Genomic DNA, 144,179 nt, shown 5'->3' with positions numbered 1-144,179 from the left:
ATTCAACCAGGCATTCAGCGTCGAAGCAGTCGTAAGGTGGCATGTAACCGCATTATCTAAATAGTCCATTGTTGTTGGTTATTAACTCTTGTTATTAGAGTTTGGCGGCTCCCTCCTTGTATTCAAGGGAAAATAAAATTGAATTTAATTTAATTGAAATTCTCTTGCTCTCTCTTTCCGAGGATAATCAGCACTATTGGCACACAACAGAGTGCTTTTTTATCTAAAATGTGGCGATCTGTTGAAAATTGATTTCGTTTACATACAGCATTGCAACCACAGCATTGGTCCTGAGTCAAATATAGCCTTCGCCCACTGCGTGGGGCGAACAAGATAATCAGAAGGAACTCCATTGTGCCTGCAAGCGTAGAAGTGATGAGAAATAAATTTAAATCGCAAGAAAAGACGTCAACATGAACAATCTAAATGCATCTTTTCAGCCGTCGAGAGGCCTGAAGAGGTTACCCGACACTTCCTCACTGGCTATGGCACATGCTAAGGGCGTCGGTTCGATCTTTGGCTGCGGTGAATGCCGAACCAGGACAGTGTGCAGAAACACTGGTGTGTTTGTATTTAGGTGCATCTACGGTTGTTGGCCGTTTCCTACGGGAAGACGAAGCGGGAAAGGTGGTGGAGGGTTCTAAAAGAGGAAATGTACTCGTAATATATGCAGTTTTTATATCTTATTTTAGAGGTTTCTTTTGTTTAAGCAAACACGTCTTTTACTTATCGTCTTTATATGCTACGACACACGGTTGTACATTAGAGTTGTGCAGATGTTCGCCTTTGCTTTAGCCACTGCCATGGGGTCTTCCACATAAGTTTCTATTGTCTATACTGACACGCATTTTAACTTTTTCATTATAGAGAATAGGCCCCGAGCTCAACGATACCACAATCGGGGACAAACTGTTGTCCGGACAGGATTACGCCGTCGCTCGACACTTACAAATATCATCCGGCGCTGTCCCGCAATACAATCAACGACTGGATACCATCCATGCACATTAAAAAAAACTGTCTCCGTCAAAATTAATTAAAAGCCCTCGCGACGGCGACTTTCATAGCCTAGATGCTACATTGCGACGTTAAACATCGTGAACCGAAGTTCCCAAGACATCGTGTCCCAAGAGCTTCCCGCATGTGACGGTTCTATACATGGCGTCGTTGTAAGATCCATGATGTTTGACAGCGCGAACATAGACAAAGGACGGCGAAAGATGTGACAAACGGAGATAAGCGCTGTTTAGTAGAGAGAGAGAGAGAGAGAGAGAAAGGCAAAGGAAAGACAGGGAGGTTAATCAGAGATTATCTCCGGTTGGCTACTCTATACCGCGGGAGGGGTAAACGGATGCGTAAGGTATGCGACCGGGCTAGATGGCGTTGATCCATGATGTGTGACATCGCGAACGTAGACAAAGGACGGCGAAAGAGGCGACAAACGGAGACAAGCGTTGTCGTCTCTTTTGCCGTCCTTTGTCTAAGTTCGCGCTGTCACACATCATGGATCAACACCATCTAGCCCGGTCGCGTACTTTACTGCAGTCGTTGTAAGGCCATAGATTCAGTCGGATCAACCTGACAGTCTTTGTGCGTGTGCCGAACAGTAAGGGTCGTGACACAGTAGAGACCTTCTTGTCTTGTTTTGTTCCGCGTTCTCGCAGTCGACGAAGCAGCACAGACCTCGGCTCACGCGGACCCCAGCGGAAGACGACGAGTCGCGCGAAGCCACCACCAGCCCGGCGTCCTCTTCGACAACGACGTCGGCGGCCACGAAGGAGAGGGTGACCAGTCGGACTTCGGACGTGTGACGGACGGAGGCAGCAGCTGGCCGCGCTCGGGTGCGCCTGGCGGCTGCTCGCGTGCTGCCGCCGTCGTGTTCAGCGGCGGCGGCGTTCGGTGATTGGTGCTGTTCGTTTTTAACCCCGCCAGCTGGTTCCCCTTCAGGCTGCCTTCGCTTCTTCGTTCAGTGCCTCTCCGGTGATTGATGTGCGACCAACTGTCGGCGGATCATCCCGGACGACCGAGAGCCTCGGCTGGCGACGCCCCAGCCATCGGAAACGACGCCATTGTGGGTGATCGTGTTGGGAATTGTTCACTGCCACAGCACCTGCAGGTTCACTCCGTAAAACTCGGTAAATTGTTGTGTAACTTAGAGAGATAGTCAGCCGTTCGACGGAATGAACGCACAACAATGCTGAAGTTCCTGTACGATGCGAGGTTCCACCCATTCATGTAGCGTTTCTTAGGGCAGCCTTAGGCAGTCTTAGGGCAGCCCTTCTCAAGCTACAGAAAGAAGGCCGTGTGCGCTGTGTTACTTCACTCACATAACGTTCGCTCTGTAGATCAACAAGTAGGCGATGCAGAAAAGCGCCAGATGTGATACTGAAGTGCCATGAAAAGTGTGATCTTTTAATTGTGAAAAACAAAAATACAGTACGGCCTAAGTTCTGTTGAGCACTGCACAATTCACTCTTGTGCAGTTCATGACAGCTTCAAACTCTCTTGCTGTTTTCAAAATGTCACAGTTTTTCTGAGAATGGCTGCAGAGGAAAAATGATGTCTCGATCTAGCCTCAAGACAAATCATGTTTTGATTGCTCACTCTAGCTCGGTTACTTTCAACGCTTTTCACGGACCAAATCAGAAGAACGTCAACATTTGGCCAATGCCGGTCCTTTGCATTGCTAAGATCTTGGTGCTGCAGCATTAATGATCTCCTTCCTTGCTGGTACCTCGTTTAGTGCGAGTGTTTGCTTAAGGAAGACAAGAATTAGAACAATAGCTGACCCACGGGGCAATAAATCAATATAAATCATGTCAAATTTTCATGTCAGCTCATTCTAACAGTTAGTGTTTTTTCTTCTAGGCGCATTTTTCTAGTAATCACACTCAGGTATTTTTAATGTTGCGCTAAATTTTCCCGCCCTGCCATAACACCGCACATCCCGACCTTTACTAACACCTCTAAATCTTGAGAGTTCAAAGTATCCCATTGAAGCAGTCAATAGCTTGATTTGCTGTAACACCAACCGATGAGGTAGATAAGCGACGTCGTGAAATGATAGCAAACTAGAGCCGTAATCTAAACCTTGACTTCATGTTCGCCTTGTCGCGAAGCTCATTCTGTGCTAGTGAAAGCTGCATGGCCATTGTTCGCATGGCTGGTTTTTCGTGCGGCGAAATTTATCTTCACATTTTCGATAGGTGGCGTCGAAAACTGCAATCCAAGAACAGCCATAATGTATTTCGAAGACGCACTGTTTTTCAAGAAATTAAACAAGTAGCCCAAAAATTGAATGCAATGCAATTCCAAATTCAATCCAAAATTATTCCAATATGTGAGGTACGCGAACGTTTCTATTTTGCAGAGCATTTGACGATTTTCACAGGATCCCATAGTCAAACCTTCACGAGCACTTGGACACAAAAACACGCCCACAGAAATAGCCCTGCTAGATTCGTAATGTGTGCCTACGTGCATAATATCTATTTCCTACTGATCACTTTGATTGCGTGCTGAGTAATTAGACATGGGAAAATGACGGCGTTTACGCGCCAGCTTCTAGCTCGCGACTGCTCATGTCGAGGATTTACCCTCCTTGCAGGTTTTAAAGTTACGCTGTGAGCTTTGAACGTAAGTTGTTTATTTTACATTGAGAGAAGAGGAAACATTCGTGCTACTCCGATCTCTCTTCCTGCGCACGCTGTTGCCGTGAGCAATCCCCAACACGAAGTCACGCCTCGGAGGCTGTTTGGCGGTCGCCTTTCGTCGCTCCTTCCTGCTTGGCCTTCAGTTCATCGAAACGAGAGTGATAGAGACAGACAGAGACTGCCGCCTCTTCCAAGACTACTCGAGAGGACAACAGCGCCCACGCTCGTCACCTGACATTCCTGGAAACCGACGGCACAGCAGCCGCTGTTGCTGTACTGCGCCTTGTTGTTTGCGCTTCTGTGATTCCTTCGTGTACAGAAAGTAAGAGACGGTGAGACAGTTGTGTGCATTACGAAGAGCTGCCGGAGCAGAGTGGACACGCCTGCTTCGGTGAATCCGCGCCCCCACACGCACCTTTGAAACTGATCTCCTGGATTTAATAAGACGTTCTTATATTTTGAATTCGGCGCGTCCGTGCTCCCATCGAACTGAACCCAAAGAGGAGCGCTCGAGTGTGTGAGTTCCGTGGGTGGAGAAAGGCCACCCGCCGCCGGCCGCCACCAAGAAGTTGTGTACGCGCACTCGAAGGACCCATGACGGCTACTCTCCCGCCCCGTGCGGTTTGTTGTTGTTTTCATTTTATTTTTATTTTCTGTTTTAGCGTTTTCATCTCTTCGGCGGCATGATGTTCTAACACTCGGCATATCGTTTTGCCACTTCTCTAGGATCATCACAATTCAATTTCAAGGTTCGTGCTTTTTCTGATTCCCCCCGCCCACCCACTCCCGTTAGTTCGTAATTGTCGCGCGGATCATTCCCTACACCGTCGGCGAACTGTGGTTACACAGTCTGCGCAACCACGGAGGACGAAGTGCTCGCCCAAACGCGAGAAAGTAGTTTATCAGATTTCGGCTTTATCGACGTAGCTGCGGCCCTGTCCCTGCGCAGCGAGAGCAAGCGAGCGGTTTATTCTTTGATTGAAAGTTTGCAGTCTTTGTCAACAGTGCACACGTCGCAGGGTGGGCGGCTAAAAGGAGTCGCTACAGTGTGTTGCGGAGCCCCTGCGTCACGTCTGCTGCTCCGGGGCGGCAGATAGTGAGCGAGGCTACTGCGTGTTGATCGAGACAATATCGAACGACAGGATGTGCGAGGGTTCCGCATTATACGTTTCGGCGACTCTTCGATGTCACTCACGGGGCTTATACGGAGCTGAAACTAACGTTTCAACAAAGTAACTTGCATTCGTCAATGCACCGAACCGAGGTACAACCTTTGGTCGCCCGTAACCGTGACAGGACACGTTATGCCACTGTCATTTGTAGGCATCCACGTTGCCCGTGTACTTTTGACCTTTGCTGCATTCTGTCGAGCCAAGAAACGTAGGGAGGGCATACCATACACAGAAGTGCGCGACGTCGTTTGGAGTTAAAGCACTGACGTAACAAGGCTGCGCGTCAACTCCGCGTCACGTTAAATTACGGGCGAACCGTGACGCCTCTCCCGTAGTGAGAACAGTGGGTGGTGAAGTACAACGTACCGACCTCCATCCCTCCGGGGCTGGATAGGACAAGCACGAGTTCAGGTACTCGAAGTGCGAGCTTGCGTGTTATATAGCGAGTGCCCCGCTCCAGTTATACACAGACGTCAGGTTCTGCACCATTCCAATCGCGTCTTTAGCAACTTCTGGCACATTCACAGCGATCCTATACGGAGCACATGTACTCGCGCGCACACGCGGGCGTTATTCGTAGGCTTTCAAGAAAAAAAAAACAAGAGCGAGCTACTCGTCCTCGCTCGTGATAGTTGAAGTTGCTCCTTATACGAGCCGTACTTATTTATTCCTGCCAATTAACAAGAGCTCGGGAGTTGTGCAATCTCGCCGAAGATCTACGTTTCCCGGAGGACTAGCAGTTTATTGTTTACGAATCGGGACGTGTAGCTCGCATATACGCGCGTAACGTTCAAAGCATCCTATTCGCACTCGACAGCTATGTCGGTTTCAGAGGTTTCTCAAGTATTTCAGCACTCAGGTCGGTTCGTTAACGATGCTTCGGAAGATCGGATCGTTACAAGATGTAGCCTTAGCGCAGAGCGAACGCAAGCGCACAATAATTCGGATGACCGAATTACTTCCCAGAGAATTAGACACTCTTTCGGCTTTTTGACGCATGCGTGGTCGGTCAGGTGTTGCAAGTTATGCAACTGTTTGGAGGCGGTGTGGCGAAACGTGGTCGGTCGTAATGCTACCAGTGCCGGCAAGACAAAAGCAAAGCGAAAAAAGCAATACCACGATCACGTTGGCGTATACGCAAATAGCAGGGAAGGAAGCTTGCCCGTAGTATTGTAGAACGGAAGACAGAACAAAAAAAAATAATAATCGTCGCTCGTGTCTAAGCTCACTTACTTAAGGAAGCATCGGTAGAGCTTTCGTGACTTCAACCATTACCATTTGTGCACATCCTGCTTAAGCGTAGGTTGTAGGAGTAGTGAGTGAGAAACTTCTATCATTAAAAGCAAAGCGTCTGGACCACATCTCTTTGCTTCGGCACGAATTTGCGAGATTGCAGTGGGCACGATCAGCACATGTACACAGGAATCTCAGGAACACAACACTCAGCGACTCGTTTCAAGGCTGCCTGTAATGCTCGTACACGAATTCGCTCACACTTCGGCAAATTCAAACTTCCCATGACAGCTATTTCCCCGATTTTAACCTACCACGCCGACGTTGGGTCAGCTTGCGTGAAGACTCTGTCAGCATAAAGTATGTGCTTTGAAATACTCGAAACATTTCGGGGCGAAGCTGCGTCTATAGTGGCACTCGGCATCATCAAAGAAAGACAATTACGCTGCGCTCGGCGTCTTGCCATTTTTTCGTTTTCCTTCGGTTGCATCGCAGCCGTTGATTCCTGCGCGTCAGATTGAGGCGCCGGTGACATTTCGCGCCGACGTATATTACACGCTTCGGAGTGCCTTGCCGCAGGCTAAAAGCTGTCGCGCCGCCCTCCCCCCCCCCATCACTTTCACACGTAAGCACTTGAAACTTGTCATCTGTTAAACACTTGCTGTTTAAGAACTTGTTCAACAAATCTTTTTGTATTGTCCCATTACGTTCCGCCCTTCGCATTCGCCGCAGTGAATTCTGCTCATCGAGTAAAACCATTTCACAGAGCGGGTGTGTTTCACTTTTTGACACAAAGAATTTTTTTAAGTTGTGAGCTTAGCGCGCTTTTCAGCCACGCCTACGTGTTCGCCAATGGTGCATGACGTTTCCCATGTCGGCAGATAATCCACGCTGACTAGTTTGCCCATAGCAGTCTGAACCGAATGACCAAGGCAACGTCACCTACTCACCCGTCTTCATTTAAAGCCACCAAACCCGTAATTCCCGCCCAGCCATTCGTCCAAACAGCAAATACCGATCGCTGTTCCATTTAGCCGCATCAACTGAGGCAGGTCGACGTGATATGCACAGATCACTGACTATCGCGTCAGCAGGGCCAATGCTACGTTAAAGTTACGACGTTGCGAGTTGGTTATCTCAGCACTTCCTGGTCTTCTAGGAGTTGTATTAGGTGTCCTGGCAGAGAAAGCCTTCGTAGAGCCAAGTTATTTTATAACCAGGTTAGTACTTACAACGTTGTCAGATTTTTTTGCTGTAGCGGACTCCTGGTACAATCGGGAGTTAAGGTTTGTGTAAGTGTAAACGTATCCTGACATTCATTTGTTGCTTATGCGTGGCATGTGTGGAATAGGAAAGATAGCGCCATATCACGTCAGGGTGGAGAAGAACGCGGAAAAGCTTTCTTAGAGAATGTACGCATCTGTCACATTCGTGGACGAATACAAACGTTCTTGGTATGAGCTTTGCGTTACCATAGCTTCCCCGTAGTGTGTTGCCTGAAGCCATTTGCCGAAGAGCGGGTCCTATCTGAATCTCTTCTTACTGTGAACCAGTTCATGGTGCTAAAGAATTCGCAATTTAGTCATGGCGTGTTCACGCGCGAATGTAACACAAATGGCATAATGCTCATACCACAGAGTGTGTGTTTCCCGAGCAGTGGGAACACTTGTCGAAGAAATGGTAACAAAATCAAGCAAGTTCGCATAATTCTTTTCTAATGATGTTAGTGGCCCTTAAGCAAGTTGGCGTTAACGAATTTAGAAGGAATGGCCCTGCTACAGCAACGCTGAATTTGATCATGCGGAGAGATTATTGTGCGAAACTTTTTGGGCTGTCTTGCGGTCATGCCCACTCACTTGGCGTATGCTGACGGCTCGAAAATTTGACCCACTGGTCTCATGAGCTTTTGTAGGCCCTTGTTCATTAATTAGGAATGCGATCGATTTCGTTTAGAGTAGGCGCGAAGTCACTGGTCAGGCTTTTCTTCAAGTGCCTAATTTGCGACTTAAGGAGAGCAGAATAACGTAGTTCGCCTGAATTTCGCTCGCACAATCGCAAGCCTCGCAACGGTCTAGTCAATCCCCACAGCGCATATTCGACGTTTTGATGACAAAGGTTTCGGTATAATGAAGGAATTTTAACGTAATTCTAAGAAAACAATCAAACGAAGCATCGATCGTGTTGTGACGCCTTGAGTTTGAATCTCAGTGGCGCCAGCTTCCGTTGTGTGCCAGAATTTCACCAAACGGCAGCAGATTAGAGGATGTGATAAGGTATCGGAGTGATCGACCATGAAGATTCAAGAAAGGTTGTGGTTCGTCTCATCTCAGAATGGGAAGAATGTTTTCTCTTTTTATGAGAGGTTGTGTGTGTCGAGCGGGAAATTTATTGTACGTTAGTGACGAGTAGGTAATTTATTTCCGAACGTAATTGCGAGCTTGTACCCGGTGCCGGCCTATGGTCTGACATTTTTGCGTGTTTCTCGTGTGTAACCAATGAGTGAGACTTGATTTGTAGGAACATCTGTTGTGTTCATATTCATGTGACCCAAGTCAATTTATACATACAATAGACGCAACAAAAAAATTTAGACATGTGTTAGGAACTGCGCTCTGTTTAACGTCTTGACACCCAGAATGGACAACGTGAATAACGTGACTCTTTAATACCTATTTTTCAAGTTCATTATATAAGCCGGATATCTTGATCACGTATGGCGTATGCAACAGGCATTGCCCAAAGGCGAACGGCTGTAACGTGACGAAGTATTGATGATCGAATGAAAGAAGAGAAAAAGCATATCGTGTCACTTCAGCAGGGTCTCAAAGCGCACGTTAGAGTAGGGCATGACAGGAAGAGAAGTTTGCGCTGTGTGCTCGTAAAAGAAAAAAAAAATCTTGCTGCAAGAACCAGCGTGACCGTCGTACGCTAACATAAAAAAAGATATGGTATGTGGGTCATCCCTTGAAATCAATTTTATCAAGAAAGACCATACCGAAATGTAATTCAAATACACCAAAGAATGGAAAAATGGCTACGTGACTCGATCTTTCCTGCGTGAGCCAGCGAATGTTTAGGCGTTAGTGGTAATTACCTCGAGCATTTTGCGAGGAATACCGCGTTCTTCCGTTTTCTTTTTTTTTTATCGCGTCACCACATCTCTAGAAATCAACCGGTTTGATTCGAAAGGCAGTGCGGTTTTTTGCACTGGCGGACATATCAGCTGAACACAGCGAAAGCATTATAGGAGAGTAAGCCAGTGCGTCTCACGTATATATTGCATAGCACGATGGTCTGGCATCTGCAATCTTGCATTCGTACTGACTCAGGTGTTTTTGAAGCAGAAACGTTGATGATGACATGGCTGAAAATTGAGCAGTGTTACGGACCAAAGCACTAGGCATTACTTTCAATTTAAATTTTGAAGAGGTGTCACAAGAAGTCATAAGTTACTCTGAGCCCCGCTGTTTTAATGCAAGACCAACCACCGTAATTTCTGCGTATAGTACGCACCACGGTTGTCTAGTTGGCACTTTTAAGCGAGATGCGTACTTCGTGAGATTACTAATCAGTAGCCAATCTCACTTGTCTCTTGTCTCGTGATGCCAGGGGACGGTGACTGTCAGAAAAGTTTCGAGCAGAAGATAGTTATCGCTTACTTAAAGGTAAAGACGGGTGTGTCGTTACCCCGAGACGAGTTAGTTGGCTCACCGGTTCAGACTTTAGAAAGTCGTGCTGTAAATTATGACGTTGGTGAGCGTTCAAAACCCTTGGTTTGAGTTCTACAGCTCCGATTAGCCGCTGGTTGCAGATAGCAAAGCAACTAGGCGATGGCACGAAAATTGGCTTCCGATTATTCGTTATTTAACATTTTGAGATCGCTGTAAACTTCTGCGTAGCTTCAGGTAATGCACTATGGGCGTGATTATGACCCTGGAAGCAGAGATACTGCAGTCACGCTAACCATCCTTGCAACTTTCACTTCCACTGTGTACACCCAAAGTGTGCGCAATACAATGGCAATAATCAAAGAAAATCTCGTAGCGGTACGTTCTGCCTAAAGCACATGATGGCCCACCTTCAGCTGTAAAACAAAAGAATCGTCTTTGACCAGTCTTATTCGTGCAACATTGCTTTCAATTGCCTCTGCTTTCACCATAATTTTTTTTTTTCGGGTGCCATTTGTCTGGCATTTCAAGCAATCCCCGGTTCTGTTTCAGCGCGAATTGTTTGTGAACTTACTGCAGAGACGTATCACCAGGAACACGCATTATCGGTTGTTGTTGAAAAGGTGTAATGCACATGGCAGGGATCACCTTTTCGGCGAGGGTAAACGTCGGCTCTTGCCGAGGAAAGAGGAAAACACACGTCGTAATGAATAAAAGGGGGGCAGGCTTTAGCGAGTTGGATCGAAAAGCGGGGAGTTGGGCCACCTGCTATAAATGTGCGCAAGATCGCCCCCGTATAGTGATAGCCACATGCGACTCCCACCGACATGATGTCGACGACCTGTGGTGAGCTCTAGTCTTAAACCTTGCGTCCTTATAGCACTCCTCTTCATCCAATGTTATTAGCTCTCACGGGTGCTCGCAATACCTTTTATGTGATATCTCCGTCGCCGGTCGCATTCGTTGCGACTCGAGTTTATCCGCCTTCGCATGTGGCGTGCATTCTTGACCGGCGTGATGTCGACGGTTTGCTTCCCCTGCATGCCCTATAATAGCGAGTCGGCGGCATCACTGACGTGATGTAGAGTGAGCAGTCCCGGGTTTTTTTTTTTTTTTTTTCGGCTAACGGCTTCGCGCACTCTGTTTTTTTCGCCACGAGGTGGTGCGACACGCAGGCTATTCGCGCTTCGGCGCACAAAACCCCCCAGTCGCGCACACACATTACACACGCAGACTGTGACACACACACACAGAAACACGCAGCATTCATGACCCTGTGAACAAAGCTCATCGCGTTAGTGTTTCTCTTTTGGTGCCGACTACAGGATTGCACACTGGCCTCCGAATCTTCGTTATAGTGACGACGCACTGTGCTAGACGACACGTTTGGCTTTTTCGACTTGTACATAAAAGATGAAAAAAAAAGTTACTTGGCTTCTTTCGACGGCAAAGCTGCTTATGTTGATGCTCACTTCTTTGTACATATTATACATATTATAAATATGTATTACAGACATTATTTCTACTTCGCAGTAAATTTACTCATCACCAATCGTGTGTTTCTTGTTTCTGTCCTGCGTGTGACACGTTCCCTCGGTGGTTGTTGTTTTCTTTTATTTAGTTTTTTTTTTTTGTGAGGCTCTTTGGAGGTAGGAGTGTGTGTTCGCGTTTTGTGTGAACCTGTGCCGCTTTCAATCAAGACGTATACCAGAGGTTTTCACTCTTATTTCTTGTGCAGCAGACGAGTGCGGTGCACCTAACCATACAGAACACCTCAGGATTTTGTTTATACCGCTTGATTTGTAGGATAAAAAAAAAGACATGCGGCGTATCAAGGCAATTGCCACGTGTTATTGCACTATCCACTCCAGAAGTTTTCCCGTTGTTCAAAAAAAAAAAGAATCTTTCAATGACAGCCTCCTTGTGATTCGCACGATTTTCATAACGCAACGCAAATGTCGTCAAAGATGCTCCGGAGAGCAGTGACCAGTCAACATTCCTCCAACAAACGGTGGGGTCTCTTCGATTTGGTCCGCTGCAAATGCTGTAGCGTCAAGAGATAGGCCTATACAAAAGTTTGATGAAGCGATGTCTGACATGGCCGTATAAGTAATGGTAGATTTTTAAGCGTCTTTGGTATTCAGGTAAAATCGCGTGCACAGGCTGGATTCGTCGTAAAGACAGTCACAAGTGTAATGATATACTGTAGTGAACGGAAGGAAGCGGATCCAAGCGCAAGAGACCCAAAACAATCTGCGAGAATCGCCATCGTATCTTAGTGCTGTTTGTTTGTTTCATACTTGCACAACGAGCGCGCTGGGGGAACTGCCAGCGCCCACACAGTACCGCAGCTGAGTTATCGGGAATCTGAACTAAAGTATCAGGCACAATTTTCAGAATTACATTGCCGTTGTTTGAAATTAACACTGACGTCGAGAGAACGCAGTTAGGCCGAAGAAAAAAAAAACCGGATGTATAGCAGCGAAAAGCGTGAGGATAGGATGGAAATGTAGACTGCTGTTTCGGAACTTCTGCTGCGACCGCATTGGGTTTTCCAAGCGGTACTGATCCGAACCTGTACCAGTAATGCGAACGTCGTCACGGATTGCGTTTCTCTTACGTGTCGCTTATCCCGCCACAAAATGCAAACATATAGTTCGCACTTCATTGAGAAAAGCCCATAACGGCTGCATCTTCTGGCGTCTAGAATGCGGCGATGCCCGACGCTGCACTAATTAACCTTAAAATGAAACTGGAGGCTGCGATAACTTCCTTTAGAGATTTCACTATAGCCGTCCAGACGTATGCAGCCATATAGACCTTTCAGGGATAACTACAAGAATTTTGTGGCGCTCGTTCTTCAGCGCACTCCCTTATGTTGCCGTGAGGGAGTCACTGTTTTTTCGTCTGTTCAGGTCATAGACTTACATGTTTTTTAGCGTGTTGTGAATTTGAAAGGTTTGTCCTACATAGCTACAAGAAAACGTGCCGCTCGTTTCCCATTTGTTTTTACTAGTCAATATCACTATTACGTTGATTGCGCTCGACAACGGGGTATAGCTCCTCACCAGAAAGAAGCGTGCAGGAAGCAGACTGTGCGTTCTATTGAATTGAAATGAATGCTTTATTTTCAGGTTACGCAACGTTGTCGTATGGCACCGTTATTTCTATTCGCTTTCCTCCTTTCTGGTGGCACGTTTGCACATCATTGCGCGACTTGAAGCAGATAGCCGATTTATCTGCTGTTTCACACAGAGATTGTACTGAGAGGCCGTTGCGGCTACGTTCGATGTTATTTATCTCTAAAAAGTGCTATGAAGAAAAAAAAAAGCATGAACGAGAAGAAGGGTGGTTCTCACCCGCTTTGTTGCCTTCCGCCGATAGCGTTCAATAAATGAACTATGCAAGGCGCTTTCTGGCATCGAGCAGTTCTTTCATTCGTCATATGTTGCCTTTTGTCGCTCAAAATGATTGACATCAAAAACGCCCGCTGGTCTCTAGATGCTATATTATAGTGAGGAATAAAAGCTGGATAAGCCACGGTAAGGCACTTCAGGCAGGCTGCTCAATGTTTACTATAGGTGGACCTAAGGTAGACTCGTCATCCTTGGCGTGTTAAGTTTTAGGTGGTTAGAGGACCGGCTGTCGCGTGGTGTTGCTGCAGGCGGCGGCTATCTGCAAAAGAAGTAACTGGAAAGAAAACGAGGGTGGCTCGCCACTACTATGCCTAGAAGCGTGAAATGCCAACACTTGTTTTCTTTTCAGTTTCTTCATTTTGAAGATAGCCACCGACACAAGCGTCACCACGTGACGTCACTCCGCTAACCACCTGAACCTAACATGCCAAGAATGACGAGGCCGCCTTTGACAAAGATAGGTCCGCTTATCGAAACGTTGACCAACCTGTTTGAGGCAATTTAACATGGTTCATCAAATTTCTATCCCACAGTGTGGTTCCTTCTGTAGGACCACATCTCGACCCTGCTATAGTACAGTATAATTTTGTTACGTCTGTGCCGACACCCTCAGTGTCGTAAAAGGATGGATGTAAATTTTATAAGTTTTCGATTATGACTTTCTTGTGTAGACAAAAATCTTAGCGCACAACTATCAGACCATTCCAGTTCAACGAATGCAAACGGTGTACTAGCTGTTGAGCAAGATCGGGCTGGCAGTTCCGGCCCCGACCGCGGTATTGCAATGGGGGCGTAATGAAAGCGATACACGGAAAGAAACGCTTATGTACCCAGCATCTGGTGGCCATAAAAGAGCCCCAGATAGTTAATATTATCCCAGAGCCCTGCGCTACGGCATTCATCATAGTCTTGTGTTGCTTTGGCAAGTTAATCACTATATATTAATCGGTTTAACCAATAAGTCACTCACTCAAACAATTCTATCAAAGCCTGTTCGCACTGTGAAACTCGTCTGTTGTGTGAAAGCTATGGCCACCGAGTGCTGAAATTATTGTTTGCAGTGGGATGGAAGGCTTTGAGTGAAATGTTTGGCTACTGCAGCTTCATCACCGTACCCTGTCGCCTGAAGATCTGGATGCCACTCTTTTTTGCAGAATGCGTAAAGCACCGATAATCAAGACAGTTTTGTGCAATTCGAGTGCTTTATTTGCACATTTTCTTCCCATTTCAGAGTCGTTATAAATTCTAAAGTGCTTTCCCACTTTCCTTACATAAGTCATTACTGATTTCGACGTGCTCGCACTGCTCAAATACAGCAACGCGACCTGTTTTACAGCACACGTGCATATATTACCGAGGAAACTTTGGTACTCCTGACCGCATTACATAGTCACTGGTATAAGCTCGTAAACACGAACTTACCGGTACTCAACTGATTCAGGAGAAAATCTGATACGATGTTCGCTGCCCCACTCCAATACGTAACATTACCCAATAACTTACACAAAGCCGTCTACGGAAAACGAGCAAACAGTTGTCTCAATAGGGGAGGTATATATCGAAGGCCATTTAATATATACGGTTGCGATCAGTGTTCACCCGTACAAGAAATAATTTGCCTGTGCTGTCATTGAAATATTTAGAATTCCGTTCGAGACAAAAACGTGGTTGCGGAGAAACAATGTTGCCTTATATAGATCACAAAAAGACTGCTCGTATATGACTTTCTTTTCTTGAAAGCGACTCTTCCTCGTCATCTCCTCATGGCCGCACAGCCAAACACATCGCAGATAGATACAAATATGAAGAAAAATGTGCTATGAAAGAAAAGAAAAAAGAAGCACGTGATCACGAACTTGTGCCTCCGTCCTGGCTGCCAAGCGATCACTCTAGCAAAGGTCGCTCGGACACCGTGTCTCACGGTGTCCTTAGCGACGATGAACGCGTACATCTGTCAGGACGAAGCCCGTGGACGACCCGATGCTACGTGTCTTCCTTCTTGGTAACCGCGGTCTCATGGTCAAAAGGCCACAGCATTGTAGCCTCTTCGCACGTAGACAAGTCCAGACAGAGCTTTACCTCCCCTTTATCGGTAAGAACGGCGTGGTCGTGCTTAAACTCCACCGGGCGCAATGGTGAATGCGCACCGGGACTCGCCGTGAAGTCAACCTGCTGACATCGCAAGACTTCGATCCGCTTGTTCATTTCGTTCACAGAATTGACGCGAGAAGCCGACGCCGATTGATCTTCGGAGGACTTCGGTGCAGGTTTATCTGGATCTGGCCCATTCGTCGACGGTGAAGTCACGGCACTCATTACTTCTTTCTTCTTGGCTTTCTTTAACCTTTTTTTCTTTCCTTTTCCTGCAGCCTTCTCTCTCTTCCCCGACTCGGCTACGGCGGTCGGTGAAATGGCCGCCTCTTGAGAAAGGTCTGGGCGTTCAAGCTTCGGCATAGACGGCACGACTTTGGGAGGAGGAGGTGAAGTTGGTGTAACTACAGGCTGCGATTGCAAAAGCGGCGCCTCTTCGAGTAGCACTAGAGACATTGACCTTATCCTGCGTGGTCCTCTCACATCCGTTTCAGGTTTTGCGTGTGGGGAGTGCGCCAACGATCCTCGAGACGACTTGTACTCGGAGCTCTCGAAAGAGGACGTCGAGGTTGGCGACGCCTTTTTGTGCTGCACGCATGCGTCTTCCTCACTCCCCACGGAGTTCACAGTGAAAGCCGTTTCCTCCAGCACATGTCGCACTACTTTCTTCGTCACGCTCGTTGGTGACAAAGTTGCTTGACCAGGAAGCGGTGTCCCTTCTTCTTTCGTAACGGCGGCTGATAAGGAAGGTGCCATATAGAGCGGCGACTCTTGCGGTGATTCGTGCTTCGCATCGGCTGTCTGCGCCGTCAACTTGTCGGGCAAGCTTTCGCTAGAGCGGTCTGCGGACGAAGATAACAGGCCGAAGGGACCTCCCCAGTTGGGAAGCGCAATTGAAACGCGACGTCCTGTGCCGACCTCTGCGATCGCCGGAAATGGTCCTGTGTGATCCAGCACGTTGACATTTCCTTCGGACTCCTGTGCAGTCGGTGAGAACGCAGCTAGCTGGTCAGGCAACTCCGCGTGTGCTTCGCCCCCCTTTGCGATCGTCGAAAAGGAAGTCTGTTTTGGCGACAAGCTTGGCGGCTTTTGCTTGACATCGATCACGCTGGCTTCTGCACTTCGGTGTAAGTGGCCGCTAGGCTGCTCCGGAGATGAAGATCTCGTCGACCATAATCCACCGAAAGGGCCTCCCGTAGTTGGAAGCGGTCTCTTGAGCTTGCTTACCACTACCGCGGCCTCCTTGAAATCCTTGTACTGCTGCTGTAGATCGTCTGACGCGTCCGCTTTGTCAGCCTGTGGCACAACTGGCTCAACTGATGTAGCCTCCGCGGACACGGCTTGATGAGCTTTGTCGGCTTGCAAGACAGCGTCAGGTTGCGTCTTTTTGATTGCAGCAGAGTCACTGGATTTCATCTGGGTGGCAGGACTCGTTGACGAAGAACCACCTGGCATGAGCTTATCGACCACATAGCGCCCGTTCTTCGAATCATCGCGATTCGCAGTTTCGGACAGGTGCTCCCATCTTGCAGTTTTATGATGCTTCTTCCTCTTCTTTTTCTTGGACCTTTTCTGAGTAGTGCCGGACGTGGTCACTGCTTCCATCGCGATGTGGTCTAAAGGAGCCTCCATACTGCCTTGCCTATTCATTGAGGCATCGGTCGCATTCGCGGCGTCTTCAGGATGCCCCATACCTTCTCTGCTGCCTGGGCTGCGGTGACTGAGCTTCCGAATATCATCACGACTTTTGGTTGTAGACAGGCCATCTTGCGATCTGTGATGTCCAGCTCTAGTCTTGCTGTGCCGTTTGAGCCGCGATGAGTTGACCGGGTCATCGTACTGTTGGGTTTTGTTCTTGCGGCGGCGGCGTCTGTGAGATCTCTTTCCCCGTGCATTGTGACGAGCCGGTTTTGAAGTAGACTCGGTTTTGTCTTCCGCCTGCCGGTGCGCACTGTCTCGGACCACAGGGCTGAAAGGAGACGACTCGGAATCTGATGTCACACCGGATGGGGATCCTGCTTTCGGGAGCTCAGCTTGACCGGCTCGACCGTACTGGGCGACGTCTATGGCGGCTTCAGCTCCCACGCGAGTTGCGCTTTGCGCGCTGGGACGTTTTTGCAGCGACGCGCCTTTCGCTGATTCCATGCTGCTATTACTGCGTCAGTAGCGGTAGCACCACCTACCGTATAGTTGGAGGACAGTGAGAAGGATTTACGGCGTGATCACAAGTGCCCAGTGGCCGTTGTTGCTGTGCATGGCTCGTATTCTTGTTCGTCGTCTTCTTCGTCGAGAATGCGCACGTCTCACAGCTGGTACAAACGGGCGTACATTTATCTTTTTCATCTACAGCAGCGAAATTAAAAAAAAAGAATTCGGATTTATTCTCGCATAATTAGTCGCGATGAACGATTGCTGATGAACATTCAGCAACACAGGATTGGCGAATGCTACGCGTATGTTTTCACGGCTGATGTGCCTCGCTTTAAGAGGGATACGATGTTCTGCGATCGAGAAGAAGAGGAAGAAGTGCACGGATGAACTCGACTTTCCATTGCCGCCCGATTCTTGGCCTATCCCCCTTAGTGGGTGCGAGCCATGACAGATGTTCATCATCATCATCATCATCATCTTGGCCAATCCCCCACAGTAGGTATGCCTCTCCCCCCCCCCCCCCCTCTCCTTCTGTAAAGGAAAATCAAATCAAATAAAACCCAGGGCAAGAAGCTGGTGAAAATGAGTCGGTTTGTGACCTAAAGGTAAAATCTGGTCAATACTTGTTTTAGGTAAGTGCAATGTGCGTCTAGCAACAGAAACAGCAAGCGTGCAAGCACTATGGCAGGCGGCATTCTATACGTTTTGTAAACACAGGCTGGTAAACACAGCGCACTCTCTTCAAGCAATATCTTATTTGTAAAATGAGCCTGAGCTAGAGTTTGAGTAAAACGAAAGCGAAATAGGCTTATAAGCACCGATGACATGGCAAAGTTGCTGTGATGAGGATGATGGTTTTTCGGTTTATATTTGGGTTTTCTATATATTTGGCAGGCATACTTTTTTGTGTGTGTGTGTGCGACGGCTTTTTTTTTTTTTTTTTAGTCCTGGGTTCTCCGTGTCAAAACCACAATCTTATTATTAGGCACGCCGTAGTGGGGGACTCCGGATTAATTTTGACCACCTGGGCTTCATTAACGTGCACCAAATGCACGGTACACGGGCGTTCTTGCATTTCGCCCATATCGAAATGCCACCGCCGCGGCCGGGGTTTGATCCCGAGACCTTGTGCTTATCAGCGCAACCGCCAAAACCACTAAGCAACCACGGAGGATCAACGGCTCTTGTCCACGCTTACTTGTGGATGCGACAGCGCATTGAAGACGGGCTGCCTGTGCTGAAGGAAAAATAGGATGTAATGCTCATTTGTTATGTCCAAGACCCATAAAAGCACAGCTAAAAAAAAACAAAAAATAAGCGTAACCGATTCCTCAATTCATGCCATGAGATTCGTGTTCTAGCATCCGCAAGGAGGAAATTATTTTTTATTCATAAACTTGGAAGTCAACTTGAATTGCTTGTCTAATTTGCTGTATCCGCTTGATTCTTGATCAATCCCTCATATCGGATATCAGCCATGGAACGAGAAGAAACAAACAAAACAAAAATAAGCAAACGAACCCGCGCAGATCATGCGAAGCGGAACGTGACTGGCGCGTACCGTGAAAAATAAGGCCAAAATAAAAGACAATATGCACGAATTATGGAGCCATCATCCACCAGAAACATGAAAATCGGGAAAATGAGCACAGGATCAACGCATTTGCTGTCATCTGAGTTAAACCATTCTTTCCTGCATCGTTTCAGACAGATGTTATGAAAACAGACAAGTGATGCCTGCAAGGCCGCGATATTGTAGCGATGCTTTTTCGGTGCTAATGCCTTTTCGCGCTTATCGCGCTTTGTCAGAGCGACGGTCCGCTGGCGTTATCAACGGGATCAGCCGTCCGTGAGCGGTGGATGATAAGACTAGTATAGAATAAGTCATAAGGCATCGCTGCAAAATACCGGCCCAATTGTATTTTGTTTGCAACCTACGAAATTGTTCACATGCACATTCTGCTTAAATTCAAACACAAGTTAACATAGCCTCATGTTATGCGATGAGGATGCAACGATGACTTGCAGGCTAATGCGACATTTTCCGAGTAATGAAGGAAGCATTTGAGAAGAGGTGTACACGAATAGAAGTATGAAACATGCATAGCGATGCACGTTTAACGCCTCAACCCCTTTCACCACCATCACGCGACCCACACGACCGCGGAGCCCTTTCGCCGAGTCTATTCGGCGAGATGTCCTTATTCCGGTCAAATTCTTTGTGATTTTTCATCCCCACACCGCAGTTGTACGATAGACAACCCTCTACATCTGATAAGATATAAGAAGGAGCACTGACTCCAAATACAGAAGAATGGGCTAGGAAGCTTGAGCAATATATTGCAACTTGAAGTCGACTGAGATTGCAACGCGATAGCTTTATCACGATGATCAGCATCGCGTTGCCTGCATACTCGTCTCGCGTTACAAACCAAATTAAAGCCCTTACCAGTACACATATTTTGCACTGAGCCGAGGATCGGCCAACCTTGTAACCGCCTTTGCTTGCACAGTCTGCTGGATACATCCGGGATTGGCCCACTAGCTTCGCTTGGCAAGAAGCCGACAGGCAGACAGAAAACCCAGTGGGGGGTGGGGGGGGGGGGGGGGGGGAGGAGATAGGGCAAGAAAGCTTCGCTTTAAATGACACTATACGTTACAGATGACACGTAACCGAGAACTGCGAGATGCCATCACATGTTATTTTGAAGATAAGCATGATTCCTCGACCATGGCTAGGTGAATGAAATGTTGGAGATGGAGAGCTTGCGAAAGTATTGGTAGCCTAATTAATTATTACTCATGAACGTGTCTCACACCTGTTTCAGCCATGACTACTTGCGCAAGGGACGCGTTGGCCTCACGTAGAGAACGGACTGTGGACCCGCAGGACGCGACCGCCTTACAAGATACAACGACCTTGTGAAGTCATTTTACCTCGCAAGAAGAATCTTTCCCACCCCGCACGGCAAGTTAAAAAGAGCACAGACAACCACCCTTCGCCTGTTACAGACCAATACGTACCCCTCCCTCACATGATATCACATCATATAACCGACATCTACACAAGCCACACGTGCAAGATCTGTAAAACTCAACCAGCAGCACTCCCCCACATCCTATGGGAGTGCAAACATCAATACCCAGACCTTAATCCCGTGACCCTCTCGTCGAGATGGCACGCCGCCATGCGCAGCTCCCATCACGACGACCAACTCTGGGCTACCCAGCAGGCCTACGAAGCGGCGAAGAGGCAAGACCTCGACGTCCCATCGTGGGAGGCCTAGGCCCAGCCGACTAAACTGCTGGTTCACAATAAAGTTCACTCTCTCTCAGTAAAACTGCAGAGTGGTTGATATGTAATCAACACGTTTTCGTTATATAAATCCTGTGTGATGTCGTGTGCGACCTGACCAGCGCGCCTGGCAAGACATGTCGTAACTCTAAAACTTAAATTAAACTGAGTAATTTATTTAGAACTAAGCCTAGAAATGTCTCGAAGGTGCACAATAAGGTTCGACGAACGCTGTAGAGGGGAACCACCGGATTAATGTTTTCCACAAGGTGACCTTTCACGTGCACCCACAACAAGGTGCATGAGCGTTCTTGCGTGCCGCCCCCATTGGAAGACGGCAGCCCCGGCCGGAAATCTTTGAAAGTGGGGCACAGCCCCCCTTTTTCTAATGTGCCGCCATACGGTAAACAGGGTTAATGATATATTTGAGCTCTGTTCTTCCCTGAGTATGACATTCCCAAGCGTTCCTGTATGTGTGCTATCCTTCCGTATCTATTTGTCTGGTATTGCCCACATGGTCATGTGTTCGATAGACGGCCCCGACAGCTCCATCCGACGCCTGAATTGAAAAAAAAAAAGTTTTGGCTACACAATCGCAAAACCCCAGGTGGTCGAAATTAAACCAGAGCCCTCCACGATGACGTCTCTCATGGCCCCAGTGTTCACTTGGGATGTTAAAAATATTACAGCGAAGCTGTTATAGGCTAGGTTCCAGGAGATCGGGTCCGGCAACGGCAGTAGATAGATATACCGGAAGTAGATCAATAATTTCGGCTCCATGTGCGTGGTGGTTTGGCTACATGTGCGCGGCGGTTACCTGCCAGTTGTGCCTTAGCACAGATGTCAAAACGGATGATGGATGGCCCATAGAGTTTCACACTATAAAAGCTAGAGGAAAATGTGGCGCTGCTGCGCTTTTCTTCGCTTGATGCTGCATTGTAGGTGAGCAAACTTTATTGAGAGATGTAATTTGGGTGAACGAAAGCCTTTTATGTAGATTTTATTTTAAGAACGCGTTATTTGTGTAGCCATATCCACGTTTTAGACGAAGCCTCGTACAAAACCAGCCAACACAAGCCTCGCAGACACATATCCCGTCAATCCCATGAGGGCATGGCAGCCCTTTAAGAAACTCGCATAGACGGTGGCGCCAGTTTACCCTCTAGGTGTTGTAGTGAAAAACTCTATGGGATGGCCCATTGTTATACCCCTCGCCCCCGCCGACGCCCCTTTCACAAGTGTCGCGGAAGCGGCGGCGGCACGTCCCACCAATCATTGCGTCCCTTTGTCTCGTGACGTAGAGATCGCACTAGCGCTGCTTTCAGCAGTTGCCCTTTGGACTCGCTATGGGACGGACGCTCGTTTAACCACATCTTCCAAGATCCTGACGTCAAGTTCCTGATGATGCCGTGCAGTGTGCCGCAGCTATGAACACTGTGGCTCATACGCTAGTCTATGACGATGGGGCGGACTTGGCGCTGCAAATGCACTACGTGGCCATATCGCTCCGGGCGAAAACAAGACGCCGGTGTCCTTGGTCTTTGACGAACATGCCGACGATTCTCAATATAGTCAATAACAATAATATATAAATTCACTATAGCAATATTTACTATAGCAGACCCACCATAGCCACAGCTTCACTGGCTTCCATCTTCATGCACAGTAGTGGAGGGGCTCATATTAGTCTCTCTATGGTTTTGGTTTTATGGCTGTAGTGTGAATAACCCTATATCCAACATATATATTTGCTAGAAGCTTACATAAGTTTTATGAACGATCTCTAATTGGCGCGATGTCTCAAAGTGGCATCGAGGTAATCGTTTGTACCTCCAGTTTTGTTTGCCTGCTAGTACCGATCAGCACGCTGCTCTGACGCTCATCGTATGCTCGCCGCAATTTCAAAAATGTAAAAAAATCTGAATACGAGCAAGTTGATTAAGCGTCATATTAATTGAGAACATGATTAAAATTCGGGATGGGCGACGTAAGAGCTCGCACTTCCAAATACCTCCTCGGCGCGTTTCACTGTTACTTTAAGTTCTAACCATTAAACGATGTTTATGCATTCACATTTCTTTTTTAACAGCGGAGCTGTTTAAAGGGATACGGAAAAAAAGTTGGCGGGTGGTTTTTTGGGTCGGAACAAAAGTGGAACTGTTGAAAATGCCGAATACAACGAGCTGCTTCAAAAAAAAAAAAAAAAAACGAGAAACATCTTTTTTTTTGCGATTTTCTGTTGCACCTTGCCTCCAAGCGGCCGCCAGCAGAAGCTGAAATTTGACGTCATAACACCCACCCGCGCGCGCGCGCGTGGCCAAGGTCGGCCACAACCGTCGCAGTGCTTCCGGGGGTGTTGGTCCCTTGCAGCGTTTGTTTAACCCCTTTCGGCGGTCTTCGCACGTGGTCCGTCTGAAACATTATCACCGTCGGCGCTCCACGCAGGTGCACGGTGCCTCTTACATGCGCCTTCCCGCGGCCGTCGCTCGGTATTGACGCGTTCGTCGCGGCTGAAGGAAATGTCCAGACATTGCTGTTATAACAGCATCGTCGGTCGTGACACGCTGTCGCACTTGTTTCCCAGAGACGAGAAGGTGCGTAAACTTTGGCTACCTGCCTGTCAGCCATCACGCCCAGCCTGGAGACCTCTAAAAAATCACTTCATTTGCGCGGACCACTTCGTCGACGATGATTACGTGACCAGCCCGGCTGTGCTGAAAAGCCTCGGCATGCCACTCAAAAGGCAACGCCTAAAGCCTGACACTGTGCCATCGGTCTTCTCACGAAAACACAAGGCAGAAATGATCAGCGGCGCGTTTGAAAAGAGGGGGCGAAAAGATGTCGGTACTGTTTTCGTTCACTTGCAGCCTTCTTGTGCAGTGTGAGGGCGAGGCTGAGCCGAGATGCCCGAGGCTGGGCAAGAAGACAGTAATGTATTTCAAAATGTTGGCAAAGCATAGTAAAACAATACAAGGCTAGCGAGCGCGAGCGCGACTCACGAGATCACACACACAGCTATGCTTCTCCACAGGCTAAAACCAGGAAAAACTGGGGAGAACGCCAGACAGGTGCTGCCATCTGTTAGGTGGCTGGCGAAGTGGACGTGAGAGTCTCGGAGATACTGATACCTCACAGCAGTTGCTCAAGCCGACGGCATAAACTACTACTCAGTCTATCACGCAGTGCTGAAGTACCCAGTAGCTGCCTCGCCTGCGTGCGCTCTTGAAAAAGCAAGTTTACAGAGGAAATGACAAATAATTCTTGCACAAGTGTCTGGTGCAGAGCGAAATCTTCACGCTACGGTTCGCGAAAACCTGCCCGGCACTTCCACGGCCACCTGCTCTTCTCCGTCGCTTGACGCGGAAGGCTCTTAACCGTAAGCGGTAATATTTCTTGCCAAGTTGGGATGGTCCGCGTCTTCAGGCGTGTACTCATCGCTGGTAGAGGCACCTGAACTCGAATCCGTGCTCGCGATGGCGGCGTCGGCGCGCTTCGAATGACCGCGGCCGGCCGGTTGGCTATCCGACGAGGGTGTCGTGACCTCATGCCTTCCAACTCCCGCGGGTCGGGCGGTGAGGCATGCCATAGCCTCCTATATTTTTGAAAAAATATAGGAGGCTATGGGCACGCGCTCACAAAAACGCCAAAAATAAAGCTAAATAAACTCCCGATACAGCTTTCTGTTGCTCAATACGTGCTACATAAATGTGTTTTTCCGAGCATCAAAGAATCCCGCGATTACACGAAAAGTGCCTCGAGCGGCCAGTCGTATACGGCAATTCTGCTAGTATTAGCGGGCTTCTTTCACACTCGGAAAAACTCTTTTATGTAGCACGTATTGAGCAACAGAAAGTTGTATCGGGAGTTTTTCATATTGCTCTACAACTTTCTCATTGACACTTTGATAAGTAGGACAGTACTTGTCGAGTTAGATAATTAATTACAATTAATTAATTAAATCTCAGTAACGAAAAAAAATACTGGCGGCTACTCCACTGTACTGGAAACAATACGCACTAGGTTGGCTTCACGTAACGTCGTTCCTCTTTTTTTAAATCGTGCTGCGTGATAGCTGGGACACCCTGTATATATATATATATACTCCCAGCGTTAGTTTTAGTAGACAGGCATAATTAACCCTGAAAGTGAACGGCGCCGAGGTAGCTCAATTGGTAAAGCACCACATGCGTAATAGAAGGACGTGGGTTCATTTCCCACTTTCGTTTTCATTTATTATCATTTCTTTAATTTCATTAGGAACTGCAAATAATTTCCCCTATGCAGTCCTTGGTGTGAATGTTTGTTGTCATCTTACGATTGCACTAACAATAACCGGGCCCTTCGGATTACTTTATTCTCGTTCCTATATATATATATATATATATATATATATATATATATATATATATATATATATGTGTGTGTGTGTGTGTGTGTGTGTGTGTGTGTGTGTGTGTGTGTGTGTGTGTGTGTGTGTGTGTGTGTGTGTGTGTGTGTGTGTGTGTGTGTGTGTGTGTGTGTGTGTGTGTGTGTGTGTGTGTGTGTGTGTGTGTGTGTGTGTGTGCGTGTGTGAGTGCGTGTCCCTGGCACCTGCCAAACGCACTCAGTTCCCTCATAAAGCCCTCAAGCCCACCGCGCCGTTGATAAGGGGTCAACATCGATGTAATAGGTTCTCTTAATTTCTGGATTCGATATATAAATATCTGGATATTACCGCCCAAGCGGTTTGTGGCTACGGCTTTCACAAACTTCTAATGTCACTTCGAAATCGACAGATTGTCATGACCTGACAAGGCGGCACCCAGACACTCAGCGCCCAGGTATGGTATAGCTTTCTCGACTACCAGTAGCAGTGCCAGACAAACTGGCAAGGCATCGCCCGGAGTAAACGCTGCGTCGACTGCAAGGAGGGATGAAAACTCGTGTATTTTCTTTTTCGCACTCTCCTCTGGAATCTTTTAATCCCATTCCCCATCCCTATACAGAGTAGCATGCCAGCGGTTGTACACGCGCCGGCAAAAATCTGTTTTTCTAATAAAGAGCCTCTCTCCATCTCTCTCTCTCTCTCTCTCTCTCTCTCTCTTTCTCGTGAGAGTTTCCTAGCTGAGCTTCAACGGAGGAGGAGGGAAGGACGAATTTTAAGAAAATTCGGCGCGCATCCAGCGTGATAAAACGCTGCATCAAAGTGCTCAACGGACCGAGTTGGGGTTGCACCGCCAGAGTGCGTGTCAGGAGAACAGTCTCTTAGTGCTTACGAAACGTTCAAATTTGAGCATTGCCCCGATCACATGTTGCTTACACATCTCACTGTGACTACTTTCACTATACCTAGGTAGCTTTCCTGTGTGCGCGCAACCAATGCTCTCTCTGTCTTCCTTCGTTCCTAACAACCTTTCCCGCAGTGCAGGATTCAACCGGACGTGCGTTTGGTTAACCTCCGTGCCCTTTCCCTGCCCTTTTCTTGCTTATTTCTTTCTCTCCTTCTCTGACATGCAACACACCTTCTTCATTGATCTCAGAGAGTGAATGAGGAAAAGATAGCATGCTTTTCAGTTCCGGTGTCCTCGGCACAACTTCTAGTTTTGTGTGCTTAATTCTTTTTTGTGTAATAGACATACTCGATGGTTACTATGATTAAACTCTTAAAAATGTCGAGTGGTCCTCGGCGGTTTAAAGTTTTGAGAATCACTTACGTGTAGCTATCTGTTTGTTGCTAAGAAAGTCGCAAATTCGTAGCGAAAAAAAAATATCGAATCTAACTTCGCTCTATGCCATCTTCTCTCTGTTCAAGATACGTGTACGTGATAGACAGCGACTCCACGGTGATCCGACGGTCGTCTGCCAAGGTTTCGAAGATAAGCAGACGGAAGGGAGCACGAGGCAAAGCAATTATGTGCGAATGGGGAAAGCTTGTCACCTGGTTCATCAACGAGTTCTCCAACGAGACGACCCATTGTTACACCTGAGTACGAGAGAAGAATGCATATTTACGCAATAAACGATTGGATAAGCCTCCGAATTTTTTGCATGCTTCACTCCACACGTATTTACCAAGTCTTTAAGACTAGCCTTGGAGATAAACAAGTATGTTTGGAGCGTGAGATGATCGGCAGCCTGGCTTTCTTACTTTCTATTGGTCAGCCTCACCAGCGGAACCATCCAAGTTTCAAGATTATTCATCAAAGATGTGAGTTTTACATAAATGTGCATACAATATTGTAAATACACAGGGAGCCCCAAAGAACCATCAGGGGGACTTCCATACATGAATAAAATGAAAAAAGGAGAAATATATCTAGCACTGGTCAGGGTAACCTAACTAACAGTTTGAAAAAGCAAAGAACAGTGCAAAAAACAAGTAAATATAAAGCTGCCTTGTAAAAAAAATTACAAAGAAACCTATTTGTGTAATAAACAACAATACAAGTTAACAATACCATAAAAATTGCAGCAATATAACAACTAGAATTATTACAATCAATTGTTGCATAAAATAATTCTTAACATGGTTTTTGAAGACATGCTCTGTGGGGTATGACTTTAATGGAATGTGGAATAGAATTTCGCAGTTTGATTCCCGCATATCGGGTAGTGAACATTCCACAGCTTGTGGGTCCTTTAGGAAAAAAAAACAGTTAAGTTCAGAGAACCTTTAATGTTAGTATTTAATGGCAAATCCATCTATATGTACAATGTTACGAAATAATTTATATACCACCATTGATAACTTAAACTGAAAGAGCTGATGAAGAGGATGAATGTTTAAGCTACAGTAAAGCCGCGTTGCATTGGATAAGAAACGACTGAAAGTCATGGGACGAAGTGCCTGATTTTGTAGGCTTTGAAGTTGGCTGAGATCGGTTAAGTGTATGTTCCCACCCCCTCCCCCGAAGCTGATACGCAATAATATAAATGGCTGTGAATGTCTGTGTGATAAACTGAACGACTGATGTGCGGCTGAACGTATGAGTTTTGATGATGGTGCGTATTCCAAAAGAAACCTTTCGGACAAGCGATTGCGAATGAAGATTTAATTTCCGGCGTCTGTCTAAAACCCCGTCAAGAAACTTTGTGTTATCAGAAATTGGTATTAATTTCTTGTCAAGACACGCAGATACAGACTTCGAAATTAGTGGCAGGGGGAAATTGAAAACTAGAAAAACTGTTTTTAGTGGATTGATGCTCAACATGTTCTTCCGAGACCAAGAAGTTACGTTATGTAGATCAGCGTTAACTTTCACTGTAGCTTGTCGACATTATTAGAGCAAGTAAGAATATTTGTGCCATCGGTATATAGCATACAGTCGGCAATTGTCAGAACACCCGCTAGGTCGTTAATAAGTAGTATAAACAACAGTGGGCCAAGGATCGAGCCCTGAAGAAAAAACCTTGATTTATGTTCTTAGCAGATGACAGTTTGGCGTCAATCTGAACTTGAGCACGATTCGATAGATAGCTGGAGATAAATTGAAGTGGCGGGTCAGTTATGCAGTAAAATTCAACTTTGTGTATAAGAATTTGGTGATTAATGGTGTCAAAAGCTTTTGTTAAATCTATAATTACACATCTAACCAGCAAGCATTTGTCAATTGCTTTCTTGATTTTATCGGTTAAGGTTAAAGCGCAAGTACGGTGGCGTAACCTGACCAAAAGCCACATTGTTTAGATGATAACAGGTTAAATTTTGCTAGGTAGGATGCTAAACGTATATGAAAAAAAACTCAATTATTATGCTGAAGAATGAAATAAAGATAGGCCTGCAGTTGCTGAGAAGTTCATGATCGCCTGTTTCGTAAACAGATGTTATTTTACCAACTTTCAGAGAGTTGGGAAATATGAGCGTCTTAATCATTTTGTCAGCAATGTCTGTTATAATAGGAGATAGTTTACTCGAAACTAACCTGATACGAGTTGGGTAAACAGAGTCTAGGCCAGGTACAGTAGACCTAAGTGAAAATATAACATGAAAAACATTCTCTTCACTCTAGGTCGCAAGTAGAAAGAATGAAGAGGGTGAGGCAACGTCGGTAAACGGGAATATGCTTGAGAAGCACAAGTACTACTAAAATACTCACCGAAGGCATTCGAGATAGCAGTTCGATGGTTATGTGTCAGTTATCATGTTTGTAAATACGCATGACAGTTATTATTTAAAATTTCATTGACAATCTCCCAGTTGCGCCTCGTATATTTCCATTATTCGAAATCTTTCTCTGAAAGTAATCGCGTTTGGAACACTAAAGTGTGGCTGTAAGTGTCATCGAATATTTCTTTAAACGAACTTTAATCTCACAGTTAAATATAGCTCCCAATTAAATGGCTCACACTTTACTCTTTTGTGGAGCCGATTTTTCTTCGAGATATGTCGAAGGTAGCGCCCTCGTAACCCAAGGTTTTCAGGCGAACTAAAAACGCGAGTTATAATAAATGTAGGCCATGTATTCGTGAATGCAGCAGTGTAACTTAAGCCAAAAAACAACTCATAAGCCTTTTTAGTGAAGGATTCACGTAGTACGGTGGCCCACTGAGTTGATTGTCATAGAAATAAATGTTTAAGAGTAGAAAAATGCTTTGTATATTGTTTCAGCAGATTTAGACCTTTCTGTACATAAAGTTAGGAATATAAGGTTGTTGTCTGTTATGATATGCTCAGTGAGTCCTGATGCATATTTGTAGTAAAGTTAGCCAATATATGATCAATTAACCTATTATATCATGCCGCATCACATCTAGTTGGAATGGTGATTAAATAAGCAAGGCCGTAGCTAAAAAAAGCACCCGAGATAATAAGAACAGGACTGATGAACATAATTATTAGGGTCGATAATGTTCAAGTTGACGTCTCTGCACATAATGACATTTTCATTTTCGTTCGAAGGGTGTGCAACAACTTTTCAAACTGTAGACAAAAACGGTGGTGCACGCCTCGGCAACGCTAGCGCCAACTTCCCCGGTGCGACGGGAAGGTTTCAACGCGAGTTTCTCAACCGGAACTTCGGAGCCAGCTGCAGTGTGTGTGACCGGTTGTGGTTCGAGCGCAACGTGGTACTTGTCAGTGCAATTCGTTCGGTGGAACACCGAAGAAACACGCGACAAGCTTCGCTTACCCCCATCTCCTCGACAGGAGAGGGGCTACTGATATTTTATATATTCATACTCACTTATAAGAGGTGCTTCATAGGTTTTCTAGCTGTATTCACTGAACTAAACGCGGCATCTCTCTTATATTCCACAAATTAAAAGGCTGGTTCTAAGTAATGTGGCGACAATTAAAATTCGAACTGCGTGGTTTAACTACGGCCTTTGCAGTAAATTGCGTCTGAACCTGCTTTGAAGCGTTATACAGGTAAATGTGGTTTACGAATGGCGCAGAATTTAGCCCGCTGTCTTATAAGAACTATAATTGTAAATGTTGGCTCACAGATATATCTAAAGCACACCGATATGTTAATGAAATGGTTAATTATATTTCACGAATATTTTATTTATTTTCCATTCTTTGATTTAGCATTCGGTATGTGCCTCTAGGGCTGCGCCCGTTCTTGGCCAATCCTCCATACTGGACATGTCTCACTGGGGCACAAGATGTACAGAATCCCTAAATGTTGCCTGATACGTGTCGTACCTTTTCGTGCATACACCTGTCATCACCAAATTGTACGCGTCGCCGTTAGCTATAAAATATTAATTTACCCCTTTACTTAGGCTTCGCTTCGCAATATTTTCCAACCATATGAGTTGGATCTGCATATTTGTTTGTTTGTTTTTTTTCTCAGCGTCCTTGCGTCGGTTGATACGGCGCAATATTTCGAATGGCTTTACGTGCAAACTAGCGCGACTAACAAAACTAGCATGTTCAGTGGCTCGTGCGCGAGGACAACTACGCAAGTGGCCATTTCCTCAGCCAGCGCTTCAAATCAGTGTAACCTAAACTCAGCGCGTCGACTTCTATCTCGTGGCGATACCGCAGCCAAAGAGTGTGCATCCCTCTTGCGCCTTCGTGAGGCAAGCACGCTCGGCGGTGACAAGAAGACGCAGCCAAGTTCCTTGTCTGCGAAGTTCTCCTCGCTGGGTCCGCAGGACCCCTGCAAGACAGTGTCGATCTGGTCGTCACGATGAACGTGGCCCGAATACTGTGGCTCCTCACCGCAGTCGTCGCATCGCTACAATGGGCACACGCTAATGAGTGAGTGACACCTTCGCATGCTGTAAGACGGATCTATTGTAGTAGGCTTTACCGTGTTACAAAAAATTTACTAAACCAAAATAGCACATGTCTCCCGACTATTTTTTTTTTTTCAGAAAACTGCCGTAAGTCGTAGCAGGGCAATTATAGAGATCATTTCATGTGCGAGGCTCCGCCGAAGGCCCTAAAAGAGAGGTCATTTCTTCTTATCAACAGAACTAATTCAACACCACTTCCATGCCGCTGCAAGCGAATGTTAAAGAAAAGAAAAATTACCATGTCCAGTCTCACGTTCTCTATTGCAGTCTACATTCAGTCGCAACTAGCAAATATATTGCAGTCGTCTGAAATTGAAGATGTTATGTAGGAAAGATGCTGTACGCTGATGAAGGAAACGAAACTATAGCATATAAAGCTGCCACGCTGCAGAAAACGTACGTAGGGGTGGTTTTGGTGGTAACGACGCTCTTGATGTAAACCCTGTATATATTTGTTGTTCCGATGTAAAATGTCCCGAGAACACTGTTTAGAGAAGGTTTTCAGACGCGTGTACTTACGATTTAACTGGCGTAGGTGCCACCAAGCACAGTTGTCGCCGCAATTTTTCTGGGTGAGAGCTACTGGCTGAACAGTCAAGTACAAGACAAGCATACACTATTACCAATATATCATTTCATTGCTACTGCTGCAAAAGACTTTCTTTTTCTATTTTTCGAACATTTGTACCCACGAAAGCTGTTCTTCTGGGCACCTCAATACAATGCGTATTGCATGAGCATCAGCTGACCTCAATTTGTCATTTATGAAAGATGCCCCTAAGTTAAAACTGAGAATATTAACTTTAGTATTTCTTTCATTTTAGCAGCTTAGTAGAGAATGTGACAGAGCACGCATTCTCATCTGCAACGAATGTCGTGTTGTTACAGAGAACGCGTCTATCTTTACTGCATTGCCTTCATGCATTACTCATCCGCCTTCACTGTAAACGCGTGGCACGTCAGAATAAATTCGCTTTTGTTGGAGTAAACGTCAGAAAAGGCGAGCTTATAACTATGCGATAGAAATTCCAAACGCACCTTCATGCTCTCTTGATATGTTTAATAAAGAACCTGAGGGCAGCCCCGTATCCTTCTTAAATAAAGATGTTCGCAGAACTGTTTTGCAAACCAAATAATGACTGTTCATTAGGAAAACAAACATCTGGCTGAGCTGATCAGTTGACGTTGGTTCGCCTTGTGATTCGCAGCGAGTGTGTCGTCGTGACGCCAAATGTGCTGCGACTCGGAGCCAGAGAAACCGTGGTGGCCATCGTGAGCGGCCGACCGCAGAGGGTGAGCGTGTCGCTTCAGAGCCACCCGGTGGGACGCGGCGCTTTCTTCGAGACGACGTTCGACGCGGCTCCAGGTTCGTGGATTAATCTAAGCTCGTTGCGGTAGACACGTGGTCAACGGCAACCTCTTTTGAGGCTGCTAAAGCTGAAGGCTTGATTCTGAGTCTACAAGCTGCTTTTCTGTGGACAATCCAGAATAAGAAACATTGGCTGCAATAGATTCCACTGTTCTGATCCTCTAACTGTATTCCAGCTAATTATTCTTTTCACTAATTGCTCAACGGCAAATATTGCAGTTTACGAATTGTAGCTGGTGAGCCTTACCAGACGCATTCACCGGCACCGAATTCTGAGGTTGTCATCGGTTTTGAGATATACGCCCCGAAACTTGTGGTAAAAATGCGAACTTGTTCCACTTGTTTACCAAAACACCGTTTTATGCATTGAAGCACGAAAGTTAACTGAAACACCAATGTATTTCATCGCACACTTTCGGAAAGAATATCTAGAAACTGGTGTCATCCCCATAATTCGTTCTAAGCGTGAACTCACCAGCTACAATTCGTAAAGTGCAATATGCACCGTAAGACATAAATCAAACACATAATTAGTGCAACGATGCTAATCAGTCGATTATTCACTTTTTTCTCGTACCAATAATGTTTGCCTCTTCGAGTAATCCAGTTCAAGGACTAGAATTGTGTTATCTGCCACAGGCGACTTTAAATGCGAAGCATTAATTTTCGTTGCTGAGTCGGAGCCAAGGTCAAACGCGCGACCGGCTGCTCGAGGCACTTTGAGTGTATTCGCAGGCTTCTTTCACGCTCGGAAAAAACACTTTTATGTATTACGTATTGAGCAACAAGCTGTATCGGGAGTTCTTCGTGTTGTTATACAGTTTTCTCATTGAGACTTCGATTATTAGGACTGTACTTCTCGAGTTAGACAATTAACTACAATTACCTAATTAAACCTCAGTTACGAGAAATTACTGGCGGCTACTCCACTGCGCTGGAAACAATATGCACTAGGTTTTCTTCGAGTAACGCAATTGCTCTTTCTTTAAATTTTGGTGCACGATAGTTAGGACATCCTGTATATCTACATGGGAATTTACAGTTTTGCTATTGCAAATAGGTTGGTTTTAGTGTAATAGCAGACTTGTTGTGTCAGAATGGGAACGCGAAAACTAAGAGAACAGTTGTGACGCCACGTCAGTATTTTTGAACTAGCCTCATGGATTTTGACAATGTCTTCTCGGGATTCGTAATACGTTTATCGACAAACGTGGATGTTTATTAGTTGATTAGGGTTTCACCCCCTAGAACACGACAGTAGCTTTCATAAACGCCGTAGCGAAGTTCTCCGGATTAATCTTGACCACCTGGTATTTTAGGGTGCGCCCTTAGCTGTACACAAGCGTTCTTGCGTTTCGCCCAATCAGTACGCGCGGCTTCTGTGCCTGCGATTAAGACCCGCCAACTACTACTGTGTGCCAAAACGTCATCGCCACTTAGCCAACGCGGCGGGTCCCTCGAGCTACAACACTCGAACTTGATTGTTTGCTTGTAGCAGAATCCATTCGCAAAATGTATTCGAATAAGCGTTTCTTCCCCTCATAAAGTGTTCCGCATTCGTATTGCAACACGACTTACGCCATTTCAGTAATAATGTAAGTCTCCTAATGCAGGCAGCCCCTATTGAAAAAACTTCCAGACTGCATACCTGCACAATTTCTTAAAACCTACTCGACCATACTTGATCTGCTGACTCAACCGTGCACTCAAGGCACATTGTTAGCGAAATGGCATACAAGTCTGAACAAAAGCCCAGGTAACCACCCAGATCTATTATACATAGGACAACTCACGCGTATCCCTGAAAGAAAGAATTCGCGAACTCCTCTGGGAGTTGTCTAAGTGTGCGTGAGCATTGGGCCACTTGCTCACCTCCACGCCCGGTGTCATTATCAATGTTATGAAACTTGATTCGGCCAGTATAAACTACAGCGCTGCGGCGACGTGAACTGCTGCGGATGGCGGCTCAAGGTGAATTTATGAGGCAAGCAGGGTACTGCAGGTGGCTGCGCCAGGTGCGCTGATGACGTTCCGATCATGATAAGCCGTTATCGCTCTTTATCCATCCGCGTCGAACCATTATCCACCGTGACCAACCGTACCCCCGCGGCGGCTGCGTATGACGTGGCCGTACGGGCCCCTATCTTGAAGGCGATATGCGATGGGAACACAGTTCGGCGGGTGCTGATAGCTTCGCGTGCGCTGTGTTCTCGCCTCTTCGCGCTGAAGCGAGAGGCAGCACGAATGTCAATTCGCTTGCTGCTGCGGGCCCTATCTTGAAAGCGGTCGTCTTACGTGACGGACGGACGGACGGAGGTTTTCCCGCGTTGGGTAGGCATAGAAATGCTTACGCATTTAAAAGAACACGCATATGTGCGCATGTGCTAGAGATTGGACGAACTTCAAGAGACCTGGGCCGGGATAACGTAAAACTACTCGAATCAGTTTGTTATTCCAAATCTGCCATTAGCCCTCTGTGATAGGTCGGAATGGCTCGGGCTCCACCCAAACGGGCGCGGCTCGAGCCACTTTGACCTATCACGGAGGGCTAATGGTAGATTTGGGATAAAAACAGGTTAGAATTATTCTACGTTATCCCGGCCTCGTATAAGCCTGCTCAACGGAGCGCGTATCACTGCAGCCGCTGATGACAGCGCATGAGCTGGGGTAGCACTCATGACGGTGGTATTAACAACAGTGCTCATGGTACGTACTTATCTTATAACGATAATGCCACTCATGACGTTACGAAAAAGTTATCAGTAGTGGTAGATAATAGTCTTTCGGCTACCGGGTACCCTTAAGAACACTAGCGGTGTTGCTCGCAGGCTCCCCGGTGACGGCGGAGGTGGCCGTAAAGCCCGACGATCTGTCCGAGTTGCAGCTGTCTAAGGAAGAGGTGCAGGTGACTCTGACGGTGCAGTGCGGGACACTCTGGAAACGTCAAGTGCGACTCCCCGTGAGTGGAGCTTCGGCTGATCTACTTTTCCTGCAGACGGACAAGCCTATCTACCATCCAGGCTCCGACGGTGAGTGTCTTGGAGTCGTTAGAATTGTATTCTGGAGGAATCAGTGTTTCCAGAACGTCAGCGTTAGGTTACCCACAAACCGAAGCTGCTATCACAAAGGGCACTCGATGCGAGAGGGTCGCCCGCACTGCTGGATTTGAAGTTGTGCAAGGTACTAGTCAAGATACTCTCTGTAGGACCCATCCTTGGTATATGGCACGTTTACCTTTAAGTTGACTGGTTAAAAACGCAAACATGTCTTCTGCGTGCCACCTGTAGGCATAGAAATGAAGTGCCAAATACTCAGTTTGAGAACGCACGCGCTGCCCAGTGCAACAACTGATTGGAAACTAATAAAATGAACTTGATAACAACAAGGGTAAATAAGAATTCAAAGTGATCCCCTAAAAAGGGATGGCTGGGTAGGAGGGGCGTTAGCAGTACACACTTCGTCCACAGACGTGTTTCTCTTCGTCGCCTTCGACTAGTGTCACGGGTGCTTGATGACCAGTGCGAAATAGGGTTCTGAGGCGTATTTGGGATCTGCAAATTTTACGACGTCAACCGTACTCTAATGCGAACACAGGACAAGAGAGCAGCGGGCAGCGTTCGCAGCGTGTCTCAACCAGAGCAGCTCAGGCAATCTCTAGCTCGCGCTTCCCGGATGACTGGCGATGTGGCTGCAGCGCCGGGCATTCGTCTTCACTACAGTACCAAGGAAGATTTCTCGGGTGAATAGATCTGGCAGTCTACCGGACTCCACGTGAGCATCTGAGCCCATACGCCATGCAAAATAGAAATGTTACAAGGTTTCTGCCGCAGTTAGATTCGAGCAGCTCTGCGATCGACAGTTTACAGCAGATAACGTACTTATGTCACACTAACCTTTAAGCATGTCCAACATTTTCTTTCTAGTTATGTACGTGGGGAAATATCTCACCATAAATGCATGGTTGTACAGCTTTACAATAAGGACATTAACATACACAGTGATTTCATCTGTATTTCGTGCACTACCTGTAAAATATGCGCGAATTTGGCTAAGAGTCACTGTAAACACTTTTTGCGCAAGCACTTAATGCGTGTGAGTGGGCAATAGACGTAGGAGGCAGTTACCCGTCGTAAACTGAAATTTCCTCATGAGAGAGAGAAATACAGAATATACTTTAATTTCAGAGCAAGACGCTTCAGGACATATGTGCTGTTCCTCCATGAGCGTCGTCATCTGCGACCCAGTTTATGTAGAGCCACATTCAGATGACGTTGTACCTGAAGAACGTATTGAAGAGGCGTTCTGAATGAAAAAGGCCTCGCATTGCTTGTCCGGCTGTCGACCAGCCACCCATACTAAGAGGGGAGCGTGAGTAGTCTGAGGGAGGGGAGCTTCTCAAGGACTGTGAAGGTGGAGCAGGTCCACGATATATGTGGAGATCAGGCAAATTGTATACTGAGGTGGTAAGCGTATTTGTATGGGCTTGACGTGTAACAGTGCCTTGTCAACAGGATAGTTAAAGACCAGGAGCGTCTATCTTGCCACGTCTTTCTTGCCAGTGGTGCATAGTACGTAGAAGCAAACACTGCTGTGAACCTCGCCTTGTATGCAGACTTAGGTCACGTAAAGTCTTCTACTTGGACCGCTGCATACCTTGCGCAGAAACACAATTTTTACATAACGAATAATTGTTCCGTTTTGTTTGACTGGTCTAGTTCACATCAGGTTCATCGCTCTAAATGGATCACTGCTGCCAGCGTCAACGCCGTTCAAGCTTGAAGTCAGGGTGCGTATTGCTCAGCCATTTATGTTACTTTTCTGCACACGTTTAAAAGTAGAGAAATAAAGCAATTATATTCTAAGCAGGCATTGTCTGACCCACGTTAGATAGTGACGAAGCATTGTGGTGGTGAAGAGAAGACCAGGAAATATTTTTGATGTGAAAGCGGTGTTTGTCACCCGTCTACTAAGAAATCGCTGTTCGCCTGTTCGTTTCCAGTGCTTGTGATCTCTTCTAAGTTTATTTGAACGAGCACGCGCTCAAATGAATCCAGCGAATGAAAGCCACTGTTGGGCACAACATAAAAACCATTATAGGGTTTACTGCAGCGAAACAACAAGTCACGCTCACAGTCTTATAAGCAAGAAACGAGGCTTGAGTGTGCTCGACATGATGGTTTATCGGTGATGCCACTGTCTTTTACCGTTAATTTCCTTGTTGTCCAATCGCACGGTTTAAATCACCGATTGCGCTATGGTAAGTATAAGCACGCGTTCTAGATTACCAACAAAAATGTCCGAACACTACAAATCTTTACTAAGTATGCAGATTCCTCTACAACGCACCAGAAGAGAGGGAAAAGAAATAAATAAAAGTTCCCTAACCTTCTTTCTTGGCCCTAGGTGTGCGCGCATGTTTTTCAGTGGTCAGCCAATCGCTTACTTCGCATGGAGGAATCTTTCCAACGCGTGTGGTTTCTTCTCCTTCTTTCCGCTGCGATTTTATTTCTTCAGAATCCACAAAACGTGGTATTGGAGGAGAAGGACTTCGTTCCGGACCGAGAACTTATGCTCAGCCACCAGTTCACGGTGCCAAAACACACTGTCCTCGGAGAATGGAAGCTGGTTATGCGTTACGGACACAAGGTAGGTTTGTTGTCAACCTGGCTGGTTTTCTACTCGGTCGCTTGGCTTGTGTCATCTTGTAGTAGTGGCATAATGCATCTTTTGTTTCATCTCTTCTTTTGCGAACAGTTTCAGCAAAACACGACCGCTACGTTTGCCGTGGAAAAATATGGTGAGTTAAGTCACATAAAGCATTCAAATCTTAGCAACTCCTTAACGGCACAAAATTTTTAAAAAGTCAGACAATTAGTCTTTCCACTTGCTGCCTTCACCGGGTCCGAATAAAGTCTCAACACATTGTTTCGGTTTATAATTGCGGGAAGGTGACAACCATGATTCCGTACCTACGAAGCGCTTCACTACCCCCTTTATTCGACGTAATTGAGCACCCGAATTCGAATAGGGTTTTCGTTCTTAAGTACTACTTGCCATTCCCCGGCTGCCTTCGCTAATACTGCGTCCAAGCATCTACTCGTGCGAACAGTTCTAGCGCAGGGAACCTTTTGCGACAACGGACACTGGTTCACCTGGTACTATGTGCCATCTTTGTTGGCAAAGTATACCATTTGTTGAGCTATCCAAACTTACGCTATGGCATGGAATGGTGAACAAGCTTTTGCTCGAGGCGCACTTAATGTCTCGGTGCCTCCAGTGCAGGAACTCCGCGAACGTTTCAGCGACTCACCGCGTAGGGCAAATCGCTAATGATGGTTGACATTAGCTTGTTGTTTGCTGTAGTCGAGCTGAATGCGTATTCGTCAAGATGCACATACGCACTATCATCGGAGCACGTGTGGCCTGGTAAAATTAATATATTTTCGTCACATTAAATGGAGAAGGCTTTGCCTTAGCGGCGCACCAGCCACGAATGCGCTTCAAAGTCCGAAACTGCAGAATTGCTCGCGCTGACTTACTTGAGACCTCTGCTCCTGACTTCAGCAGCCTAACTTCAAAAGAGCGTTTTGTCTACTGAGGGTGCTCATATGCAGAATGACACATGACTAATTGCGAGCAAGACCGTTCTTCAGGCATTGAATTAAATGTATACATTTTGATTCGGGCTTATAGATTACATATATCCATATTGAAGCAATGCTATAAATAATTTTCTTGGTAGTAATTAGCATTAACTATGCCAGAAGAAGAAACTTTTCAAGATCTATCTTCAGAAAAACTAAAATGTGCCACTATTCTTCTATTCTCTTCCCTTAATCACTAACCATAACCTTCTTTTCCTCCGTTTCACCTTATCCTGGTCCATAATAGCAGGCTAGAGTAGTCAACCCTAGGCCAAGCTCTCTGCCATTTATTAAATAAACTTTTGTTTGTTTATCCTCTTTAGGAACAGAGTAGCTTATATACGGTGTCCCTCTGTTCTCGCTTTGTTGCAGTGCTCCCGCGGTTTTCAGTGCAGTTGAGAACAGTTGACTACATTCTGCCAGACTTCAACAACATCACTGTTAATGTTCGAGCAAAGTAAGTTGGCACATTTCTCCTCCAGTAGAAAGAGAACATACGCAACTCGACTGCCGCAGAAACTCCTTCTGTATAACTATACAAAACTTTCCATGTAGCTCATTGTAACTTAGGCCTCTTCTTGCTTAGAATCGTTTTCGGATTTCAGGTGGCGTGGCCACGGAAAGGTGCGATTCAGAAGAGAGCGATCAACGTACAACTTTCTCCGCAGGTTCGTGAACAAAGAATCCGTCCGGGGCCGTCGTTTCCTTCCGGTTTTCTGTCAAGAACGAGCTGGGCGTCGTGGAGGAGATCGGCACCAGCGGCATGCCTAAGATGGTACACACCTCAGTTGGCACGGGACAGTGCCGTAGACGATGCATGCCGTAGACGATGGTGCTAAAACGATGGTGACGACGGGACAGTGCCACAGACGATGCCGTAGATGATGGTGGTAAAAAAAGAACATCTGGACAAAGTAGGAAATTCGCAGACGTAGGATGAAATCAGCTGCCACAGAACAGGTGTAATTGAATACCGCTGGGAGGGCTGGGAGCGGCCTTCGTCCTGCATTAGGCATGGAATAGGATGACGAAGATTATTATCTACAGAAATCCTGAAATCAAAAGGAGATCTGTGGAGTTTCATGGCGCTAGGTTTGGTTACAAATCGAGAACTCTCCTTTTCTTAGCTCCGGTCTTGCAGCGACACCCCCATGTCTGAACAACACTGGCCTTGTTTAGATGTAGTAATACAGTGACTGCTCTGGTAAATGTAGCAGCGCTGTGTTCTAAATTAATCCGGAGTCCCCCACTACGGCGTGCCTCATAATCAGATGGTGGTTTTGGCACGTAAAATTTCCATTATAAAAAAAATGTAGTAGCGCCCCCGCCGTCGTGGCGTAGCGGCTACGGTGTTGCCCTGCTAGGCTCGTAGGTCGCGGCATCAAATCCCGGCCGCGGCGGCCGCATTTCGATGGGGGTACAAGGCAAGAACGCATGTGTCCCGTGTATTGGGGGCATGTTAAAGATACCCAGGTCGTCAACATTAATCCGGAGTCCCCCTCTACAGCGTGCCTCATAATCAGATCGTGGTTTTGGCACGCAAAACCCCAGAATTTAATTTTTAATTTAAATGTAGTAGCTACGTGTTTGTTTCCGAAAAAGAATATTTGTTACCACCTACGAAATTCGTCTTCGCTTCGTTTTGTAGCACTGAGCTGTAATTAGGTGGAAAGCAAGTCATGTTTTTCTTTCAGTACGTGAGACATTAGCTACAAACTTGCCACCGTTCTGAGCTCATCTGCGGTGAGAGAGAAAGAGAGCTGTATTATATTTAAACCAAACAAGTTTTCCACGCTACTGGAGATGCAAGGTGATATATGAAACAGTTTAGGAACTATGACAGTGCAAATATTAGTTTACTTTAGGCCGAATTGAATACGAATCGTATACTGGCGGAAGCGAATCGAATTCAGTGCTTTTCGAATGATTTTTTAATGAAATAACGAACATAAGTTTTGCACCACTGATATAAAACAATATTACATCCTAGTCTTCAAACGTTGGCAAGTTTATTTATTAGCTAAATAATTCTGAAGCATGGTTTCTTAGAAGCACATAAGTGCAACGTTGGGAGCAAATACGCAACTTCTTCGCATACTGAGGGCTCTCCGAAGCATAGCCAGTCGCGTACTTTCATATGAAGTTTAGAAACTATGCCGTGTGGACCAGTTAGCACCTCTTTATACCATCAAGACTAAATCTAAAATTGCCGTCGTCTTTTACGACCGGCCGAGCGGAAAAAGAACTTTTTCTACTTGAAGTGGTCGCGGCATACGGAGCCACCATATTAATAATTAATACTGCAACAAATACTGCAACACGTTGCTCCGGCATCCGTAAGCTTTACAAATTAAGCAATACAATCTGCCGAGTGTCTTGTCTGACCAAATTTGAAAGGCGAATGATCACGGTTTAACCGGAAAGTCAGGCTTCGTGAGCTACTCAGCGTGCTCTATCGCGTAACTTCTATTGCGTATCTATATGCAATATGCCCACTATAGCAGCGACGAAACGCATCGTATCTTTGCTACAGTTTTACTGTTTATCATACACAGTTCACGGTGCGAAGTGCTCGAAAACTATTTCAGAATATTCGTATTTGCGAAGAACGACAAACGACCGGACGTAATCAAATAGTACAACATTCGATACGTTATTCGAAAGTTCTGAAAACTCATACATCCTCCCCCCCCCCCCCTTCCCCTATATTTGCCGCACAAAACCGGTACCAGCAAGTCCACCCCCAAAACTTCGTAAAAAACTGCTGGCTCTCCCGTAATCGAGAGTAGATGTAAGCATGAAATGGCTACTGGCAAAGCAGATTGGTTGGAGGTGATACTACCCACAATCTTAAAATGGGTATAGTGCATGTTCGCAACGGCACACACCACCACGTCACACCGCAACACAGCGCACCACACCGCACCACGCCATACTGTGCACTGGTCCATATGGACGCAATAGTTTCCTGTCACAGACAGAACCTCATTGCAAGTCTCCGTCTCGGCCAAACAGCCACTCACGGACCGCTGGCGTTGAAAAAAGCACAGGCAACCCTGTCTCAGTGCCAAAAGATAAGTGTATGGTGTCCTGTATCTGCCTTTTGAACGCCGCTATTGGAAATTACAAATATAACTTCAGCGTACTAGAAGTTATATCTTGAGTGATATTGTGAACAAACATTAGGAGGAACTCGGAAGCGATATTTTTTGTAACTTGTTTGGGCAGTAACAACCGTATGCAATGCGGTCCGGTACAAAGGGTTGGGGGCCTGAGACCGCGTTTACTTAACTTTTGACTGGTTGCCCGGATAATCTCGTTTTGTTCTCACGACGATGACCGGATGTTCTGGTTTGAGGGCCCGGATGGCGGCTCTGGCTTTTGGCTCAAGGTCACTTGTCGGCGACTTTCAAGTGACCATCACTGCAGACGCTGATAAATGTCGACAAGTACATCGCTTGTAGGAATGACGCATTGAGAAGCAGCTATAATCACTTGTGACTACGTCGTGTTACAACGTCGGTGCACCTTGCAGCTGGAATACGGCGACGCCGTGTATAGGCTGGCACGGGACGAAGTGGTCGCCAAGCTTGGCCAGCAGAAGCTGCGCGCTGTCTTCGAGGCGCGCGCCCGTCTCGTGGTAGAGGCGACGGTCATCGAGGAGGCGACGGGAATACGGGAGACTTCGCGCAGTGAGCAGGCCGTCTTCTCCACATCGCCGTTCCTGGTGTCTACGGCACGCAGCGAGAAGAGCTTCAAGCCGGGAGCGAAGTTCTACGTAACGGTGAGAGCAGGCCGCCATCGCTGGCTCAACTATTAATTGAACCAAATCTAAGAGCAAACATTCTTAGCTTGTGATGTATAGATAACGTGTAATCAAATTAGCGAATTCGCCGGCATATTATTGATTGAGCTGGCGCAAGACAGGGGTAATTGGAGAACGCTGGAAGAGGCATTCGTCCTGCAGTGGACTTAAACATGATGAGGGTAATGATTAAACATGCTTACATTATGCAATAGCTGACATTAGGAGCAAGAAGTAGACTTTTGCAGGTCGTGTGAAGCGTAGAACAGATGAGTTGTTTATCAGCACAATGTAACTGGTACCAAGCAAATGAAAACGAAGTCTAGGGTGGCCTATGATTAGACAGTACTGATACCAGGAAATCTGCATGGCATATGATAACATCGGCTATTACTTGCAGGTAACTAGTATGCATTAGTATTGAACAACAGTGACCGATTAAGATAATATGAACCCTGAGCCTTTAGCCTGAAGCCACCGCTAGGACCAGGGAACCAGTCTTCGTCATGAATTTATGAAGACGTGTCCTCTTGTCGAAGCGTTCGCTCGGGGCTAAGGCTTCCCTTTTTCGCTAATTGTTACTCCCTAAACTGTTACGCTTATTTACTGCTGTGACCCCCTCGTCTGAACTGCATGTATTATGATCTCTGGCAACGAGAATTAGGTTGTCAAACATCGCTTGGCGTGTCCATATCGGCCCATGCCTTACCTTCGGACCATCTTTTCGCGTTCGGTTATTTCTTTTTTGTCAAACTGTTCATCCCCTTTTCATGTTCACCTATTTCGCTCCTCGACCACTTCAATGCTCGCAGGCGGATGTGACGTACGCCAACGGTGAGCCCGCCGCGAATATTCCGACTAGGCTGACGTGCGCAAAGTGTCACGTGTCGCCTACGACCTACAATACCGATAAAAACGGTGTTGTGACTTTCTTCGTCGCCTCAAGGACTAACGACGCGAGATTCGAATTCAAGGTAGGAACCTGCAGATTATGCGGCTACATATATATTTTTTCTTTTTCTGTTTCCATACCAATTTCTAATACTCATTGCTCATCACGTCGGACGTTTTCAGAAATAAATTACGAGAGACAGCCTCAAAAAAAAAAAAAAAAAAGCTCTCGCGGCATCCTTGTTCCCGCCAACTTTGGAGAAAAATACACTGTATCGTCGCCGACAGCGAAAACGGTCAACTAAGTGCATTGCACATCCCGCGAGACGACGTAGCACTCTAAGACGCAGCATCAGCACAAATTGCCGCCGAGCAGTGTGACACCCTCAATGTGTTCAAGTAAATGAGCAGTTCTCATCATAACACAAAAAAAGGAGTGGTCATCTTGTCCAAGTCCATGAAGATGCTGCTTTGCCCATCTAACCATGGTTATTTCCGAAAACAATGTTGTTGCTGTTGTTGTCTAAGACATACAGTGGTTAATAAGAACTGTCTGGAAAATACGCTTTGTCACGGCACCTTTATATGGCCTGAGAAGTCACAAGTTGAGTGTAAAAGCCGTAGAATTCGATGAGCGTGTGCCCCTTATTTACTGGGCGTCGTGCCGTTGGGTTAGCACATTTGTGCGTCCGTGGTATCTGTAGCACGTTTGTTTTCCAATATATCTTTTTTTTTTCCTTAAGGCGGTGTTAGATCATGGTTTCTTAACATTTTTTATGGCATAACTGACTTTATGGTACTGTATATTTTCACATGCTTGTAGTTAATAAACAACACCAACAACAACATGCGTGTATCTGTTGACTGAGGAAGTACGGGGAGCAAAGGAAGAGAGTTAAGAAGCAAGGGCCTGGTATCAAAATACGCCCACGCTGTTCCACCGTCAAGAAAAGAGGAAATAAGAGACCCGCTGCACAAGCTTCTGATCTTCTTTCCTCTCTCATGAGCGCACTTCCCTCGTAAGCTATGATCCGCAGTGGTCCAACAAGGCATGCATCACGCTGGAACCAACGTTTTGACACCGACAATTTCTCTCGTAAGAGCGTTGGCTCCAGCCGTGGAAACCCTCATTCGACTACTTTCCGACCACTATATATCACGTCTAACCTTCATCTTCGCGTGTGAACCTGTCTTGTTTCCACCTGGTGCGCCGTGTGACATGCCGTCATGCGCAGGTGGAAACCGCTGATCCAAAGTATGGACAGGAGCAGCAAGCCCGAACCGAATTCTCAATGAACCCGTACAGGGACAACTCTGGAAAATATATGGTCATCGAGAGGAAGGACCCCAAGACGTTGATCAAGGTGAGACCCCGTGCGATTGCCACCGCTAAACTCGGTACACCCCAGACTTTAATTAATCACGCTGGCATATGAATTTACACTTTGGCATTTTGATGATTTGATGAGTATTTTCTATCGCCGGTATGTACGGGGGAGCCCGTGGCCAATAGCTCGAATTTTGCTGGCTTCAGAAGCAACCTACGCGTATTAACGATGTTGGTTGTAATGTCATGTGGCCTTTTCTCTCTATCTCTCTCTGTCACTCTCTTCAGTCACTTTTGAACGTTCAGCCACTTTCTGTCTTTTTTTTTTTTGCCACTAAAAGAATTTTCAGAAATTGCGAGTGCAAACCTTGTAATTTCGCATGTGTGTTTGAGTAAATTATTTTTTTTTTCTCAGTTTTTCTACTTCTTGCGGTGGCAGTTCTATGTGAGGAATCGTTACTTATTTTTCTTTACAGGCTGAATCAACATTCGACGCCGTACTGTTCACATCTGACAAAGTCAAAGTGACGTCAGCCTACTACGTGGTAAGCATTTTAATTATGTTAAAAACGAACAATATAGAAATTATATTTGTATTTTAAATGTTTTTGGAAGACAATACCACGTACGACTTGAGCCCATGAGACAAAAAAAAACTATAAATGCGCAAACGTACTCTTTAAAAGCTATCACTGGCCCTAGAAAAAAAAAGTGAATGCGTTATTGCGTACGTATACGCATATTGAGGTCATACTATTCGAGAACAAATGTCGCGAACAGCGCTTGTGTCGTCTCTTCTCGTCCGCGTGCCTTCGTTGCACTGTGACACATTGAACGTATCACAACTTGCCCAGTTCACTATTCTTGAACAAATATTTCAGAGCGCAATATCCCACGAGATGTGCCTTAAAATCAATTAAGTTACAGGCGTTAATACGTAGTGCAAAACACCGGTCATGTCTTGAGCAATCCGAGTGCTAACGCGGGTCTAGTTTCCTGAACCTCAACTGAGCTCGTTTACAATTCGCTGCGCGGACAGTGGAGAATAATATAAATTCCGGGATGAAACCTCAGAGCCATCAGCAGTGTTCTGAGGCGGCGCTTAGAGCTAGTTCATCTGAAACGCGCAAAAATGATCAAAGCAAGTGGCAAAAAGGCAGAATCTCCTAAACGCCGCGCGAGCGCTGTAGCTATGGCGGCATTATCAGCCTATATTTATGTGCATTGCAGGACGAAGGCCTCTCCCTGCGATCTCCAATTACCCCTGTCTTGCGCTGGCTGATTCCAACATGCGCCTGCGAATTTCCTAACATCATCACTCCACCTAGTTTTCTGCCGTCCACGACTGCGCTTACCTTCTCTTGGTATACATTCTGTAACTCTAATCCTACGCATTACATGGCCTGCCCAGCTCCACTTTTCCCTCTTAATGTCAACTAGAATATCGGCTATCCCCGTTTGTTCTCTGATCCACACCGCTCTCTTCCTGTCTCTTAACGTTAGGCCTAACATTTGTCGTTCCATCGCTCTTTGTGCGGTCCTTAACTTGTTCTCGAGCTTCTTTGTTAACCTCCAAGTTCCTGCCCCATATTTTAGCACCGGTATAATGCAATGATTGTACACTTTTCTTTTCAACGACAGTGGTAATCTCCCAGTCAGGATTTGGTAATGCCTGCCGTATGCACTCCAACCCAATTTTAATCTTCTGTAAATTTCCTTCTCATGATCAGGGTCCCCTGTGAGTAATTGACCTAGATTAACGCACTCCTTTGCAGACTCTATAGAGGCTGACTGGCGATCCTGAATTCTTGTTCCGTTGCCAGGCTATTGAACATTATCTTTGTCTTCTGCACATTAATCTTCAACCCCCCTCTTAGACTTTCGTAGTTAAGGTCCTCAATCATTTGCTGTAATTCGTCCCCATGGTTGCTGAATAGGGCAATGTCATCTGCAAACCGAAGGTTGCTGATGACATTGCACTGCTAAACCCGAGGCACTGCTCTGCTAAACACGCACTGTTAAACACGAGGTTGCGGGTTCGATTCGCGCCTGCGGAGGCGGGAATCGTCCCCATCATTTTCATAGGGGACGGAATGCAAAAAAAATTTGGAGGGCGCTTAAGCTTCGCCTTTAAATGTGGAACGCGATAGCATTCACTCACGCTTCCCGGCAACTGCAGCTTATGTAACCGTAACGTTTACTTGGGAAACGCTGGCGGCGAACGCTATGCACGAAGGCGAGGTTTCTGACAGAAACGCGGCCTCTTGCGTAGGCCGATCCCGGAGGCAGTGCACAGCAGCACCAAAAAAAAAAAATATTTCAGTCTGAGAAGATTTAACATAAAAAGGCATGCGCTGTCGGTGTTTTGTTTCATGCCATTTGTTTGTGGGCTGTCATTCTCGAGATTCCGAGGAATAACTTTGTCAAGAGTGTAAGACAAGGTATGAGCAACTGTAGGGATAGAATGGTGTGGCAATATAACCCGCATATACCGTTTGTCATATAGCAAGACATGGCATATACCAAAATAGAGACGGGAATTTTCGCTCACAGGACGCCGGCGCCGGACGCCGACACCGGATTCTCTGCGACAAGGAGCCCTTAACGCTGTCGCGTTAAAACGTTCGTGTACTTGTACTTAGGAGCACCTTGAGGAACCCCGGGTGGACAGAATTAAAACGGCACCCTCCTCTATGCCGTCTACCATATCCCCAACGTTGCTTCGGGACGTTGAACCCAGTGAATGAATCAAATCAGCCATAATTTCTTTCTGTTGACAGGTTTTGTCCCGAGGGCGTGTGCTGAAGGCAGGCAAGGTCGCCACGGACCCCAACTTGCTCGACCGCAGAGTGACGTTCACCGTGACGCCGGAAATGACACCCAGCTTCCGGGTCTTGGTGGTCGGTTTCCTGGACGGACAGCTCGCCACGGACGCCGTTTACGTCAACGCCGAACCAACGTGCACCAAAGGCTCGGATGTGAGTGAGAGCAAGCTGGCGAACAATATCGTGCGCAAAAGCAGATAAAAAGCCGTAGGTATCATTCAAAGAGGGATAATCGAAGGTTGCGTACAGGCAGTCCAACAGCACGACTTCTCGCAATGCTTCAACGTTTCTCTGCGGTGATTCCTTCCAACGGCGTGCGAAGAACTGGGAACTATCAGAGATAGCATTATCACAGTTGTTGCGATGAACCTTTCCTCCCACTGCGTCATCTGCGTTAGACGTACACCCCCAAAGAATTCCAATTACAGAGGTGCTGTATTTCTCTTCATTTATTGTTTAGGTTCATTCTTTTCCTGTTTGTGCGTGTGACTGCGTTAGAGGTTCGTAGGTTCGAGCAGCAAATGTCATTAAATCCGTACCCCCTTGCGAGACATCCGGTAAATAATTTTTGCGTATACTACTATCCTGCTGCCCGTCCCTAATATTACCAGTCGTAACATACCTGAGCAGGGAGAATACTCTGCAGATTAGCAGGGCTGGAATACAACGCTGCAGATGTATCCGCTTGTCAGGTTTCCCGCTTGTACTTTAAAGTTTTGATGATGATGTGAGGGCTTACTGTTCGAAAAGCTTCGTCGACGACTTGCATTTCAAGTGGCAGCGTGCGACTGAAGACGGAGCGTAATCTACCAGTTCAATGACACGTTGAAGGATGTCAAATGCGAGGCCGTTTGTTATCCATATCCAAAAATGCAACTCTTTCGTTATATTGTTTTGCTTCATGATACGGCCATCGGTATTTCAAGGAAATACACTTTTCACTTACCGCAGGCACCTCGCATATGTCACCTTGTGGCTGTGCATATGCAACATTTGAATAAGTTCACCTGCTCGGCGGATTCCTGTATAAAATGGTCCCAGTGGGTCTCCGTGCTACCCCAAATGCACTTAAAAATAAAACACCTCCTGTTCACGTCAGGGCTTTGTATATCTGGGGCAATAGCTTGGTTAACTAATAAGTTAATTAGTTCATTAATTAGGTTAACTATACTCATCAAGCAAAAAGAAGGCCTTTTTCTTGCATTAAACGATGCAGCGGTGCGTGCACAGTGTCTCTGTAGCTGAATGTATAGCAACAAACGTTGCTACTGGCACCTGCAACGCACTAGTTCTACCCTGAGAGACGTCTAGCGGTAACTCTAAAGATTACTCTGTGAGGCCGGTGAGCACCTGGTAAGCTCTACCATATCCGAGCAGCCAAAAGCAATATTCTTTCCAGGGACTCTTGCTTGTTCTTGTGTAATGCGACTTTCTCCGCTGCTTGCTCACCGTTCACGGCATTCGGACCACCGGTGCAGTTTACGTTGTCGAGGGTGAACCCTCACGAAATCATGGAGCCTCACGCCTCTGAGACGTTGGTACTGAAGGGCACGGCCGGGACGCGAGTCGGCCTGCTGGGCGTGGACCAGGCAGTGTACCTGCTGAGACGAAAAGACCTACTCACGCGAAAAAAGGTGAGAATACAGCCTATTCTATATGCACGTGCACATTACCACGAAACGGCATGTTGATGTCACGATATGGAAGTCGCCAATGTCTTCAGCACAAATTACAAATAAAGAATCGCTGACATCCAGGTTTCTTGATGTCCTCATCGAAGCAGCCACAGCAGTGCATCACGAAAATATTTCTGGCGCTTTTCTTTTGCTTGTTGATCTAAATGTAATCAAAGTGCAGCGTTTGCGGCACCCGCTATATTTTCCCCCTAGCGAAAATCGTGCATGGCCCGCAATTCAATATCAATAGAAAGGCAAGGTAAATTCAACAGAAATTTTATGCCAATTTTTGTCTAGGCTCTTAACCTTCTCGGAGCGGAGCGTTTACAGCAAGAAGAAATCGACCGCCTAGTTCGTTCAGGGAAGCGAAATTATGTTTGAAATGCCTCCTTACACATTAGCGACGTACGTATCCGCCTAGTATGTGCTCAATAACCCTAATAGACGCCTTCTTCTAACGCCTAACGTTTTCAGACTATAATCATTGCCTCATCACAGTTCGTAGACGGCACTTTCATATACCGCCCTGCGCTGAGCTCTTTCCAAGCACTAGTAGCTCTTCCGATCATATTGCATTGGTAGTCACTTGGTGACTCAGGTAGCTAGCACATCGTGAACCAAAATTACGAGCTTAATTTTCTTCGATAGTGAGGAATATTCAACTCGTAGCCAGTTATTAGGCGTTTGTATTCTGCTCGAACAGATTGGGGAAACCTTCGGGCAGTTTATGAACTGGTTCCTCATAAATTATTTACATGAAGAATGTTCATCTTATTGTACGTAATATGTGGGCGCCCTGCAAACAATAGTTGATTATGTGGGCAAAGACCTCAGCTTTAAAGAAACTTGTGTAAAGTTTATAGGCAGCCTGTAGGAATAGCATATGATCCATCTAGACTTTATCACGCTTCTATTATATTTCGTACATTCTACGCAGTGGCTAACTAAATCACTGCATGGGTCATAATCTGGGTCAATCGCACAGTGTATTATTTTCTTATATTATTTTAATATTATATGCGTGATATCGCGGTCAGTTTTATGGGCCGATTCCCGACTCGGCCAGCAAGGGCAGATTTCTGTGAGTGTTATCATTTGAAAACCCGCAACGGACGATCCTCGGCAATATTAGCGAGACCGTGATCAGCAAAATAGGTAAATTTCGGCGGCAAAATGCAAGGCTATGAAACACCGTGGCTGATGCCTTTTTACTGCTTGCAACCAAGAATCTACGCCTCAGCAAAAGCAGAACACGATAGCTCGCTGGTTGAAAATCGTCCTCCAGCATAATTTAAGCTTGGTTTAGCACGTGTACCTTCATTATTATCGGAAGCCAACGCGATAAATACGTAAACAACCGGAAGAAACGAACGAGTGCTCAATTGAAAGTTAATAAGAACCAGCGCACGCTATATTAGGCACGTACAGCTGTCGTTAGTCATATACCCTGCGTCTGCCACTTTCAAATAGAAAAAAAGCTTCCGACCTGTAAGAGCGCCTGCCGACTGATCGTGTTGGCGTAACACAGGTGTTCGAGTCCATGGAAGCGAAGGACCTCGGCCGCGGACTGGATGCTGGCACCGTGGCGCTGCAGGCGCTGGCCAACTCGGGTGTCGCAGTGCTTGCTGCCCCGGGAGCATACGGCGGAGCAGGCAAGCCACATGACTTGGCACCGTTTCGTTTCTGTACCAAAGTTCACGCAAACACTGCGGCTGACAATCATGGGGCAAACTGAAAACTCTCAGACTGTTCACCCTTTTTTCTCCCGCGCCACAAGCTTTCCACATAAAACGCCGCCTGCATTAAACGTAACTTGCGCCAAGAAATATATTCAAATATTTTCTCCTGTGTTGATGACTTCTTTTAAAATGTTCTAAGCGCTGAGCTTTATACGTTAACAAAATGTGGTGAGAATTGCTGAGAACGAGTGTGTTTTTTTTTTTCGTTTTTTTTTTTCAGGGGATGATCGACGACGTGCAAAGCGTGACGTTACCTCGAACATTTGTGAGTAATTGTTGTTGTTGTTGTTGTTGTTGTTGTTGTTGTTGTTGTTGTTGTTGTTGTTGTTGTTGTTGTTGTTGTTGTTGTTGTTGTTGTTGTTGTTGTTGTTGTTGTTGTTGTTGTTGTTGTTGTTGTTGTTCATTACTGTCCAGAACGATTGCACCCCATATAAAGCTATATTGCTCCATGCACGGTTCTACGCGTGCTTCTATTCTCGTCTCGTGTTGTTCCAGTGGAAGGATTCCAGGACGAGACACTCCGCAACTGCTGCTCGAGCGGCCTCCTCAAGGACCCCTTCCTGCGCCCCTGTGAGCAGCGCGAGGAAGCCCTGCGCAGCTACTTGATTGCCGGCAGCGCCCTCTACTCGGAAAAATGCGTCGAAGCATTCTTCACGTGCTGCATCCACGTCCAAGGTACGCAGTGTGTTTGTCAACCGCGAAGCACGCATGAAGTGGTGCGTCTCGCGGTAACTCCCTTTTCACTTTGTAGCGTCGTAGCACTCCAGTTGATTTAACGGTAGAGTTTGCTCCGCCAGACTCTAGTCGAATCACGTGCTAAATGGAGCGTTGCAGAAATGCCCCCTAGTATTGCGTCACTTCCGTGGAGCCCTCTTGAGTGAAGATAGCATTTGCGCCGTTCACTGTCTTGTGCACTGTTCGCATTCTCCTTTTGTAGACGTTAGTACGGCTAATTAAGAATTGACCACCGTGAATGAATTTCAACTAGTGACGCCAGCCTATAGCGATCGCTGATGATATTGAAACGTGACCTTTGTCTACTTTTCTTTCTTATGATGTTTGTTTCGTCCGTGCAGGTAACTTTGTGTGCTTTATACGTGCAATTATGGAAAAGAAAACTGCCAGGTGCGTTGGTAACAACACCTGGCTCGCTGTGGAATAATCATTACTTCGAACCCCGCCCGGGGAGAAATACTCTTCCTTACGCTCAACTGCATTTTCTGATGACAGATAAGTCAACCAACTGAAGATGAAATTATGCAATGCCTTTTAAAACAAGTGTGAGTGTTTTAATGTTGAAGTGCTCAAAACAATTAGAGTAGTGGATGCGTTGTAACACTTGCTATAATGAAGACAGAAATGCATAGCTCAACACAAAAACCAATAAAACGGTGGAATGTAAACAAAAAGGGTTATAAGCAAAGCTGGCGTCAGTAATATTGCTCTCAACGAGTTTGAAAGGCTCGATTAGCTTCGGTTCACCTAATTTCTTTGTCCTACTTAGCCTATGCAGCACTTGACCAGCTCAGCTGACTGCTTCTTCCGCTTTCCCCACTTTCTGTCAGACAATCAAGCCGTCGGAAGATCGAACGACGAGGTCGCCGACGTGCTAGGCGACAGCGGTTTCGACTTCGGTGGCGAAGCACGGCGGAACTTTAGGGAGACGTGGCTGTTCCACGAATTGACAATTGGGTGCGTCACGCCTTCGAGACCTGCACAGACTCTATTGCTAAGCACACTTATTTTTGGCGCCAAGCTTACGTAGAGTCACATAACGAGTCTGGTATTTGGATACATAAAATGTTTTGGCTATACTGTGAACGCGGCATTGGTGCAAGGCAGCCTATAGCGCGGCTGAACTCAGCGTGTGGCTACACATTTCTTCAGTGCCTCTGATTGCCAATGCGCGTGGCGTTCGATAAATTTCAGCGAGGGCCCGCAGACAACCTACGAGGTGTCGCTGCCCGATACCATCACAACCTGGGAGCTGAGTGCCGTGAGTGTAGCGCCATCTGGCGGCATCTGCGTCCACGACCCGCTGGAGATTCCAGTCTTCAAGAAGCTGTTCGTCGAAGTGAACCTGCCGTTCTCCGTCATTCAGAACGAGCAGGTCGAAATTCCGGTGACGGTGTACAACTACGACAAGAGCGAACGGACGGTACGTATCTCTTGTGTGCTCTTCAATTTGCGGAATGGTGTGCTATGACTCTCATTAGGCGATACATTTTCTGATTATGCCTTGGGTTCACATGGGGGATGAACAGGCGCAAGCAGACAAGGACGAAGTATAGATGCTTGGTGTGGGTGCATTCTGCTTTGTCCTTGTATGGTATGTGTACTATTCGTGCACGTGAACGTCATCCAGCCAACACAAGTTTACCTGCTACCGTCTAGACGCTTGTGCTAAAAACATTATTTGCCAGCTCGACGTCAGCCTTGGAGCCTCTAGTGCAACTAGACGTCAGAGTGGTGCGCCATATGCGTAATAAAAGTGATCATAGCGTCGTATTCCCTTATTTCTGTTCGTCTTTCCTTAACGAAGTCGTCGGCCTACCCTTCTCTTGAAAAACTAAAAACAATAATAACAGCTACAAAAACATGGATGTGCAAACATTCCAACGTGGCTTTTTTATTAAGGAAAGGTGATGTCTTGCAGACGTCCACAAAAAGTTTAGTACACAATGAAACCACGGAATAGATTGATCAGCATTCTTGCAGCTAGAACATAACGGGCACGAATAAGGATAAAAGCCTCTGTGTCAGCCACTTCGTCGTCCGCGTACAACAAATTCTCGTCGCGAGAAATAAAAAAGAAAAAAAAGCTATACGACAATTAGCAACGGGGTACAAATACGGCGAAGGCTGCTTGCTATTACAAGAATGTATTATGAATGAAAGGCAAACAGCAGTCGGTGTCTTGCAATACGTCAGCTAATGCTCGCCTCGGAAATGAATGCGTACGTAAAGCGCGGAGATCGACCGGCGTCCCAGGTTCGGGTGGCGATGCTTGGGACGAGAGACGTGTGCTCGGGCGCCAAGGAAGGCCAGCCCTCCGCGGTACGCAAGCTCACTGTGCCCAAGGGACAGGGCCGCACGGTGGTGTTCCCCGTGGTGCCTCTGGCTGCCGGTGAAAAAGAGATCCACGTGGCAGCCGTCAGCGACTCGCACGCCAGGGACTCTGCTAAAGTGACGCTCAGGGTAGAGGTAAGCCACGCGTATACCTTAATACATTCTGCTCTTCGTTAATTCGACATCGGTTAATTTGACATTCCGCTTAATTCGAACCCACTAGAAAGTACTGGCGAGAAATCATGCATTGGCTATGAAAGGAAAAGTTGTTTTGTTCGGACACGAAATCATGCAACATCGGTTAATTCGACCTCCACCGGCGAGGTGGCCGGTGGAGGTCGAATATGTTTACAACGATCGTTATACGACATGATCCCGCAGCGTGCAATTTAGCGAATCCGCGCACGAGACAAGACAGTGGCTCATTTGGCGTTTTGGTCACTAAGCTCAACGTCTCTGTCGGTATTGTTGAACTTCCACTCCGGTGACAATAACTTCGCATATTTAATTTTCTTTTCTTAATTCAACGTTCTCTTCGTCACTTGTGATGATTGCAACGCCGCATTCTTCCTCCCTCAGCTGAAAATCGCTTTGGCGCAAAAATGAGACGGAAGCGGATCACTATTGTCAGTAGTGTTCACCACGCGCCCCAAGTGCTCGGGTCCTCTGGCAATATTAGATGCTTGACCACTGCTTTTTGCCAGTGTCCTGGAACGAAGTCCGGACTGAAATCAAGAGAGAAATTTATTTACAGAAAGGCAGAGAGGTCGGCCTGAGCTGTAACTTGCTCTGGCCTGCTACTCTACACTGGGGAGAAGGGACGGGGAGGAAAAGGGCTGATGGATGATAATGATAAGAGGAGGAGGTGTGTATGTACAATTTTACAACGTTGTGGCATCTCTAAAGCCGTGCGTCTAGCCCAATGGCTTGTAGAAAGACTAAAGCGGCACTGGTTATCAGGGCTGCGCTGTTTGCATTGGGCCAAGGACCTAAAAGAAACTCGTCTGATAGGGGCCTCTTATGGACTTCTGCAATTGAAGAGACCAGTTTCTGCCGTTCTTGCGCGTACAAACGCAAAATATATGGTCAAGTGTTTCTGGTACCTGGCAGTATTCACAATTGGGGCTAATGCCACTGCAACCAATCATATGTCTGTAACGATTCGTGAATGCGACACCAAGGCGTATCCGGTGCACGATGCTTGATTGGCTTCTTTTGAGCTCGTGAGGAATGCGGTATGTCCATTTCTGGGCCCCATTTATGCACTCGCTTGTGTTGATGATCTGGTTGGGTCCAGTGCTGCAACGTACAATGGCGTGTTACGCAACGAAGTAGGGCATTTGTGTCTGCCCGTGAGAATGGAATGCGTACTTCAGTCGCATTATTTGAAGCAGCTTTCGCTTCAGCGTCTGCCTGCTCGTTCCCTATCACACCACAGTGCGAAGGTATCCATTGAAAGGTGATAATATGGCGATTTCTATTTGCAAGGTCGAGAAGCTCTGCGATTTCTATAGCAATTGAATAATACGGGCCCCGCCTGAGAACACAGTCAATGGTTTGAAGAGCTGGTTTGCAATCACAGAATATCGTCCATGTGCGAGGAGGCTCCTTGGAGAGAAATCGAAGTGCCTCCCGGATAGCAGCAAGTTCTGCGGCAGTTGATGTTGTCCTATGGTCTAGTTTAAACTGCCGTGCGACGATCATATGTGGAATGACGAAGGCTGCAGTGGAGGCATATGGTGTGACAGAGGCATCCGTAAACACGTGTATGGTATCACCGTACTTTGCATAAAGGTGACACAGAGTAAGCTGCTTAAGGCCAATGGATGCAATGGACGTCTTTTTTGTTATGCCGGGAATCTGCAGAGCAACAAACGGTTTAGGCAGAACACATGGGGGTGTTATCGGAATACAGTCGGGGGAAAATCTTGACGGTACAATATTCTGATGACGCAATAGAATCCTTGAAAAGCTGCAACCTGGCTGTATGGCAGGGAGCGATGACAAAGGATGGTGTTTGTGTCGGGTCAACACGCGGAGGTGCAGTCGAAGAGGCTCGCAGACCAAGTATACAGCAATCGGGCAAGCACGAGCTTCCGCTATAGTTCCATTGGTTGACGTGCATCGTGGGAGGCCCAAACATGTGCGGACTGAAACTCATTGCCCGTAACTCAGCATTTGGGGTTTTCAGGTAGGTTTGACTGAAATCAAACCTACCTGAAAACCCCAAGCGCTGAGTGACGGGCAATGAGTTTGCATAGACTTTGCTGCAGTTCCTGCACGATGCAGAGTTTGAAGTTTTTACTTGACTTTCCTTTATTCCCCCATATTCGTCGCGGCAAATCCTTCCGAATAAAAAGAAGAAAAAAAACGTAAGAGAAAGCTCTAGCTCGTGCGCTACTATCTAAATACGTGGGAAGGGAGAAATCGCTGTTATTTTTTTTAGCACCCGCGGCATCGATTCACAACTAATAACAGGCAAAGCCTTGTTGAAATCAAGACGAACTAATCAAGCATGCTGGAACTTTACGCTTGCTCGTAACAATATCGCTGGAGCCACTCGGTTGTTTCGTACCTCAGACATCCCGCCATCTTTGCATGTATACTGTGATTTAAAAATTGGGCGGGGCATCATTAAGTTAGCGAAATCGCTGCGGGGAAGCTAGCCGTGCAATCTTAAATTTTTTTGAGATCAGCGTAAGCGTTGAGTGCTACGGTTGCCACTCGGGAATGTGCTACGCTTGTCGTCCATATACCCCAAGTGACAGCCTTTCTTTGCAGCCGCCCGGTGTACACAAGCAGGAAAGCTTCAACCTTATTCTCGACCCAGAAAACACGCAGAAACGGAAAGAGCGACACATCGTCAGTTCTAAATACGGGTACACAGGTAAGTTATATTCTTCCCAGAAAAAAAAAAAAAAGGCGTTGAGGCAACATTCGGAAATACTAAACTTAAACAGGTCGCAATTATCGTTGTTCTGTAACTACACCCTTCGACTGTCGTGCTCGTCCGGCCATCAACACTCAAGCATTTCTGAAGACTACACAAGCTCTGTGTGTCTTGAATCGTCATATTCAGCCTATTTATGCACAGGCGGCAAAACGAAGGCCTGTCCAAGAAATCTGTAATATGCCCCTGTCGTGTGTCAGACAAATTATGGATTTTTGTCACATTTCTGCCAATTGGTATGTAATATACATGCTTATGGTCCAACCATTGTGTGTGTATTGACTAAGGCGAATATAAATTTGTTTGAATGCGTAGATACTTACGGGATTCGTCTAACTGATATCTCCAGTGCGACCAGTCGTAGAAATGCAAGCTGATTCCGCGCAAATGCGGCACAGTGCGGTTGCGTTCTGGGTTCACACGACCGTGTGGATCACCTAATCAGTCCGCAGACGAGTGTGACGTAACTGAGCTGCGACGAATCGCGCAGCAAGCAGCTCGTCTGCGGATTCCTTGTGTGAGACGTAATTCGATCGGCGGCACTGAACCGCTGTCATGCTCATCCGCGGACAAAACCGGCGATATCCGCCCCGTCGTATGAATCCAGCTGAAAGCGCTCTGAGTGCCGACAGCGCCATCTTCGAATAATTAAAAGTCACTCAAGAATAATTACAAGTGGATGTCTCGCACGCGACAAGCCTATACCAAGCTACAGGTTTGCGTATAAAACTGCGACAGATGGTACTTGCGATTGCAGGTTCTGATCTTTCTCATGGGTCTGTTGAGTCCTGACGCACAGTCAACCACAAAAGTTTACGGGTCCACGGGATCTGAGAAAAACCTTAATATCTCCGCAGCTTCACAACGCAGCCTGCTATTCGTTTTTTCAGCCTCTACTAGCTCATACGAAAAACATTGTGATTTTACTGGCTACTGTTATAGGCTGCTCGGAAATTAAACGTTTTCTAAGATCCTGTGGTCCGTAAAATTTTGTGGTCGAGTATACTAGCGTTTCTTATCAGTCCTAGCTTGACATGCTCGTTGTCGAACTTGCGTTAGCAAGCTGCAGTTACTACACACCTCGATGAATGACGTCTGTTGCCTCCGTAATATTGGTGCCCCACTTTGCGTCATTTACTGGTTTTTTTTCTGTTTTTCTTGCAAGATGTGACAGAAGAGGCTTTAAACAAGATGAAAGGAACCAGTGCAAACGCATTTTGGACTATCGAATGATAAGCACAATACTGAACGTGCTATTTCCGTTGTGCATCCTTCTTCTATGTCATCATCATTCCCCATGACACCTTTACGTTTCGTTTCCCTTTCCCCCAGTGCACAGTACCAGGCTAGAGCGCATTGGCTCAGGCCGACCTCTCTGCTTTTCTTTCAACTAAGCTAACTATAGCTTGCTATCGGAAGTAAAAACTCAGTATTGCCTGCAGATCCTCATTCACTCAGTTCCTGTGCACCGAACTCTTCACAGAAACGTTTGCTGTCGGAGGCAGGCAGCTCATCCAGATTCGGCGGCCACGCAGATCTCCCCAGGAGGTCGTCCCTGGATCCGAACGCTGTGAAATCGACATCGTCGGTGAGACCGCACTGCTCTAGTGGCTTGGTTATAACGAATTCTCTTCTTTGTATCACTGATGGAAATCGACAATTATGTTATTCAACTGGTCGTAAAATGTCTGACAGATTTGGGCTGCCTGTTGTAGTAACCGGTTCGTTGACCTCTCGTCAACGCGCCAACCGGTATTTCTGGACGGGAGCGCTCATTACGTGTGTAGCTGCTATGTTTCATATAGCTCGTCTCGTGTTAGAATGCGCTCGTGCCGATAATGGCTAATGCAACATTGTTTCCGTGATGCACTGCCTTTATTTATTCTTCATGCCTTTCCACTCCCAGTTTAGTGGCATCAGCGCTGTATTTTGCTTGTTACTTGGGACTCATTTCGTTTACCCGAATCCGCGTTGCAGGCGACGACATGGGCGTCGCGCTAGAGGCGTCAGTCAAGAGCCCGGAAAGTCTACTACGGATGCCATCAGGGTGCGGTGAACAGACCATGATCAACCTGGCGCCGACACTGTACGCCTACGAATATCTGAAGACGGCAGATCTCATTTCTTCCCAGGACGAGGACAGGGCGCTGGGCTTCATTCGAAGTGGTATGTATTGGCTTGTCTGGACTATAGATGATACTGTGCCGCTGGGTGAGCCATGTGAATTTTGAATGACTCATCATTTTACAATAGACAATAGAATTAGTCTGACGCTAGCTATGTCCTCGTCATTTTTAATGCTGGCCACTCAAACGGACACTGAAGGAAAATAAAGAACTGATGATTCTGCTGGAAAGAAAAAGCACTATTGAAGCCAAAACTGTGGATTGAATTTCTTAAATATTGCTCCCCCTCTGTTGGTGCCCTAAAACGGAACTCCATTCGCGTCCGCAGTCATTGACCACGTCCTTCTGCAGCTGAAAATCATGCCTTCCATTTTACTAGTTATGTTTGTCATGACAATGTTTTACGCCCACTCCCTCTGTAATGTCATATGGACCTTGAATGTATACTAATATACAGATAGCTAAATCAATCAATAAATAAATAAATAAGTAATCACCGCAATAATTTGTAACCAGCTCCAGCCAAGGCTAATGTTGCAAAAAGTGACGAAATAAAACGGAGAGGCCGGTGGTGACTTTATCATCAAGGTACTGATTCCATTTTCTGTGGCTTCGCAAACGGCAGCAATCCGTGGTCGAGCTAACCAATTGTGGCTTAGTGAACCGTTACACCACGGTCGTGAATCAGGAAAACTTCAGTCTAAGAACCTTTGCACTTTTGGAGTTAAAATATTGCGCATTTTCGGGATGAATGCAACAGTTGCGACGTAACTTTATTATATCACCGCTGCTGGGCTTTACATGCAATTAGTCCGGACTTTCGACGCGACGCTCCTGGAAAGGCAGACATCTAGTCCCCAACAAATGATTTGAGATTGCCGGAAACATACAATGCACTATAGTGCCTCATTTATTTCTTGTATTTATTATCATTTCAATAATATGTATTCCTCACTATATATTCCCTACCAAGTCATGCTTTTACGCTCTCTACTCCGGCCAGCCAGCAGAAATACAGCCGCCTGCGAATTCATAATTGGTTAAGCATTCTAAATCTGGCATGCAGTGGCTAGCGGGCAATCCCGCAGATAACGCAGGCTGCTATCACACTGCAGTACTACAGGCATCGCAGGTCACGCACTCGCCTGCTCGTCTTAAATTCTATATAGTAGGAGTCTTACAATATAGTAGGAGTCTTACAGGTGACACTTACTTTGCAAAAAGCTGCTTGGCGCTTCGAGGCGAAGCCGCGTTATGCGTGCACAGTCAGGTATTCAAAATCGCGGAGTCATAGGAGCGAGAATAGGATTCTCTCTAAGTGCCAGTGAGTACATCTTTAACATAGAAATAGATTGTAAACTGTGTACCGACGCTATCAATAACATGGTAAGTACATGCTTGGAAACAAAGTATCGTGCCTCTAATGTTTACAACAATTTGCATCACAGCAAGCGTAGTATATATATATTAACTGTGACTATCCCCACTGAAATGAAGTAATCGCTCTTTCTACACTAGGATATCAACGCATGCTAACTTTCCGAAAATTGGATGGATCGTTCGCGGTTTGGCAAGGTCACGCATCCAGTCTCTGGTGAGTATATGCTTTAACTATACCACCGACACGTGACACCCCGCCCACCATTGTGAACACGGGCAAATGTTGCGCGTGCCTATATGAGCTTAAAAGCCGTGAATTCTTCATCCCAGTGCTGTGGTGAAGGGGTCCCAATTAAAATGCCGCGTGTCCAAGATCAGCTTTCGTTAGACGCGCAAGCAGGCGGTCCCATGGTAACTCGATGCTAATATTAGTACAGGGATGAAAAGGGGGTTTCCAAGCGACGACGTGGCGGGAGCTATCTTGAAAGGGAACATTCAGTATTTCTCTTTAAATAGGCTATTGTGCGCTTTTTGAGAGACGCCGAACTAGATATAAGATTGTAATAAGTGCTTCTGGCTCACTGTTATTTTTATTCACGCCTTTTCCTTTCATATCATCATGACCTTCCTCACTTTCTCCTTTTGTTCCCCTTTTCCCCTTCTCCAACGTTGAGTGGCAGGCTTGAACAGAGTATTGCAGACCGACCTCTCAGCTTTTCCTTCGCACTAAATCTCTCTCTCACTACTTTTTAAATGTTAGATTAAATACCTGGGATACGTAATTCATGCTTTAGAGGATTGTTCACAAGTCACAAATCTCTAATTGGGGGTGTAACGTTGCACATTTCGTTCTGTTCTCTTGCATCAATTCAATTAGCTTGTTTTTGTTTATTCTTTTTGCCTTGCTGATCTTTTTTTTTTTCTGATGTGTTTTGAGCAGCGAGAACCTCTGGCACTAGAAAATTAAATGCTCAAGAAATAAATAAATGAACCAGGCAAATATTTCCTGAGCACTCAGTTTTGACAGACCGAATGTAAGCGGCACCACCAGAGTGCTCTAGAGCGCTTGGCCAATCGAATGTGCCATACGATATCGGGCTCATAGCTCGATAGTTGCTGGCTCATAGCTCTGGCGTAAGCGCAGTCCTGATTCGAAGAATTGCGTCAGCAAAACATGGCTGTAAAGTTTTCTTTTTTTTTCCTTTCTAACTTTCTTTTGCGACTTGTAATCACGAAACGAATTCTCCCTTCTGCAACGCAGGCTTACAGCCTTCGTGGTGCGAACTCTTTGCGAAGCTCGGAAGTCCGTTCTCATCGACGAGAACGTCCTCACCAGCGGCCTCCGCTACATCCTAACCCAACAGCAGCAAGACGGCAGGTTCCACGACATTTACAAATTACACCACGGCGACCTGCTGGTTAGTTCGATCTCGTCTTCCAACGTCGCGACATTTATTCTTCGGTGTTAAAGCGAAAATTTGTTTGCCTATAACCCCGCCCCCGGGGTTTGGCTCGGCTGCTGCTGTGCTTCAAATGAGCGGTGAAATGTGCTTCAAAATGAGCGGTGAATTTGCTTATGCAAAATTGTCGCATGTGTTACTGTAAACGATGTCCACAGCTAGCCAGGTTGTGTGTTACGGCGCTGCTGTTGGCACGCAAACTTTCAGCGCTGGTTGCCCATATCGGTATCACCTCGCCAGATTATATACATAGGGCTGGCTTCAGGAAGGGATATTCTACGATGGATCATATCCATGTCATCAACCAGGTAATAGAGAAATCTGCGGAGTACAATCAACCTCTCTATATGGCTTTCATATATTATGAAAAACCATTTGTTTCAGTAGAGATACCAGCAGTCATAGAGGCATTACGTAACCAAGGTGTACAGGATGCATACGTGAATATATTGGCAAATATCTACAAGGATTGCACAGGAACCTTGGTTCTCCACAAGAAAGGTAGAACGTTACCTATCAAGAAAGGGGACAGGCAAGGAGACACAATCTCTCCAATGCTATTCACTGCATGCTTAGAAGTATTCAAGCTCTTAGACTTGGAAGGCTAAGGAGTGAGGATCAACGGCGAATATCTCAGCCACCTTCGGTTTGCAGATGACATTGTCCTATTCAGCAACAATGGAGACGAATTACAGCAAATAATTGAGGACCTTAACCGAGAAAGTGTAAGAGTGGGGTTGAAGATAAATATGCAGAAAACAAAGATGATGTTCAATAGCCTGGCAAGGGAACAAAAATTCAGGATAGCCATTCAGCCTCTAGAGTCTGTAAAGGAGTACGTTTATCTAGGTCAATTACTCACAGGGGACCCTGATCATGAGAAAGAAATTTATGGAAGAATAAAGTTGGGCTGGAGTGCATACGGCAGGAATTACCAAATCCTGACTGGGAGATTACCACTGTCGTTGAAAAAAAAAAGTGTACAATCATTGCATTCTACCGGTGCTAACATATGGGGCAGAAACTTGGAGGTTAACAAGGAAGCTCTAGAACAAGTTAAGGACCACACAAAGAGCGATGGAACGAAAAATGTTAGGCCTAACGTTAAGAGACAGGAAGAGAGCGGTGTGGATCAGAGAACAAACAGGGATAGCCGATATTCTAGTTGACATTAAGCGGAAAAAGTGGAGCAGGCCGGCTATGTAACGCGTGGATAACCGGTGGACCATTAGAGTTACAGAATGGATACCAAGAGAAGGAAAGCGCAGTCGAGGACGGCGGAAAGCTAGGTGGAGCGATGAAGTTAGGAAATTCGCAGGCGCAAGTTCGAATCAGCTAGCACAAGACAGGGGTAATGGGAGATTGCAGGGAGAGGTCTTCGTCCTGCAGTGGACATAAATATAGGCTGATGATATATATATATATATATATATATATATATGTGTGTGTGTGTGTGTGTGTGTGTGTGTGTGTGTGTGTGTGTGTGTGTGTGTGTGTGTGTGTGTGTGTGTGTGTGTGTGTGTGTGTGTGTGTGTGTGTGTGTGTGTGTGTGTGTGTGTGTGTGTGTGTGTGTGTGTGTGTGTGTGTGTGTGTGTGTGTGTGTGTGTGTGTGTGTGTGTGTGTGTGTGTGTGTGTGTGTGTGTGTGTGGTGTGTGTGTTGTGTGTGTGTGTGTGTGTGCGTGCGTGCGTGCGTGCGTGCGTGCGTGCGTGCGTGCGTGCGTGCGTGCGTGCGTGCGTGCGTGCGTGCGTGCGTGCGTGCGTGCGTGCGTGCGTGCGTGCGTGCGGTGTTTAATGATTCATTAGGAATATGTAGGCGCACGTAGAAAAGCAAAAACAAGCACTTATTTCGATATTACGGGCCGGGGTCCGATCTTCATCAAGATGAAGGCCAGACCCCGATTAAAACTTCGATATTAACGCGATAGCGTTTAGGGCCCCGTGTCGCAGAAAATCCGACGTCGGCAACCGGCATGTGATCGCGGGTGGCGGAGAAAATCATCCAACCACATCGACCGCGCAGGCTCTCCACGTGGTGCAAGGTTTCGGTGAACAAAAATTGAATTCCTCAGAGTGAAATTTGTCAGAAAAAAAATGGTAAAGTACGACTTTACCATTCGACGTCGGATTCGCCGTCGGATTGTAATTTGAATGTACAAGAAAACCTAATTCTGCTACGAGGAAACCCAAACATTTCTACCAGACCTGCGAGCGTCGAGGCAATAGCAAACAAATAATAAAATAATAAAAAAGGTGCTAGGGCCTTCACATTTTAATATAAAACCACTTATATTGCCCCTGAAAAATCGTCTTTTCAGCAATGCACTTCAGCTTAAAAGTGAAGCCGACTTTAAGGAGATCGGTGTAAGCTTGGTCTTTGTAAGCTGGCTTTTCCACGTTCAGTGTTGCAGTGAATGAAGCCTACTTGCCGTATGCGAACGATGCGATGCGAACGGGTCCCGATAACGCTATCGCGTTCTACTCTTAAAGGCGAAGTTTAAGCGTCCTCCAACTTTTTCAATGTTTATTGTGCCTGTCTACGTGCGCCGGCATATTGTTTCAAACTATATATATATATATATATATATATATATATATATATATATATATATATATATATATATATATATATAAGGTATTTCAGCGAACACTTTCACAAATTTGTAAAGGTTGCCTGTGGCAGATAGCTCTTTCATAGTTCATCAGCTTGTCTACTCCAAGAGGCGGACATTACTCGCACAAAAAGTTGCAATGCATAATCGACTTAATAGCGAAAATTCCCTAATTAAGCTTTTTAACAAATTACCCTATGACCGATATTGCAATTTACAAATTCTAGCCGTGAAGTTCGCAAGGCGGATCCACTTGGAACGAATTCTCAGGGCGACATCAGTTTCGGGATATCAATTCCCGAAATTTACGAAGAAATGCATTGGCGTTCCAGTTACTTTTGTGCTTCAATGCATAAAACGACGTTTCGTCAAGAAAGTCTCTGAACGTGAGCGTGCCTTTCACTTACGCTCCCTCAAAAGTCCAGGACGCCCTGAGAAGAACTGCCACAAGGCGATTAGCAGAACTGAATCCGCCCTGCTATATCTAGTCAGAGTGAGCTCCGACGTGGGGACGCAAATGGCCGGTTTTAAGCCACTCGCGCGTGAACGCCTTTGTATTCTAGTGACAATCCTTTTAATAGATCACGTTTTCCCTCCTCATTATCAGGGTGGCGTGACTGGACCGCTTCCATTGACGGCATATACTCTGCTTACCCTCCAAGAATGTGCCAAAGATGGCGTTAAGGTGAGCTTACAACTGATCATCACGCCTACTCGGTTTGTTTGTTTTTTATCGCTAAAGCTAGGAGGGTGTCAAGGAAGGGTTGGCTCTGCAAGTTCGGCTACATTCCCACGGTGATATCTCTCGCTAAAACATTGCTACATATGCGGTAGAAACAAGCAATTCATGATTCCCGATGCCATTTCCGCACGTGTGGCTGATGATCGTGCAGCAAAATGGGTGTAGCTAGGACGGAAGTGAAACAATTACAGAAACGTGCAACGTGTCCGGGGTAGGAATGTACAACAGTTTGCAGTTGGTCGACTACACGACTATTTTCAGGTGTCTTTTGCCACTAGTGTTTCTTTATACGTGATGGCTCAGGTAGGATGCTTAGGACGTTTGAGAAAACAGCGCAAGGGACAAGCATAAAAGGGCCCGTATTCAGACAGCAGCTCGTACGCCACAACGTTTCGTAAGAGGAGGTGCTGGCAAATCGAGCTAGTCAACATACGATTTGTTAGGGACCGTGGTCAATTCGGAATAACTCTGAAAGCTTTGTAAATACGGCCAGAGCGGAACGACTAGGGCGGGTATTGCTGCTTTCGTTTTTCCCATTTCGCACTGTTTTGCCAAGATGTTCGACTTTAACAAAGTTTTGCAACTTTCTTTCCTTCAAACCTGATACTTCACAACTGCGGATAATTTTAATATTTGAGTGCTATTTGCAGTATATGCGTGTTTACACCTTCTATCATTAGTATATTGTTGTCGCCTCGTCACCGTCATCTAAATTGTCTATTTGAGGCTTCACTTGCCTCTTATTTCCATTTCAGCGCTTCAGCTTCCTCAAAATTAAATCTAAATAGTTTTATTCATTTTTATTCATATATATATATATATATATATATATATATATATATATATATATATATTGCACAAGAAGGCTCCATGAGCCTATGTTGCTACCTATGTCAAATTCTCACGATATAAAAATAGCTTCTGTCCTCCTCAGAAAAGATGCTGTAAAGATGACGTGAACTTTTGCAAACAAAAAAAAAAAAAAAAAAAAACAGGAGTCGACAATGATGCCCGTAAACTGCGCGGAGCTTGTATGGCCTGCACACACAAGATGGTCACCACCGACAAGATGGTCTACACTTTCTAGTAAGATGCATTCTTTGGCGGCCATTGAGATGCAGGTTCTTGCCTGAAATGCGAAGGCACATCCTGCTAACCTTCCACGAGTTCTCACTAAATATAATGATCTCTATTCAATGCCATTTACAATCAAAGAAGTCTTTTAACAAAATCACTGGTCTTCTTGACTCACGTGAGCTCTGAGTCATTGTGGGCAGTGGGTTGTGCAAATGCCATCACGTAACCAGTGCTTACCTTAAAATGAACCGTGCCTCTTTAGGTGCCAAGGCTAGAAGAGTCCACTGCGAAAGCTACCGCTTTCATCGGGAAAGAGCTGGAGCGGGACAATCCGGCTTACGAAACATCTCTAGCAGCCTACGCACTTTCTCTCGGTGACAGCCCCGCCAAGAACGACGCAATCCGCAAGCTTCGCAGCATTCTGCAACCAGGCCAACGTAAGCACCGCTATTAACGTCCTGAGCAAACTTGCCAAGATACTTAACACTCTCAAGAGAGCTCATATAAATTCAGGAAAGCATGCAGAGACGAAACCTGTCAAGAGTTTTATACATCCAAAATCATCCTAGCGATTATGAGCAAGACTTGACTCATGACGGTTGAGTTATACTGCCACTCTTTTAAAGTGTCTTGGAACACCAGCTTCATATACTTCTGCTTGCGAGACCATATTTGGTTCTTATTGCGGAAAGATTGGCAACTCTACTAATGATGCGGGTTTGCATGGGCGATCTACCAGCAGAGATGTAGGTGCACAAGCGCATTAGATGATTCGTGAGTTATTTACCGAGAGCCACTGTTCTCGGGACAAAATGCTCCTGTTAAACGCCCGACGTTTCAAAAGATACAAGTTCCTAGAGGTCAAAATTGTATGGTCTGCAGACATAAAGGTGTTACTACAATTCCTTCGAAGACAAATTCAATTACTGAGGCCACGAATCTAACTTGATATACCGTACATATCCATAGCTGACCAAGATGTTTTACTCTGATGATATAATCAAAACGCCACATGACATCGACACAAGGGGGGGGGGGGACAGAAAATAAGCCTTACTTATAGCCAATTTCTTGATTTATGCGTTGAACTCGGCGATGAATACGTAGCAGTTGTGGCATCCATATAATTAACTATACAGCAGGGTTGTGCGAATAGTAAGATTTAGAACAATTCGAGTACGAATCGACTTGTGCTAGAAGCGAATCAAATTGAATTGAATATGAATATATAATTCTCGAGTAATAAACAGCTGCTTTAACCATTGCTAACAATGTCACCGTCCTAGTATTGGCAAGGTTACCAAGTTTCTGTCAGTACGTTGCACGTTATGAAGCCTTGCTTATTAAAAGTTCTAATAGAGAAATTGGAAGAAATGTGTAGTTTGTTGGCATAGCCAGGACTCTTTGGAGAACACGAATGATCGTAGTTCAACTAATAAAGGCTGACTCCCTGAGTGACGCTACCTGCTCCACAGCATAATTTCTTGTTTCATGGCTACTATATCCCTGGGAGATTAAATTTATTGTATCTTTGCTCCAGCATTATGCATGATTGAGCACAGCTGGTTATTCCGAAATATTCGGAAACTATATTTCCGAATAGTTACTATCAAATTCGGAGACTGAATCGGAGACCCTACTATGTACATTCATCAACGGAACTGTGCTTCTCGAATGCAAATGCAGAGTAAATGCAGGAATGGTTGTACTGCCTCTTTAAATATAGGTTCTACATTCGTTCAATAATTTCATTTTTAGCAACGCATTCTGCATCCTGTTTCTTTTTTAGCACATGATATTTAGGAGCTGTTGGCGCCTTTGCGTAGTACCAGTCACTCCTCACACAGAACATCCATACGTTTTTGTTTCGTTTTTCTGTTCATGTCTAGTGGTACTTTAATATTCCGTGTTTATCATGTTCCAGGCTTTGAGTTGTTGTGATGCCACGCTGTTCACTCACTGCGCAGAGAAAGTGTGCCCAGCGCGATCGTCCGCTTCCTCTTCACTGAACATACGCAGAAGGTGGCCTGTACGTGTCCGCTGGACAGCGATCCCCTGTCGGTGCAGGCCACGTCGTACGCGCTCATGGCGCTGCTCAAAGTCGGTGAGAGCAGGGACACCATCACTGCCCTCGTGCAATGGCTCAACCTACGCATGAACCCCAGCGGTTCGCTTAGCTCCAGTCAGGTAGGCGCCCTACACGCGCTACTGAATGCAATATCGTGCTGCTCGATTCAATGACTGTAGCAGTCGCACATACGCTCGCTGCTAGACGTCGGTGACCAAACAAGGCTATACTTACGCTCCAAACGAAGCAGCTCTAAGATGACATAACTCCCGTCTTTCCTTGTAATCTTCCTTCGTGTTTGCTTTTTGTCCTTTCCCAGTGTAGGGTAGCCTAGCTGAGCTCAGCCTGGTTATCCTCTCTATATTGTAGTCGTTTCTCTTTCTAGCAACTCGTTTAACGCCCTTGGAGGGAAACGCCCGATGTCGTATTGAGTACAGGTCTACGACAGGTGCTCAATCATTCATGGTTTCCTCCCAATCATCGCTAGAGTGAAAACAAAAAAGTTGTTCGCGCACTAGTGCAGTTTTTGAAGTGCACCGTCCTGAGTGACCGTTTGTAGACAGGTTGTGCGTCCGACTGTGTGCGCGCAATGTCCGCTGTGCCTCCCTCTTTTCCTTTCTCGATTTCTTTTCCCTCTACTTCCTGTGCAAGTGAAACGTACGTACCTTTAGTTGGTTCTGACCATTATAAACTTCTAGCGTGAAAATTCGCATAAAACTGTAAGAAAGCGTAAACTTTGGCCACGAGCACTGGCGCTTCTTTTTATCACCCGTACATTGCCACAGTGTTTTACCTCTACGCCAGAGCGAAACATAACCGTAACAACAATAAATGATGAAAGACGTTACACATCTGTGCTTGTGTTCGCACAAGAGAAATATATTTTAAGCTAGAATTGTTCGTAAGACCAAATGCCAGCATATCATGATGCCAGGCATGTTGTGAGCGCAGGCAGCTTGCCAATGGCGAAAAGACCTTACTGACGAAACGCTTTGTGAATTCGGAGCCTGTTGTTCTGCTGGACAGCGGATGCATGCTGTTTTGCTGACGCGATTCTTGCAGGACACTGTGGTGGCGCTGCAAGCACTGTCCAAGTACGCCATCTACGCCCGGAACGCAGGCATCGACTTGATATGCGAGGTGACGCTCAGCGGTGACCGGATGTTTAACCGCACCGTGCGCATCAAGCGAGACAACGCCCAAGTGCGGAACAGGGTAGAGGTATGCGTGGCGTCAGTTTTGAACACACCGCGAACTGCTCTACTGCGCGTGTTGCATCTCGCGAACTCAATACAAGAACAAATACGGTGTTCTGAAGTAACGTGGGGTATCTATTTGGAAACCACGTTCAGAGTGTATGTACGCTTCTAAATGTAAACGATAAGCCACATAATGATTTATTGTCGGCGTACTGTGACAACAGATGTTTCCTTACGTGATCAATTATTTATAAAGTGAGTAGGTTAGTAGGCGTTATTGTATTGCTAGTATTAGCCCAAGGGGCTCATGCTCATCGTAGATTGCTGCACACCACTGCACCCATGCTTAGATGAAACAGAACAGAGTAGACATCCTTTCCCTGGAATGTTCAAGGCTGATCAGTTTATCTGTGAAATTCACAACTTTGGGATTTCTCGCATAATTATCTGCAAACACTTCGTTCACTCTCAATGCGCAGATCCCGGAATTTGAAGACAAGATTTTCGTGAACGTTAAAGGGTCTGGAACGGCAACCATGTACTTTGTTACCAACTACGACGTCCCTGTCGGTGCGGACTTCTTGTGCAAGGTACGTTATAGTTAGTTTTGTTTTTATAGCACTTCTTCCGCTAAGGTTATATTGGCACAAGGCCGACTCTATGCCCGGTAAGTGTGACATGCAGCAACTGCTAACTAGGCAGTGATCAAAGCGATCCTTGTCCGCCATCAAGGACATGAATGTATTTTGTACACTGTTCGTGAGGCGTTCGTATTGTGTGGTGACTTACGTTCACTTACTCAGCTTACGGTCCGAAAAATTTCTTTCACTTGCACGTAATTTTGCAACCGCGAGTACTTACATCAACGTCGTGTTTATGATCCATAAGAGTCTCGTGGCTTTGTTTAAAATCAGCAACTGAACACGACGCCAAGCTCTCTCCGCAGCGCGCCCATGTGTTGCATGTTTATCAAAAATCTATAATTCAATCTCAGGTTTGTCCACACGGTAGACAAGCCAATGTCACAGGTCCTGATTCGAGGTGCAGGGACTGATTGCCGCCAATGGCGCCACTGTAGTCTCTGTTGGAGTTTGAATAACTTGTTATTGGGTCCGCCAGAGTTCTGCACCTTATCAAAATGTGGTAGGCAAACGTGAGACATGCATCTTGATATGCGTCGACCGTAAGCAACCGCACTATCGTCAGACTGGGCTGCTGAAATTTCGTACAAAGGTCCACTATTGTCGCCATGCGATCGGTACTTCGCACTCCCATTCATTTCGCGATTTTGAGGCGTTAAACGCACAGCGCAGTACAGGGCCGCGATTTTGTAGCGATGACTTATGACTTTTTCTATACTAGTCTTATAATCCACCGCTCACGACCCGCTGATTCCATTGATAACGCGAGCGGACCGTCGCTCTCACCACTGACAAAGCGCGATAAGCGCGAAAAGGCATTATTACCGGAAAGGCATCTACAAAATACCGACCCAGGTGCGCGCTTATCGCGGCGTGCACATATATACGGCGCACTTCGTTGCATCAAAGGCCCTTGCGTTTAGAGGCAATTATTTAAGGCTTTTGTTATCTTTGTTTCGCTTTGATTCCAGTTCAAGCTAGACATCGACTTCCGGCAAAAGAAAGTGGATCTTGCAGAAGCGTTGAAAGGTGAGTTTATGAAGATATTTATTTCGGTCACATCCCCACACGTGGATAATCACGTGATGTCCCTGCCGCTGTGTGCCCAACATCTGTTTTTCGACTGCCAGGCTTCCTACAGCCACATGCAGTTTCAAAGCATTTTAGTGTTGTTGAAAAAAACAGACAAAAAATACAAGAACTGCTTCAATAAATTGTGCCGATTAACTTTGTGCACATTTTCGCAATATGAAGTTCACAATTTAGGGCTCGTTTGCAAACATATCTTGGTAACACATGCCTCGAAGAACTTGTCGTTCCTCTAGGTAAGAATATTTGAAGGAATAGATGCTGTATGCCAGGAGTTTTTCATTCTTCATTTTCATTTTTTTTTTCATTTCATTTAGCTGCGGGATGCAAATTTTGTCCCACAGATTAAAATTTCATCTTTCTCGAGCAAATGTAACTGCGGCCTTAATTTCTCGCTTACTTGGCGTGCGTCACTTCATCCAGACTTCTTCAGAACCCTCCCTGGACAACACACGTGATCAAAATACAATATAGAGCTCTGTACACTACGCCTATTTTAAAACGCACGAACTAGCTTACAATCTACACAAGCACCATATAATCCTAAGGTAAACGCACCCGCACTTCTTTGGACTGTTGAGATTTTTTAACAACCTAATTTTTATAGTAAACATTACCTTTGCATTTTAAATTCAATATTCTTGTAATATTCTTTCAGGTATAGTGTGAAAGCTTACGCACATTTGGTAATATTGCAGACCTAGTGCTGCGTTCAGACAGGAGGTCAAAAGCGATTTTGGAGGCTAAATTTTGGTCCTCGCTCAATTTTGACGCACCCCTGATATTATATGCTCCTGGAAACATGCCAATTCTAACCAATTCAACTGGCGCAAAAAAAAAATCTGTAAAACTGCGCACAAGCATTTAAACCACAAAATGGAGGCATGCATTGACAGTTTTATTGTACTTGTGCGTTAAAGTTCCCTGAAATCAAATAAAAATGGGTTTTAGTGGTTGATAGTCGTTTTGCCAACAGAGAGAAAGAGAAAAAAAGAGAGAAACAAAAAAGAAAGGCAGGAAGATAAAACAGTGAAAGTCCGTTTTGCTATGTGCGGCTTTCTTAATGTCAGCAACCACGTGCCCACGGAGTTTATCATTCCTCAAGAGTTCAAATGTGCACATGAAGTCCAGAATTTTTAAATACTTCCAGATATTCAACACTTGCATGGCTGAGTTTCTATATCCAATATTCAGTATACAGCCAGCTCATCTTAAAGCTATGATGGCTAGCACACAAATATCTTGATGCAATGCGTCGTCGGGGAGGCTAAAGCATCGAGTTCTAAACAGCAGCGTCATTTAACTATGTATATGCAAACTCTTAAATCTGCAATAACAATTTGTGGAGTTTAACGTTTCAAATCTCTGTAGCATTGAAAGAACGCTGTTGTGGAAGACTCATGGTCAATTTTGACTTCCTACAGCTTTTTTTTAACACCGAGAAAAATCTAGACGCACGAGAGGTTTGCGCGAGTCGAGCTTCTAGTTAAGCTAGTTTGTGCATATTTAACACAAAGCTTAGCGTCAACTAGTTGATCACAACACGTCCGATGACGACCTACCTCCCAACATCTTAGTGTTTACTTCTACATCGCCTGTATCGTCTCATTTACGTAAGATAAGGGTTCCGTATTTTGCCCGTATCAAACTAAGACGAACGCCCACGTCAAGATTGCAACACATTAGAATAAAATTTATTCACTTTTTTCTTGACATAATAATCTTTCCGGTCCCTCTAAGCATACTGTGCTTGTTAGGTTCCTAACAATTCTGTTAGGATTCGAAACAACTTCTACTCAGGAGCAAAGCAAAGTGCGTCGTTCTGCCAGACCCCACATATAACTTCAAAGAGTAAAACTACAGTAGGCTATATATGTTTATGTTCCTCACATTATAGCGTCAAAGCCCTAACGGCCCTGTAAAGTGTCCCTCATTGATTGGACATCGTAAAAGGGTGGTATACGCCTCAAGGTAAAATACACCTGGTAGCGAAGCTTCCATAGAAGCCCATACGTTTAAAACATGGTGGTTTATCGGCGGTTCATGGGGCTTAGCGCAATCTGTGTGAGGAGGGAACACTTCCGGTGGAAGAAAAAAAAAACAATTTGACGCCATATCCGTTAAAAACAGAAGTGACGTTATTTTGTTCTCAAAGGCGCGAAATTTGTTTTCGGAGGCCTGCCATTAGAGCTGTATATTCAAATGCCCCGCCATTCGACGTGATGGGCATTTGGAGCTTTCATAGCGGAAACCGATGCAGGAAAAGTTCAGCCATACGGGTGTCCAAACCGCACCCTTGCGCAGAACATACTTTGTTTGGAGGCCGACGAACGCTTTGGGCGTAGAGTGCTCTTCCTTTCGTCGCACGCCAAGCCCGTGGGCCAGCGCGGTCCCACGAAAACAACTAAAGTGAACGATTATCTGGCGGTCGCAACTCACTACCTTTGACTGAACAGGTTAAGAAACAATGAAACTACACGCGTCACCAAATTCAGACAAACGTCGACAAGCAAAGCAACACAACATGTGATGGGGGCGTCTTGTAACAGGTGAACTTGACGAGTGCCCCTTTCTGCACACTTCAAGAGCTGCATTGCATTGCAAGTGATAGCGGCATCAACGCCCGCCACTATCGGTGGGCGCTCTTACGGTGGACGCTGAAAAAAGGTATTTATTGATAATGATCAAGTAAAATAGAGTTGTTCTTTTCACGCCATTCGTAATAAAATTGATTAGGAATTTTATTTTCGTTGAATTAATCTACTATGTATCGCTTTAATTAAAAAGCGCTTTTTTCTTTCGCAAAGTTTGTTCCCTCCAAACATAGTCGCGCTTCAATCGCGCGACTATGTTCCATAGGCTCTATTCTGGACATTCCGCCATTTTCTTCGAAGCGTGACGTACGCGCGACGCTTACAAAATGGCGCCGATAGCCCCGATTTGCTTTCGTAACGTGACGCAAATTTGACGTTTCGCCTAAGAAACTGTAATGTAGGCATTGAACCTAGCATTCTTGATAAAGGAAAACAGTTTTCCTCCCCAGTAAAAATAAAGCCGCTAGCTCAAAGCGTACGATTATTCCATCAAAATCGTTTCTCGCTTCCGTCGTCTGCATGCGCGCAGGCTGTCGTCTGCTTCATTAGATAGGATGCGTGTCCTCGGGAAACTGAATGAGTCATCGTATATCGGCGCCCACGCGCTTGCTTTCTACCTTGAGACAACACACGCAACCTACCAGTGATGATGAGCGCACGCTCTAGGCCGCGTTATCGCTATCTCGTGATCCGCAAGTGACTCAGCCCGACTCGTCTGGCTGAGAAGCGGCCGAATATCATCGATAGCGTTGCGCGCGCCACAGGTATCTGCTTGAGCGACGCAAACGCCGGCACTGCCATCTCTTGTGCACTTCGCTGCTTACTCGCACCGCGAGAGGAAACTTCAAGGCGCCGTCTTGCGTACATTTCTTTTTGTAAATTAAAAAGTCACCGTTGTCATAGCCTTTGATGATGCGAAAAGTCATTAATATTGATTACAATACAAACGCAATAGTGAAAAGTACGAAATGTCGCAGAAAGTTTGCTAGTTTCAACCAATATTATTTCAAATAAACGTGTTTTTAATAAAAATGATGGTGCAAAGCACAAATGCCAACACCACCCGAGAGCGATGCAAATGCTATGAACACGCGTTGTGAACAAAATATTTTTATGGCCCGAAGTGACTGGGAAAATGCGGCGATACGCATGCCTCTCCACTGCCATTGCATCTGGCCGCTCATTACCATAATTCGCGCGGCTCGTCGCACCACAAATTATGGCGGAAAATCTCTGCAATGGCGGCCCAGCGCAACGTCACGCAACGTCAAATTGACGTTTGCGAAACGGCCCTTCCTGTGACGCTCCTCAGGGGATATTCCTTCAGCCAATGAACAAGCTGTCATGCCGGCTATCTTGGAACGCCACCACATATTCGCGAAATTGCAGATGCATTGCACGAGCTTCTGCACGCTACCGTCCACTTTCTTTTTAAAGCGCTAAAGTCGCAATATAGGTGCCAAGGACCACAAAAAAAGTATTAGTCGATAAAACTTGCAGCTCCACGTCACGCTTCGTCATTTTGACGAAAACGCAAAATTGCATTTTGCAAAACTTCCGTTGCCCGGCACAAATTTCGAAACACGTGACCTCGGGACAGCCAATGAGACAGCCAAGATGGCGGATAATGGCGGCCGTGCAGCCGCCATGCGTGTCCAGAATAGAGCCCCATAACCACCCTTGCTGATGTCGCTGGCAATTCGTTCTGAACCGCTTTTTGCCCGAAGCTTCGCGACCATTTGGATCGACCTTGTACTGTTTGTACGCCTGACGAAAGAACCCGAGCACTCATTCAAAGACAGAGCCTTGCTGTTTCTGATGCCTTCTTTGTTACTGTTTTACTTGTGTGCAGGTGTCAAGGACTTCAAGGAGACGTACGCGATGAAAGTTTGTGCGAGGTAAGCTTGGGAACATCTCCTGGCAGAAAGAGGTCATTTCTGTCTCCGGACAATTAAATGTGCAAATGATACCGGAAGTAGCTAATGGACCAGATATTAGCCTCCCAGTGGGAGTGTCGCGTTTCTTCTTCTTTCTGGGGTTTTACGTGCCAAAACCAGTTCTGATTATGAGGCATGCCGTAGTGGAGGGCTCCGGATTAATTTTGACCACCTGGGGCTCTTTAACGTGCACTACAACGCAAGCACACGGGCGTTTTTGCATTTCGCCTCCATCGAAATGCGGCCCCCGCGGCCGAGATTCAATCCCGCGACCTCGTGCTCAGCAGCGCAACGCCTTAGCTGCCTAATCCACCCCGGCGGGTGTCAGTGTCGGGTATTGATTACTCTGAAACAAAGAAAATATTTCATTGCTGTCTGCCATTTTCGAGGAAGCTCCTCCTGAAAAGCAAAAACGATTTTATTTGTCAAAAACACAGGCTTTCTTCTCCACTGTTTTGGTATTATAGTTTAATTGCTAGTTCTAATAGGACTAATAGGAGTTGTGCATCCAAGTAGTAAAAAGACACTTAAATTAAATGTTCCATCCGCAAGTGGTGCTACGGAAAGAAAAAAGGGCTGGGGGTTGACAACGAACGCAGTAAATTTTTGGCAAATCCTTGTTTTGGGTCATAGAAGCGCTGCTGTTGTACGCGGAACTAAAAACGCGAGAGTAATTAAACACAACGAAGAAACCGTTAAGCTACAGATAACAACAATACGACTAAAAATTTCTTTTAAAAAAACACTTTCATTTTGTAAGCAGGAACTATAACAGAGCATGGCAGTCGTCCCCATACCTGTTGCAATCGTAAACGTTAAGTCCCATTTTCTCACGAGACCGCTGTTATCGCTTTTTATCTTTTTTTACTCTTTGTAAAATGTCAGCTTTGTTTGTTTCCATCGGCGCTGCACTTCTCCGCAGAGTTCAGTCTTATTGCTCCAACCGATGTAGTCTTCATTCCAACTGAGCACGTGTGCGGGTCGTTGCAGTTGCTCTGATGTCTGCAAGCCTTCTAAAGTCATGCTTTATGAAACCACCACCGCAAATGTGCTTTCTTATACAAAAGACTTCGTAGAGTACTTGTATCATCAGATGCAATACACAGGTTATCTGTTCCTTTCCAAGGTCCCTGGAGAAAGATGTGAGAGGCATGGCCATACTAGACGTTGGACTAATGACAGGCTTTAAGCCTGTTGCAGCCGATTTGCAAGAGGTGAGAATCGCCTTATCATTTGACTGCCACCCAGTAAAATAAAATGAACACGCTAATGTGCGTCATTTCTTTGGTTTTCTCTACCACGCAGTTCAACTCTGAAATAAGATTCCTCCTAAAATCGTTCAAATGCCATGAAAATATTCGGAAGCTAATCAGTCTTATTTGGCTTCATCATCGACATTGCTGAAACGTACTTGCGACTTCTTGTGTTGTTGTTTTTTCACGCTACCTTAATTTATTTGGTTGTTATATGGCTTTATGGGCAGAAGCCATACTTTGGCTATAACGGACGACGCAGTTGTGGAGAGAGTGGAGGGCTTTGGGGTGCGGGGGTTCTGAAATAATTTTCTCGATTTGGGGTTCATTAACCTTCAGCTAAATCTCAGCACATGAGCGCTTTAAAGTCCATCCCTATCCAAATGCATCAGCCATAGGTGAAGATGGAATCAACAACCTCAACACCAATGCTTCATAGTCGCTACGTTGCTAAAGTAAATAATTGTTTACATTCAAACCGCATATTATTTGCATGAATTGGTCCGTTTTTGTCAACAAAATATTTTAAATACAAGAGTAAGATCGATTATTTAAGAATTCGTTGTCTATCGAAATTACTGTTTCGTATACGTATATCATCTGATTCAGATTAGTTTATAAAATAGCACGCGCCATGGTTAATTAAATATATTTCGTTTCCTGGATGACTTGTTCTAGGCAGCATGACGTGTAAGACACCGACAGTGTAAAAGTAGCACTCAAAACATAAATGACCATAAAAGAGGAAATTTGCTGAGAAATCTCTTAAATTATGCTTGGCAAAATGTACCACAGAAAGATTGGAAGGCGAATAAAGATCATTAAAGCGATGAAGTTCCCATCGTTTCCATACTAGTTGCAACGTTGAGTTTTTATTAGTGAAATATCTAGCGTGAAACTGTGTGACCCACGCCTAAGTCCGCTCAATGTTTCTTCTTTTTCAGCTCATCAACAAAAAAATTGTGGACCAGTATGAGTTGAGCCAGAGGAGTGTGGTGTTTTACCTGCCAACCATTCCGGCAGACAAGGATGTGTGTGTCCAGTTCGGCCTAGATCAAGAATTCGCCGTGGGCAAGCTACAGTCGAGCTCCGTTAAGGCCTACGCATACTACGATCCCGGTAAGCTGAGTGTATTGATGCCCGCGGAACAGCCTTCAAAACTATTCACGTAGAGAGACGGCGGATGCTTGTTTCTATAGAATATTACTGGCAGTCTGTGCAAAGTGAAACGTTTTGGCGTCTCCGCAGCAAGCGACATGCTTTCCACAACTCTCCGAATAAATTCTGACATGAACGCAAGATCTCTGGTACCAAAATCACCTGGGCAAACAGGTCATACCTTTCAGCCCTTCGATATTGATGTTCTTAAACGCTATTGCAAAGCATCCACAGCGATGTTCATATTGAAGATCACTGCGAGGTTTATCACACTTTTTCTTTTTTTTAACGCGGCTCGTTCATACTTCTTTCTCTTGCATTTACCTTCTAGATATATCGTGCACCAAGTTCTACGCACCAAACAGTACAAGCCCTTTGCTGAAGATTGAGTGCGACAATCCAGGCCAATCTGATGTGTGCAGGTGCTTGGAGGGTGAGATACTAGCTTGTTTACTACATATGTACCGGTAGCACTCTTCACAGATATTGTATATATATCGATGTCCGTGCCAGTTTTCGAGGGATGGCAGGCAGAAAGTTTGCTTTTCATTCGGATAGAGAGTAGTGTGCCTAACTTGTAGCAATACAGTCGACTGCTGTGAGAGTAAGTTTGCACATGGTGAGCGCAAGCGCTTTGGTTAAATTTATGTGCTTCGTGTGACTAAAGCAAAAGAAATACGAGGCCGTATTTCGCGGATTTGTAACTGTAGAACTCCATGAAAAGTACCAATATTTAGAGTCATATATAAAAACGATGATTCTAATGCGAGTCCCTCGTCAAATGAAATGTCGTTATGGTTGCATAAAGTAGCGATTTAGATTGCGGCATCTTAGAGCAAACAATACGCCTCCATATTGCAGAAGTCCTTGTGAAATCCGGTTTTTCAAGCGAAGGGTCACAACAGGTAGAGCAGCAGTAAAGGCTCATTCACACCGGCGACTGACAGTGGTCGCGCGACCAAGTTGATCGCAAAGCGACCAGTCGTAAATGGTCGCAAATGGTCGCTTTTCTCGAAAAGCGACCATTTTGGGCCAGTCGCTCACTGCGCGATTTTTCAGTCGCGCGACCGTGGTCGCAAAACTGCTCAACCAATCAACGCCGTACCGAAAGTGATGTGTGTCGTCGTCCACGCCAAATGCAATGTCCGCGTCACGATATGCAGGCTACAGGCCGGTAATTGGTGTCTTGCCTTGCAATTCTGGGACGCAGCAGTTGCAGCAACGTGTCGAATGTACGCGGTCGCATTCGCTGAAAGCTAAACAGCAGGAAAAGAAAGCACAACACAAACCCTTTTTCCAGCTGCCGTTCGTTGGATGAGCACGCCACCCAAAGGTGAACAGCGGGTGAACAGTTTTTTAATACTATGCACCGAATAACACGCAATGCGAACTAGAAATTACAACTTGCTCTCTCTCGATAATACTCGTCATGCGCACAAAGTTCGGGCAGGAAGCGGCTTGCGTGGCTGGTCACTTCACACGAGCGGATGCACGGGCGCACCCACGAGCGTCACGTTTTCTTCGGGGGCTTCCGCGCTGCCACAGCTGACACCCCGGCGGAGCACATCAGCACAGGGACGGCGTCTTCCCGTTCGCTCGAATCAAAATCCAGCCATCGCTCGAATCAAAATCCATGGCTGTTGCCGGAACGCGAAACCAATTTACACAGTGCCAGCGAAGTGCGCGCTAACTGCGTAGATCCCTAGAATTCTCGCTGAAGAACGAGAATGTCCGGGATTGCGACTTGCAGGTCGCGCTCAGCCGGGCTTGCCGGTGTGAACATCAGTCGCCTTCGGTCGCTTTTTGTTCGCGAGTCGCAAATGGTCGCGCGACCTCCTCAAGTCGCCGGTGTGAATGAGCCTTAAGTGTATTACCATGTTGTGTCAAGACAAGTTTGCGCAGACAGTGTGGTTTCGACAGCCAAATACCGCGTTTTATTTACTAAGTTATGTGGAATAAATCCGATGAGTTATCGCATCTTAAAGCTGCACTTGCTTTATGAGGGATGCCGTCGTGGAAGGCTTTGGATTCATTTTGACAACGTTGGGCTATGTAACGTGCATGTAATTTAATCAGCGTTTTTGCTTTCTCACCCATATCTAAATGCGGCAGCCGCGGCCTGAAAATCGAACCCGCGGCATCGGGCTCACGAGCTCAAGCCTATAGCGCAAAGCCACCACAGCGGGTGCACTTTTATTGCGATAGCAATTATATGGACACTCCAAAGCGGATTTCTGCCGTCGGCGTCGTCGTCGCCGTCGCCGTGAGGTTCCGTATGACGTCAACGGCGATGAAATCGTCGCCGCGCTCCGGACGTTGTATGTGCGAGTGAAAGAGCGCGAGGGACGCGCGCTTTCACGGGGAGCGAACGCACGTCGGAGAGCAAACGCGCGTTCTGCGCCGTGCTCCCTGAAGGGCTGCAGAATTAAGCGTCTCTTTCCTCCTTTAAAATCACCATATATAGAGAGCAAACTCGACTTCTTCCGTCGCGCGAAAGGCCATGGGGGGACGGGAGGGAGGGAGGGGAGGCGACGTTTAGCTGCGGCCCCAAATGCGCATTTATATAAAAAAGTTGTCGCAGTTTCACCTGAAAGGCGAAGCATCAATTGCGATAGCAAACTTGTAGAGAGCTATACGGAGTAATGATATTAGCTTTATCAGCTGTATAAACTTGGACATGCAGCAGCATCGGCAACACGCAGAACTGTTGTCGACGCCATCGGCGTTTTGCCCGCGTTCGATCAAAATGCGTGCGGCGTTGGTGACTGTTGCCGGAGCCTCTGATATAAAAAATCTGCTTTTGAGTGTCCATATAATTGCTATCGCAATAATAGGCACTTGGTGCCGCAGCTAAACGTCGCCTCCCTTCCCTCCCCCTCCCCCCCCCCTCCCCAACGGCCTCTCGCGCGTCGGAAGAAGGCGCGTTTGCTCTACATATATGGTGATTGTAAAGGAGAAAAGAGACGCCTACTTCTGCAGCCCTTAAGCGAGCACGGCGCAGAACGCGCGTTTGTTCTCCGCCGTGCGTTCACTCCCCGTGAAAGACGCGCCCCTCGCGCCCTTTCACTCGCACATACAGCGTTCGGCGCGCGGCGACGATTTCATCTCCAAATGACGTCATACGGAACCTCACGGCGACGGCGACGGCGACGCCGACGGCAGAAATCTGCTTTTGAGTGTCCATATAATTGCTATCGCAATAAAACGTTGCGAGGCGAGAAGGTGGGTAACATTTCCGACGCTGCTCCACGAGTGTCCCATTCTGATCTCGTCGAAAACCTCCGAGCCGCCCCCAGAGGCACCGGCAACAGTCACCATGCAACGCCGCGCGCGTTCGGTGCGAACGCGGGCAAAACGCCGACGGCGTCGACAACAGTTCTGCGCGTTGCTGGTGCTGCTGCATGTCCAAGTTTATACAGCTGATAAAACTACTATCCTTACTCCGTATGACTCTCTACTAATTTGCTACCGCAATTGATGCTTCGCCTTTCGGAACTGCGACACATTTTTTCTTATATGCATGTACAGCGACATATTTCTTGATGAGCAAGTTGTCATTCACCTCACGATCTTTATGAGTTTTTTACTGAACCGAGCATTTTAAGCGCGAAGCACTTGGGAGGCCCGGGCTGTCGTTGGCGTCCGTCGCGTGCGATCTGTCGTCATCGCGCTTAAATACAAGTGCTAAAAACAAGGTCAAAAAAGTGCAGAATTGATCAAAACCAGTTCAAAATAAACGAACATGATTCAGAATAATTTAAAAGACACGAATCATCAAGCATTGAGCGCATTTATTAACAGAAATTTGTTAAAATCGCTTCTATCATCAGCGAATGCTTTGGCTCCATATGTGTGGTGGTTTTGCACCATGGCCGTGGCGGTTTCCCACCAGTTGTGCCTTAGCACAGGTGTCAAAACGGATGATGGATTGCTAAACACAAGATAAACACAGGATAAAGCAAGATAAACACAAGGGAAACACCGGCGCATCACTGCTTCGCATTTCCCCAGGTTTCACGTAGTGGAGCTGCATTAGCGCTGGATTTGAACTACACCAAGCGCAGGATGCACAATTTTTTTTTCAAATTCCCGAAACATTATGTGAATAGTACCGTCTTGCTTAGAAAACCAGGCACACGTACTGGATTGGCAGCGCCTACTCCAAACCTCCCTCTTTGATTTCCGACCCCCCCCCCCCCTTTTTTTTTTTAATGCAACTTTCCCGCAGCTAAGGCGTTTGCCATTCACTCTAAAAACAGTTGCACCCTTTGGGGTGCATTTCTGCCACACAACAATAATCGTCATCTGTCTTGCTTGCGTTTCCTATCTTGAAAACTCTGCACTTGCTACTTTCCTTCCGAGAACGCTGTGTCACGCTGATAACGCTCTTGTCGTTCGTGACCGAGAAGTGCGGAGCGCACAGCGTTAAAGAAAGGAAAGCCATGCAAGTCAGATGACGATTATTGTTCTGTGGCAAAAATACGCCCCAAAGGGTGCAACTGTTTTTAGAGTGTTCGTTAAAATTACAAAGAGCAAACAGCTCAGTGGTTTGCGTCTGTGTTTGCAATAAAATATCTCGGAAGGCTTCCAGCTCCAAGTGTGTTGTAGCTTTCCTAACAGTCGCCGGCTGTGTTACTTAGTCGTCGATGGCGCAATTATGCTGCCTTGTTCTTTCGGTTGGCAATGGTTAAGCATGAGATAAGGCAATAGTGAAGGCAAGCATTTACTATCTTCTCGGATGCTTTGTTTCAATTATTATTCTTTAGTATTTTCTTTACCTTATTTTTTATAGCACGAGCCATTTATAGAGCGTTCTTAGATGTTAGCAATAAACTATGCTACAAGATGTCCGAAATTCTTCACTGAGTGACGGGAATTTTTTTTTTTTTTTTTTCCACAGGCGGTTGCCCACCCCAGAACTTGCTGGAGATGTTCACAAAAGACGAGAACGAGGTTGTCATGACAACGGAGTGCCGAGAAAACCTGAGAGAACACGCCTGCGATGCTGTTGAATTTGGTGAGCATTATTTTAAACGTTCCCATCCTCACTTTCACCTTCAACCCATGGGAGTTTGTGGATGCTTCATTCCTTTGATTACAGATACTGTACGCTTGCTTTAATTGTGTTAAACCATGCATAACTGCTACTCTGTTTACTATTGCGCTTTACACAATACAGCGCTGCACATGAGGACATCCCGATGTGGCAAATGCACTTACATGATGAGGCAAATGTGCACGGAAGTTATCAACTAGCCACAAATTCATACTTGATGTTGTGAATGTCGGAGGCCATAGGACGCAAAGCACAACAAGCGCCATATTGGGCGAAATCTGTAAAATAACTCGTATTCGCAACTCAAATGAACTGCAGGGGGCGCTGCGAGAACTGGCCGCGTCTGGCTACACTGTGCAACATGGCGGTTATACGGAGGTCCCCGCGTCGCCGAAACCACTGTGTTTGATGTACAGTACACTGTAGTTTGATGATTTTCGTGCGGTGTGATGCCGGTTTGCGCTGTTTTGTGGAAGGAAAGCGTGTAGCTTACGCCGACCAAATCATTTTAGCTGATCTAAGAGAGGCACAGTGGGTAATGAGGCTGGAGTGGTCGCACGGTGTGTGCAAACATCTGGCGTGACAGCGGACCCGCACGAGATTCTGATGAAAATCACCGATGTATTCTTGAACCCATTGGTCGTGGAACCAACGTATACTCGTGCATTGTTCGACGGTCGGAAATGTACAAGCACGTTTCTGCTGCTCTGATTCACTGTTAAGACGCGGATAGATAGTCCGGTGTTTCGAGCGTGCGAGACAGCGGCCGGCGAAGTTGGATACGTCACGCTAGCCTCGCCAGGATTGCCGAAATCTTACAACCTGCTCAGTTTGGAACGTTTAACATGGCCCGCAGCAGCGCACCGACTTGCTCGATCAGCTGTTGCCGCTGTACATGCGGATAAATGCGCAGCCGGTGCGCACTTTCTCACTGTTGTTGCCTTAACACATTTTCATTCGGCGAAGGCGCAAACTCTGCACGCTCTTTTCTGTCCAGAGAGCAAGCGAAACTAAAATCAAGCTTTGCACCTTATCGCGAGCATGCACTACGAATCTGTGGCGAACCTTTCCCGCTACTTTTGCGTTCCTGTTATCTATTTTACATTCGAGATTTGCGCGACGTGACTGCTGCTTCACTTAGCTGTAGTTATTGCAGTAGTTGGCGCATTGTTTCTCTCGTAGAGAACAAAACGATAAATAAGAAACCGAAAGATCTGCTTACTACAATAAAAACACATTTGCACACCATGTACAGGTATGGCTTGTGCTGAGTGGCCTGACCATGACTGATTATTACTCCCCGCTGTCTACGAACATGTCGCTTATGGCTGCTGTGTAAACTAATGAAATAAAGCAAATGTTTCTGTGTAAATTAATGTTAACTAAGCTAATGCATTATGAATCTAATTAATTTTCTCTGTTATTGTATAATTTACGTATCCTGCACTTTAAGTGGCCAAAACTTTGTTCGCCTCTGAACTGCTAATTTCCTTCAGACACTGATAAGAGATACAATTGCTTTCATAATTACGCATTTTCAAATGAGCGCCTACTAATTTGCACTAGTTACACGGGTAGCGTGCCCAGGTCGCAAGGAAGGTGTACCGCTATGCCGCCCCATAGTTATTTTGCACGCTGGTGCGCACATGTTGTGCTTACATAGAACGATTTACCGACGTTACTCGGGAGTTCCTGAAACTCCGATGTACCGATTTTCGCTGATGTACCATACTCGGTAGTTCCACGTTGTGCGCTGCGTGTATCCGATGTAGCAGCTATAATCAAGGAAAGCTTCAGTACCGCGGCGACATTTGCATCATAAACTGCATAACCACACAGGCTATCACATGAAACTGCATGTTGCAGCACGCATACGCATACGTTAATTATCACGATGGCAGTAACAACCTCAACGCAAACTTTCTGAAGTTCGCTGAAGCGCTTTACTGCAAACATAGTACAAGCAACAGGATCGCGTTCTCTTCACACAAACAAACGGACCCTCGCCTAGAAAAAAATGAGAACTTTCTCGAGCAAGATGTTGAGAACACAACAATTGCCGTTGTCGCAGCTTATATGATAAGATTCGCAATCCATGTGGCTCTTCGGCGCCGCAAAACGCAGCATAATTCCCCGGCCGTGCGGAGTTTCGTAGATCATATGGTGACTCCATCGTACTAGAAGCGCACCCGATCGCAATGCGAAGGTACGGTGGCTAGCCACCGTAGCGAAGGCTACGGACGGAGCGTCTGCTCCGACGCTTGGACCTCCGTACGCTGTTTCCGGCGCTCGCCGCTAGGTGTCGCATGAATTGATGGAGTCGCGAATACCTAGACCTACGAAGAAAGCTTACGATAGTCAATATTTATCGACGCTGTCCCTTCAGTACAGATGAAACGAAACTTTCATATTCTTTTGGCTTATTAAGCGCCTTTGCAATTATACTCCACTGGACTGCTCGAAAGTAATCGTCCCGTGCTTTATTTACATAATTGAATTTAGGGATGAATGGACGAAGGGAAAGCTCGTAGGTCTGATGCAACAATTTCTAGCGCAGAAAGGAACGGAAGCTTTGCAGATGTAAACCAAAATGAAGAGTACTGACGCTACTTCTAAATTCTATTTCTTGCAGTGTGGCTCGGTAAAGCGCGTGCCAAAATCCACAAGGACGGTTTTGTCAACGTTCCGTTCTTCATCACGAAAGTGCTCAAACCGGGTAAGTTCGAGAAATAACGCAAGTCCTCATAAAACTTCGGCAGGCATTATTTCCTTGCTAAACTGCGTGTACTTTAAAGCAAGTCACTACACAAAACGAAGTCCCAACGCATTTACGGCGTAGCTTATCCACCTCTGTGCCCCATCTGCACCACGTCATAACTATTCTACAATCGCCGCTGAAAACTAGGCTATTGTGTACCCGACTGAACCTGATCAATAACTTAATTCCTAGAGGCCATTTTTATCCCGATTCCACCACTTATTAATCAACAACATAGAGCCCATTTCATCTAGAATTAGAAAGTGACGATCGCTAAGCGTGAAATGTAAGCGCCGACGCCGGGCGAAGTCCTGCCGACTTATGATATCCATCAGGGATCTCATTCCTTGTACTTGCCACTTCACAGTGAAACAATTGCAAGCGAAAAACAATTGAGGGCTAAATGTACCTCTCTGTACATCCGCTGCCTGAAATTGCTCGTTGATTTTGTCATAAAATGTTAGAACCAAGGTAAACCTTGAAGAACCCAGTTTGTCCTGCACCAGGAGCCTACAAATTCCTTTTTCAGCACCACTTACATCCTGCAAATCAGTGTATAACCGACTTCAGCCAATACTCTAACATGAAGTGTGATGTCACATTGAGCTGCTTCTGGAATTTCGAGGTGGCGTGGCCACCAGTGTTCAGATTTGATTGTCACCTTCTGGCTCAGTGAAAGGGATTCATCTGCGACTTCAGAAATGTGACGTACGAAATGTGCATTAACTGAGTGTCTTGTTTTAGTGTGCATTAAAACTCCTGTCCCTTCTGCGGTGATCATAGGCATCGAGTCAGAGGAAGACCTTGCCAACAACACACGCGTGATCAAGGCTCGTGACCACTGTGAATCTTTCCACATAAAGGAAGGTAGCGAGTACATCATCATGGGCATGGACGCCAAGTACAAGGTGGAGGATGCCTTCGGCGATGAACAGTGAGTGTTCACTACTGATTAACGTCTATTGTGTCTGTACTCGCTGGAAACGTCTGCGGTTTTGTATTGCTTTATCCCTTTGCACGGGTGTTAATTCAGAGCAATTCTCGGGCTTAGATATTGAGTGAGGCTTACGCGCTTGGGTCTTGGATGTCTACGCATGCTGTTAGCTTTCTTTGTCTTTCCCTCTAGATTTCTTTTTTTTTTTCTTGCTTATTTTGTAAGACTTTATTTTCTGGAGTCTTCTTACTTTCTTTAGTTGCTGTCGAATACTTGTTTCCTCGATGCTTCCTTTTAAAAAACTCTGATATTGGCCGGCCTTTCAGTGACAAATCTTTCGCACTTCACAGCTAAGAAATAAAAACGTGTGCAACGTTAACCCAGTACCTTTGTTGCAAGAGTGGCCAGGCACACACATCTCCGGAGACCTAAGAATTATAGGTATTCCTGAGTGGTAATCAGTATGTAAATACATATGGAAGCACTTCAACTAATGCTGCGCTATCACTCTATACACGCTGAATAATGGGAGAAATCCCCAAACATGTTGATGTATCTCTTTTGAAGTCGTCATTATCGGGGTTGCGAACAACTGCGAACGACCCCGATATATCCTTAAAATGTAACTGAAGGATGCACTTGAACGGTCATTTTCGTTTAGTGAGCCTTCCTCTGCTTCAGAAGGTTGCAACTATTATGTGAGAATTGGGTTGACATTAGCACAAGGTCTTTTCTTTACCCTAGAAGGAGCGCTTTTTTTTTTCTCACTTCGCACGTTGCTCCCTCTTTCTGTCTTTCTTCCTTTAAAGATACGAGTACGTGATGGACAGCGACTCCATTGTGATCGAAGTCCCATCGACGAAGAACAAGAGAGTGGGAGCACCCGGAAGGCAGAGGAACGCTAACAAGGCGGGAAAGTCACGCGGACGAAAAACGGGAGAAAATCCGGCAAACGAGCGGTGTGACTGGGATAAGCTTGTCGCTTGGTTCATCAACGAATTCTCCAACGAGACTACGCGCTGCTTCACCTGAGCACTCACTGCTCTAGTACTTTTTTTTTTATTTCAGGTTGCGTACAGTCAAAGAAGAATAAACACTACGAACGTTCGATTCAAATTCGGCTGCTTCGATTCCTACGCGGCGAACATTTTCTGAGACACTTTCTGACCTTGGTCGGCCACAATTAAAACACTATAAGCCAAGCATTGTCGTTACCCGCTGTGTGTGTAGCTCAGCGGTCCTGAATATAACACAAGTGTTGATCACTACATATAGACATATTAAGAACATAAAGTGGCCATATACGATGTGTTCTAGTTTAAAGCTAACACAATTTTTCATAAGTGAATGTCAAATATAGCTATAGAATATCAAATATAGAATGTCAAATATAAACATCAATTCTAATTCTTAAAGGGTACATGACATCTCATTTTCGAGCTTGAGTAACGAATTGCATGTTAAATCGTACACGAGTCCCACAGCAAGCTGAAAATACTTAAGCGCATCCGGTGTGTTAGGAAATTCCTATTTGAATTTATTTTTACATCGTAGTTGAACCACACAGCAGTCTGGAAGTTGGTGTCGTCAGTGTGCGCAGAACACGCGTGGTTATGTTTTCGCATGTGCATCTAGGCGGTCAGCCCTAGATGCTCTTGCACAGCGGTGTGCATGGAGGCTCTATAGGAACGCGTGCAGGTGGTTTCGGAATGTTTTGAAGCAGATTACAGAGTGGTGGCCCTGTACTTCTTGACGTGACACAGGCCATGCCAAATGGCTGTAGCTGTTGGTGGGTTAGGCTTAGGAGCATTAATCTTAAATTGAAAATTTCGGATTAAATTTCGCGCTAACGCCCAAGTTTTCTTGCGTGTATAAGCGTAAAGTAAAGTATGGCCGTAAAGTATGGCTTTACGGCTGTCATTTATTGAATCTTAAGTCATTTATTCTTCACTTCTTGCAGATTTGAACAATCTTGAGTTCGGTCAGCATCAATATACTGGGTGTTCTTGAGAATGCTACCAGAAATCCCTAAATATAGAGCACTCAAGATGAAAGTGCCTTTTCTTAGAAACCAGATTACGCGGATCGGCGGATTTCGGAAACCGGGCTATGTGTTCTAATTGTTCGCCCTAAGCAATTAAATTCACTAATTGATATATGCATTTAGCGCAGCTGCATGGCTACTGACGATGGAAAGCTTGTAGCTACTGACGAGATCACCTCGTATCAATTTTCAAATCGCACAGGAAGTCCATTCTTATAGCCCCAGCAGCACGAGCTTTCTCATTTTTTTTTTTCGCTAGAAAACCGGAAGTTATTGCTCGAGGAACGCAGAAAAAAAAAACAAGAAATGTCAGCCGTTCTCGTCTTATGACGTCTCCCGGTGCGTATATTGAAAATCTGCAAGGCACAGCGCTTAGTAACCGAAGTTGAACGCGACTGGCTGAAACGCTGCCGCCGACGCTCTGATGTCACGCCGCGAGGTTTATTGCCTTTGCGTGTCGCCCACGATAGGTTAGGTTAGGTTAAATTAGGTTAGGTTAGGTTAGGTTAGGTTAGGTTAGGTTGGCGTAAACGGCGTTAGATGGCGCGGCGTACTCTCACAGTGGTTTCAAAGGGCGTCGAGTGTCTCTGGCGGCGTTCCATCCAAACGCGTTCAACGGTGATTGCTAAGGCGCTGTGGCTTCCAGATTTTCAATATATGCCACCCGGTATGCGCCCCGCAGATTGAGCCATCTTCACTACTTCGACGTGGTGATTACGGCTCGTGGCGTGCCCTGTGCTTTAGTCGGATGACGACACTCCAGAACAATGGTCATCACCTATCATGTTATGTTTAAGCTAGATGTAACTTAAACGGTCACAAATGGTGCGATCGTCACTACACCAGGAAGAAGAAAGGAAGAAGAAAGAGGACAAAGCAGCTTTTTTTTTTCTTTCTTAAAAAAAAACGCCCCGATATCATGCGCCATCAAGCAAAGCTCTAGACAAGCGTCGCCTAGAAGGACCTACTGCGTGATTTGAAAACGGAAACGAGGTCACCTCGTCAGTAGTTGCAAACTTTTCATTGTCGGTAGACGCGTAAATAGCTGCGCTAATTAATTTGATTATTCAGTGTATTTACCTAAGTAGCGAGAAATTTTCAACGCGTAACCTGTTTCCCGACGTCCGGTCGTTCTCGATAATCCGATTTCTAAAAGATTGCATTTTTAACTTTAGTGCTCCATTTGTAGGAATGTTTGGCATGCAGTTCTCCAAAGAACACCAGGTGTAATATATAATAAGAGCAGGACTATCACCGATATGTGATTTGTTATTTCAACCACTTATTACTATATTTTTCTGCATGAATTTAGATGTTGTCCAATGTATGTACTGCGTGATCTTCAATCACCTAAAGAGCAATCATATATACGCAAGTACCTGCTTGTGTTGCTTCTAACATGAATACGTTTCAGACAAATATTGCCAAATGTATTGAACATTATAAGTACGGATGCTCTTTTTATGATACAGCTGTCTCGTTTGATACTTTATTTTCTCTACCACTGCATAGTTCTAAATTATATTTTCCAAAGAGTAGCCCTTTAATGTCAGCCTCCCCACTTTTTCTCTGTATAGCTAGACGCAACGCGGTCCAGGGCTTTATTAAATGAGTAGGACAAATAGAGTAGGACATTATGTAGGACAAATTCAGCGGAAACAGTTGACGCGGACACAAGATGGAGCGCTCGATTACAGCCCTCATTTTGTTCATCGCTGCAAGTTGCGTATATGTATCACTTGTTTCATTAGTCGACTTGCAAGAACCCCGGTATATATACCGGCAGGACTACATGCCGCTGTCCAATCTGTCGCTTTCGGGGACGGGCGAATCGAGCGAACAGGCCACGCGGCAGTCGCGCCGGTTGTGGAAGTTGTTGCCGTTGGTGTCGCAGCCTCCCCAGAGGAAGCGGTCGCACATCAGGGTGCGGTAGTTGAAGAACCAGCGCCGGTGGATGGCCTTGCAATTGCCGCGTCGAGGGCGCCGATAGCAGATGGCGTTGCGCCGGCCGGGCCCATCTGCGACTGATTGATTGATTGATTGATTGATTGATTGATTGATTGATTGATTGATTGATTGATTGATTGATTGATTGATTGATTGATTGATTGATTGATTGATTGATTGATTGATTGATTGATTGATTGATTGATTGATTGATTGATTGATTGATTGATTGATTGAAGGAGTGGTTGGATAAATGAATGTCCCTCGTGGGCTTGCATCTGTGCTGTCACGCTGCTCGGAAGCGCGCTTTGCACAATAATGATGGCTGTTAGCAGGAAATTAAATTGCAGGAGACAGCCCGTGATTTCCTCTCCGTGTTGTTCTAGCAGCTGCAGTGTACCGACGTTTGAGCACGACGTCGCACGAGTTCTGTAATCGGCCGTGGCGGCAGCGATTCGAAGGGCGCAGAATGTAGCAACTCCCACGTTCCAACAATTTCAAGGCACTTTACAGAGCTAAGTACTGATGCTAGTTATAGTCCTGGTCACCATGGTCAGTCTCGTACCTTTGGGTCGTCAAAACCAGTCGTTCAATCAGTACTTTGCCAGATTAACACTGAAGCCACTTTCAACGCGAACATGACTTCGGTAAAAAAAGAACAAAAAATATCGTAAACCATCAAAAACTCGAGAAGGTTCATTACTATCCTTTCTGTATTAAATGCTCAAGCAGTCGCTAAGAATAAGCTGTTTGGCTGAGGCATGTGGGATGTCGCATAGAGTAGGACTGCTCAGTACACTCTAAGATTGAACTATTCTGTGTTGTGCAGCATTAAGTTATATCACCTCAAAGATGTGACTGAAAGCCCCGTAATTGCTGCAGCAGTATTTTAACATAGATTTAACGCTCTGCCATTATAGATACCACATCCTCCAACTGCGAATATGCGTGGTTAACCTCATACATGTGAATGCACCAGCAGGGAGTATTGGTACCAGTGAGTCGGAACGGAACCAAAACAAAAACGAAAAACGATAAAAAAAACTATTTTTGACCGGAACGAAAACGTAACCAAAAACGCTATTTATTACCAAAAACTAAATATTTTTATCGGTTTTCGGTTCAAGGGGAAAGACGGCAATCCGCCGCAACTGACGTTAGGCAACGTCAGAATTACCGCCTATCTCAGGGTCCGCATAAGCGCGTATCTCAGGCAGCGATAGTGAGCGCGATAGCCGGTCGAGCGCTCTATTAACCTAAGCCTTCCGCTCGGTGCACTAGCAGATCGGCATCGTAGCAAAACCCAGGGCTTGCGCGCTCAAGAGCTTATCGTTTCGTTTTCTACGGGTACAACACTTTGTTACCGAAGCTTTATCGTTCGTTTATGTTCGTTTAAGTTCGTTTTATCAGAACAGCGGTCTCGCATTTCGGCGAGTACACTCGATGACGTGCTGCTTCTGAGATCATGCTCAGTGCCTTGAGCACCCATAACACACCCCACCACACGGCAATGGGAGGCAGCGCTGTCCAGCTCCGACTCGACGGACCAGCTCAACCTGGTCAATCGAGCGAGAAGGGCAGCTAAGGCCGCTGGACTCGTGGACTGAGGGGACCACCCACTGCAGAGCTGAGGAGCTACCTACGCTCGCGTGCTCTTTGGATTAAAGTTTATTCTCTCTCTCTCTCTCTCTCTCTCTCTCTCTCTCTCTCTCTCTCAGTGCATTGACTCAAGGCATTGAGCATGACTTTAGAATTCATAATTCACAATAGCCCGAATAACGCGAAGCAAGGACTGCCTCGCCGAGGACGAGATGACTTGTGCAAGCAAGGCCTGGCCGTCAGCCATATCACATTCGCGCTACCGCATCAACCCACGCGCAAAACGGTTACCGGCCCATAGACAAATAAATTGAGAAAAATCATTGAGAAATATATTGATAAACATAAACATTGAGAAAGGCATTCTCAAATTATTGAAAATTTAAAAATACTGCTTTTATCGTTACTTTGCTTCGAAATTTTTTGCAGGTGAACCAAAGCCGTTATGAACCGTTACGGACCATTTTTATTTTTTTTCCCCGTTCCGGTGCAGAACCGGAATGGAACTTCTTTCAGTGGAACGAAACTAAAACCAGAACGAAAAACATTTCGTTCCGACACCCTGAAATTTCCCAGGTGAAAATTTCCTGCTGGTTTCCTGCTGTTTTTTTACTGGCTCCAGTAGTGCTGGTTTATTAGCACATTCCCAGCAGCCACTGGAACGAGAAGATACTGAGACCAGTAGAGTGAGTGCACTGATGTACAGCATAAGGTCTAATATGTACATTTGAACATCATTCTTGGGTTGTATTTCACTATGCCACGTCCTTCCCTAAATGGATCAGTGCACGGAGTTGAAAAGCAATAAGTTCTTAGCTAGAAACAGCAGATCCTAACATCCTAACTCCAAGAGTGAATGCTTGGACTAGTTAGTTCGAGTCCAAACAAAACCACTGAGAGCATTGTTGGAACTAGTTCAAGTCAAGTGAAAACCAGCAGGTTACTTGCTGGTTCCAGCAGCGTCCCAGGAGGAAACGAGTATCCTGCTGAAACCAGTACAGAAAACTAGAAGCACTCTGCTGGAACCAGCAGCAAGCCTGCACGCAGCCTGCCAAGAGCAACAGAAAACCAATAAGCACCCTTCTGGAACCACCAGCAAGATAGCAGGCAGCCCGCTGGGACCAATAGAAAACCAGTAAGCACCCTGCTGGAACCAGCACAACCAGCAGGAAACCAGCAGGTTACTTGCTGGTTACATCAGAAACCAGTACACACCAGCAGCTCCCAGCAGGAAACCAACAGGAAATTTTCACCTGGGATTGGTACAACTGCTGCTGCGATACAACCCCGAGTTCGCTGGCTCCGACTGTTTGCATGCACTTTTATTTGGCGCGAAGATCATAATCGCTGCCTCTCTTCGCTGACGGCAAGTGACGGTGAATGCAAGTAGTAGTAGTGGTTTATTGAGGAAAATGAGAAACTGGCAAACGTGCCGACTGTCGACATGGAGCTGCAAACTGCAGAGGGTGATCACTGTCAACAGCGTACCAGAATATGGTACAAGAAAGCACCAAGAGGTGGCGGCACCTGCCTGCTCAGCGGTCTAAGTGGTTTAATCCGCCCTTCGCCTCAACGCGCGCCTGTTATGTGGCGAAGTATATCGATGCCTTACGCTGCCTTTTTAAGTTGAACTGATTGAACCTCGGCATTACGAGCTGAAATAAAGAAAACTTTAATAAGTACAAATATTTTCGATCAACGAACAGCTTAATTTGAGATACATCAATGGCGATATTTGTGAATATCAGGACATTTGGTGTTTGCATATACCATTCGAGCAGCAAATGAGCCGGCGATGTGGTCTTTCGCACATTAACTGTGACGTGCTCCCTTTAGGTTGCTATTCCTTTCGCACTGCACTGGCTGCCGATTTATGTAATAGCTAGATCGTGTGTGCCGGTTGCACTTGCCTTTAGGTCTTGGCAGTGGTATTCCCGAGTCTGGAAAGAGAAAGATTGAGAAAGTGGGATGCTTTGAAATACAAACGACTGAAAATTAACTTTGACGTGGGAGCAAAATCTTAACTGTCGTGAAAAGTGCAGCTGTGCTGCCAGCCTACTTGTTGACACCAAACAGCCATCCAGCTCCGCAAATGTTGCCATGTTGCACCGACTGACTTAAGTTGACATAAATCACCCATGTCCCAAATCCACTTTCAGGCTATGAGAGAAGCCGTAGCCGGAGGATCCCGCTCTGGGTTAATTTTGAGCGCATGTTATTCTCAATAAAAAAGCTCAATAAAAAAAGCAATAGTTGTCATCCAACTGAGGGTAGCATGACCATACAAAGGTATACCTCAAATTATAGCTTCGCGCGACTCCTCCGTGCCTTTGCACGGGGAAGTACAAAAGCTCAATGAAAATGTTCACAGGCGTTCCTGCGGCTTTTTTTTTTTTCTTTATTTTATAACAATATTTTTATTTCTAAGCTGATAAAGTGATGTCTTCCGAGTGGTCTCCGGTAGTCTGAAAGTGCGTTTAACAGAAATAGTCCTATGCCAACCTAAACAAAATATTTTTTTGCATTAGAAAGTAGTAATGAGATTTACTCGCATGAAAATAGTGTAAAGCATGATTGACGAGTGCGCAACATGATAGAGTAAGGTGTAATTATTGTTCGAGATAAACCGCTTGTCAGTGAAAAAAAAATGGACTTTTCTGATCAGAAAAATATACCAAGTGGCTAGAACTGCGAGCGAGATTTAAAATTTGCATTCAACTACAATGCCACTTAGCCGACGCGAAATTTTGTGAATGAGTCCTGCGATCGTGCTTCACTTCAGAAGTTGCGTAGAGTCTCATTTACTCGCTCGGCGCGATGTTTTATGACTGAGTCCCGCGATCTTGTCCCTGCGCGCGATTGGATTTCTTGGATTGGAATTCTTGGATTTTACGTGCCAGAACCCCCGTATGATTATGAGGCACGCCATAATGGAGGACTCCGGATTCATTTTGCCCACGTGTGGTTCTTTAACGTGCACCTAAATTTAAGTACAGGCGAGCCGAATCATTGACCTCGAGCTTAGCAGCGCAAAGCCATAGCCACTGGGCTACAACATCGGGTGGTGATACAGCAGATACACTAAATATACAACGTGTGTTGTCTTCCTAATGCTGTCATTTATAGAACTAGAACTGCAAAAAAAATTCAGACAGTAATTGGAGAGCGCCGTGCTATGCGAGACGCAGCCAGAGCGCGAGAAAACGCACGAAGCGTAGCAGACGACAAAGGCGGGTCCCCCCGACTGACGTCACCAGAGCGCCGTTCGGTCGCGGACGAGGCTGATAGGTGGTGTCCAAATCCAGCCCCCAGTAGAGTTACTGTACATCAGTAACTCTAGCCTCCAGCGACCGCTTCCTCGGAGTAACAGAAACAGACCTCAAAGGCTATGCTTTCATGGGCTGCATGCACCGGAAGTTATCGCAGAAGCCGGAAGAACGTCATGGCTGCCATGTTTTGAACCCCCATCTATGATTATTTCAGGATTTCAGGAGAACTGGTGTTTTCCTGAAGAGGCGATCGGTTTAGTAGCTTTTTCTGAAACACGTTCGGATAATGATACCACCTAACTTTCTTTTTGATGAACTGATCCCCCCCCCCCCCTATATATTCAGTCGCATAGAAGTTCCTCTGGTTCAAGCCGATATGAAGAGGATATGAAGAGACAAATCGTAATATTCAATTATAGCCACTTACAACGTTACTCATACTCATTTACTTTGAACAAAGCAACAAACGCGTCATTGAGCTCTTAGCACCGTTATGATCTATACTGTGAATAAGAAAACTCAAGAAATAAAAAAATTATTGCCTTAGGACACATCCTGCATATCCAGAATCGAGGCCCAGCAGTAATCAATTAAGTCATGTTCATTCACCGCCAAAAATTCTGATATTCGTCCTCCCCAAAGGGGTGCCAAGAAATACAGTGGTGTTACACATAGTTTTTGCCCTCCAGAGCGCGAGGGGGGGGGGGGGGGGGGGGGGGGGCTTTCTCGTGAAATACTGGGCATGTACTTGAACCCACTTATCCATGATTATCAGCGTAAATGTATGGTTTAGGGACCATAGTAAATTCGAGGGAATTCTAATGAAGACTCGTTCAAAGATTTATCGTCATCACCATCACGGGCATCATCATGATCGTCATCGTCGTCCTCAGCATCCCCACAAACATGGTCATCGTCATCATCATGCACATAAACATGTGATTGTGTATGGGGCCCTAGATGCATCGCAAGGAGTCAAGAAATCCAGATTCATAAAATTGGGTAAGGCAGGCGCAGAAATACTCTCGAATCTTTATAAGAAAACGGAGTAATAAAAGCTGGATCCTCCTCGACTTTACAGCCCTGTGCATGCCAGAGTTAAAAAAGAGCAGCCTCTGTGTACAACCGGCATGGCCAAGCGAGGGAGTGGACTGCCATCACAACCCCCCTAGCATGTGATAAACTAAGTATATAACATCCAGCTCCGGAGTGCCAACTTTCGGATAGTGACAGCATTTCGTTACTGCTGATGGACTCCCACTGCCTTTGAATGTTCAGTGAGCACGGCCGTGTGCGCACATGTACGTCACTTTCCTTTGCTTTCCCATTTTTCCTATGTTAGTGTAGGGTAGCAAACCAGATTAATGTGCCTGTCTTTCCCTCTTCTCTTCCGCTATCACCGACACTGTTAATTCGACCCTTGCGGGGCCGCAAGATTTGGTCGAATTATCCCAAAAAGTCGCACTAACAAACGGCCACAAATTGAACGAATTCAGACCTTTTTTATTTCTTGAACTGGTCTGTAATGTCTTTTTGCTTCTTGCTCTTAAAGCACGGCTCAAACAGCATGCGCGAAGAGCACCGACAGGCTTAAATGCAGCCTCAGCGTGACGCGACACGACGCAATTGGAAACGAATGGCTTCACGGGCGGAAGGTCGAATTAACTGAAGCGGCATGCTATCGCGTTCCAAGTAAACCAGATTTTCTTCAATAGCAAAAGTCTGTGGCTTGTCTCCGCGACTTCCCAGTGCGTTCGAATTAAGCGAAGTTTCGAATTAACCAAGGTACAATTAGCGGGAGTCTGGCGCTGTGTGTACACTGCAGCAATGTGTATAACAGTGCTTTTACTGCGACATGGGCAGGGGCGTGTGCATATCTGAACCCTCTTCATGGTTAGATTTCTTTTTAACTTGGTATATTTTGTGTTTGCACGTTATACGAGATTAAAATAGCCTCAATTTTCTTAATCGTATATTAGTGTGGCCGACTCAGCCTATCTTCCCGTTTGTGAACCGTTATTAAACAACGACAACCATAGCTTGTTGCATTTGCTAGGTAAAATAGGCAAATATTTCAAGCTGAACGCCTCATTTTACCACACAGGCCACAAAATCATATATGTTGGCGCTGTAGACGTGCGCAGTTACGAAACTGCAATATACGCGAGGTATATTTGCGCACTAAAAGCTCTTGCATGCAGGCTTATCCAGATTTAGTGTAGCGAGTAAATAGGAAAATCAATTAGCTACAGTAAATGTGGATGATTCACTTTTCTACCTGCAGGGAATAACGGTAACGATAAAAAGTTTCTTTCCAGAGAAAAAGAAGAATCGAAGAAGCCCGGGGGCTCGATTTTTAGTAACAGCAATATGAAGTCGACAGACAATGAAGATCATGAAAGCTTAGCAGAAATTAACTGTTTTCAATTGAAATGTAGAAATAATAGGGAAATGAAACTGGGAAAACAACTTTCTGCCGATAGGAACCCAACCCGCAACGACGTACGGTACTACATAAACTGAGTTACGGCAACAGCCGTCCTCCCGTCCACTCTCTGGGTATTTATGTGCGTGCACTAGAAGTCCTAATTTGCCCTGATTCTAATGGAAATTATCTTTGTTAATATTTTATATTAGCTTGCTTTCAGTACTGTATAAAATATTAACCGAGATAATTTCTGATAGAATCAGGGCAATATTTGACTTCAATCAACCAAGAGAACAGGCTGGCTTCAGGAAGGGATATTCTACAATGGAGCACATCCATGTCATCCATCCAGGTAATCGAGCAATCTGTTCGAGTACGATAAACATATCTATATGGCTTTTATAGATTATGAAAAAGCATTTGATTCAGTAGAGATACCAGCAGTCATAGAGGCATCGCGTAACCAAGGAGTACAGGAGGCACACGTGAATATCTTGGGAAATATCTACAAAATTCCACAGCTACATTGGTTCTCCACAAGAAAAGTAGAAGGTTACCTATCAATAAAGGGGTCGGGCAAGGAGACACACTCTCTCCGATGCTATTCACTGCATGCTTAGAGGAAGTATTCAAGCTCTTAAAGAGGAAGGCTTAGGAGTGCGGATCAACGGCGAATATCTCAGCAGCCTTCGGTTTGCAGATGACATTGTTCTATTCAGCAACAATGGGAACTAATTACAACAAATGATTGAGGACCTTGATAGAGAAAGTGTAAGAATTGGGTTGAAGATGAATATGCAGAAGACAAAGATAATGTTAAATAGCCTGGCAAGGGGACAAGAATTCAGGATCGCCAGTCAGCCTCTAGAGTCTGTAAAGGAGTACGTTTAGCTAGGTCAATTATTTACAGGGGACCCTGATCATCAGAAGGAAATTTTCAGAAGAATAAAATTGATTTGGAGTGTATACGGCAGGCATCGCCAAATCCTGACTGTTAGCTTACGACTGTCATTGAAATGAAAAGCGTACAATCATATTGCAGCCTACAGGTGCTAACATATGGGGCAGACATTTGGAAGCTAACAAAGAGGCTCTATAAAAAGTTAAGGACCCCACAAAGAGCGATGGAACGAAAATGTTAGGCCTAACGTTAAGAGACATGAAGAGAGCGGTGTGGATCAGAGAGCAAACGGGGATAGCCGATATTCTAGTCGGCATTAACAGAAAAAAGTGGAGCTGGGCAGGCCATGTAATGCGTTGGATGGATAACCGGTGGACCATTAGAGTTACAGAATGGATACCAAGAGAAGGAAAGCGCTGTCGAGGACGGCAGAAAACTAGATGGAGTGATGAAGTTAGGAAATTTGCAGGTGCAAGTTGGAATCAGCTAGCGCAAGACAGGGGTAATTGGAGATAGCAGGGAGAGGCCTTCGTCCTCCAGTGGACATAAATATAGGCTAATGAGGATGATGACTTGATCTAACCGCGGGAGTGTTATATCCAGCGCCCCTCACAGCCATGGCAGGGGATGTGGAACGTTCTTTTAACCGGAGGCGTCACGGAACTGGCCAATAAAGACATCTAGGCTACCTGAATCGAGACTGCCCGCCATGGCTTCATGAACGTTGGCTTCATAATCCCTGGTTTCATTATCCGTTAGCTACACATATACAATTCTCCGGCACTCTATATGAAACATCAGTGCATCTAATATGCCTCAGATCTCCCTGTCGACTTCAAATGCTATTTCATCAAAATCACCAGTGGTGTCAGGGCAGCCCCAGGACGGAGCAGCACCCGGTCGCCATAATGGGGTACTCACGCTGGCACTCCTTCTCGCAGTCCTCGCGGTTCTCGAAGTTGTTCGCGTTCTCGGCGCACCCGAGCCAGAAGAACTCCTGGCACTGGCGGCTGGTGGCGTTGTAGAAGAAACGACCGTGCAGCTTGTCGCACGAGCCTCGCTCCAGAGGCTGAAGGCACTCGGGCTCGAGAGCGCCGCACGCTGCGACCGCGGCAAGACACGCTGGTCAGGGGTCAGTTCGCGGCCAACTCGCTGGTACGGACACCTACGGGTACCTTGGTATGGACACTTAGAGTGCCCGGTTACACTATAATGATCACAAATCCCAGTTGAAAGTTATTAACCGTTATAGGAGCTCTACCTTCTTTTCGTTACCGTTCCATACCGGCACTACAGTACAGTGTAAAGATTCAATAAGAAACTAATCATCTTTCAGCGATATTCCAAGGTTATCAGGGAAGGGTACAGCTCACCAGTCACTAGCGCGGCGACTGCGGTCAGCCAAAGCCTAGAGCCGCAGCAGTGTGAACCGAGCAGCGGCATCACCGCACAAGCTGATCGGGCCTCGCTTAAAGCTGCCTTTGTTCGGCGTGCTCCAGAGTTACTGCTCCTCGCGCGGATCGGTGCCGCGTGCGAAACCACCCTGATCGTAAACATATCGTCTGCTCGCCGCGACCTGCGCGAAGGACAATGCGCCGTTCGTTCCTACCAATGTAGTGTACTACACGCAGCCGAAAGCCGTCACACCGGACATTGAGCGCGACTTCGTTTCTCGAACAATTCCGGCTTATCCAGCCATCCGTGGGTAGGGCACGGATAGAGCGCTTTAGCTTACCGCGAACTATAATGCAGCGATAAGCGCTTCCGCGAAGCGCCTTCCGCGCATGCGTGGCCGCTCGTGCGTATTTGTCAGCACGAGCAATTTGGCTCGAGGCAACCTTACAATCTTGCGACGTCTGACCTGCTCGTCTGGAAGATAACTTCAACACAGGCTGCTCCTATTCTTGTAGCGATTCTTGTACTATTCGCTATGTCATTCGCGAATGTGCTAGGCTTCAGCTGTGTAAGTTCACGCGATATACAGCAAGGAAAGTCACCGGTACGAATAGGTGACCGGTAAAACGAGCAATCGCAAAGAATTGTGGGGCGCGCCGTCTGCTGGCAGCTTCCGGTTCGACGGACGACGCGGCGGCATGCCCGGCGCACGTGTTTTTCTGTGCGGTTTCAATTGTGAGTCGTGCGAGGCTTTCCGTCTGCTTTGTCGACCAGCAATGTCGTACTATTCATGCAGCTGATTCTAGGTTTCAGTTCACTCTGGGCGCGACGATGACAAGCCAAGAGCGGTAAGGATATGCTTATATTCATAAACAAACTTCGGTTTTCGTTTCGGCAGCCTTTTTTCTTCTGACACGTTTAGCTCTACGAGATTTGCCGCTGCTTGGACGCATCCTCACTGACTGCTCTGCCTGCGGGTCAGTCAGACAGATGAAAAGGTTATCTTTATCCGATAATTTATCAAGCGTATAGAAGCATTACTTTAGAAAACCGGGTGCTGAGGCGATGGCTACAGCGGTCTGGTAAATGCTGCTCTGTGATCGTCGCTGCAACCGATATCGTCGGTAACGTCGAAGCTAGCATAATTAGAAAATGGAGTGCTGAAAAGGTTTTCAAAACCTTGCGCGCTGTCAATGGCATTTCTCGGTCGAAACTCGAGGTTCATTTGAAGTGAGAAGTTTTCGCTTTTTTGTCAACTAGATGGGGGAATGGCCGTATCGCCGACATATTACGGCTGCGCATTTCCTCTACCTGCTTTCAAGGAAACAATGTCGGCTAGTTGATCTCGCTGTTCAATTAAATTAAATTATGTGGTTTTACGTGCTAAAACCACGATTTGATTATGAGGCACCCGTAGTGGGGGGCTCCGGAATAATTTCGATCCCCTGGGGTTCTTTAACGTGCACCTAAAATCTAAGTACACGGGTGTGTTCGCATTTCGCCCCCACCGAAATGCGGCCGCCGTGGCTGGGATTTGATTCCACGACATCGGGCTTAAGAGCCCAACACCATAGCCACTAAGCAACCACGGCGGTTTATCTCCCTGTGTCCCGTTTGAATTTGAGCCTTAAACCCATGTTTCATAATCCCGCCATATGTGCATGCGAGTACTGAAATAGTTCTGGCTGTTTGAGTAAATGTTAGAGAAAGAAATATCTTGGGGAATCATTCCGTGTCGGCCCTTACACAGCTCATCGCCGCCAATTAAGTTACACTGTATACGTTCATTTTCTTCTTGTTCACTCATGGTATCTGCCTTGTTACAATATGGAAGTGGCAGTCATGCCTCTGATGCTTGTGCACAGCTGACTCAGCAAGGGATGCTGCAAGCCAGTAGGTACATGCGTTTACCTTTAACGCTTGAATTTGAACAGCCGACAATGGTTTTGCTTGGCACCTGCAACCGTCTAATCTTCATGTGTGACAAAGCCGGACTGCAAGCGCATCAATGGGCTTCAACCGCGAAGCGGTGGACCCTAGCGGTGGCGGCGGCTGCGTTGACTCGAACCGGAAGCAGCTAGCAGACGGCGCATCCCAGAATCCCTCGCTCTTTTACGGGTGACATATTGAGCCACGAGTGCTGCCAACGTATCAGATAAAACGTTTCGCTGTCTCCTTCATTGCTCTTCAAATTCAAATTACGCGCGCTGCTAGAAGAAAAAAAAAAAAAAGAAGAAATCACTTACGGCGACAAGTTAAACACTCAGACGACTTAAAAGTGGTTTTGTTTTATTATTGGTGAAGCACCGTTGAGTTCATGAAACGGTCGAATACGCGCAATCGTTATTGTCGAGTTTCTAAACGCGAGTAGTAGCACTATCTATCGCTTGATGGCGCCACCAGGAAACTCGTTTGAAGTTTGTGTGCCTGCGTGCTGGTGGTCAATGCCATGTTGGAAAGTGTTGCATGTTGCCTTCGTGAATATTCAGCGCGGTAACAGCGATACCAGCGATGCCATTTTATTCTCGGAGACCATGCATGAAGGGCTGTGCATGGGTCGACATCCTGCTGCTGTGCTAGGAGTTTTGTCAAGAAGGGCTTCGACAGGGGCTATTTGTACGGGCGTGTCTTGATGCATTGCGCTGACAGCGCGAGGCCTGTGTGTGTTTATGTTTACGTGTCAGTTTGTGTGTCATCTGGTGACTCATACCATCCCGATTTTTTGTAAACCGGTACAGGGGCGCTTAGCAACGGAATGTAGAAGCCACATTTCACTTACTGCTCTGCAGCACACGCAACCAGCTCACTTGTTATTTATTTATTTATTTATTTATTTATTTGTTTATTTATTTATTTATTTATTTATTTATTTATTTATTTGTTTGTTTATTTATTTATATTATTATTTTGTTTATTGCGCAAGTGGTGCTCCTGCATCATCAGCGTTGTGTTCAGTGCCTCGTAGTTAGTACATTCCAGCCGCTGTACTCGTACTGACATTGAATGGCATAAACGCCGGATTCATTCTGCAAAGCAGTTTCGCTTCGCGATTAATGCCGATAGCACGCCACACTTTCCGCGTCGGGGTCGAGGACCCGTCGCGCAGTGGCGCACCGACGGGGGGGGGGGGGGGGGGGGGGTGATTCGGGGGTTGTAACCCCACCCCCCCTTTTGTTTAACCCCTTTTCTTTCCTTACGCATTTGAGTACTGCAACGAAGATGTAAGAAGCGCAATCGTCTGCACACTCGCAAAAGGCGCATTTCTTTGACAATTTCCCGTGAAGAAATCGAAATTAGTGCTGTTTAGATGGTATTGGCTAACTGTCAACCCCCCCCCCCCCCCCCCCCCCCCCCTGGCTACTGCCGTCGCGGTTTCATCGGACACGGAAACTGACGGCTGGGTCAGCCGTAAGGGGAATTCGTGGAAGAATGCTTTGGCATCGCAGTAAATACTTTTCCAATGAGCATTTCTCGCGTATTGCGGGACAAAGCTGCGCGAAAAGCTAGCACATTCTGTGAAATTTCGAGGACGGACGTCTGGAAATATAGGATTTTTTACTGAGCGGCCATGCCTCGCGCACTGACCGGTTTCCATTCCGCACAAAAATGTGCATTACAGTAATTAATGGAAAGTGTGCTCACAAATTTTAGTGAGTTGTCAATGAGTCGCTCGTGTTTGCTGGCGTCTGAGGCACGCCATAGTGGAAGGCTCCGGATTAATTTTGACCACGTGGGGTTCCTTACCAATGCACGGTACGCGAGCGTCTTTGCATTCCACCCCAATCGGAACGCCGTCGCCGGGTTATCGCGATTAGTCGGCGTGATGAAAACCAGAGGCCGTAATTTGGGCTCTTCCTTTCACTTCCCATTATTTTCGCCTTTCAAGCCACCGTTATGACCGTTATCGCCTGGATCGGCCACTCGGGGCGACGGGCGATAAGAAAAGAATAAGCAATGAAACGAATCGTTACAGGCTACGGTCACAAAAGGCCCGTATTTCGTAACGTAATTAACGTTCCATATCATTTCCGATTCTTCTTGCGATGCGCGGCGCCAAACTGGATCGTTACAAGCTACGGCCGCAGCTTTTCCTATTTGCACTGTGCTGACGGTGGTTACCGATGACGTTGCAGTTTTTCATCACTTGTTTTCGCCGTCTGGATTCCCCGCGTCGTCGTCGAAACAAGCTGAAGTAGGGCAGCGCTGTAACGATAACCGTGTTGCGGCGCTTCTAGGTTCGTTCTTTTAAATCACGTACCGAAAAAAAAAAAAAAAATCGGAGAAGTGTCACGGCAGCTGCCGTAGAAGTGTATTTGGAAGACCGAAACTTGCACAGGCTTGCCGAAACACTCGAATGAAGCGTCCTTTGCCCTTAATCTCCCATACACTCTTAATCAAAATGTTGCGCCCTTGGGGGCTTATCTAATTGTCCCAGAACGATAATCGTCATCCGCCTTGCTTGCGATTCCTTTCCTGAAAACTCTGCGCTCGCTACTTTCCTGTCGATAATGCTATGTCACGCTGATGACGCGCATGTCGTTCGTGGCTTGGAAGTACCGGGCTCGGAGCGTTAAAGAAAAAGGCGCGCAGGACAGATGACGATTATCGTTGTGGGACAAGCTGCAAAGGGTGCAAACTTTATGAGTGTATATCTTGTTTTGCAGGGCAATTAGGATTAGGAGAAATTAGGATCAGTCCAACGATTTTGCAATATTTTATTTTTAAAAACAAGTATCCCTTTCAAGCACGGGGATCGCGTCGAGATGACCGCGACTACTTCGGCACTATCTTCGCTATTGCTGTTTGTATTCCTGGACAACACTCCCTTTGGAAGTATACTACTATACTCGCAAGCATTGCCAGTGAAATTTGAGAGCACGAGGTCGCGCGTCTGTCTTCCGGCCGAAATTCCGATGGGGCCGGAATGCCAAAACCCATTTGTACTAAATTCATAAGCGCACTTAAAGAACCCACAAGCGGTAAAAATTTGGAACTCACCATTACGACGTATCTTTCCTACCGCCCCAATGCTGCTTTGGAACGTCAAACATCCCCGTATCGGGATCAACTCAAACCTCTAAAGCCACAGAAGCAGCACGTGATATATCTGCGTGCTGCTTTTACGCCGAATGTTTAAACTCCGATGACTCATTTTCTCTAATCGAATCCCGACCACGGCGGCCGCATTTCGATGGGCGCGAAATGCGAAAACACCCGTGTACTTAGATTTAGGTGCACGTTAAAGAACCAGAGGTGGTCCAAATTTCCGGAGTCCCCCACTACGGCGTGCCTCATAATCAGATCGTAGTTTTGGCACGTAAAACCCCATAATTATTTTTTTTTTTTCATTTGCTCTAAGCCATTGAAGTTGGTATACGATATTCGCAAATGTGAACGATGGTAGTTATCGAGAGTAAACGTCACCTTTACTTACCTTCACGGCTTAAATGCTCCGGAATGCGTTCCGAAAGCAGACATCTTCGTTTGCGGCTTGTTTTCGGTTACCGCCTCGCTACATGTAGGCCGGCTGTTGTCAGTCATTCCCCAGACTTTTCAAAGCGAATAGCTCTCCTTGGCTCTATCGCCCGTTTTCACGGTGGTTGGACTTTGACCGCCCATACAATGGCGCCGTTGAAAAAGCCACGTGCTCTCGCACGAACGAGTTGCGAGACGCACGTGCTGTCACGCGAGAGCTTTGGGCCGGTTTATAGGGTTTAAACACGGTAGTAGTATTGGGTTTTGACGCTGTGGTGGGGGCGCTCCTCTTCTCCCGCCACCCTCTCTCCCTTGTAGAGGCTGCTGAAGTGACAGATCGTCTCCCACGCCGGCGCATCGTCCTTAGCCTTTGTAAGGAGAGACAGAGAATTAACTTTATTTTACCAACGGCTCTTAGTCCCAGCTGTCGTCGCTGGTAACACATCATGTGTTACTTTGAGGAAGGGAAGTTCCCTGTATGTGCTGGAGGAATTCCAAGGCAGACAACGTGGTTCCTGCCACAACTCTACGTCTCGCCAACGTACACCTCAATTGAAAGAAGCAAACGGACAGCAAATCCATCTTTTTTTTTACAATGGTGTTTCATTCATCTTGGCAACTGTGCATATAGACATTTGTACAAAAAAAAAACACATATATGTATATATCACTCTTATGTACAACCACGCCACCGTCAATCAACAAAGAGAGGACACGTTGAATTCACTGAGACATGTCGTTCAATAGAATAGCATCTCTCTGTATATAATAATATATAGTCAAATAATGATAACTCAATAATGTGAGCATAAATAAATAAGTTAGGACAACATTTCCGTGCAAGAAAAAAATAAAAGAACACATGACTTGAGAAATAACAGTGATGGTGCGGGAACCCGTTCGCACCGAAGTGACAGCGAACTAGACGATCGTTTCGAGTGCAACATGGGGAGATTTTTTTGAGTCAGACGCGACGAACCCACGTGCAAAGCGTGCGTGTTCATTTATCAGTGCTTAGACAAAAGCTCCACATCAAGCGTATACTTAAATCTATCAAACAGTACTCACTGGCACTTAAAAGACTGGAAATTCTGACCTGCGGCGCCAAGACATACATGATGATCCACTGTTAGAGGGTACGCATCACTAGTATTTTCGACAGTATAAAGTTTAACATTGTCGCTGCTTTGTGAGAAATAAATATTCTTGATATCACGACTAACGTTGGTATCAATCAATGATCGAATAATTCGCAGGCGTTCTCTCTTACGGCAAGCTGCTGTGAGTGTTTGAATATTATATGTGTTTCACCTAACGAATCTCGACTCTCCAAGCAGTGGTGTCCTGACAGTACTTACTGAACATTGGCAAAAACCCTCCGAGGCAGCCCTGAGCATGCGCAGTGTCTCTTAGCCAGCGGCGCGATGACGGGATCGCACTTCCGATTTTCTCGCCGATTATCCAAATACCCGGACAGCTTCGAGACGCCGAATCAAAAGCATTAGGTTAAGGAATGTTGAAGATAAAAGTTTATGTTCATATCAGTATTTACAGGGCTTAATGTCTTAGTCGAGTACTGGCGTGTGCCTTTTTGTCCTTTACCCTCAGTGTTTCTATACGAGAATAAACTAAAATACGAATAACGACGAAGAACCTCCCATCATCTAACAAAGGGCTCCGCGATGTGCGCAATTAGCGCTTAGGATTGCGGTCGTTAAGAGCTTTCTCTATGTAAGTGAAAAATACTGCCCCCCCCCCCCCCCCACCCCCCACCCTACCCGTTCTCTCCGCCCCTCGGACAACTTTACACTGCAATCATTAAGCGCAGAAGCAACTCAAAGTTTGGCACGGCAGCACTTTGCGCGTGGGTTCGCGGTGAAACAAACACGTTTGACGGAGCAGGGACACTCCGTCATGCGACACAACGAAACAGCGAGATTCGTACAACTCTAGTCAAGCGTCGTGCCGACGCAGGTTTGGAGGGAACAAAAAAGGAAGGAAACATGGAAAGGAAGGCACAGGAATGCATGATGCAACGAGTAAACATCTCAAAAGACACCGCAACGACAGAAACGCGAAGTTTAGTCTTCAAGTACAAGCCGCAAAAAAGAAGAAGCGATGAAAAATGAGAAAAGAAATGAAGAACAACGCGCGAAGACACCGACCGGCCTGCTGGCCACTGCAATGAAATGTAAGATGCAGGACGGATGCAGCGGTATCACTGGTGCTGGTTGGTAAACTATACCGTCTCTCGCGCACCCCTTTGTTAACAAGCCTTTAGAGAAACCGCGCGCAGGCACTTTTGAACACGTCTTCGCGCGCCCGGAAAGTAAAGAAGTCCGTTGGCAGCAAGCGGACGTGTGCGAGATATCTGGGAATGTATAAACGTCTGCTGCGGCCTTGGCTTCGCAGACGGGAAGTGGAGCCCAGTTGGAACGGGGCGCGGCGGCGTTGGCGGTCGCGTTCCAACTGCGCGCCGCGGTATACTCGAGCATGGAGTGTGTGCCCGCAACCAGAAACCGGTGCTCTTTTTGTCTTCTGCTCGACCGAACCCTTGCTTTCGTTAGGCAGATGCAGACGACGGTCTACGGCGGTGCGCAGTAGCAGACGGCAGAGCAAGGACGCTGGTTTACAGCCACATAAGGTCCCTAGGAAAACTTGTTTTATCTAGGGACCTTACAGCCCCAAGCACCAACACGCCCTCCTCCGACGGCCGCGGTAGAAAGTGGTCTGATCAGGTTGTAGCCCCCCCCCGCAAGCCATCCAAGGGCAGAGCTCTTCAATCGTGAAAAAGTTGAGAAATTCCGCGCGTTTCAGAAAATGCCACAGCGATTGGCGAAAAGCACATTACGCAACACCAAATAAACAGCGTTTCCAATCAGCGCCTTTCTTGCAGCCGGGTTTGTCGATGACTTTTTAAACGACGATTGGTGGCGAGGAGTCGTGGCTAAGTTTCGTATTCTCGGTTAATGGTGGCGCGTCAATTTACCGTTGCGCAACTGTCATGAGTGAAGAGCTGTGCTCGATGGGAAGCTGGCGCATGGGTAGACCACCTGATATCCTAACACAGAATAATCTCTGCCCCCCCCCCCCCCCCCCTTTCCCTCCCATCTCTATTTTTCTTTCGCCGCGCGGATCAGTTTCATAGTCACGTCGTGGGTTGTCCGTTCTGGGAGTCTGTACTTTCGTCCGTCGTGTGCACCAGCCTTACAAAAAAAAAAAAAAAAAAAAAAAAAAAAAAGGTACCGTCATTGGAACTGGCAGCGAGTAAAGAACACTTTACGGGCTCTTCGACCCGGACCTCCAGCAGGCCGTGGAGGTCTACAATGGCGCTGCATTGCAGACCATCCGTGCCTATGTCAGAAGCGAGCGAAGGCACAACTGACAAGAAGGCAGCGCCAAAACAGGCGACCTTCCGGTGACACCGTTAGTGGCCAAGGCAAGAACGAGGCCACTTAAAAGGCAGCAAAACATTGCTCTCGTGTTTTTTCGAGAGAAAAGTTAGGAAGAGGCCAGCCGTAAGACGGGCGCGCGACCTTACTGCGCACCCCTGTATAGGGTTCCGCGTATTCGGGATAGATTCTGCAGGCATCAAAACCTTTCTTTCGCTCCATTCTGTTCTTTTGCCTAGAATAGCCTGGAGCCTGGTAGCTAGAGATGACGATCAGGTTCGAACAATGACAGCGAATTCGTGCGAGTCTTTTAAAAAAGGCACGGTCAACGAGGCACATTTTGGTGTCTTTTGTACGAAGATCAGGAGCTGTGAATATTTGGGGTATGTCTCAGCCCCCATTCGATGAAATGTGCTATTTAATCGAGAGACAACCGGAAGGGGGGGGGGGGGGTAATCTCCTCTCGATAATTAGTTTTTTTTCCAGGCTGCCAATCTTAGCGTGACACACACACACACCTTCAATATGCTACCTATGGTAGTTTAACGAAGATCTAAATGCGACCTTATGAAGAACCAGAAATGAACCGAATCTTGAACGAATGCCTGCAGAATTTAGATCCCTTGTTCTCGGCAGTATTCAGCAAGCGATCCCGCCAACAAACCCCCTATCACAGCGACTAAGGCGGGGGTGGCGGGTCAGGTATAGCGTAGGTGAGAAAAAGTTGGCGGAGCGCCCATTATAGGCGATATTTACAGTGCACAAATTCAGAGTGTAAGTGCGCGTTCCACTTCCGAGAGGAACACTTTCACTGTACAATGGAGGACGTGTGTACAACAACACTGTACGGTCAACAACAACACGAAAAACAACAAGTGAACAGGGGCACGAAGCACACAACCAACGATGGGGAACATGTGGTCCTGGAAGAACGCGATAAAGGTCGGGTACTCCAGCGGTTCAATAAGGCAGTAACACGATGGCTAGTTGATGAAAGCAACAAGTGGAACATTATTTCTAGCGCGTTTGTATTTGTATGCCTAACTCACTAACGCTACGAGCGATGGCCGAAACGATTAGTAAGTTGATCCCTGAATACGCGCCTCTATCGCGGCTGTAGTATTGGATGTGCGTAATTAGCATGGTGCTGAGAGATTTTTTTTTTCTTTTAACGTAGACTGTCCGTCCAATAAATGAAGTATGAGTCTGCTCTTTATACATGGTTCTTTCCCTTCGCTCGAGAATATCGCCTAGTACATCAGGCTTCCTAATATAAGATCATTTTCTATAACTTACATAGGAATATTTGCGTTCATTAGCTTTACGCGACGCCATGTCATTAGTCGCATCTTCATTCAGCCATCATTCAACGCCAACACCTCCTGCAGGCAGAACCTATAACTTCGGAACCAGCGAACTTATGTACTTTTTTTTTTTTGGAGTGACAATTTGTCTTGGTGAAAACGAATAAGTTATATAGCTCCAACTTCGAACAGTCGGCCGCCGATAACATCTGCCGACTATTTGGCCCCAATACGATCGGCCGCTATGCCGTGACCAGCAGCATAGGTGATGGTCCCGACGAAAGCTTATTTCAATGGCGTATCAGGCGTTTAACAAACTGCCTAATCGAATAAGGTGTCGATTACTCCGAAGGCCGGCACTAGAAATCCTGCTCCGGATCGTGACCCGCGAGCGTTCGACGGCTGGCATTTAACGAACAGGCGGGCGCGGATTCTTGGCTGCGACTGGCGAACAGGAAACGGTCACGTGAGCGATCGGGAACGCCCGTTCCGAAGGTCAACGCTGTGCGCTCAATCGCAGTGTTATACTACACACGGCCCACGTAGGGCCGCGGGGACGTCACGCCTGCCCTGCGGGGTCCCGGATTTTCTCGGAATCAACAGGACGTCGCGACCAGGTACCGCTACGAAAAGCTCACCTGCCCTCGCAAGCGCCTGCGGTGCATTCTGCGAGCCAGCGGACACGCAACCGGACGCAAGCTGCCTTTCAGAAAAGCACGTTCCACTTGTACAGAGTTGGGTTACCCAGATACGCGCTACTCGCTGAGGGTCACAGATCGCACAACCTCGAGCTAAACATTTAGGTCGATAATCGCAAGAGCTCGGGCGCGAAACTACGACACTGCAATGTTTCCGGCGAAGGCACTGACTCTTAGGACAAGCTTTCGCTGCCCCACGAAAAGCATGGGCCAGCGTTCAGGCCTCACGGCCGACGTGTGATTCGGCAGGATGATGTCTGATAGAGGTCGGACTTCCATACTTCCAAATGTCACCATAACAGCTTGGCTGGCTCTCCACGTGGTCTCCCGGACACCTCACGAGTGTCCCAACCGCGGTGCCCTTCGACGACTCCTCCACTTAACTCACACGTGCACCACTTGGTCCCAGGTTCGAGCGTCCACCCCACCAGAGTTCACTTTGATAACGAGTCTCCCTGGTGATGGCGCGTTGAGAAGGTGCGCGCGCACGGACACACACACACTGAGGCGGCGACCGGCCCCTGATCAGGAGACGACGGCCATCTTGTTGTCGTAGGTGCCACCGTTCGGCGTGCCGTCGTCGGAGGCGCTCTGCCGGCGGCCCTTGATGTAGTTGCCGCGCACGTAGCGCGCGCCCAGCAGTCCCGCGTGGCGCCGCACGAGCGCCACGATCACGAGAAGGGCCACGGCGAACAGCGCGCAGGCGCCCACCGACAGCACCGCCACGTGCACGGGGCTCAGCAGGCGGTCGTCGCCGTCGTCATCGTTGGGCGGCTGCTGCGGCAACTCGGTGGAAGCGGGCACGCCGTCGCCCACGCCGCTGCTGCTCGCCTCGGGTCGAAGCGCGGGCCACGAAGATGCCGTCTCTGCAAAGAACGCGCGGAGAAGACATTTTAAGCCGGCTGTCTCGCACTGGCACTTTCGAGTGAGCCGCTATAGAGTCAATGCAGAACGGATTCAATCCGGATCGAGCACTGCGGCACGTCATCTTCGAGAGAGATTTTCCACGCTAAACGCGCACTCACGCCCTGCGCTTCGATTAAGCTCAAAAGGCTCAATGCAGATTGGCTCAAATGAGGATCCGAACTACCCGTGCACAAACGGCACGCTTGACGCGGGCAAGTCAAGTGACAGTGAACGAGACTACCGCTTTTGTATAGTTTCAGCTGTTTGTTCTCTGGCATGCGGTGTCGAGAAATGTATTGTAAGAGAACCTAAATCCGGGCAAGTTGGTGTACATTCATCCACAAAGTGCCAGCAGACAAGGGACGAAGTCACGAGGTGAACGAGACAAACCATCACTTGTCGTTGTTAGTCTCGAGACAAACCATCACTTGTCGTTGTTAGTCTATTTCACTTGGTTCCTTCCCTGTTAGCGCTTTGTTATAAAGAAAAGTGTCAAGAAAGAAACGGCAGGCGGGGATACACTCCTGCCTCTTGCTGCTCGCGAAGGCAAAATCTACATATTGCTCCGTTGGGTCATCGCCGGAGAACTTTGTCTCCATAGGACATATTCCACTGTTCGAGTGGAAGCAACGTTACTTGTGTCGTTAGATGATAAGTACATGTTCGCTATAGGGTAAATCTGCTGCAAATTTTAACCGTCGAACTGTTTGATTGGAGTCCGCCGACGAAACATTAGACCTCGCATAGAATCAACTGACCGCAGTGGCTTTGACTTTGTGTGCTGGATCGCAGCGGTCAACTTTCTGCAGCAATCACGGGAAAGTTGCGGGGGCGGAGCTTCTACGCGCTTCTGCACGTATGTTATGCGCCAAGTATCCCCGCACGTAGAATCCGACGGAACATTGCGTTTCGGTTTCTTGGAGCAGACACAGAATCAGCGCAACCTGCCACTCGCGACGGTTTCGCATTTGCCAAAACGCGGAAAGAGTTTCTTTTATCGAAGGGTTTCAACGTAGCGAGATTAGTACATAGACAAGGAGGAAAATAATGTGATGGTTATCGCTTTACGTGTGTGTGTTGTTCTTCCTCAATGTATGCACTAAAATTGCCTATACGTTGAACGTCTTTGCGATGACCACACCAATAAGCCCTCATGCAACCCTGATTGTCTTCGTTTGTTCTCGGTTCTTCAGCTTAAACAAACGCGTATGAGATTGTGGGTCTATTTTCGGGAGCCTAAACGACGACTCCTCCTCGTGTTCTCAGCGCGACGCCATAACCTCGCTGCACGCTTTATTCCTAGGGGAGGGCGAATATTTGAAACGTTCGAATAATCTAATAGTGCACTATACGATTCGGTATTCGAACTCAATAGTCGCTATTAGTAAATACGAATATTTTTAATAGCACTAACGATTCGGTATTCGAACTCAATAGGCACTATTAGTAAATACGAATATTTTTAAATAGTTTTCGAATATTTTATAATGTCAACTGTGCGCAATCAAACATAACATTGGAGCAAAAGTAACGTAACAGACCCATAAAACTAGAGAACTTACGAAGTGCAACAGGCTACGTTATACAGGGATTATACGCACTGTCCGAAAGGTCCTGCATGTGCGAACTGTACGCTCCATTCCTGCATTTTTACAGACAACGTTTCATAATACGCAATGTAATGAGAGAAAATTGCTAAGCTGATGAATACTACAATGTGCACACCGCTTTACATCAATTGTGAAAACGGCTGTTCATTATTCGAAAACTATTCGAAAAATATTCGCTATTCGATTGCAATCGCTTCTGGCACTATTCGATTCGTATTCGATTGGGTCTCAAAAATGGCGCCTACAATGACGTCAGTGCGAGGCGCCTTGCACTGACGTTATCGCAGTCGCCATGCTGGTGCACCGGCACGGTGATAAGCTGGGGGTCTATGACGTCACACGAAAGCTACCAATAAGATTGCTTGCACTGACGTCATCATCGTAGCCGCCATTTCGGTGCACCGTGCGGCACGCTGATCGGCTGTGTCCGCGACGTCACGTGAAAGCTACCAATTGGCACACCCCTAGCGGCGTATTCGCAAGTTCTGCGACGCGTACCTGCGTGCAGCGGCGGCGGCAGGATGCCCTCGTTGCAGAGGTTGCTGCTGCAGCAGACGAGCTGCGGCCACCGGGCGGCCGAGTGCACCGCGGGACGCCGGTTCTCGCACAGCAGCGGCGTGCGGCTGTTGATGCAGCCGCGCGTGATCGGGTCCGTGTTGGGGTCGCGGCTCTGCAGGTACTGCGTGTAGCACATGGACGTCGTGTTGCAGCGGCTGGTGCCCTGCTCGCGGCAGTGTTGCGTCGTGCACGCGCACGTGATTTGCTTCCCTGCGAGAGTGGAAAAAAAAAAAAAAAAAAAAAAAAAAAAAAAAACGGCATGAGCGCGTGTTGGTCTCACTTGCGCAATCATACACAGTGCACGTCAAGGTTGCTACGCACATTCCTGTAGTACTTCTACACACACACACATTCCCCACCCACATGCACAAACACACATATGACCCCCCCCCCCCCCCCCCCCCTTGAAGCGCGCAATAGTCTACATGTGCACTTATGTGTCGCCATTGTGCCCGTCAGTGCATGCTGTAGTCTCGTGACTGTTTGGGTAAGTAAGGGATGAAGCCGTAGTCAGTGGTCATGTCGTGTAACGCTAGTTTCGTTCTTATTAACGTAGACAATCTTGTGTACCGTAAAATTAGATGCCGCATACGCCACCTTAAATTCGCGCGCCGTTAATGGCTTTTCGCATCTCGGGTTCGTTTCGATGCAGTGAAAGAGCCACCGAGCATTGAACCCATTTTCTCGGGCAAGTAAGACTCACGATGACAGGTCCCGTCTGTCGTTCTGCTAATTAGAAAAAAAAATATTTAAAAAAATTGCGATGCGCAGAAAAGGTATCGCATAAACGCATTCGTCGGTCAGCGTACTCGCGAGATACCTGTGAAAGGGGGGAAAGGGACCGTCAGCAGAAGCTGCGGGACCATTCCCACGCGTTCGCACAAACGCAGACAGCCTCGACACAACGTTTGGCAGGAGGAACGCGGTCCGTTGCCGTGCGTGTGCGTCACCATTGCGAGTGACGGCCCGTCATCGACCGGGGCTGATAGGTCCACGCACGTCGTCGACACACACACGCGGAAAAAAAAAAAAAAAAAAAAGGGGGGGGGGGGGGGGGGGGGACGGAGACAGCGCCGTGACGCCAGCAAGCGGCGAGCCGCGAAGCCGCCGCACATCGTAAATCGCCCGCAGCCCGTGTCGGCGTCGGCGAGACGGCGTCGTCGTGTCGGGGGGAGGCCGGGGGGTGTCGAGTCGCTCCCCGCTGCGAGAAGAGCAGCGGCGCGCCCGCCCACCGCACCCCCCACCACTCGCGGCCTCCCCGCCGAGAGCAACCCCCTCTCGACTCTTGTTGGCACAACGGGACCTTGGGCGCGTGCCGACCTGGACAGCGGAACGACAATCGACAAAAAACCGTGACACACTGACACGGCAGCAGCGACGGGATATATAGATGCCATGGAGTTCGTGTCCCCGTAACGGGGAACAAACAATCGGCATTGAAAGGGGTGGAAGTGGCTATATACTGGTACCACGTCGTACTGTAAGCACTCAACGCCCACTATACAGATGCGAAGTGGAGGGAGAACGAACCCTTTGTCAACAACGTTGGTCGACGCTGACAGCAGTTTGTGTCGGCGCGGTTAGTATACCGAGGCAGGGGTTGGGAACGCCTCTGTGGGTATAACGGCGATGTAGCGTCAACACTCCAACGATTGCAAGACTGAAGGAGGACTGTTCGGCAACGAACTGACACAGACACGTAGCGGGCAGCGGTGTTTCGGGTATAACTGGAAGTTCGCGTAAACGGTATATTTCCTTAGATGAGAGTTTTCGTTAACGATGAGCGTAGAAAACACTCTGGCGCCACCGTCGTAGTACTACGCACAACAGGCGAAGCGAAAAGAAAGGGGGACTTCTTGTTAACAATGAGGGTGTGTTCTGTAAACACAGCAGGGCGGTGGATTGCGATCGGCAGGAGAGAGATGTGCGCGGCGTGGCTTCACGGGTCGACTGAAAAGCAAACAGAGCACATACGATGCAGGCGGTATTGTTCGTGGAATGACGTATTGTGAGAGAGAACAATACATCGGAACCATTTCGGCAGGGGGCCGTTCGTGCCGACGGAACGAAACGCCTGGTGAATCTCGACCGAGTCATCACGAACCGCTATCGCGCCCGCCGAGATCAAAGATAAGCCATTACAGAGATAATACAGAATAACAAAAGTGGGTGGAATGAGGAGTTACTGATACTTTCCCAAGGACTTGTCAGGGACGTTTAGTGGCCTGATAATTAGCGGCGAACAGTATAGGCTTCAATACCCACCGGGTTACCTTGGGGCCTTGTCGCTTGCAGCCGAGTAACCGCGACTTGAATGATTGGGCATCGAAAAGCTCTGATCGTAACTGAACTTCCGCGAATTACGCATCTCCCGAGTATGAAACTGTGTATGTGACGCTTTCACGGAAGCTGTGTCCTGCTAAAATCACAAAATAGCTTTGAAATATATATAGTATTCATACTCCTTGCTCGCGCTTATATGGAGATAGAACAGCTCAATCAGCAACAAACCCAGATTCTAAAACATTGTACCTTTTATGATGCCACATATCGTGTCGTAGGTTCGCACTATACCTGAGAAACCCGAGGGTTATCCTGGACACCTTGCAATTCTGCTGTGTTGAGAGAGAGAGAGAATAAACTTTATTTGGAAAACAAGTCGGAAATTCTTCCTCAATGAGTGGGGCCCTCAGTCCAGGGCTCCATAGCCATGCGCGACTTCGAGAGCCCGCTGGATCAGCCGTTGCTGTTCCTGCCGGCTTGAGCTGAGCAGAGCAGACTCCCAAGAGGAAAGGGTCTCTCTATCGCAAGAGGATAGAGAGATCGTGGCAACCCTGCGGGACCAATCAGAGCTGACAAGATGGGAGAAATCGACGATATTCCGGAATTTCTGCGTGTCCGGAATAGCACCGCCGGCCGCCGCTACAGGTGCGGTTTGGACACCACCTACGGTCACTGCACGTCATCAGTTAGACCGTGTGAAACGGTGATAAAATCCGGAACGTTCGACGAACTGCGCTTTCGTAGCCTCTTGTGCATAGCACAATGAGCTGTCACGAGCGCACGATGGCCAGATAGGGAAGCGTCACGGCGGCGACGTGCGCCGGCCAGTCGTGTCCTGACGTACACCCTCCCGAGGCTGGGGACGCACCGGTATAGGAAATTGCGTCTGGTCTGGTGCACCTCCCCTTCCTCTTTTCTGAGCAAGCAGCCCCGTTTTTTTTGCAAGCTCATCTTTCCCAAAAGCTGTTCAGCGGGCGCATCTGGTCGCGTCTCCGAGCGGCGTGTCCCTTATCTCCCCGGACGAGCAGCAGCAGCAGCCGCCACCGCGCCATTCGCCAGAAAAGGGGGACCGCCGCCGCGTTCGTGGGAGAGAAACCTCGCTATCGCTGCCGGGCATCGCCAGGGGGTTTCCTTCTACGGGTCTTTCGCCGCTGTGCGGCCGGGCCCGCGAAAGCCAGCCGGAGCCGACGACGGGCCACCCGCTCGCTGCAGCAGCACCGCGGCCCGCGCCTGCCGGCCGCGCTTGGCCCGTCCTTCGACGACGACGAAGCGGAATAGCGATTACCCCACCGAGATTTTGCGCGCTGATGGAAGGGGGAGAGTGGGAGACGAGGACCGGAGGAAACGCGGGCACATGGGCGTTGTTCTCCACAACAAGAGAAAGTCCGGTGCTTGACGTACGCCGTCTGAACTGCGTCGAAAGTCGGTCTTGTATGCCATTGCGGTCTACTGTTGAAGGGAACGCGAAGTGTTTCAAGACTGACTACGACTCAGTTTTGACAGGAAGGCCTCAACTTTGTCATTAGAGGTCTAGCTAACGCGTCACGGCGAGCACTTGTGAAGTTGTTGATGCGTTCAATTAAGTTATATCAGTTTGAATACTAATTAAGTGTTCCATTAAACTGTAGACCGTACTGTGCGAGAGATTTCGTACGGACGAGCCCTCCCTCCATTTTGCCCATCAGCTGTTCCCGCACACCCTCACCACTCACCAGTTAGTCCCAATACTCCGCGTCACCTTACATGCTGGAAGCGCGGCAAGACGGGCCGGCCGTTCCCAAGGTAAGAAGCGAAGATGGCGGCGACAATGCGCGCACGGGTGGTAGGGAGTTATTGCGGCGTAAGAAGCCAAAACATTCATCTCTCATGCAAACGACTGCGTTGAGGGAACGTGAATTGCCCGCAGAAGAACGATCTCAGGGCCGCGTAAGAGACGCTTCGAGGCATCCATTTCGAACCATAGACTCGACGACGCGTCCTTCCTCGCTCGTGCATTCACGTTTCTCTCGCAAGGACTTCTCTCTTTTCATTCGCTAGTTTGTTTTTCGTCGCGCTCTCAGCGACACGAAGCTGCTATAGGAGTCGCACCGGAAACCTCATCTTTGTTTCGCTTAAGGACGCCACAGACACGGGGGCCTTAGGATTGGCTGTCGAATAAAGGCCCTCCGGCCACGGTACCACAATCCACGCGGCGTGCTGCCGCAGGGGAACGCAGCATCAGCATGCAGCAGCGCCATTTCGCCGTGCCGGAGACGAGATAGAATGAGTATACGGCAGAGTGCACTCAACCGCAGTCGCGTCTTCTGCCCCCTCGAGCTACTCATTAACCGGGCGGGAGAGGAGGAAGACCAGCACTCTCTCTCCATCAACTGCGCGAGCCAGGAAGCAGCGCTGCCATGCAGAGAAGCCACTTTCATACCCTCCGACATAGATTTTTCTTCCTGCTAATGGCCGACGAAAAAGACGTGACCGAGGGAGTGAGAGAGTGAGAGAAAGGCCGGCGCACGTTTCTTAAGACCGGTGAACGTAATTTAATACCGCCCAGGAAAGGCAAAGACAAAACAAAGAGCTTCTCCCAAACGAGTTGCAGGCTGACTTTTTTTTAAAAAGACTCTTGACGAATTACGTGAGTCTTGGGCTATTTAAAGTTTCACTGACATTGTCTAGTCCTTGAAGCTGTGTGGGGTCACCATTGTCTCCATTTTTTTTTTCATTTTTTTTTTCTTAAAGAATGTTTGCTCTTTGTCACGACGTGTAATGAGGCTCGTTAGAAAGAGGCCAAGTAAGTAGGCAGTGTAGTCCATCGGCAGCTTTGCCAGCGCAATCAGAAAGAGCCCTTCGGTTTCGTGTCCTGTGCAAAATTCCGAAGACGTTTCTAAAACGCGCGCACGCACCATGAAGAAAGTGTAATTGTCTGCAACTCAATAAGCCTAGCCGTCGCCACGGCTCTTTTTTTAATATGCCGCTATGCCATATTGCTTACGATGCAATAAATGAAAATTACACTGGCTACATCCTGCAAGCCCAAACTCGAAGCTACGGGTCACGCTAGCGTACACTTTGCCTGTCTTCACGATTCCTATGAGGCGTTCCAATGTTTAGGTGCGCAACAGAGATCCGGCAGCATATTATTGAATAATAATTAAGTTTCTGGGCACGAAATATTTAGATGCGTAGTTCATCGTTTACGAATCCTTTGAATACGGGCTATAGAAGATTTCCTTGCGTTATATGTGAAAAAGGGCTGGATCAGAATGCGAGACATAAGGATTGGCGTTAACGACCTATCATATGTGAGCGTCTTCGTTCCAGGCGCCCGCGGCCACATTAACTTGAAGAGAGCTTGACCGGCCCGGCAGGAGTCCTGGCCGCTGGCTGGATCAACGTTACTATGGGATTCTAGTAACGTTGGGCTGGATGGCGTTCCTTCTGATCGCGCGTCGAGCCACTCGCCGTCGTCTTGAGAAACCAGCGCGTGCGTCTGCTAGTGCGCTCGTCGCTACAACATATTTAACGAGGTCCGTTGGCTCGGCCTTGTTATCGACTATGTTGTTTAACATTATTGTGGTTAGTGGATGTGAAGGCACACGAACATGCATATAAGCGAATATTCTCCGAGGGTAATCAAGTGATTATATACAATATAACTGGTGCTACCACGTCAATTTTGTTTTTCTTTCATTCCGTGTTTCGTACTCGTCTTTGGCTCAGCGACCTGACAGCCAGCTTGGATCTAAATGCTATCTATGGTCGCGGAATGAAAGAGCGGAGCGCAGCTTGCAGAGTCCGCGATCCCCCACAACTCGGCCAGATGCGCATTGTTCCCGAAGACAACCACCGCCTCTGAGAAGCACCATGCCTTCCACGTCCCGTGGCCGCGCGCGCATCCGGTGCGGCAACCACACGGACGGACGACCGCAGAACTCTGCATCAAAGAGAGCATGCGCGCGCATTGGGCCGCGACGACCAGCCAGCTACTATTACTGCCGCCTCAGTGCACGCCGTCCTGTCCGAAATTCCTCCGCGCGCTCTCTGGCTACTTGGCGATGCCTCATGAAGCCCCCCCCCCCACCCAACGTTCGGCCGGACGGAAAAGTAATAAAAAAAAAAAGGGGGGGGGGGGGGGGGCATGAGCTATCAAATGGACGGTGGCACGAAAAGTCATCGCGTGCACACCGCGCCGCGCGCCGCGAGCGCTTGTCTTTGCGCCGCATCGCGGTCCCCCCGTGCCCCCCCCCCCCCCCCCTCCGCCTCTCTTTTAACTTCACCTCGTCGTGGAAGGACGCTGGCCCCTCCGCGTGCAACCCTGCGTCACGATCGACGTGGATGCAACAACTCCTCGGTGGAAAGCCGAGGCACAAAGGAGCACGCCAACAGCTCTGGGCGAGAGAGATAGTAAAGGATGCATATCTACGCAACCTCCCCCCTCAACTTCCATCCAGCCCCCTTCACTGCGAAAGCGAAACAACACAGCCACCAGGCAACAGCACTCTAGAAAGAATCCAACTCTCGGCCGTCCGGCCGCGGAAGAAGAAAGCTGCCGCGGAAAAGAAGCAGGGTCGGGGGGCTAGTTCTGAGTTCGCCTCACCGCAGCCAGAACCGGTCTCCGTTATTATCCTAATAACCCGTGGTGGGGCGGAGGGGGGAGGTAGGAGTGAGGTGGAAGGAAAAAGCTCTGCGGCGGCGGCGGCGGGACCGAGAAAGAGAAGACCGAACGCACGACGCGAGGGCTCACGCACGCTCCAATGGCTTCGGAAGACGACGACGACCGACGGACGGGCCGGCCACGGCCAGCAGCAGCAGCAGCAGCCGAAGATGCAGAAGCAAGCCGCCGGGAAACAAACACACACAACACTCCTCGGGGAGTCCTCTTTCACCCTCCCTCCCCTTCCTTCCTGAGAATGCCGGCCGAGCAAACAGAAGGAGAGGGCGTAGCAAAGCGAAAACAAGCTCCATGAGGAGGAGGCAGAAGGGTCCCTCGGAGCTGCTGCTGCTGCTGCGGCTGTTGCTTTTCGGAGGGGGAGAGCCGCGCGGCGCTCACGACGCCGATAGCATCGTGCGGGGCCCGCGGGCGACGGCGGGCGTCTGCGAAGATGCTGCGTGCCGTCGGTTTGAAGGCAGGTCTCCCCCCCCGTCATTAGACGCTGACGGCTTGCCCGAAGAATAAAGTAAAAAGTGCGGCTCGTCACACGCCGAAGCAGTCAGCCCTCCTCTCTCTGCCTCCAGCTTCACGCAGACATTCAAATTTTTGGCGTCGAGACGAAGTCCCGCCGCCGCCACAGCTGCCTTTCATTTCCCTTCTCTCGTTCGGCGTGGATGCGAGCGAGGCGCGGCGCGCGTGTAATTGCCCGCACATTTCCGGAGAAGTGATGCGCGCACGCACGAGAAACCCCGAGCGCGGCCTCCGGTGGAAATTGCAGGGTGTCTTCTGTTTCCCCGCTCAGCCGGAGGAACAGATCATCAGCCAAGGTTGATTCTCTTTTCTTTTTTTCTTTCGGTTGTGGCCCGGGTCAGCCACCGCACAGCGCCGAACAAATGCTGTGCGTGGGTTCCTTTTTTTCGTTTGCCTAGCCTCCGGTTACCGCGCTTTTTATTGTAACAAATAAATGAAGAGCCTTCGGTCTTGCGTGCCATGACACGTTTGCTTCCATAATAATGGCCGTGGACGCGTTAGCGCATGTCACGACATGTGACGAAAAGAAAGCGTGGGACGGAGGTCCGAAACGAAGCAAGGTTAGCGGACTGCTCCGTAGTTCCGTCACCAGTACGGCGTTCCTTACGGACCTGAGTCCGAACGAAAACTTGCGCGAACGAAAACAACTTATTTTCCTTTCGTTTTCCTTTTTTTTTCTACTCCTTATGCCGCTAATATGCCGTAGTACGATCACTGTTTTAACGCTACACGCAGGGATAATGAAAGTGGCTGTCATGAGCAATATGAAAGAGAACACCTAACCTTAATGAAATGCAAGATGCCATAGACCACTTGGGACACACGTTCGCATTGTCAGTTCACGTCCAGGCGCATCAAGCATATCTTCCCTCTCATATTGCTCACGACAGCCTGTATGCATATACGCCATATTGTCAGAATTCACCATCTTGTAAGCTCTGAATGGCCCACAATGTGGCTGGCTACACCCTCTCCGACTGGCTCCAACGCAAACATGGCGGCATTACAACGTTTCACAATGTCCACAATAGCAACTTCCCGGGTTACTTTCGCCGACGGCTCACATTCGCTTGCTGTCTGTCGCGGACAGCGGTGCCGAAAGGGGTGCCTCCCCCGCCCCAACTTTCTTTTTTTTTTTTTTTTCAAATCACAATTGAATTCTGCCTATCGTGGAGCATGCAATACTCCAGTGGTATCGGCTGGGCATAGTCTTGTTTAGTATGCTTAAAGGTCCAGAACCATGCATCGTGGAAACGCCGGTGCTCGTAACTCGACCGCTTTCCGTCTCGTTCACTCCGAACGATCGGCGCCAGTAACTCAGCGCCCGTGGGCAGTGCGGACACCAACACCATTCCCACACGGTGCGGCCGGCAACCGGAGAGAGGACCAGGCACGGATTTCGATACAAACGCCCACAAGCGCGCTCGCTCGCGCGCGCCTCCGGGCCGCTCGAGTTACAGGACCTTGTAGCAACCGGGCTGCAGGCTGCCAAGCCAGCCAGCAGGACTTGTTAGCACACAACACCGTTGTGTTCTTTCGCCGCGCGATGTGGCACAGCCCAGCCCCGTTTACCCGAGACGCTGCGCGTCATGCCACGGCGGCGATTATACACGAGCGGCGGATGCACCGGCCCCCAAATTGCAGCCAGCTTGGAAGAAGTAGAAGGGCATCGGAAAAGGACCCGCAGCGAGCGCATAATGGGTGCCCAGCGCAGAGTAAAGCGAAAACAGTAGAGGAGAGAAAGACGCGGGGACCCGTCGATTTCGAATGTTCGACCTTGAAGGAAAGAACAGTCGCATCCCGAGAGCGGTGGCAGGAAGGAAAGAAAAAATGAAGCGGTGAAAGAAAAGAGAGAGAGACAGAGAGAGAGAGCTACGAGAAAAAGCAACGAAACGGAGGAAGGGCCGCCCTGCTTCTTGGGAGCAGTAGAAAAAAAAAAAAAGAAAAAACACTTTCTCGTATTCTGTACGTTTCTTTGCACCGAAAAGCAGATAGCGAGAGCCGCCGAAGGAGGGGAGGCTCTTCTCCCCCTCCGGAGCCGCCGGAGAGGAGAGAGATGTAATGATAGAGCAGAGCGGCGCAGGCATCCACATGCGGGAACGCGCACCACACCGACAGCGGCGGGCCAGCACACAGGAGAAGTAAATCCCTCCTCTGGCACAAACGGAACTCACCCCCCAGATACACACATACACACACGCCACACGGCTGTGTCTTTGCTCGGCGTGCTCTTTCTTTCTACGACTGCTGCCGCCGCCACCAGGTCACTTCGTAATCGCTTCGTCGAAGTCTCTCGACCGCTTCGGCGGCGGTGTACACCTCTCCGCACCGCTGCGGTGGGACTCGAACTCCCGACCCTTGTCATTCCTACGGCACGGCCGGCCGGCCGTTCTTTTTCGCCCGCCTAGAGAGATAGCGTGGGGCAGTTGAGCGTGTAGGAGGGAGGACGGGAGAGGTGCAGAATTAGAGTATAGTCACGCGCTTTTCTTCCTCCCCGACAGGACATGCGTGCTGCTGCTGCTGCCCTGCATGCCTCCGGAATATAGTACACAGGCCCGCACAGCAGCTGCGCGCGCATCTTGCAAAAACGAGCACTGTCATTTTGCCTGTTTTTCCTTTCCCCCGCGGCGAGCTTACAAGTTCTCTCGTTTTACGGAGAAGCCGGACAGGAAACGGGTGCCTGCATTATGACTCTCATTAGGGAGTATTAGCGAGCGTCCCAACCACGCCTCGCGAAGGCCTGGCTGTTTCTCCAGCCGCCAACTGTTTCTCCGCACGCTATATACATATATGTATTCCATCCCGAATGCGCGCGCACGCCACTGACCGCAGGACCCTGAAGGTGGCGCTTCTTGTGAATACCCCGAGGGGATCGGGGAGAACGCCAGAGAATTAAGCCGGCCGGTCACAGTCTTTCGCGTCCGCACGAAATGTGCCGAGATCAAGGGCACGCGGAGCGTCACAGAACACCAGTGGTCGTGAAAAGGCCACCTGTCACACCCACAACATAGTGCGCCTCTCGACAACTTGAACAAGAGAATCAGGCCGGAATGAAGCAGTGCGTAATTGGAGCACATATAACATCTGATCAAAGTCGCATTGCGTTTGGCAACAGGAAACCACGAGTCGCAAGTTTTTATGACATCGCTTTTCTAAGCGAAACGCGGATTGGGTATATACTCATTTTGTGGGAAAGTGATCGAAAAGCATTAAGGCAACAACGCATCACGTGCTGAGTATTGTTAACGAAGTAGATGCCTAGCGCTGCATCGTGTGCGGGGGTGAGTCATTGTCATCATTATCATGCTATTTCATTTTTACTGCAGGACAAAGACCTCTTCCATGCGATACCCCAATAATTACTACCTGTCTCGTGGAAACTTCCCGATTTCTTCACGCCACCACATTACCTGCCGTCATCGACAGCGCTTTTATGTTTCCTTGGCATTCATTCAGTTATTCTGACAGACCACTCGTTATCCAAAAGCTCTACGCATTACATAACCTGCACAACTCCAACTCAACATCATTTTATTATAAAAGCACTGAAAGTTGGGCGAGTTGGTAGCTATTCATCTTGAAACTGCAGCGCGCACACAGTTTCAAGATCATTTTAATAATCTCGACTACAGAACATCTACTCCTCATCAGATATCCTCTCTGACAGACCACCCGTCGTCCAAAAGCACGCATTACATGGCCTGCCCAACTCGACGTCATCATATTAATCTCGACTACAGAACATCTACTTACTCATCATCAGATACCCTCTACGGCTCTCTAAATCCTCACCGCCCTCTTCTGTCTCTAACATCAACCTAACATTTTCCGTTCCAACGATCCTTGTGCTGTCAGTACCGCAGAATGTCCGTACAACAACCGCATCTGAAACAACCATGGCTTCTCTGCGTCAGCGGCATTTCCTCTTTCTCCGTGCTCAATAATTATGCCGAAGGAGAGATCGTTTCACACAAGATTACCCTTCCCTGTGAAAACTACAAGGCGCCTTGGTGTCCCGCAGTTCACCACTTCCATGGCCACCCGCGCTCGCCGTTACGCGTGGCGTAAGCAACGCTCTTCCCGTGCAGCTGACGTCTCGCACCGGCCGGTAAAAAGCCCCGCGTGCGCCCTCGGAAAAGCCGCGTCACGGTGTGCCGGCGGCAGCGTCGGGCGGCGGTAAAACCGCGGCGTCGTCGCGTCGGCGTCCGCCGTGTCCGTCGCCGCAGTCGTACCGCCCAGTCCCCGCCCTCCCCGCATATTGTTCACGGAAGAAGACCGAACGGCTTTCCCCTGACACGACCTGTCGGCGGTGTATGTACACTGGACAGCTTTCGGCGGGGATGACGTCTCCTCCCCGCCACCCGGCCCTGAAATCAACGACTGTTCTTGTAATGCATCGAGCTCTGAACCGCTTCCGAGATTTAAGGGAAAAAAAATAATAAATAAACAAGGGAGACAAAGAATTCCTCTGCAGTTTGAGTTGGGCCGACACGCCAAAACCCCTTGAGCCCCGTATATTTCTACGTGTTACGCGAGAGGCAGTTACGGTGCTGTACTTTTCTCTTCTCCTTCTATTTTTATAATCACTCACACACACATACGCGAGCGACGCTTAGTGCAATCATCTTGAAAAGGTTAAAACCAGCAAAGCCGCCACGACACACGACAAGATATCAGAGCCTTGCATTTAGCTTCGCTGGCTTTAGCTTTTTTTATTATTTTTTAGTGTATACTGTACATACAGATTAGCTAATATCTCAGGCTACTCCAATCAACCCATCTGTGCAGTTTCAGGACGTTGAACCCCACAGTTTAATTTATATTTACTTTTCTCTTATGCTATATATATGCTGCTATATGCTATATGCTATATATATATATATATATATATATATATATATATATAGTCCAAAGCACGGTTTTCAATGGGCTGTCTGACTTCTCGCATGTCGTCAGTGCTCTAAGAGCACCGGTATTCCGTCGTCTGGGAGGCCTGCAGGAGTAGCTCAGTGGCCATCGCGGCGGGCGACACCTCACGGACAAGATCGTCTCTCTTCCAAACCGCGGAGTATCGGCCTTCCTAAAGGAGGTCACAGTGAGAGCACACATACCTTTCGATACATATAAAGGTAGAGGGGTGGCGGGGGGCTGGGGAACCGCATGGCTCAGCCAGAGTAATACCCAAGTGTAAACACACCGCGTGGAAGGGCGAGAAAACACAAAGAAGAGCAACGAGGCGTTGAGGTTTTCCCCTCGCCCTCTGTTCACATCGGGGCCGGAGCCACAGCCGCACTGCACTTCCCGTCGGACGCCGCTACGAGGTTGTCTTCAAACGCAGCAAAACAAACAAGGTCAAGAGACCACCAGCACGTGCTTCCTGGCACGCGCCTGTCTTGGGGGGCATGCGTGAAACCTTCAGGTAGAGGTTTTGCCGTCCGCATCCGCCGCCGCAGTAAGTCCGTTTCCCGTTGTTCTCCCGTGCACATGGCGTTTATCGTGCTCAGCTTGTTCGTTAGCCACCGGTTGGATCGTGGACACTATAGTTTCAGTTTCGGTTTGCCCAAGTCGGCTTCCTGCAGGCGCTCAGCTGCTAACGGCAGGAACGCTTGGCAAACTTTTTGTGCGCTGTTGCGCGTTTAGTGCCAGCCGGATGCGATTTTTGCGAGGCGGAACACGTGTTTTGGTGCTTACAGGTTGGTCCCACACGCCAATGCTTTACGTTTTACGTCGGTCTTATGTAAGCGTGCTGGACCGCCAGAACAATTACGATACGCATTTATACGTGGATGCGCAGCGTCCGTGTGTGCGCTATGGGCCTTTTCAACACGCGTACCCGCAATTAATTGTCCGGTTAAATAAAGATCACTTCTGAAATTGGACTTTCCGGCGTCAGAGACGCTTCCAGCGGAAATGCTATCCTCTATCACGAACCGATTTCTCGGGCAACAATAATAGTGACATGCGGAAACGCGTACGCCATGGCGCAGCATTAGCCTTAAATGTCTAAAGTCAAGGCTTCTTCCTAAAATGCCAACAATTCCGCGACTGAAATGTCGTTTACGTAGTCCACTGCAGGTAACCAAAGGCAAGATTCGCTTCGAAAGTAAGTTATCAAGGCAAGAACAACGCGCCCTACTCTTACCTCCTCAAATTACCTCCCCCTCCTTTCCAGACTCTGTTCAACGCAGCATTCGTGACTCTAGTCGGCACAAATGCAAGTCGTGCGAACTAACCTACACCTCCATTAAGCCGTATCGTGACTGCGCGGCTAGAAGTACAGCCGAGTTCACCGGATTCGAGCATGGCTCCCATCCAGTCACGGGGCCCTCAGTTTTCAGCTGCCGCCGCGCTCCGGCCACGGTTCCTACGAGACCGCAGGTGTTGGTGGGAACAGCTGCCGCTGCCAAACGCGAGGGGGCCGCAGCTCAACCCCTGGCCTAGGAGACGCATGGCCACGATCGGCTCAGCTAAGGCCACCATGACCAGTGGATGGCGTGTGTAGCGAGCGTTGCTTAACGGACCAGGGGCAGAAAGCACGAAGCGTTTTAACCGTGGAAGAACTTACGTCCGCGTAAGGAACCTCACGCAAGTTACAGTAACCCTAGCAACAGGGGATGCTGGGCAAGTGTATATGCCCATGGTGGTCAATATTGACCACCACTGGGCAGCCCTAAATGTCTGCTACCCGCTCTATGTCGTGCACCACAATACCATCTAGTGCTGTAGATAAGACAGTTATATCAACAACAAGCAGACAAAGGACACGAGATCCCTTTTCAGTGGCTTCCAGGACACCGCGCCATCGTGGGCAACGAACGCATGCCGATGAAGCTGCCAGGAGGGCTCACGAAGATCCCGTGAAGGAACCCACCCCGCTATCAAGAATCGATGCAGCAACAAAGCTTCGCATACTCGCTCATCATATCACACGATACGTGTGGAACACGCCCGGTCTCCGGCATACTCGACTGCGCCGCCTGGACCCATCCCTCCGACTTCGCATTCCATCTGACTATCCCGAACCTAGACAACTGTTCTCTGCCGATTGTGGCTTGCAGTATCATTTACGAATGCAATTGCTTGCCACATCGGAATGTCCCCACGAGAATCAATCATTAGGTTGTTCTCTTCTTAAAAGGATTGTACGCTGCACAGCATTTATGAATATTTACGAGCCAGATGTATTCTTAAAACTGTATATAGGGGCACCAAATCAAAGCAAGGAAAGTAAACATGAATATTTCGCAGCCCCTTTTGCTATCATCTGTAGCAGTAGTTAGTAGTATTAACAGGTTGTTTATTTAAACAAAATGGAAGCAGGATAGGAGAAAACTCCTGCTGGCCGCACTGTAACTATCTAGCAGTAGCGGCTAACACAATGACAGGAGTATTGGAGTAAAGGACAGGGAGAGAGAATATAGGAGATTAGTACATTTATTTGGGTAAGAGAAGCTATGTAAAATTGCCTACTGATCATCCTCGTAAACGGCGACAGTTCGCGCGACAAGTAGACACTACGGTTCACGGAACGTCTCTTGAGCCCAATGCCACACCGATCGCGTAGCATTGTGCGTTTTGGCCGATGCGAGTTCCACGTAAGACAATATTGTCAGCAATTTGCTTATAGGCCACTTTGTTATCCCAGTACGCTCATTGTATCATTGTCCGCCGTGCTTTTGACAACGTGCTTCCAGGAACGACGCCTGTGTTTCCGTTTGTTTGTCCGCCGGGCCATATTCGCTAGAAGCTGTGCATACGCGGCCTATGTACGATGTTCCGTTCATGCAATTTCAAGCAACTGCGAAGACGAGCACTTCGCAGGAACATTTAGAATGCGTTCTCGCTCACTAATGGCCATAAATAAGCGCCGACGTAGGCAATATAGCGCCTTGCTCGGTCTTTGTATCTGGTAGATATAAAAACGCTGTACGAAGATGGTGCTAATGAGACTTCATTCATGTTACACCTGCTGCCTATATTCGCGATCCCATTCACGGTCCGCAGTTCGTGATATTCATTGAGGCTGCGGTTGTTTTGTGCCTCCAGCTTTCCTTTCACCCCGACGATGAGGATTCATTTCATCGTGCATTCACGAAGTTCCGTTTTTTTTTTTTTCGTTTTTTTTCTTTTCTTTTTTTCGTCTCGATGCTGGAAAGGACGTCTTCCCTTTAAGCGAAGGAAAAATCTCATTTAATTAATGTGCATCGGAAACGCCCCTGCACGTTATATGATACTCGATCACGCTGTCTTCAAACATTTGCAAAATTTGTTCGGAAGTGATTAAGTAATGTGTTTGCTCTGGATATGATATCATTTGCATTTGGAATTGCGTGCATTTATTAACACTCTTGCCGTCAACGTGCGAGAAAACTGACGCTAATTTGATGCAGACAGTCATGCCAGCCCACCACACGATGTTATATGCATCTTCATCTCTGTGCTTACGCTAAGAATAGCTGAGTTTATACTATTAAAATGCTATAGGAGATGGTAACTTTGTCCACGTACGTGGCAATTCTGTTATCATCATGCACCTAGCCGTAGTCAGAAAGAGCTGCTTTGACACTTTTCAGACAGGTACGCCAATAAAAAAAAAATAATAAAAGAACCCTCGGAAAGTTCGAAAGTCGACGCTATGTGATGAAGCTGGCAGACAACTGAAATGCGGGAGACACAGCCAGCCGTAAAAAAAAGTAATAATAATAATAATAATAATAATAATAATAATAATAATAATAATAATAATAATAATAATAATAATAATAATAATAATAAAGCGAAACGAATAAAAAGAAACAAGAGAAAAATAGCACTAATTGCGATTTCTTTCTTGCCAAGAGCCAAAGCAGGGCCGCTTGGCTACAGCCCCAGCTCGTCTATACAACCGAGCCGATACAGTCGCTCTGGCGTCGACCTTCGGAAAGGCCCGCGCTCGCGTAGCAGTAAACATCTCTGTGATGAGCAAAATGCCAAAATACAGGTCGAAGAGGAACGCTGACAGTATGTCATCTGTCTCGTCTCCTCCGCTAACACCGGTACACCACAAGTTCCTTCCTTCAGTAGTGTTGTTTATTAATCCGGGCGGCAGAATCTGGCACCTGAACAGACGAACAGCGACAGACGACTTCTGCACGAGGCCCTGCTGTCCGTCTGCTCCCGAACCCTCTCAGCAGAGTACACTCTACCTCTCAGCTTCTGCTTCTGCTCGCAATTTGTGATGTATCTGTGCGCGGCCGAAGGACGGGGCGACGCGTCGTCGCCTTCGCATTCCTCCTCCGCGAGAGAAAGAAGGGGCGCGCTTGTTTTCAATCCAGTGCACGCCGCTTTTTTTACCGAGTTACTGCGACTTCGGTGCAGCGTTATGGAACCTGCAGCTGTCGAGAGCCAATCGAGGAGCGAGTCACTCGCGAATGCACAGTATATACGACTGCGCATGTGCGGCCACGTATTATTCTGCTGTAGAGAAGTAAACACGCTGTCTACGACGTTCTGAAAGACCTCTCTGCCATGCCCTCTGTCGAGTTGGTGGAAACTGTCAGACACAAGTAGCTAAAAACAACGCGACATTTAATTCATATAAACATTCGGAGCTATGTAGGTCCACCTAGTAACACGGAACAGCATGTCAGCGCGCCCATAAGCACACCTAAACAATGAACATACTTATCGCCTCTAGTTAATAGTTTATCCGCTTTACATTCAAATATAGCGTGCCACTTTTCTGAATACCTTTCTGTCGCTCAGTTTTCCTTATACATTTGTTGCTGCAATGATTAGTTATCGCTGATGTTCTTCACGCCGTTCTGACACGTTATATCGTAAATACATCCTAAATTTCGGACTACGATTATCACACTTGCACGTCGCAGTAATTTGTCACGTGACAACCACGTGCCAGGGCGGAAGCACCGTGTATCAAAGTAACGTTATTGACTGTTTCTTCATTCGTACCTTGTGGCGTTCCCGAAAGAATCGCTCGAAGAACGGACAGCGCGCCTATAAAAACCACTACAAATCTATAGCGAATTGCGAGACGACCTTTCGCTGCTCGCAACCCAAGTACCACTGCGATGAGAACGTTGTGCCAACATTGCCCGGTGTACGGCTCATGTAGAGTTTCATGCTAAAATAGCATAGACGAACGGAAAGTGCATCTAAGCAACCGTACTTATAATTATTTAATCACTCAAAATTGATCTTAACTGATATTTAATCACTCTTAATCACCCTTGCCGGACATAACATATGAGAATTCTAAATTACATAACGGAGTATTACATTACGTAAGTACATACATAATGTTACGCATTACATACTCGCTGGCAACGTACAAGAGTTCGGTAGAAGCTCCCGCCCACAAAACCGCGCTACGTCTGCTCCCTCTGCTTCCGCGCACCAAAACACAGTTCTTGAGAGATGCCGATAGAAAGGTCACCTCCACCGTGACGTCACGCAAATGAGCGAACGTAATTGGCTGGCGCATCCATACGAACTATCTTCGAGTTGTAAAGCAATGGCAGTTGCCAGCCTTGCTCCTCGCTTGCCCTTTCCTGTGTATGTTTTCAAATCAAACAACAACAACAACAATAATAATAATAATAATAATAATAATAATAATAATAATAATAATAATAATAATAATAATATAGAGAAACATAGGAACCGCTCAAATTGACGCGCTCAATTTTGCTAACTTCCCAGGCACCACCATAAAGCCAATGCTGGGCCAACGTTGGTCTCTTCTCAAGACCCGATCTATAGGGCCATATTGGCCCTGGCTTCCTGCGCATCTAGGGTGCATCGCGGCCACTTCGCTGCACCTAGAGCAACGTCAAACGGTGATGCACAGTTTTAGCCTCACAAAAAGAGTTACACGGACGCGACTGCACCGACACGGTTCACCGCTCGTACCTGTCGCTTCCCGTGTTATTATTTCCCCCCCAAGGAGAACAGCTCGTGCCCGTCGACGCACGCACGTGTTCATTTATCTCTCGCGGTAACGAGCTGCTGTCCGTCAAATAATAAGAGCTCGCCGCTGATTGCACGACCCGTTCTCGGCGGTTAGTTGCGCAAGTGCGTATGAGGCTACAGCAGACGCTCGGTCGTATTATGTTGGAAGCCGAAAATAGCAACTTTCTTTTTTTCGGTACGAAAACAACGAAGACGATGTATGTCTGGCGCAATACGGCTTGCTTATCAAGCCTCCATAACGAAGCTATACCTGACGCTCGACGGATTGAAAGCCACAAACGAAACCTTTTTTTATTTTTTTATTTCACAACAACGGCGTTGATCTCACGTTTAGTGTTTGCTCACATACGACAGCTTCGGCACCAGAAGACATTCTTAATTCGATCAATCTTGCTAGGGCAGTGGTTCTCCCGCTCGCCCGATTACGAAGGGTGAACATATGATCATCATCATCAACGAGTCAATCCAAGCGTTACGAGACGCTCTAGTACACGGTGAATAAGCAATAGCGTTGGACTTTCACTTTCAGGCCCACTGCGAAGACGATGTGAACGAGAACAGGATTTTTTTTTATACTACAACTTAACTCAATTAGTTTTATCAATCTATATTTTGTATATTTCTTTTTCTCTTTACCAACAACAGCCTGTCTAGGTTCAACTTGCGTTTTATTTATTCTTTATTGATTTCTGGCCATTTCCCCGCAGTGGCTATAAGCCATACTGCCACAAAAGGGTCCACTACATCTGCTATTTACTAATAAAGACTGCTACAAATTGACGCATACTTCGGAGATGATGGAAGGTGAAGACGAACAACAACGGGCGCAGAACGCGGAATGGGATAGTCAAGCTGCGATTCACTCCTCCTTCCATGACTGTCAACTTACTTCCACTACAGCTCCCGCGGAGGGTAATCTGTGTTGACGCAACCACCGCCTGAAGAGCTCGAGCACCGGTTGCGCAAATCAGTTCTGTGCAAATCCGCAAAGTGGAGCAAGCTTTATTATGTTAGGTGGATGCCAATTTTTCCATTTCATGAAACATCCTCCACACTGCGGGCTTGCGCAGAACTGATTTGCCTTGCTAGCAACAACCAAACTGTCCCCAAAGGCCATCGCACAGAAGGGCCGGCAGGTCGGTCGCGGCCGACTTTACTATATACACGCGCTGACACCGGCTGTCAACGACGAAGCCGCGCGTCGCTCGGGCCGTCGCCCCCTCAACCCCCTCCCCCGACTTCCTCGAGCCCGTGCCGGTCACCGAAGCGCCGCCGGGAAAGCATTCCTTTGGCGGAGCAAGAAGGGGGAGGCCACCGCGCGAAAAAAGCTCGGGGAGCAGCGCGCTCCTCGTCGCTGGCCGAAGACTCGTTTTGTTGGCCCGGGGCATGTCGCAGCTGAAGACGCGCGAAACCTACGCGCTCCTGTTTCGGTCCTTGTTTTCACGGATCCTTCTTCACAGTTCTGCCCCACATTCATGCAAAAGCAGGATGCCGGCCTATGTAAAGACTCGTAAATCGCACTACACGTCTCTCTCTACTACTAGAACCAATGATGACAAAATCAACGACTCTGCCCAAGGTTCCGCGACATTTGATCACTGTTCGCGGGTACCTGGAGGACAGTACATAACCTAATGCGGTGGCGTAATGAAACCATTTCGCATAAGTTAGTCGCTCTCCGCGGGCTAACGTGGCGGAATTGCGTAAGGCGCGTCGAGGAACAGAACAGCATCTCGAGGAGCAGAAAGAAATAAAAGCAGGGAGATCGTGATGAACGACCGGATCGGCCACGATGATCCCGGAAAAGGGAAACGCGCTGGGGGCTGGTTCTGCGGCCGGCCGGTCCTTCGGAAAACTGGCTGCGCCGACCTCGATTTCACGCCTGCACCACACCAGGCGGGCAAGGCTTCGGCCGGCTCGAGAAAAAGGCCAGCTAGCGCCGTGTGACCGAGCCTCGCTAGCAGGCAAGGACGCCCGCTCTCCGCGCGACACTTCACAAGAGCACGCTGAAGCCGGCGCGCGCTCCCGCTACTACAAACAAGCCAGGTGCCCGGCCGGCGTCAGCTTCAACTGTTTCACCTACTGCTGCTGCTGCTGCTGCGGCGGCGGCGGCGCCACCACGGACGTCGCGACGCCAGACGTCTGTTCGCGCTTGAGCGATGCCGCCGCCGGTGACGCAACCAACGCCGGCCACAGTAACGGAACGGCGAGGAGCGGCGGGGCGTGCGTTTACATGTTTCCCTTCCAGGTCACGTTCTATCGCGCTAACGCATGCGCGCGGAGCAAACGCGGAAGCACGATGCCGCACAAGCACCGCGCCGAGGCCGGCTTTAACGAAGCTCTCATCAGACCTATCCGTATGATCATGAGTGTATTTTTCAACGATGCAAAATGTCGAGTCGCAAGGGAGCTGATCTTTTCGCACACGCCGGCAAATACTTTTCAAGGGTCACTCAGAACTATAAAGGTTTTGCGAAAAGTATGCAGTCGAATGGCAAGCTCATCAGAGTCACACTATCAGCTCTCTCGCGGAAGCGAATGCAACTGCGATACTTTTAAGAGCAGCGAGAGAACTTTAGGGTGAGGCGCATGGAAAGTTGGCTCAGTTCCGAGTCGCTCTAGGCGCATGCCGCGGACGGCAACTCCAGGCGATACAATCGCGAGACACCGCAGGATTGATGTTCAGTAAACTTACCGTAAGCGACCACGGTGCATTTCAGCAGAACACAGAGCAGCAGTCCGCATAGGGTCCTTGCAAACAAACTGGCTGCTCCACTCGCAGTACGGCCGGGCGCTGCCATCTTGGATTCTTGCTGCCGAGCAGACGACGCGTCCCGAAGCACACACCCGGAGCGGCGTCGCTACACGCTGTGCACCACAAGGTCTCAGCCGTCGACGATCGGTTAGCCGGCAGCCCAAATGCACATAACACTCGTTGTCGGTGAACGCACAAACCCGAGGAGAACCTTCGTGCCGATGCGAATCGCTCGAGTGACACTCGTGAAGTGAGCCTCCACGATACACGCACGCCAGACCAGACGGCCTCCGACCACGACCGGTCTGATGAGCGAGCGCTGCGAACGTGCCTTGCGAGGCCGACAGGCTAGCAGACGACGCGGAGGCGCCACAAGCGCTCGCTCTCGCGGGCAAACTTTTCGGGGGGGACCGGCTCGCTAGAGTTTACCGCTCTCCTCTCTCTGATTGGCCGCTGCTGCCTAGAACGTGCCCTCCTATTGGCTCACGTCGAGCGCGCGGGGAACGGGGGGTCATTAGGGCCCCCTAATTGTGCCTATTATCTTTTCGTTTCTTTTCTCGCCGCTGAGTGCCGGCAGCTGCCGCGCGGCTCCGCGTGATGGCGCTTTATCAATGGCCGCTCGCTGAGTGCTTCTGCCGGCAGGCCCGGCGCTGATTCTACAGCCGCTGCGGGCGTGCGGCTCTAAAGTGAGGGAGAAACCGAAGAAAGCAAACACGAGCAACAGTCACGTTGCGTTGCACTCGTTGTGTTTTGCTTGAGCGCGGCGGTTTCTCGTTCTCGCCGGCGGTCGTTCGACCCTCGCCGCCGCCGAGTTGTTGCGTGCCTGCTGTACCTCCGAAAGTTCTCGGTCCGTCGAATGTGCGTTTGTATGTGCCTGCATAATGAGAGTTATCAGGGGGCACTTTTCTTCACTCTCCTTCCTCCGCGCGTGAGGGGGCGATTTCGTCTGTGGTCCGAGAGCTGCAACAACTGCGAGTTCGGGCATGCGTTTGTGTGTGTGCGTGCGTGCGTGCGCGTGTTATTTCACTTTTCGGCAAGTGTCGGTTTCGGATCCGGATTGCGGTCGCTGGGGCGACGAAAGGAGAGGCGGTGACGGCAGCTATAGTCTCTTTCCTTCCTTTTGTCGTCATCGTCGTGGTCCCGGTACTCGCTGCGGTTTCCACTTTCCAATCACCGGTCCAAGCACACACAAAGATCCTCTCTCCGGAGCGTTGCACTTGCTTATTTGCACTCCCGGTCCCGCCCCGCGAAATTTCAGTTTTCCCACCGGAACGGGCCCGGCGGTGCGGGACGTGTCATTTGGGGAGCAGGATCACTGCTCCGAGGAACGAGCGGCGAAAGAGGAGGGGGAGTGCGACGACCATTGTCTGCGTCGACGCCGGGCGTGCTGCTTCTATCGTCCGAGGCCCATCTGCGAGGAATGCGGGCCTCTCCACAACAACGCCGGCGGCGGCGGCGGCCTGCATCACTTATCTATTCGCACGGAGCGGAGAGACGCTCGGACGGAGGAGGATCAAAATCACGACTAGGGGAGGCGCCCCGTGAGACTGCGACGCCGCACTAGCGCAGCGTCCGGCGCGCGGGCGTAACCGCGAAACAACATTAGCAAGGATCCCCTCCTCACGCAGCAGTGCATCCTGCGGCAGCCTTGAACTTGCGCCGGTGTTACATTAGGCACGGCTCCGTGAAGGGACACTCACGAATCTCTCCTCTCGGCAGATGGCACCGCCGGCGGCGTCGTTATGACGACTGGCTTTTCGCGAAAGTCATTTGCGGCGCCTCGTGCGTGGGCCACTGATCCGCGAGAGGCACCTGCGTAGGCACCGGTGTTTCGGGGCGGAATAATAGAGCAGACGGGCTCCCGGTCGTATTCGTGGAAACCGGAATGCATCGCGAGGGCTGTGGTTATCGCCTTTCCTGCCGCGTCGTTGTCCTGCGAACGAGACTGTCTCCGAGTACAATGTCGAGGACTCGTATTACGTCTCGTTTGCGGTGGGTCTCGGAATGAATATCATTCGACAGGAATGCGATGGCGGCCGTTGTCTCTTTCTTCGACTCCGTGGCTCAGTCATCGGGACTCGAGCAAACCGGATGTTCTTTTCGTCCTCCGCCTAAGTCTCCTGCCGTTAAGCACACAAATCGGAACACACAGGTGTGCTTGTCTTTCGTGCCTCTTTCGTTGGCCGCACAGTTTCGTGGCAAGCAAGTCTGGCGCCGATTGATTGATTGATTGATTGATTGATTGAGTTATTGATTGACTGACTGATTGAAACACACCGCGTGGCATTGTTAGGGAGTGAACGTTGACTCAGTGAACCAGTGAACTTTGACTCAGTGTTCACCGGATTACCCAACTTTGAAATACGATATGATTACTCATCATAGTGAGTGCGGTAGATAATAATTACTGCACCTGCAAATAGGTGGTTAAACTGCTGCAGGAGGTTTGATTGGCTGAGTTTTTTGCAGTGGTGCAACGAATGGGGCCAATTTACATAGACCTCCTAAACCCTGCGCGCATGCACCTATACCTTAGGAAAAGCAAATTTCCAGGGGACTTTAGTTTGGTATGTTTGGTACATCGCGTATGCCTGCCTGCTTTGTTGGTTCGACGTAGCCGGGTCATTCCACGCCAACTGTCTCAACCGTGGCGCTCGAGAAAAATAATTTCTCTGAAAAAATGACAAAACATATAACGTATATAAGCATTACTTGCACAGTACTTTCCCAAAATATTTTGGGCCGGGAAAAAAATGTTTGGACACGTGAGGGCCATTTCAATTTCCCGAAATGCTGGAAAAGCAAGCGCAAAAAATAAGTTCGCCAAAAATCGACGGTCTTGCGCATTCTTTCAAAAGTTGCGTTTTTGCGTTGTCTGAACATTGTTCTTTCATTATTTAACAGTTTCACAAAATAACTTTGTTTCTTACTTCTTAGCACCGAGGTGAAAATGCGCGAATTATAGCGTTCTTGTGAAATTTTTCACAAGAAACGGTCAAAGAAGAAAACCTAGAATTACTTTTATAGAAATTTACCTAAAACGTACTATCTTCTAAAAAATTATTTTTGCCTATGTGCTGCGCACAGGCTCTAAAATAAAAGCGTGGATTTAGCAAAAACGCTATTTTGGCCTATGCTTAGACGTTGGCAACACACTAAGGTGGTCCGTGAAAAATTAAATAGAATAGCGGAAATTATTGAGAAGCATAACAGCTTTCACCACGGAAATTGTGATTAAAGTAATTTGTGTGTTTATCGAGAAAAGAAAATTTGAATTTGAGTTCCACCTTTGCATTATTTGGGTTCGCGCTTCGACTTCGCCTGATAGCATGTTGGCGGTAAATACAAAGCAGGGTGGTGCAGATCAATGGTGGTCTGTGTGGTGAGGAATAACAGCCGAGATCACCAGGAGTTCGTTATAATTTTATTCTTGAAGGGGTATGCTTACTTAAGGTGGATCGACATTGGACACTTCTATGCTACTGGAAGTATACATATGCGGCCTCATATGCGTGAAGTGGTAGAGCGGGCCACAAATCACTTTCATGAGCGTGAACTGGGAGCACCACTTGAAGGACACACGTTCAGTCACCGTGAAACCACCGTAAGCAGACCAATAACTTGGTGAATATTGTTGACAGGAAGCTTTATTGTTCTGTAAAAGTAATGTCAGGTTTTCTTCCCTGACCACTTCTTGTGAAAACTTTCCCCAAAACGCTATAATTCGCGCATTGTCACATCGGTGCTAACCTAGGAGCAAAATAGATAAAGCTATTTTGTGAAACTGTTATATAATGAAAGAACAATGTTCAGACAACGCAAGAACGCAAATTGTGAAAGAACGCGCTAGACCGTCGATTCCTGAATTTGTTTTTTACGCTTGGTATTCCAGCATTTGGTGAGATTCAAATGGCCCTCACGTGCCCTAAAATATTTTTCCGCTCAAAATATTTTGGAAAAATACTGTGCGAGTAATGCTTATATATGTATATTTTTTAAAAATAATTTTTGACAGAAATCATTTTTTTTTTCGATCGCCACGGTTGGGAGAGTTGGCGTGGAATGACCCAGCCAGTTTAGTTCTTTTCGCGTTCACTGGTTCGCGGTAGCGAATTTCTCGTCATCACTCACTGTCACGTGATAATGTTGTAAATTTGTTCGACGTACCGCGAAAACTTGATACGCGATGGTTTAATTGGCATTTACAATGCTGAGAGTTCCAAAGCTACATCTAAGCTATATGACAGGTGTTGCCTGAATGGTTCGAGATTAATTTTGACCACATGGGGGGATTCACATCCCAGTACGCAGGCGTCTTCGCATTCCGCCTCCGTCGCTATGCGGACGGCTGCGGTACGGTAACGAAGTGGTGAATTCGTATGCTCAGCTGTTGAACGTATAGCCAGCGAGGTATACTGTGGTAGGTGGCTGACGGCTGCGCTATTGTCCAAGCGCGCGACCGAATAAATGACTCCCTCGACTGTGCGAATGCGTCGTTATGAGCGTACGCGGAACTCTCTAAAAGAGGTCGTTCGTCACGGTGTTTCATCGCCGAAAACAATACTGTTATCGCTGCGGGTATAGTACCACGCTCCGTGAAGTATTTAGGGTGCGATAACAGTAAAGAAATAAATGAATGGTCAATTCATATTCGAAGCACAGATGCGCGTTCAAACATAAACGACAGAGCTCGCCATATTGACCCAGAGCCGCGGTAAAACGGGGAAGGTTCAGACATTTTAGCGTTATATATGCATACCTGCTGCACTACTAATCTTTAGGCTTCGAAGAATCGCTTGTCTGTACAGTCCCCGAGAACAGCAGATGCGTAATCTCGCGAAAGCCATCTGGTTCGGCAAAGGTTATCACAAATAACTTGTTCATTTTCTTATTCTACTTTCTTCCCTTATTTTTATTTCATTCATTTAGGTTTCAATGAAAACGTTTCGTCACTCACTCGCTTGTATCGGAACAGGCAGTGCCGGCCTGCCCGAAAAACCGTCTGCGAGCCTCAAGTAGAACCAAGAACCCGCTGGATGACAAGGCATCAAAGAGCATGCTCTCACATATGTAACCATGCACTGCGTGTGTGTGTTTTCGTTCGTGTAAGATATTCGAGTGCCCCTGCTGTCTTCTGACAGGTTACACACTATTTCAATTTTTTTTTCTTTATCAGGGACATACGTCGGGAAACGTAAAAACATGCGCCCGCCGGCCAAGACAGGATGTCCTCCGCCCCAACTTTAGCGGAGGAATGCTTACGCGGCCGAGAGCATGCAAAGGTCGAAGTTACGGTTCGTTTGCGTCGTGTAAACATGATAGGGCCGTTTCTCCCGACAAGCAGCTACATTTTTTGTGAAGAGGTTCTGTGTGATGGTGCAACAGGCAGGGTTAGCCTAGCGTGCTTGGCCCGTCAACAGGGTTAGCCTATATAGCGTACTTGGCCGTCAACTGTTAATCCGCCTGAGAGCGCATCTGTTACACTATTAGCATGGGTGTTTCACCAAACATTCATCAACTCGCTGTCTCGGAAGAAGGTGATCAGCAGGCTTAGAACTCTTTCCCTTATTACTCCGGGCCCTATTCCAGCTTTTAAACATGGCGCCTATTTTCGTGTTACAGTGCAGCGACCGAACGATAAAGAACCCTGCGTGATCAAAACTAACCCGGAGCCCCTCTACTACGTTGTCCCTTTTAACCCACTGTTCAATTTAGGGACGTTAAACTCAACGATGTGTTTGAAACTTTTTATGATTCGTTGTTGTTGTTGTTGTTGTTGTTGTTGTTGTTGTTGTTGTTGTTGTTGTTGTTGTTGTTGTTGTTGTTGTTGTTGTTGTTGTTGTTGTTGTTGTTGTTGTTGTTGTTGTTGTTGTTGTTGTTGTTGTTGTTGTAAACATAATATTTCGCAGCGCGTGGTAGTCCGCAACCAGCTCGGACTAACCTATACCGATAAAATGAAGAGGAAAATAAGTAAAAAGGCTCAGGGCTGATCATGCCCGTTGTTCATTGCGCGCAAGGTACACTTCTTCCATGTTCGCAGCCGTCTTCGTTATCCATGCACTTAGGATTCCATGTTCCACAAACTGCCCACCTATGTACATTGCGGTATGCATTCTTGTTTTTTTTTTTTTTTTTTCAATCCAATAAATATCTCAAACCTTAAATCAAGCTTTACTTACTGCATTAACCGTCTACAGCACCATAGTTCATCGAAGCTATACATTTACATTTACCTCACATTTACATGCACTAGCCATCGCACGAGGGTTCGAGCTTTCATCCCTGACACAAATTGTAGAAAACAGAACGAGGAAGGCATTACGTATGCTAAGAACGCACTACAGTTTTACGTGCGGAAGACATTTGCATAAAGAGGTCAAAGAAAACAGAGCTCGCCGAAGCTCTCAGGACACGTTATATCGTCTCCGAGAATAATTTATGCTTCAGGAGCAAGATAACGTGTACTTGCAGCATCCACAGCGCAACTATGCCGCCTGCTTTCTTACAAAAATATTTAGTCATTATAACTTGTCCAGAAATTCTTCCTGGTCAGGCCAGCCGTATGTTATGCACAGAAAAAGATTTTAAAAAACATTTAAGAAAAGCAGAAAGGAAAAAGAAAGACAGTAAAAAGAAAACCGGGTGGCATAAGTTGTGGGGACATTTGCAGAATCACAGTACAAGTTCCAGTGAACCAGAGTTTGATGCAGAGAAGCCAGGATGTTCGACACAGTTTGTGAATGCAATGTGCCCTTTGTTTTCCGCTATTTTTGGACAAGCTACTCCACATATTTGGAAAAGAGCTCGATTTCACACGGTTGTCCACTTGTTCGCCGGAATTCATGTGGTCTAACTGTTGCGGTGGGCTTCCACAGTCCAAAATCTCGTCAGGAAGGTACACGAATTCACTTACACTGTCACGAACGCAATGCACTTATTATCAGCTCCGCATTCTTGTGATACCAGTCAGATTTCCGAGAGAGTCTCCCATCTTGCCGGCACTAGGCTGGCCGTTAACTCATCATGGGTATACTTATGGCAATCCTCGACTTGACATTTACTAGAGCACCGGAGCGCTCTGCAATGTGGCCCAATATTCGGTTACTTGAAGGAGAGCACTCGAATTGTGGGGAGGATGTGGTATTGCACTTTTTGTCCGTGCGTTTCGCACGTCCACTTCGTGTGACATTTTTAAGAATGGCAAGAAATAAATTAGAAGGCAGAATCCGTACGATAACAAAAATGGCAGTGCCTTGCTATTTGAGGCTGGAGCTGGTTGCCTAAGGGCAAAAACATACCGGAGAAAATATTCGCGACAGGATGAGGCATGTGTCTTTGGCTGCAAAAGATGCGGAGACAACTCAGCACATCCTAATGGAATGCGAAGGTATTTAACCAGCGAGACCCGTAGGTAACGTACACCTTCCAGAAGCACCGGGTTTTAAAGAGGAAGGGAGCATCAACCGGTTAGCATTCGAGATAAGCAAGAGACGTTTAGAGCACGGTAGAATTAGCACGGTGGGAGAGTGGTTTAGAGTATCGTTGGTGTAAAAAGAAGCAGGGAAGAGATTGATAGGACCGGATCTGTTACAAGCATAGCTAACGGTACAAAGTTGATATACTTGTTTTAAGGAATGTAGGCAATATGCTAGACTGAAAAATTTGTATGTAGAATACCTGATAAGCTCAAGCATGCTGGGTGAATATTTGTCACTGCCTCGTTTTAAAGGAAATGCCAATAAATAATAATCAATCAATCAATCAATCAATCATTTATTTATCGTGCCCAGGAACAACCGCGAGGTCTAGGTGCTGGCGCACGTATACATAGAAAAAGAAATACAGCAGGGGAGTATCAGTGAAAAAAAAAAACAATGAATAAAAAATAACAATCTTGAAAAGAAAAGTGTACACACATGTAACCGAAGGCTCAAAATGTATACATAATAAAAAGGAGAAGGGAAGTTGAACAATATGTGAAACTAAGACACAACAACGGAAAGCTGAGAGCAGAAAAAAGACAGAGAGTTGTGCAAAAATATCAAGGTCATGGTATTTTGATATAATAATAATAATAATAATAATAATAATAATAATAATAATAATAATAATTAAATGTCCAAGTGTCCAAATGATGGCAACTGCATGAAGCGTGCTCGGCCGAGACGCTCTGTCTCCAGCTTGCACCGAAA

The 144,179-nt window shown here is 47.3% G+C and overlaps 4 protein-coding genes and 1 long non-coding RNA gene across 6 annotated transcripts in view; 2 read left to right on the top strand and 3 right to left on the bottom strand.

Annotated features, from left to right (window-relative positions):
• The window catches only part of LOC125943310 (uncharacterized), a 13,318-nt gene extending 1,154 nt beyond the window's left edge, over window positions 1-12,164 (top strand). Inside the window, exon 2 of the long non-coding RNA XR_007465730.1 lies at window positions 1,665-12,164. This is a non-coding gene — a long non-coding RNA (uncharacterized LOC125943310). The remainder of the gene's footprint in view (window positions 1-1,664) is intronic.
• Window positions 12,165-15,125: 2,961 nt separating this feature from the next.
• Window positions 15,126-16,865, bottom strand: LOC119440729 (uncharacterized). The gene has a single exon (XM_037705613.1). The coding sequence runs from the start codon at window positions 16,863-16,865 to the stop codon at window positions 15,126-15,128; it is 1,740 nt and encodes a 579-aa protein (XP_037561541.1).
• Window positions 16,866-30,693: 13,828 nt separating this feature from the next.
• LOC119442751 (venom factor-like) lies at window positions 30,694-88,389 on the top strand. Its single transcript, XM_049663029.1, is given in 40 exon segments — window positions 30,694-30,865; window positions 32,112-32,269; window positions 35,101-35,301; window positions 36,988-37,058; window positions 37,787-37,918; window positions 38,027-38,069; window positions 39,289-39,373; window positions 39,585-39,612; window positions 39,614-39,691; window positions 42,452-42,700; window positions 43,534-43,695; window positions 44,848-44,976; window positions 45,416-45,484; window positions 47,720-47,917; window positions 49,243-49,398; window positions 50,969-51,092; window positions 51,400-51,444; window positions 51,675-51,854; window positions 52,745-52,871; window positions 53,109-53,337; window positions 54,171-54,383; window positions 57,030-57,135; window positions 58,682-58,786; window positions 59,176-59,364; window positions 60,843-60,918; window positions 61,966-62,122; window positions 65,381-65,458; window positions 66,855-67,029; window positions 68,562-68,779; window positions 69,723-69,881; window positions 70,339-70,449; window positions 71,472-71,529; window positions 76,036-76,081; window positions 77,247-77,334; window positions 78,318-78,492; window positions 78,863-78,964; window positions 83,432-83,548; window positions 86,220-86,303; window positions 87,129-87,279; window positions 88,089-88,389. Coding segments are annotated over 40 exon segments (5,166 nt in total). The 5' UTR covers window positions 30,694-30,794; the 3' UTR covers window positions 88,312-88,389.
• Window positions 88,390-90,731: 2,342 nt separating this feature from the next.
• On the bottom strand, window positions 90,732-101,146 carry LOC119441237 (boophilin-G2). Of its 2 annotated transcripts, XM_037705879.2 has the most exons (4): window positions 100,841-101,146; window positions 100,389-100,568; window positions 94,780-94,809; window positions 90,732-91,341 (listed from the first exon to the last, which is right to left on the bottom strand). In XM_037705879.2, exons 1-4 carry the CDS (start codon window positions 101,022-101,024, stop codon window positions 91,112-91,114), a joined length of 624 nt encoding a protein of 207 aa, XP_037561807.1. In that variant the 5' UTR covers window positions 101,025-101,146; the 3' UTR covers window positions 90,732-91,111. The 2 variants fall into 2 exon arrangements, with proteins under 2 accessions (XP_037561807.1, XP_037561808.1); XM_037705880.2 differs by lacking the exon at window positions 94,780-94,809.
• Window positions 101,147-106,978: 5,832 nt separating this feature from the next.
• Window positions 106,979-136,329, bottom strand: LOC119442750 (uncharacterized). The gene is made up of 3 exons (XM_037707749.2): window positions 135,928-136,329; window positions 114,746-115,015; window positions 106,979-112,597 (listed from the first exon to the last, which is right to left on the bottom strand). Exons 1-3 carry the CDS (start codon window positions 136,031-136,033, stop codon window positions 112,257-112,259), a joined length of 717 nt encoding a protein of 238 aa, XP_037563677.1. The 5' UTR covers window positions 136,034-136,329; the 3' UTR covers window positions 106,979-112,256.
• Window positions 136,330-144,179: the final 7,850 nt, after the last annotated feature.

The sequence above is a fragment of the Dermacentor silvarum genome, chromosome 2, assembly GCF_013339745.2.
Source record: "Dermacentor silvarum isolate Dsil-2018 chromosome 2, BIME_Dsil_1.4, whole genome shotgun sequence".
NCBI classification, from domain to species: Eukaryota; Metazoa; Arthropoda; class Arachnida; order Ixodida; family Ixodidae; genus Dermacentor; species Dermacentor silvarum.
This window is presented reverse-complemented; position numbering and strand designations above follow the sequence as displayed.

Bases quoted from the DNA above. Each gene is read 5' to 3' on its own strand.
- LOC119440729 (XM_037705613.1), bottom strand. From the start codon at position 16,865: ATGGAGGCTCCTTTAGACCACATCGCGATGGAAGCAGTGACCACGTCC.
- LOC119441237 (XM_037705879.2), bottom strand. From the start codon at position 101,024: ATGTTTACGATCAGGGTGGTTTCGCACGCGGCACCGATCCGCGCGAGG. The intron at 100,569-100,840 runs GTGAGCTGTACC...CCGCGGTCGCAG, and splicing joins AGTCGCCGCGCTAGTGACTG to CGTGCGGCGCTCTCGAGCCC. The intron at 91,342-94,779 runs GCAAGTGCAACC...AATCAGTCGCAG, and splicing joins ACCACTGCCAAGACCTAAAG to ATGGGCCCGGCCGGCGCAAC.
- LOC119442750 (XM_037707749.2), bottom strand. From the start codon at position 136,033: ATGGCAGCGCCCGGCCGTACTGCGAGTGGAGCAGCCAGTTTGTTTGCA. The intron at 115,016-135,927 runs GTAAGTTTACTG...CCACTCTCGCAG, and splicing joins ATGCACCGTGGTCGCTTACG to GGAAGCAAATCACGTGCGCG. The intron at 112,598-114,745 runs GTACGCGTCGCA...CGTTCTTTGCAG, and splicing joins GCCGCCGCCGCTGCACGCAG to AGACGGCATCTTCGTGGCCC.